This window comes from Hermetia illucens, chromosome 2, assembly GCF_905115235.1.
Source record: "Hermetia illucens chromosome 2, iHerIll2.2.curated.20191125, whole genome shotgun sequence".
Taxonomy (NCBI): Eukaryota; Metazoa; Arthropoda; class Insecta; order Diptera; family Stratiomyidae; genus Hermetia; species Hermetia illucens.
In genome coordinates, this window is record NC_051850.1 from 82195285 (window position 1) to 82339463 (window position 144179).

A 144179-nucleotide genomic window follows, 5' to 3' on the forward strand; every position below is an offset into this window, starting at 1 on the left:
CTCCCAGACGCTAGGCCAAAGATCCCAAAACTGAAGTTTACTTCGGCAACTACTAACATCATTGCTGCCGTTCACAGAATTTTGGCTGCTCGATTGGCTAGCGAGATTACTGCTACAGAGGTTCACAGCCTGATCTACGTTGCAGCTGCCACGGTTATTCGTCTCCATAATCAACATCTTAGAGCGAATAACAGAAGTATGCGCAGAGGGACTTTACCGTTCTGGGTGTTTCGACTCAACAAAAGAGTCGAAAAGTTGAGAAAGGAGATTGGTCGTGTGACGCAAGCACTCCTTGGAAATCCATCACCAAGAGTGCACAGATGCGTTGCGAACATCATTGGAAACTACCATCTGTCCAATGATATGCCAATCGAAGAAATCCTCGAGGTGCTGAAGCAGAAACTTGCGGTATGCTCCAATCGCATCCGTAGGTATCAAAAAAGCTTTCAGCGAAGGATAGACAACACCTTGTTCTTCCAGAACCAGCGGGGATTCTACAAAAATCTCACCAACTCAGATAGGGAAAGTAACCTCAATCTGGATCAGGCAGAAGACTTCTGGAGAAGTGTTTGGAGCGAATCCAGCCGTTGCAATTTAGAAGCAGCGTGGCTCGCACACCTTATGCGTTCATGCGAGGCCCTCCCGAAATGACCATGCCTGACGTAACTGAAGTCGACGTTGAAGCAGCCCTTGACAAGGCAGGTAACTGGAAAGCGCCAGGAGTTGACAAGATTCACAACTTCTGGCTGAAGCGGTTCAAGAGCACTCACAGGATATTGGCAAATCAATTTAATCAGATGATTGCCGATCCTGATTTAGTTCCAACATTTTTCACCAAGGCGATAACTTTCCTCAACCCCAAGGAACAGGGTGTCTCTTGCCCTTCAAAATGTCGACCAATTACTTGTCTTCCTACCATCTACAAGGCCTTCACTTCAGTTCTGTGCGCGAACATCTCAAAACATCTTGATGTTCATAAATTGATAGCTGAGGAGGAAAAAGGATGCGCAAAAGGCTCCCGAAGCTGCAAAGAACAGCTTATAATCGATACGGTAGCTGTAAAGCAGGCTGTCCACCAAAAAACGAAACATCTCGACAGCCTACATCGATTATAAATCAACCTTTGACTCCATATCACATTCGTGGTTACTACAAGTGTTACGCTTGTATAAAATCAACCCGAATGTCATTCTTCTACTGAAAACAGTAATGAAGAATTGGAGCGCGAAGCTATCGGTATCTTCACAAACATCAGAAGAGATACCAATTAGGCGTGGCATTTTCCAAGGCGACTCTCTAAGCCCACTATGGTTTTGTTTGGCTTTGAATCCCATCTTTTGCATGAAAGCAAATACGGGTTCCAAGTCAAGCATGGCATATTGTCGAAATGTACATTAACCCATTTAATGTATTATACATTGACGATATCAAATTGTATGCCTAAGACGAGAGCCAACTTCGCTCCTTCCTGGACATTACCATCCAGTTCAGCAGGGATATCGGCATGCAGTTGGGTTTGGAGAAATGTCGCATAAAAACAATTGTTCGGGGAAAACACACCGACAACGAAGGATACAGCCAAAATAACATCCGAATTGAGGGCATGGATTCGGATGACGTCTACAAATACCTCGGCATATTGCAAGCAACGACACCTGCTGTGGCAATAATCAAATCTAAGTTGCTGGGGGAATTTGAACGGCGTCTGGATCTTGTCCTTAAAACTGAGCTGTACGGGAAAAATAAAATCATGGCAATCAACACCTTCGCCATTCCCGTCCTTCTATACACTTTCGGTGTGATACAGTGGAGTAATACTGATTTAAAATCTGTCAATAGACGGGTAAGGGTAGTTCTTGCAAACAACAACATGCACAATAGAGCTGCCGAAAAATTGAGGATCACTATCCCACGTCATCAGGGAGGAAGGGGGGTACTTGATTTAAAAACGTTGCACTACAATCATATGCATTCTCTTCGTGAGTTTTTCAATGAGCAACAATCCTCTAGCCGAATACATGAGGCTACCGTCATGGCAGATAAATTATCTCCCTTGAACTTGAGAAGCAGAGAATACGATCCCGAATGTTACTTCAGTCCAACAGAAGATCGACATGTGGGAAGAGAAACCCATTCATGGAGGTCATATAAAGAATTTGTTGTTGTCAGACATTGACATCGAAGCCTCGAGCAAATGGTTGATTAATGGTGTACTTTTCTATGAGACCGAAGCATTCCTAACTTCAATTCAGGATGCTTCGCTCCCAACAAAAAATTATAAACGGTACATTCTTCACGACTCCTCAATCACCAACTCCAGTTGTAGGTTATGCAACTGCGAAGAGGAGTCCATCCAGCACATAACATCTGCGTGCAGGATGTTGAGCGGTACCGAGTACACCAATCGTCATAACTCCGTCTGCAAGATTCTCCATCAAAACCTTGCGTTGAAGTATAACTTGGTGACAACCTACCATCTTTACTATAAGTATACTCCGCAGAGAATCTTGGAAAATGATCGGGTCAAACTACTGTGGGATCACACTATTGCCACCGACCACAGTGTTAATTATAACAGACCCGATCTAGTTCTGCTTCTGAAGGAAGAACGAGCGTGCTTTATAACCGATGTAGCCTTACCGTTGGACCGGAACACTGTTGAAAACCAGCACGAAAAAATCCGGAACTACGGCCCCTTGGCAGACGATATGAAGCAGACTTCGACACTACAAAAGATCGAAGTAGTCCCAGTAGTAATTTCAGCGACGAGATTAGTCCCGCAGCACTTAAATAAAGCGCTGAAAACGCTCGATCTTAGGGCTGGACTATACATGGAGATGCAAAAAGCGGTTATCCTTGCAACCTGTGCTATAGTCCGAAGAGTCTTGTCCGGTAACAATCTGACCTAATGAGTTTCAGTCTTGATCCGCACTGTCTTCAATATAAGATCCATGTCTCTGTAGTGTAGAACCTCCGCGTCATTGGCTGAAGTGTTTGCAACAATCGGGATATAGTAATACATTTTCGCATGGTCGCACACACTTTGCGTTAAAACGCATCATCGCTGTGATGCGGGCCTTTGGATGATGCCTTCAGCCCATCCTTAGGTTGGTCGCCCCTCGGTCCGGTTGGGTGGGAAAAGGGTCCGTTGGCTTTTTTAACTATATGTAAGTTCTCACCTATCCAACCGAATACCTCTCAAAAGGAAGTGAGATATCGACCTAGCAATTGGGAGTTTCAACGACTATCCACAAAACAAAATCAAAGAGCAGCCGATCGTTAAATACCCTCAACGCATACCTTAGAAGTCATCAACAAAAGATAGAATCTGAGACGTACATGGCAAACATATCGTTCCCCAAGGTCAAAAGCTGAACTATCAGAGGCGACAAACAGCCTGCGGAGAGCTCTGCATGATAAAACTTAGCAAAAATACTTCAAAGGTTTAACTACGTTAGCGAACGCTCCTGGTATGAAAGGTTTTGTGTATTGCTTATATAAGCATATTTGAGTGGGTATTTGTGCCATTTGTACTCAGTTCGTAACGTTTATGCAGTCAGTTTGTCAGACAATTCACATTCAAAGTCTTAGAATGCAATGAATTGCACGTTGGTAACACTTTTGACCTATTGTAACTCTATTACTAATAGTGCGATTTCCACCAAACTCAGTCGCATCCTCTATAGTATAGCCTATAATAATAATAATCGTTGGCGGAACAATCCATATTGGATCAGGGCCTTGAAGTGTGTGAGAGCACTTAATAATCGTAACGGTATACTACAGTACCCTGTAGGAGGCCATGCGGTCTGCATTGCGCTCGCCCGAGAGCGCCACCAGTGAGATTTGAACCGCAACCTTTTGGACGACAGCCTCATGTTCTAACCACTCAACTACCCCGACACAGTACAGTCTATATTACTACAGCAGTTGATGATTCTACGGTGAACTTAAAGAAGGTTCTCAGAAAATTTCTAAAAAATATACTTACTTAAATATGGTAATATAATATTATTAGTTTTATGTAAGCAAGTATCGGTATGAATAATATTTTGAGGTGTAGATGCCTTGTGCAGCGACCACCAGATTTTTTTCAGATATTTGGCTTGAGTAGTTTCCAAGGACGGGAAGTAACTGATCCTTTTTCGGACCCCCACACGCCTGCCCTTTGCAACCAATGTCATAACCAATACCAGCTTCATGAAGTACTAATCATCTTTTCATTAGATATCCCGGGCCGCTGTAACCGGCGAAAAAAAATGTACAACCCTTTTTACTTGAATCCTCCTTATACTCAACGTGAAACTATGTTACTCCCTGCTTGCTATGAAATTCACAGGTCCTTTTTCTACCAAATTTGGTAACAATAGGAGAAACCGTTTCTGAGATATAAGGTGTGACAGGTGAATGGACAGGCCGGCAGTAAACCGTTTTTAAAAATTTTTTTTACAAAAATTTAAAAAAAAAACCTTCCAACAACGAGTCTTGACAGTTGGCAAAAGGGAGACAAAGTGGGGGCAGATGGAAGTGACAGAATTTAGGATGGAAAGGGAAGTCGTTTATAACGGTTTGAACGGTGTTACGACCTGTGTAGAGGACCACTTTACCTTCCCTATCGAACAGACGGTTCGTAGTATGGGATGAGCAGTTGACAAATTTGTTTTTTGCGGACTAAGTTTTTCTCGGCAATTTCAATCCCCATCCACTTGGTGACTAAAGGGTTGGGATGTGATAAACACTTTTCAAGGAATTTCTCTACGTGTGGAGCCATGATAGCATCCATGCGTGGCGTTTGCGTGAAATCATAAAGGAAGGTTGGAAATGTACTTCATATCATCTTCATTTTTAAACACGCCGGTGGCGGAATATCTGCCTTTCTTTGAGGCGTAACCTCTCCATGTGACGCGGAGGGACATTGCACTAGAAGGTAAATCCGAAAGTTATCAAAGAGGTTATTAATTATCAGTGGAAGAAAATTTTGACCTTTTGCGAGGTTGGTTCGTAGAAACGGATAATGGGCTGAAATGACCAGAAGGCACCGTTTCCCTTGTTTTCCTGTGGCATATTGGATAGGGCGCAGGTCATTGTAACACGTAGATAAACAACTTCTTTAACGGTGGGGTGGGAGTTGACTTGATATTAAGAGATAGTTTTATGGTATCGAACGGCGGAGTCATCCTAATTCTGCTGCCAGGAAAGACGATAGTTTGACTCTTTTTGGGATTAAGGACAAGTTTCTATTGGGTCAAGCTCATACAAATATGAATTCTGGTGAACTTAACCGCGTATCCTTCGTGTAAATGATGAGATGATCTCCATATGGAAAGACCTTCATTGAATTGTGGTGGGAAGAGGATTTACGGATGTCCGCTATGAATAGCCCGAAAAGGGTTGCGGAAAGGTCGGAGCCTTGTGGGATTCCAACAAGATTACTATAATGTCTGGATAGCTGTTGCTGAACTTTCTCCTGGGATTGGCGCTCGTCTAGGAAACTAAGGATTAGCTTACAGAAGTGCAGGTCTAAGTCAAGGATGTAAATGAGCGTTCCTTATATCAAGGACACAGGCTGTTGGGCAAACTGGAGGTCTGCCATCGAATTGTTATTTGTTCAGTGCTCATTAATAATTGATTTCATGGTCCATTCACACACACACATTTTGACGGAGGTGGAATGGACGGAGATAGGCCTGTAGCTATCAGGAAGGAGAAGATTTTCGCTTTTCTTTGGAACGGGTGTGATTTGAGCGCATTTCCAACTCGCGGGGAAGTGGGCGTTCAGCAGATAATGATTAATAAGGGGGCCAGGAAGCTACTAATAGTTGCGGAGCATTTCTTTAGGATGATGGTAGGCAATCTATCTTGCTCCGCTTTATGAAGTTTTCAACCGCTTCGGGTTCGATGAACTTGATTGGCCAAATCGAATCAGGTAGTTTGGTTGGCAAGAGTGGGCGTTAGAATAATCCAGTTTGACTGGACTGGAAGGTGGAGTGCTGAGCTTTGAGAAAACGCAAGGGCGCCTACTTTTTCAGAAAGGAAAGTGTTTTGGGATAGAATGTCACGATGGTTGGTAGTTTTGCGTAGCCAACGGGTGATTTTATGGATTTACCTGTGTTCTTTTGGGTTTAATTTTATATTAGCCAGGTGGTTATTAAAATGGGTCCACATCCTATCTTTCAGGGCATAGTCTCCGCCATAGGGTCTTTTGTAGGAGATGTCCGGGAGAATATCGTCCGGAAGGAAAATAAGGTTTCGGTAACTGAGGATATGTGTCTCCAGCTATAGTAGTTATTATTAGATTAGTGTTATCATGGCGGAACCTGGATGAAGTGGCGTTTCACAACTGGTGTTCTTTGTGATCGACGTATCAACGAGCATCTCAAATCTAAAGTTGTGTCGATCTCTATGGTTCTGAGTGTTGGCCGACTGTAAAAGACAATGAACGGCGTCTTGCGGTAATGGAGACGAAGATGTTGCGTTGGACTAGTGTCGTGACACGTTTTGATCACATCTGTAATGGTATCCGTGATCCATATGGAGTTTCACCGATCGTGGAAAAACTACGAGAGAGGTGTCTTCGATGGTATGGTCACGTAATTTGCGCTAACGAAAATTCACTTGCCAGGATTGGTCTGATGATGTCTGATCTGATTTAAAAGGCTCGAGATTGCATCTAGACCAGGCATTTGATTGGGAAATGGCGAAACCGATCGCGATGAGCCGACCCCTCTTGTGAACAGGACAAAGGCTGAAGAAAGTGTTATAATGGCAGCGTTATTTTTGCATTATTTTTGGTAAAAAATAAAATGCTTTCGGCAGCTAAAGGGTTTTTGTTAGGATCACGGTAAACCGCAACAACCTAAACTTCGGCACGATACTGGAAACTTTTAAAGAAATTCTACCAAAATTAAGTAAATTCTAACAGCCCCAATCACACGAAAACGTAACAATTGCATTAAATGCTGTCATGAATTTGGATGAACATGTGCTACTAAAAAAGAAAATATTATATGTATTAACGATATGTGCTGACTCCGATTGAAACCACAGCGTGACTATTGCAAAGTGGCACAAATAAACATAACAAAAATCTATTTAAGGTACAATTTATCTAATTAAAGTGTGACCTCCCATTCATGTGAGCTCACTTTATCGTGGTATTTACGAATTGATTTGTTATGGTGACGTCATATACGTTTTAGAGTGCAGGGAATTCACACAAAATATAAAACTTTCACTTTCTATAACTTAGTTAATAATATATTTGCTTCAAACTCCTCAAAGTTATGCCCTATGTTATTCTTTATGCAAGTGCCAATTTTTTTAGTTTTAGCATGAATTTAAGGGGGGTTTCTAAAATATGCTAATATACTATTATTAACTTTATTTGTGCAGATATCGGAACGGGATGTATTTTGACGTCTAGATTTCGTTTACATACACCACTGTAATTTTTTATAGATTGTTCGGTTGGATAGGTTCTGAGAACGGGACTTGTTACACTTTTTGGAGGAAATGTTTGGGGCCCTCACTCCCCCACATTTCACCCAAGACCCAGTATGGGACCAGTTCCGAAAACTACTTATTGGGCCCTTTCTTTTGATACCCAACATGGCCACATTCTATAAAAAAAAATTACACCCTCAATTCATATGTATGGAAAGCCCCCTTTAAACTGAATACAAAATGACATCACTTGCTATATATAAAGGGAACAACAGACCACATGCTCTCACCTATTTTCGTAACAATCGGTTCAGCCGTTTCCAAATAAATCGGGTATGACCGACAGACAGACAGACCGACAGATTAATAAATCTTTTAATATAATATGTACTATCCTCAGTAAAGCAAAAATAAAATGCTGAGATCAGAGAATGAGATAATTAAATTATAGTTGGAGATATTCCCCTGTACTAAATCCTACCTGATCTCACTTGGTGACAGACCAGCAACAGGCCGACCAAGAAAATGCATCCAATGTCGTTAGAAACAACATGATCGGATCGGGTGCCAACGCTTGGAAAATTGCTATGGCGTCCACCTCAGTCGATGCAGTAGAACCGGCCCCGGGGGAGAAATGGGCAAGGGTTCTTGACGCATCGAAGGCGTCAGGACGTAAGTAAGTTAGTCCGAGCAAAAACAAAACAAATACGTTTCTGCACGTTAAATATTGGCACCATTACTGGAAATTCCGAGGAACTCGCAAGAGCCCTTCGGAAAAGGCGCATTGATGTCTGCGGTCTGCAGAAACCCGATGGTCTGGTGCCAAAAGCTGCGATATTGAACGCGAACGCGATAGAAATCGATAGAAACTTCTCTATTTTGGTAGCCCACCGTGTTAGCATTATCATCTGAAAGGGTTTCCATGATGTCATCAAAGAAGTCGAACGATTTGATAATCGGCTAAGCTCACCATTATATCAGCTGATCGCACTATTCACTTCTTCACCGCATACGCAACACAGACAGGTCGACCTAATGCTTTCTGGCAACTTCGCGATGAAAAGACGTGTCGTGTGCCTACTGACGACTAAATAATCATTGCGGGCGGACCTTAATGGTCATCTGGGTGAAAAAGCAGACGATAACAAGTACCAAAGGGGAATTTGCGGACACCCACAAAGCGGGCTCTGTAACCCTCGGGGTTACCAAGCCAGGTAAGCGGTGCATCAACCGAGTTACTTGGCTTTGGAAAGACGATGTAAAAATGAAGGTCCATGAGAAGAAACGCCTCTACCATAAATTTCTCGACGATAAAACGAAGTGAAGTGAAACTCTTATAGTAAAATAATCTCGTCTTGTTTTAGGATTGATAAATTAGCTATTAGGAAGTGAATTAAATATTTATTTCTTTTTCAGGACCTAGATATAAGTTTTAAGATAAATTAGCTATTAGGTAGTTAAATTAAATATTTATTTTCTTTTTCAGGACCTAGATATAAGTTTTTAGTCATAATTATAATATCATAGTATAGAATAGTATAAATAGAACCTTAATGTCTACAGATGAGCAAACTTGTTTGCACTGATGAAGGGAACAAGTGGTTCCCGAAATATCGGTATTTGCAAGAATAAATACCCACACCAACGAAAAAGAAACAACAAGTTTTTACTATTTCAATTAATTAATCGTTGGAAACACCCCATAATTTCACTCTGAATGGTATTAAGTTCTTCACGAACAGTTGACGGATGAAAATCAATGCGCAAAAGTGTGAAATGATTCTGTTTCGAAATTCCTTGGCGTACGCCAGTAGGAAATTGAAAAGGAATTGGAAAGATTTCCAAATTGTCATGATCGAGGATAGTTCTGAGCGCATTCCTCATAAGAAGTGCGTTAGATACCTGGGTGTGCGTCTTGACGAGCGTCTTCAATTTAACGAGCACGTTAAAGTCGCGCTAGAAAGCGCTCGCAACGCATTCATGTTTCTTCGAAGACTCTTTTATGCTCCACATCTTAGCCGGAAGGTTAAGATTATTTGCTATCTTACTTTGGTTAGACCGGTGCTCACCTACGGGTGTGCTGTCTGGTTTAATTTGAGTGCTAGTCAAATGAAGAAAATTAGGATCTTTGAGAGGAAATGTCTGCGTACTTGCACGAGGCTTAATAGGACTTCTTCGTCAAACTATGAGCACTATGTAACTAATGGAATGATGTATGCAGCTGCTGCTGTGCCAAGAATCGACACAGTTATCGTGAGATTGATTCGGAATCATATAGTGCTATCTGCTTCGCATGGCAACAACACTTGGTTTTCGCAGCCGTTCTACCCAAATTATGGGTGTTTCGAGAAAACTCTCGCGATAAGCTTCATTCCCCCCGAAGCGTTCCGTGTATCTTGACAGGAATGGTCTAATCCTTGATTCTGCCGGTGATCCGGTTATGTATCATATACATAGACGGGCCACAGACAAAAGGATAGAATACCCCCCGAACTTGACTGTGGGGGTTCTGGGATTCGACTGGAGGTACTCCAGAGCGAAAGCAATTGATACTAAGCGGGATGAAAAAAAGAAATCCTGGTACTGGTCGCTGCGGGATGCCGGTTAGCGGTGGCCGTGCTCAGTTCTGCCATTTGCTTCTTGGTGGGACTATGTAAATAACATAAATATTACACGGGTCTTACTTTCACTTCTGGGCGTTATGAATTATATATTTTATTATATTGTATCATGTTCATTTCGCTCATTAACCCCAATGGTGAACACCAACAGAGACAAGGAGCGGTTTTGATACAGTCGCCATACTTCGAACTTTACTTTTCGGATGGTGGTAGAGCAATTGAACCCAGCGCACGAGTTCATCTGGCACTAAGTGTTTTCTTAAAGCATATCAGATGAGCTCGTGTGGCAAACGTTCAAACGTTTTCTCTAGATCTAGAAATGCAATGTGAAGATGGCGATATCTTTCACGGTGTTTTTCCATGAGTAACCCCGCAGCGTGTATTGCGTCAGTAGTTCCACAGTTTTTGATAAATCCGGCTAGATTCACGGTTATTTCAACGATTGCGCGAATACTGTTGTCAAAAATGCCTTCATCAATCTACATCTACATTTCTTTTTCAATACTGGAACAGTGGTACTTTCTTGCCAGTCAGATGGTGTTCTTCCTTCCTGAATAACCCGATTAAAGAATTCGTTGAGCCACAGTGTTGGGTTCCAGCTTTTCGCTTTCCAGAGCTCAGATGCAATGTCCTCAGGTCCTGTGGCTTTCCCCCGATTTGACTCCTCGATTTCAGTCACCTGTCAGCAGGTAGAACTACTCCAAATGTCGACAACGATTGTGGAAGTGGCGGATGAACAAATTCTTCAATTGAAATCTGCTCGAAGTATTCTCGTCATCTGTCCGTCCCGGCTCGACTGTTGATAAGCAAAGTACCGTTCTTCTCATTAATGCAACAGAAGCGTTCGATATCCTATGTTCATTCGTTTCTCTCGTCATCCCAAGTGTCCAGTTTATCGTGAAGATTTTTGTAATGGAACGCTCCAGGACAGCGATCGCTTTCTTTGCTACCCGGTTTGCCAATAGGCAAGCGTTTTATCGTCGAGGAACTTGTGATAAAGACGTTTCTTTTCACGGACCTTCATTTTCACATCATCATTCCGAAGCCAAGTAACTCGGTTGATGTACGGCTTACCTGGCTCGGTAACCCCGAGGGTTACAGAGGCCGCTTTGTGGATCGTGTCTTTCATTTGGTACCACGATTCTTCCTCATTCGTAATGGTTGGTAATGCGTGAGATCTTTGTACTTTCCAGTTAGGATGCCAACATTTAGCGTGCAGACACGTATTTGTTCTACTTTTACTCGGACTAACTTACGTCCTGACGCCGCCCATGCATCAAGAAACCTTGCCCATTTCTCGAAAGGACTGGATCCCGTCTTACCGCGTCGACTAGGGTGGGCGCCCTAGCATTTTTCCGAGGCTTGTTACTCGACCCGATCATCTTGTTTCTAACGACATTGGATGCATTTTCTTGCTCGGCCTTTCGCGGCGCCTGTCACCAAGAGAGATCAGGTAGGATTTAGCATAGAGGAATAACTTCAACTATACTTTATTAATCTCTTTCCCTGATCTCAGCATTTTATTTTTATTTTACTGAGAATAGTACAATATACATTGTCTCAAAGCCTCCTCCTTTACCTGAGCTTCGAACCAGCATACTATGTTAATAGCATGGCGGAGTTGTTTGGTGGATGCTCTATACTTTATAAACAGTTAAATACCATATGCTCCATATGACACATAGCAAAATTGTTGTATTGTTTACCATCATACTCTTTTTTCTATAAATTGCATACTCTACAAGTGAAGGCTACGTTTGTGATTTAGGAATTTCGTTAATTGCGATGAGTATATGGGATTGCAGGTTTACTATAATGTTTCTTGTAATTGAACAATAAGGTGATCAAAGGTCGTCTTTTTAACTACCACTTCCACTACTCACCACAAAAGCTCAAAGAGGGGAGGAAGTGGGTTCCTATACTTATGATCAGAAATTTTCCGGTAAGTGGGATTTTTGATTATTATATATTTCTAGAAGCTATTTTCGAAAGGTTTTCTCACAACCCTACCCTGATTTACATGGCATAAAGGAAGCACTAAAGATCAAGTCGTCTCCAAGCCCCACAATTCTCCTTTATCTCCACTAATTTCATAACTTCTGTTAGCTCATTGCGTTTCGAAATGTATCTCGTGTTCCAAGGAAACATGACATTATTCCAGTTGAAGATGGAGATTAAACTTTAAAAATCTAAAAGCAGGCAACACTGATTTGTGGTGATATCCTCTTCAAATATTTAGAACCTATCATCAAGTTATCTCCAATAATCACTGGAAAATTTGCATCCATATAAAAGTGGTTCTGCGAAAGAAATTTGCTGTGTACATTTAATGTGTCCCTTGTGACTCCCCTACTTACATTCGTACACCCCTCATAGTTCTGGTGGTCGTAACAGTTCCTCTTTCGTATCATATATGAACCTGGCTTTCCCTCCTTCCTTAAACACTAACAACATATTTGCCACTTTCTTGGTTAGAGCCCAACTTGTTCGGGTAATAGTCAGTTGACTGAAAATTCCAGACTTGGGTTTGTGTGTTTTTCTTTCAAAATTGAATTATATTGTTGGATTGCTGACAAAATGTTTCATTCTTTTGGTTTCTTGGCGGACGATGTATACAAATTGGAAAAGCCGGAAAAGGGAGGGAGGATTCCTATACAATTTAAGAACAATATTTCAACAATACTTTCTTTCTGAATTACGTGCGAGCGTACAACTGCAGATAGCATTTTCAGTGCCAAGGAAAGTTCTGAAAAAGGAAACAAATATTTATTGTGGGTAAGAAGGAAAAGATGAAATCTTAGGAAATTTGAATATCAAATGTAAAAAACGGAAACAAAATGAATCGGTAGACGACTTTCATTCTTCTGAAAAATATTTTAAATATTTCATGCACTTGGAAATTGCAGCAATTTGAAGGCAAACCTTTTATTTTAAAGAAAAGCATGCAAGGAAAGCATCCAGTTATCACCATCTCATGTGTCAAGCCATCGCTGACCCGGCACGTCAATTTAGATGTTCAAGCCAATCTTAGCTATCAAGTTATCGTCAGTGCAGATGATATGGCCTTATCATCGAATAAGCCTCTCTCGCAATTTCCCCACAATGAACATAACGCCATGTTGTGCTACAGATTGTACGCAGAATTTCCACCTTTCATTATCGATGGTAGATGACGTCCATTATGCTTGGAAGCAGCCAGTACTCGCAACTATAGAGAATATGACACTAGTATATTTTGAATTTGAGAACGACGTTGTTACGTCGTTTTTCTCACTGAATATAACCCTGCTGGGTTTCAAATGAAAGGTTTCGATTACCGCTTCCGAAAGCCAGATAATACTGACTCCCTTCTTCCTGATCGAGCAGGGGGCGCGAGATGCATTGAAAATAAGAAGTATATGGGGGCAGCGTCAGTACTGAAGGTCAAACAACCAACACATCAAATTGGACTAGTCAAATAATTGGAATGCTCTACGCAGGAAGACAGAAGAGGTATTTCGGAGAAACTAATAGCTATTATCAGAGGTAAATCCTAAAAGAATTTAAATTCGGTGATACGGCCATGCGGTCATGTGGCCTTATCGGGAGGACGTCGATGGGCTCCAATGTTCTCTCTGTACTATTATGTTCGATTAGTTTATGGAAAGTGGCCGGCTCCAAAATTTCATCAATTCATGCTTGCGTCGTGCCATTGGAGTATTCTGGGATCAGGCTAATGAAGAACTTGGCCGAGATACACGATAAATACCCAAACACGTGTCGATGAAGAAGTGGGAGTGGATGGATTACACATTAAGAAAGGGTGACTACCTCATTACGGGTTATCTTTTGCGGTGGAATTTACTCCGGCCCAGGACCAAGTATAATAGATTAATGGTCAGTTAAGGATTTATGGCTAAAAATCGCATTCCTCTTTTTAAATGCGTTTTTCTCGAAAATGCATCTTGAAAATCGGCTGCCACCATAGCGCAAAATCTATCCAACGAAATTCTTTGAAATTTTTACGACTTATTCAGAACATATTTCTACAGTCCGGAAACTAGGATAATTGCGATTCATTGAGTAGTTTTTTTATTCATTGAAGAAGCCATGAAAAAACATCAAAATTCACAAAAAGAAGAAGAATTTAGCTTTTAATATTTTTTAATAATCCTAGTTTGCGGACAGTAGTTAAGTCTGTACGTTAAAATGATCGCAGCGCCCTCTAGCGTGGCAGCAGAAAAACACCCTTTTTTTGGAGATGGGTGTATAAACTACTCTGTATTTCAGTAACGAATTACGCGATCATCATCATCATCATCAACGGCGCAACAACCGGTATCCGGTCTAGGCCTGCCTTTATAAGGAACTCCAGACATCCCGGTTTTGCGCCGAGCTCCACCAATTCGATATCCCTAAAAGCTGTCTGGCGTCCTGGCCCACGCCATCGCTCCATCTTAGGCAGGGTCTGCCTCGTCTTCTTTTCCTACCATAGATATTGCCCTTATAGACTTTCCGGGTGGGATCATCTTCATCCATACGGATTAAGTGACCCGCCCACCGTAACCTATTGAGCCGGATTTTATCCACAACCGGACGGTCATGGCATCGCCCATAGATTTCGTCATTGTGTAGGCTACGGAATCGTCCATCCTCATGTAGGGGGCCAAAAATTCTTCGGAGGATTCTTCCCTCGAACGCGGCCAAGAGTTCGCAATTTTTCTTGCTAAGAACCCAAGTTTCCGAGGAATACATGAGGACTGGCAAGATCATAGTCTTGTACAGTAAGAGCTTTGACCCTATGGTAAGACGTTTCGAGCGGAACAGTTTTTGTAAGCTGAAATAGGCTCTGTTGGCTGACAACAACTGTGCGCGGATTTCATCATCGTAGTTATTATCGGTTGTGATTTTCGACCCTAGATAGGAGAAATTGTCAACGGTCTCAAAGTTGTATTCTCCTATCCTTATTCTTCTTCGTGTTTGTGTTTGACCAGTGCGGTTTGATGTTGTTGGTTGATTCGTCTTACGCGATCAGGCTAGAAAAATTACTATGGACGCCCAAGATATTAGTAAATCTATGAAGAAAAAATGTTTTTGTATCTTTATCCAGTTCTTCACAAAAAATTCCTAAAAAAGCCAAAAAAACGGCCTTTACAAGGGATGACCCCCCTTAAGTGCAAACTTCTCGAAAAATTATGGAGGCAGCTTGGGCACACTGGGCAGAATCGACAGCAATGTTGGACAGGCTCAGTTGGCGCACTGCACCCCACATCGGGGTTTCATGGCAACGATTAACCATATCGGCAGACGGATATTTATATCCGTTTTTGAATACATTTGTATAAAGCGTTAAATTTGTACCTCGCTGCAAATTTTTACAAACTGCGACAGAAACCAGGTCAGTATGTAAATCTTAGGAACCCAGAAATTTACACTCAAATATTATAGAAAAGCAAATAGCCATTTTAGAAACTTATACATAATCACATTGCCCTCATTAGATTGGATCAGATCTAGAATATTGATACATATATCTGTGTGTTTTTCTTTTCTTTCATTTCCCTGTACAATATGTATGTATTAATGAATGATGATGATGATGATGATCATGATGACTACTTTTTCCTCACCGATAGACTATTTTAGACGTTTCTCTATGCTATATTTTTGTGAAATATGTGCGTACATATTGGAAAAACTTATGACATTCGTATGTACGAGTATGCACTTTTATTTGGCTGTTATGCAGATTATGATTGGGAGCGAATAGATGTAGATGTTGATAGCTGTTGCATTATACAACATATAGAAAATATATTACTGATCTATTCATATGAATATACGATTGACGACGACGATGCCATATATCTAGATATAGTGTAGAATATATGGGTAAAGTGATTTCTTGGTATTCGGAGTCGTTTGGAAATTATAGTGTTAAACACGTGATAAGTCGCATGCCAGATTTACGTCGATCGCCGTAATAAAACGCGTATTTATCGGTTCGAATGACGTTCGAATGACTTCACTAAAAGCACAAAAATTGAAGCCAAGATAAAATGCTGTGGCTAAAAATTACATTTTACTTTTTAAATGCGTTTTTCTCGAAATCGCATATTGAAAATCGGCTGCCACTATAGCTCAAAATCTACCAAACGAAATTCTTTGAAATTTTCACGACTTATTCAGAACATATTTCTACGGTCCACAAACTAGGCTAATTGCGATTCATTCAGTAGATTTTTTTTTATTTATTAAAGAAGCCTTAAAAAAACACCAAAATTCATAAAAAAAGTTTAAAACGCCGCCAAAAATTTAGCTTTTAATATTTTTTAATAATCCTAGTTTGCGGACTGTAGTTAAGTCTGCACGTTAAAATGCCGTTTACTTTTTTTCTTTAAAATGATCGCAGCGCCATCTAGCGTGGCAGCAGAAAAACACCTTTTTTTGGGGATGGGTATATAAATTGCTCTGTTTTTTCAATAACGAACTTTGCGATTGGGCTAGAAAACCTATTATGCACGCTCAAGATATTAATATATCCATGCTGAAAAATTTGTATTTGCATCTTTCTCCAGTTCTTCATAACAAATTTCTAAAAAAAAGCCAAAAAACGGCCTTCAAACGGGATGACCCCCTTAATGCATATTTACATTTATCCACCAAGATATGTTAAAGATGGTGACCAAAGACTTCCCCAAAGAAATTAATACTACGGCTTGGGGGATTTTTGCTGCTTCGTTTTCTCATGAAGAACACAGCTTGCGTTTTTGCTTCATTTATCCATTTTTATTTTTCAGCGAAAGTAGTATAGGTGCAATAGCAGTAGTTGAGATTCAAGATCAGAAATTATGACTTAGGGGTCTGAAGATGATCGGCAAATACAAATGTCGTCAGCAAAAGCTAACATCATCGGCAGTATAAATATTAAATAAAGTTGGACTCAGACACGAACCTTGAGACACCCCTGCGGGAATACCTTGGATTTCAGATTGATGAATGCTTGACCAAAAACGATCAATCCGAATAATAAGTGTGAATAATTTTCACTATGAGTTTTGGGGAACCGAAATTGTTCACTGGAAGAATTGAAGGAGAGTTTCTTTCTGTTGGAAGAATTAGAGATTTGGAGTGCGAGAAATGTCGACAGGAGAATAAGCATCTCAACCAATTTGGGAAATTAGAATTAATTGATAGCGGATGAGTGTTATAATTAGCATTGTCAAGCGAACCCGACCTCAGATTGTCAAATTTGTAATGTAAGTTGGTTCTCAACGGTAATAAAATTATTTTAGTCTAACGAGTGTATTTGTCACAACTTTTCAACAAGAAAGATTGTTTATAGAATTTCGTTAGTGAAGTTGCTGCTAAGAGATGAAGTGTTAAAGGAAATAACGGCTAGAGAACTACGCTAATTTACACAAACCCAAATCAATTTTCAATTTGTGTTTACATTTTTTCTTTTGTTTGTGACAATAAATCTCACTAGTGGCAGTGGGATTTGTATCGTAATTTGACGTCGGATACTAATCTTTGTGAACGAGCACCCGAGTCAAACCAAGGCGATAATATCGGCGAACCCAATGCTGGCCACATTGGCCCTTGATCCAATTGAATTGTCGCACCAGTGATTATTATTTCCAAGTTATCACAATCTCAGCAGATGCCGGATTTTACCTAACACTAGCACTAAGTGCCAAGGATTTAAGCTGGGACGATCCTATCTACTTAAAAAATAAAGAAGCCCTGGTTGTGGCCGATGGTAGGTTAATGAGAGAATCCGTCGAGAATTCCCCGCGACATCGAACACACATGTAGAACAGTGTACTTCTGAATGGTTTGAACCGCACTGATTAGGAATCGCAGAACATCAAGGGAACCCATGAGGGATTTACGGATAATACCTATAGCTGACAACCATAAATTTTTTTGATTCCAAGAGCCAGTGGCTCATAGTTCACCTTCTCCTCCACGCATTTCTGTGACAGCGACAGCTGCACCACAATACACAAGTGATTTTAATTGCAAGAGATAGATTTTTTTTAGTTGCTGGAGCTGTATAGCGCCTGGAAATACCTGGTCTATAGAAAGATCCATTCCCAATAATTCTATGCACGTTCTTTGGAATTCGTCCCGAACATCAGCGGAGACTTCAGCTGGACGGTAAAGAAGAGTACTTCGGCGCGTACTGAAACTGTTCCCTACAGTGCGGTGTGGTGTTGTTTATGCCGCCGCCTATACCCTCAGTCGATCACGTTCCCTGATGATGGCTGAATTGTGTCGTTGTGAGTAATACAGCGATACTGGTCTGCGACCCGCTGCATATACGTGCAGCAGGCGAAGCAACGCTCCTGGTTGTCGTGGCTCCTAGACGTCAAACCGCCCACGATTAGCGGTTTCTACAGCACGCTGTCCATTACCGGAGCCCGACCCAATCCCCAACGCAGACAACTCTCGGTGATAGCTTCCTCAGTGAGTAATACGCAACACTGCAAAGTTTCCCCCCTTATTAAAATCGGTTTACTGTCTGTCTGTCTGTCTGTCCGTCACACGCATTTTTCTCGGAGACGGTTGTAGCGATTGGCACCAAATTTGGTAGAAAGGTGGGAACTATAAACGCTCACGCATATAGTGAGTTACATCCTTTTACGACGAATTTAAGGGGGGGTCCCCATACATGCAAAGGGAGGGTGTAAATTTTTTTTTCATCAAATATAGTCATGTGGGGTATCAAATTAAAGGTCTCGATTAGTACTTTTCGAAGCCAGTCTTAGTTTTGACATTTGTTGAAAAGGTGGGGGGTGCGGAGGGTTGAAAGTGGTCATTTTTTTAACGAACCCATTCTCAGAAACTGCCCAACCGAAAAATCTGAAAAAAATCAGGGGGCTGTCACTATATGGTGCCTAGGCTCCGAAATACCCTTCATACCGATACCTGTTCAAATAAAGTTAATAATAGTACATTACTATAATTTTTAGTAATTGACAGGAAAACCCCCCTTAAGTTCACCCTAGAATCACAAAATTTTGCAACAATATAGGCTACAGTATAGAGCAGAGTATAGAGCCTGATTTGGTGAAAATCGCACTATTACTAACAAAGTAATACTAGGTCAAAGCTGTCGCTTCTCTGCAAATTCGAGACTATGAATGTCAATATCACTTGAAAGTGGCTATTTTCACATAATATATGCATATTTTACGTGCTACATGCTAATGGGACAAATGCACACCCAAATCTCTTTATAAAAGAAATACACAAAACCTTTCATACCTGAAGCGTCCAGCTTCCGGTTTCCCGACTTCTTTGATTGATTTTATTTTTCTTGGTTTTGATTTCGGTTTACATTGTACAAATATGAATAGGAACTAAATCTCTCTTTGATTTCAGGACTTCCTCTTTCCCTATTCCCTAACCGTGGAAAACTCTCCTTATCATAGGAGCACCATGGCCTGACGATGTCAAGACAGGGAGGGAACCTCTAAAGCCGCGCCTCACAATACATTAGAGCCAAGAGAAGCATCAATTCAAAATGCGATCCGACGTGAATCTACCCTTTTGATAGTGATACTCCGGTCGGAACTTCGCGGCTCCACGCGCGATCTAGCCATTATTTTTATCTTGCAGTTGATTCTATCGGTAAGCTCGGGCGAATCACCCTGTTCGAGGAAGTTTACGATGTGAACTCACAGATAGCTTACAAGGTAACGTAAATTTTCATATAATGGCACTGCATGCAAGTACGAGTCGACGGAACACTTCAATGGAGTTTCAATATTGGCCAGCAAATCTCCACTGTCACTTTCGCAAACTTTTTAATTTTTTAGTATTGCTCTCTCTCTCGACGTCTAAAGCCACTCAGGATGGTCATTAACCGTCGCCAATTCCATTCACATATGTTACTATAAAACCTTAACGGTAACTTTCAACGGTTCTTGATAAATTGATAAAAATTTAAGTTTTTCAGGAAGTGTGTTAAATTTTCCTTGTATATACTTTTCTCTAACATGCAGCCTCCTAAAGTCTCCAACAACTTTCTTTCATTTCATTTCCGAGTTGCTTCTAATAAAATCAAAAAGTGTTTATTAATCAAATATAGAGCTCCATGGGAAATTTAAAATACTGTCTATCTGTGACACCCATTTCCTCAGAAACGGCATGATACAAATTTTTCTGTGATTCCTCTCGGATGCGGTGAGTAAGCTCATTCTACACTGAGCTTAGGGGAAGGTCCCATACATACAAAAGGTGAAAAATCTCGATAAGTACTTTTCGAAGCAGGTACTGGTTTTAACATTGATTCCAAACGGGAGAAGAACGCGAGTTCGAAAAGAGTCAATTACTTGAAGGACCCGTTCCCAGAAACTACTCAACCAAAAAAATTTGAATAAAATCATGGTGGTCCAGCCACACGTTATCTGGGTTTCAAAATGCTTTATATCACGATATCCACTCACGTTATCACTCAGTTAATGATACTATATTGACATATTTATTGTTACTATATTTCTCAAAAATATCATTATCACACTAATGTGAGTAAGATGCCATACTAAGCTGCGTACCATTGGAACAAATGTCCATTCAAAGATTCTTACATAAGAAACACAGAAAAACTTTCATACTCGAAACGTCCAGTGGTGAAGGAGCGCTGGAAGAGAGAGTGAACCAGAGTAGATTTAACCTTAACATAAAACAAAACCCTATTAAAATGAGGCCAGTGGTTCTACCAATTGACAAATTTGGTGGACAGGTGGAAACTCTGAACGCCCATACATCTGATTTGCATCCACACACATGCAAAGGGAGGGTGTACATTTTTTCACCAAATATTGCCATGTAAGGTATCAAATAAAAAGTTTCAATTAGTACTTCTTGAAACCGATCTAAGTTTTGACATTTGTTGATGACTTAAGGGGTTAACTGCACTTACTGCGCTAAAAATGGGTCATCTTCACGATTTTGTTTAGGAAAACTTCGAAACTTTTTTCAACAATCATTATATTATCTAAAAGTGCATATATTGAACAACTTTCAGTAATTTTTTCATTGAAAAATATTGTACAGTAATTGTAACATTACTGCCGCCGTCAAAAATTTGTATTTTTATTTTTATGTTTTACGGTGACCAAATTATGGGGCACTGGATCCAGCTATCGTTAGCTAGATAGTGTTTCATCCAAGGAAAGAAGAAATGTGCATTTTCCACAAAATAGCGGACAGTCAAAGTTAATAGTTCGATTTTTCACTAAAACAAGTCGGAACACCGGAAGCTCGGTGCTTCTTGTATAAAGATTGTTTCTTCATCTTACGTGAGCAACTCTCTATGCTTATTTTTCCATTCGTACATAGCTAAAAATTCCAAATATTTCTTCATATATTGCCAAACAAAACATACATATGTACATACATACTAAAGACGTATATATTGTACCCAACCTGAGCAAACATTGACTATTACCGTCTACTGATTTATCCATACATACTTATGTACGCGTACGTTAATACGATTGAACTGCGTTCAAACTTTCCAGAGTCAGGTCCTATTTTATCACATATACTGACGAAAAATTTTGTACTTCTATAATGGACTTATGTGGTGTTTACGGGTAAAGTTATAAAATATGGTAATGTCTTATTAATAACTTTATTTGTGCAGATATCGGAACGAGATGTATTTTGAGGTCTTGATTTCATATAGATACGTACATCACTGTTATCTTTTCCAGATCTTTCTAGCGGATAGGTGCTGAGGACGAAACCGGCTTAACTCTTTGGGGTACACATGGTGAGCCCTCACTCCTCCATTTTTCACCCAATATGAGAAATTGTCGAAAGTACTAATCGAGCCCTTTCATTTGACACGACGCATGACCATATTCAAAAAAAATTTACACTCTCCTTCCTCATGTATAGGGAACTCCCTTCAAACACAACACTAATGGCGCCTCTTGCTATATGTGAAAGGATTCACAGAAAACACCTTCTCACCGAATTTCCTGACAATCGGTTCCACCGTTTTCAAGTGAATCGACAGACAAACTTTGACTTGAGTTTAGTAAGGTTGTGTTTTTCGATTTTTTTATTTGTTTTTAGTAAGGTGAATTTTGGACTTTAAAACGGCCACTTCTTATCGAACTATCAAACAATCAAACACTGTATTTCTATGTATTGAATAAACCTGCCGAGTTTCAAACAGGTCAGTTTAGTAATTCCCGAGAAATGTCGGTAATTTGTAGGAACATACGTTTAAAGTTTCAACTTCAGGTCATTTACAGTACAATTTTATTCGGATCGATTTGAAATTTTAAGGACGCACCCTCTAATAGTTATAACCAAATCATATAAACCCAATTGTGATTCCTATAAAACAGCATATTCGCATGATTTGTATTCTCAATAATGAAGATAACAAAAGGGTCCCGCATTACGGTTATGTAAAATCATCTTTACCTATCATATTGGCCGTCTACAATTCCCCTCGGACACCACGTCGTCGTGGTGGGGGAGGCTGTAGTAATTTACTACCCCCTTGACAATGCCCAAGAACATGAATATGGAAGCTATAAATTTGAACTTTCCAAGTAGTAAGAAGTCATAGACTCCCAATCCACTCGCGATTATGAGCAATCAGGTCGGGAGCGAAGAGCGGAGCTTGAGTTGGTGAAACTTACCAGCTAACGGAAAGCCCGCCTTTAGTGCCTAAGGCGTAGCGAACCCGAAAGGAAAGTATTGCAACTTTCACCTTGGAGGTCATGAGTCCGCGAAGGACTTTCGACCAATCAGCCTGACCTCTTTCGTGCTGAAGACCCTAGAACGCGTCCTGGACATTCACTTAAGGACGATTATGGAGAGAACGCCTTTCTCTAAGTCCCAGCATGCCTACCTCAAAGGAAAATCCACAGAAACCGCCCTCCACGAGGTAATTGGCACGGTTGAGCGGTCGCTGCAGTACAAGCAGTATACCCTTGCTGCCTTCTTGGATATAGAAGGAGCCTTCAACAACGTCAGTACCAACGCCATCAAGGAAGCCTTGACCGGTATTGGATTGGAGGGGTATCTCACGCATTGGATTATATCCATGCTGAGTACCAGGATAATCCAATCCGATCTGAGAGGCAACCACTTGACCAGAGCTGTGAACAGAGGCACGCCCCAGGGTGGTGCTATCTCACCGGTGCTCTGGTTAATAGTAATGGACAAAATTTTACGTACATTAGACAGCAGCGGGGTGAAGGTGGTGGCGTATGCCGACGACTTGGTGATACTAGTATCTGGGATGTTTTTGTCCATTATGAGCGACATCATGGAAGGAGCGTTGCGAAAGGTGTGCCTGTGGGCCGCAAGATGCGGACTCAGCATAAACCCAACCAAAACGCAACTGATGCTATTCACCACCAAGACAAGGATACCTGAATTCCATCTACCACGGCTGAATGAACAAAGATTGGTTCTTTCCTCTAATGTGAAGTATTTGAAGTTCTATGCCTGTAAGAGAACCTTTGCCAAGAAATGGGGTCTCCAGCCGAGGATGGTTCTCTGGATGTACACCGCTGTAGTGCGTCCGATCCTGATGTACGGATCTATTGTATGGTGGCAGGCTTTGAAGAAGAAATACAATAGAACGAAGCTTAACAGGATTCAAAGAACCGCGTGTGCAGGTACTACGGGGGCTCTGCAGTCTTGCCCGGCAGATGCTCTCAATGTACTCCTGCATCTCCTCCCCCTTGACCTCCACATCAAATATGTTGCAGCGTGCAGTGCCGTAAGACTGCGTGAGTACGGATGCTGGGCAACGAAGTCCTACGGCCACAGCAACATTCTAGATGAAATACCTTGAGAAATCTGGGCATCCCCCACGGACTATGTCACACGCAAGCTGAACATCACGAGAAACTTTGCTGTGGACCTTCCAACCAGGGCAAAGTGGAAGACCGGCGGCGTGTTGCAAGACTATGACACGGTATTCTTTACGGACGGGGGGCGCGGGGGTTTTCTCGAATACACACGGTGTATCCAAGTCGTATGGTCTCCCAGGTTTCGCCAGTGTATTCCAGGCGGAAGTACTGGCGATATTGGAAGTCTGTCGATGGCTGGAGCGTGATTCGAGTCCCAAGCGTAACATAGCCATTCTGACCGACAGCCAAGCGGCCATCAAGGCCTTGTACTCAACGACGACATCTTCCCGGTTGGTGGGGCAGTGCAGAGACACGCTCAACCATCTGGGCGGCACGCTCAAGATCACTCTCCTCTGGGTTCCCGGGCATAGGAACATAGAAGGGAATGAGCGGGCTGACGGATAGGCCAGGCAAGGCTCTGCTCTTGGCAGTCCCTCGGGGAACACAGTCGGTGTTCCGCTGGCGGCTGTCGGGGACCGAGTCTACTCGCACTACCTAGCAGCCGCGGGCCTGAGATGGCGAAGGCTTACAAGCTGTGCCAAATCAAGGAGAATTTGGCCCGCTTATAACATAGCCCAATCACGAGAGCTCCTGTGCCAGACGCGTGCAAATGCATTCAAGATTACGGCGGTCTGCATGGGGAACTGGGTCATAGGGGACCATGCCGCTAGACTCGGCTTACCCTACAACCCGCATTGCCGAAGCTGCGGAGAAGGAAGGGAAATCCTCATGTACTTTCTCTGCAATTGCCCAGCTCTGGCTCGAGTCAGGCTGCGGACACTGGGTAAACCATTCTTTGGGGACCTCAGCGAGATTTCTAGCTGCAGGGTCGGAGAGCTGCTTTCCTTCGTGAATGCTACGGGCTGGCTCTGAAGATCCGAGCCAGCTGGACTCCGCTTCCCTGTTCCTAACAGTCACGGTCTTAGGAGTTTGTGGAGTTTGTGTGACTGTCTGTCAGAACCTTCTCTTTAACTATTACCAGGAAGAGTGGAAGAAAGGAAAGCTAGTGACGTAAACGTTACTTAAACGTTATATAAAAATGGAGCCAAGCGGCCCGGATGACATGAACCAAGACGGCAGCAGAGGAAGACAATGCAGAAGAAAGTGAAGCATCATCAGATGTGGTAATGTCCAGAGCAACTGGAGACAAAAAAGCGGAATCTTGGGCGGAAGGGGGGACAAATTGGTAAGTTTCGTAAGACCCACACTGGATGCAGCAGACTCTTTTGTCAGAAGAAGTGCGCGTGGGTGTTTCCTCCAAGGATGACAAAATATCAGACACAGAGTACCATTTCCCTGGAGCTCCTGTGAAAAAAAATTGCTAGAGCCTCTAAAGAAGCCAAGATTTCGCAATCAAGGTTTTCGCGATGGCCATTTGGAATGCACTGATAAGGCTGACTTAGAGTGGCCCCAACAAGTAATCCCCAGAGTTCTGGCGGTCGGCCCAAGTTCACTCGTGTGCGGCTCGTGATGACCTTTGCGGATGGCTTGGATTCGACACTTGTCTAATCCAAACTCCATCCGAATATCACGGCTGAACATTTCTATTATTCACAGCAGACTTCTAAGATGGTTGTCAGTACCAGCATACAGCTTGTTGTCATCTAAGTACATCAAGTCTTTCAGTTCGCAGTTAGTAGATAGGCCATACTTTATTGCAAAACCCTGGCCTCTAGCATCATTCCGTAACCATGAAAGGGGGTTCAGTGCCATGCAAAACCAAAGGGACTCAACGAATCCCCCTGGAAGACGCCCCTTCGTATATGGATGGGCTCTGAGGTATTAGTACCCTCAGATATACGCACTGATAAGATTGTATGCCACCCTTCCATGACTGTCGCCAAAAACTTTATTAGTTTCGGATCAATGCGATACAAATGCGATGCAACTGCATCACAATACACAAGTGATCGTAGTTGCAGTAGCGACATATCAGCACACAGTCGAGATGCAATCTCATCATTGATTTGAGATAGAATTGCAGGAGTTGCTGGATATGCATAGAGCCTGGGAATACCTGGTCTATGGAAAGGATCCATATCCGAGAATTCTATACACGCTCTTTGGAATTCGTCACGAACCTCAGCGGAAACCTCAGCTGGACGGTGGAGAAGAGTGCTTCGGCGAGTACTGAACCTTTTGCCTGCAGTGCGGCGTGATGTTGTTGATGCCGCCGCCTCTGCCCCCATCGACTCTCGGTCACCACTTTCCAAGTGACCTCAAGTCGAACACGTTCCCTGATGGTGGCTGGGATTGTGTCGCTGCGAGCAATAAAGCGGTACTGGTCTGCGACTCGCTGCACAGTCACGTGTGCGAATTGCGGGAAACGCTCGACGAATCTCTGGTGCAACAAGGGGCGGTAGGATGTTGTACCTGCCCCTGCCGTTATTTCGTAGTAGGAGCGGATGATGAAGAGGTTTATTTCTTCAATCCATTTCATCCGCTTCCTACGCGAACCTGCTGAAGTGGTCGCCACAGATTGTGGCGTAACAGCTGCAGCAGGCGGAGCTGTGCTCCTGGTCGTCATGACGCCTAGACGTCGAACCGCCCCACGACTAGCGGTTGCGACGCCGTGCTGTCCATTACGAGAGCCCGACCCAGTCATCAAGTCAGACGACTCCCGCCGGTTATCCGTACCGGACCTTAAATTTCTCCTTCTTCTCATTGTTGGTGGTGCATTTTATCCCTAGCTGCCAGGTGTTGGGATAGTGGAATTGTATTATTTTTATTTTATTTCATACGGTTTCTGTTATTATTTCATATTACTTTGATTTTCATTCATCTCTTATTATTTTCATCCATTTTTTTGATTTGAGGACACCCTATTCTCCTCCCCTCTCTAACCGCGCGGAGCTCACTTATAAATGGGGATCCTCCAGGCAGAAACCTCACAGGCCACACTTCACAGTGTATGTGAGGCAGGAGAAGTATCGATTGAGGATGCGAACCGTCCTCTGTCCTCCTCTTCCCTCCAGGTTACGGCACTTGGGTCCGGAGTTTCGCGGTATTTGGTTTTTATTTTTATTTTTCAGTTTTAGCTCGCGTGTTGATCTTTCGACAGGCTCGGACGAATACCTATATTTGCTGAAGTTTTAGGCGTTGGATTTATGCTCCGGTAAAGGACACGTGAAGTTTTGTTTAATGACAAGTAAGGGATAGAAATGTTCAAAGAAATTCTCACAAATTCCCCGTAAAAGGTGTAGGAGAAGTTACTAACAGGTAAGATTTTCTCTGTAGCGGCGATTCCGCCACTGTATCCACTATCTTTCGGTTGCAGCATTGGTGACCTCCACATCGAAGCTATGACCGAGACAAACTTCTACAATTACCGAGGAATTCGGCAATAAACCCATGCTTGGTAATCTGACGGATGCTCTGCTGTCCGAATTCCTGCGACGTGTAGAGCTGATACCGAAATCGCATCTCTCGGGGAAAAATAAAATAAGCGCGCTGAATGTATTCGCTATCCCTGCACTGGCCCAAATTCCGAATGCATTACCCAAACTCTACCGTGGAGTGGATGAACCCGCCTCATAACAACGGAGGTAGGAGCGTGGTTGACGTGGCGGCACAACATCATCGCCAAGTCAACTCGCTGCGCGCTTATTTTTACAGCAAGGAACAGGCGAGTCCCTTGCATGCGGCTGTCTGTAAGACAGACTGTGGGCTGACTCCACTTAACTTGAAGGATCGATCTTTGAATCCTCTGAGTAGGGTGAGCGGATCGATGAACGGAAGTCGAAGGCAATGCACGGTAAACACGTAAATTGTCTTTGACAGCCATTTGTCGATTTACATTTATCGAACAGATGACTGTGTGCTGGGCAGCTCTTTGCTGAGACTGAGGGGTTCATGTGTACCATTCAGGATGGCGTGGCCGCCACCTGAGCTTATAAGAAGCTCAACATGAAAGAACGAGTGGAAAATGACCACACAACACGCACAATAGGCCTGACTTACTGTTAGTTGACAAGACGGGTCGCTCCGTCTTCGTTTTAATACATACTCTAGCTTATGCTAGTGACGTGGCTTTGTAGTTATTAGTCGGGATTTCGGAATAGTTCGTATGAACATACAACAAGCCGTTAATATGGATATTGATTTTCAGTAAATCCAAATAAAACGACGCTGGTATTAGTTACAAAAACAAGGTGACTGGATAGACTGTGCCTCCCAGCGATGCAGCGTGCACTCCTTCAACTCACTGAAGAAGTGAAATATCTGGGAGTCATTCTAGATAAAAGCTTCTTTGGAACAAACATGTAGAGGTAAATATGAAATGAGCTCTCAAGACGTATGGGCAGTGCAAACAGTACTTGGCCTCATAATGGGGACCTAGACCTCATGTAATAAGGTGAATATGCTTTGATATCATTAGACCCATGTTCCCTTATGCACCCGTTGTGTGGTGAGTTACGGTGAGACACAAGGTTTTCACTGTAAACTAGCCGCAAGCAAAAGATCTGTCTGGATGCATGAGTAAAATATCCGACCCAGCTCTAAAGGCGTTATTTAATTTGCAGCACTTGGATATACATATTTATTCAAAGCACTGCAATGGGAGCAGGCCATAAACTAATTCGTTTGGATTTAAGGGAGAAAAATGAACGTGGGGGACACAGAGCATTGGAAGATTTATTGGGAGAACTGAATCCAGTTCTTACAATGCCTTCCGATTCTCGTGTCTCCATACATCTGTTTGGTTCTATCATTAAATATGAAGTTATCCTGAAACGAGAGAAAGCTGGGGAGTCTCAGAACAATGCGTGGCAGGATATACTAATGTCTTTTTCACCGATGGGTCAAATCCAGGTTCTAGAGGAGTAGTGTACCTCTCATGTAAACTGAGAAGTGTGGTTCTTCCTTGGGGCAATATGCAACCGTTTTTCAGACTGAAGTGTAAGCGATCTTGAGGGCGCCAACCTGGGCAATTGACGAGTGGAAAGGCAGGCGCAAGACAATTTGCAGCATTAGCCTTCCTTACTCTTGGAACCTAACAAGCATACTGCAAAGTTTAACCTGTCAAAAAGCAAGAAGACTCGCAGAGGTATTGTGGGCATTCTGACTAGCCCTAATTGCACAAGACGTAGTGAGGAAGCGGTGTCCACTGAGCTTTTTCAATATGAATGCCCAACTATGGACGCATTAGACCTCAGATCTTTAGTGCTGATGTGCTCCAGTTGCAACGGGTAGCATCACATTCACTAACGGAAATCCTGCTATACATAAACGTATCTGGGAGTCGAGTACAATGAATCCCTATGATCTCAGTACTCAGAGGATATGTTTTTCCGCCACCCCAAACATACATACACGCCTGTAAACAGTTAAAACTCCATAGCATTCGAACTAAAGAACATGATTACTTGAAAATGCTTGGCCTATCCGAAATGAATTTACTTCAGGAAAAATGAAAGGGAAACATGCACCCGCAAAATGCAATTTTGCCGCCAGTAAAAGTTAATTTAGGTCGCTTCGAGTATAAAGGTTTTGTATTCATCTTATGTGAGGAACTCTATGCCTTTTCCCATTCCTCCATAGCTAATAATGCAAAATATTCCTTCATTTCTTGACAAACTCCAAGATCTGTAGATACATATTAAAGTCATAAAAATTTTGCTTATCCTAAACGAGTAAACACTGCCTATTACCGCGTACTGATGCATGTACGCATTTAAATTAATTTAACGCATCCCCACATATTTCCCATTTACTCGGTGCTCAAAAGCATAGACATATGTAAGTATGTAAATGTACTTGTCTGCCTCCACTAAGTAGTACTGATCTGCAAATAACTAAAGAAAACTCAGAAAGGCAAACTAAAATGACCCCATGGAACCCGTCGTTCACATAAGTTCACTTTATATGGAAATCATGCTGTTAAGCTCGCTTAACGTTCAAACAATTTACTAATATTATTAATTTATTAACTTTCTCAATTACAAAAATAATCTTCTTATTATTTAATAACAACCGAAGGAAAAATGTGTGTTCTCTTTGATGCCGTCTCGAACTCTGACTGACATCGAAAAACAATTTTCGCTGTCAAAAATTGTTTTGCGATGTCATGGCCGCCACGATTCACACTTACGCGCGTCCGACACGCAAATTGGTCGTCCCGCAACAACGTCATACACGTTTTAGAGAGTAGTAAATTTACGTGAAGTGCAATACTCAGAACAGAAAACCAAAAGTCGTTGGCATGTGAAGACTGGTTGGCAGTAACTGCTTTTTCACCACATACCCACGCACCAGTTACTGACGCAAGTTGATACAGTAATCATCTGTATCGCTCTATAAGCGGACTCCCCACACGCATGTATCAGTGGCACGTCCATGCTCCTCCCCGCATGGGCGATACGGACTCCCGGGTAAGGTTGTATCTGGTCGGTTGAATTGAACTTTTCTTGAGGGTTTCGGAATCCATCACGCCACTTTGTCACAACCTGGAGACAGGTGAACCGCGGTTTAGTGCACGCCTAAACTAGATTAAACACCTGATTTAGTGTAGCTAATTCGGGAGATTTGCAGGGGGAAATATTACTGAAAGCCTACGGAACATTCAGCGACTGTCCGCAGTTTGGTAGGTGGGCACTTCAAAGAGAGGAATGGACGGCTGGATGATTAGAAGCTCCTATGAAGCACAGGGGTAGCGGGAGGAGAGAAGCTGGCGACTGTTACGGCTGTAGTCCGTGAACGCGGGCCTGTGCCTGGGACAAATATCCGAACAAAAATATGGATGAAGGAAACAAAATAGCATTAATATTGAAGGAAAATCGAAGTAGATATTGCAACAAATGATAAGGATGAGGTAAAGAACCTGGATCGTTTTAAGCGAATTGGTAAAATGCTACACTCTCCACTCAGGTCCGTGAAGACGGATGGACGACCAGATAATGACTGTGGCAAAGGCTGTACCGGGCCCAACAAAGAAGAAGCGCTACATGCTACCGACGAGAGAATTGACGCAGTCCTAGCAAAATACGCAAGGTGGAAAATTGCCTGAAAGTGGTGGGTAATACCCTGAAGATGCTATACGAAATCGTTGGAGAGAAGAATAATGTTCATCACTATATTAAGGTGGTTGTTCGAAACCTTAAAGACACCTGCGAAAAGGCCATGGGTGAGTTAGGTTCGACGAACCAATACTCAGCGAACACAGGATAGTTACAAACTCCTACGGTGAACCTATTGCTACCAAAATAGTGGAACGAGCCACTCAAACAAGTCCAAAGTGAAAAGTTGTACAGCGCGTAAAGGGGAGTAGAGAAAGAATGGAGGAAATTTGTGTAAAGCTCCCAACACCAAGGAAAGGTCGACGGTCTAAGGAACCAGCAATGGAGGGAGTGCAATAGGCAGGCTCCACAAATGAAGTCCCAGGAAATGGGGGCAAATGTCTGGACAACCGTGGAGCCAAGAAAACAGGTAAAAAGAAGGAGGCCCCGTCCGGATGCAATTGTTATGGAAAGCTGAGGTTCTGCGGAAGCGATCTGGGAGACAATGTCACACGGATTAGAAGAACGCAGAAGGTGGAACTACTCCTGGAGTATCGGAAGACGCAGAACGAAAGAACACTGAACTACCAGAACTTGGTTGGTAGATCCTTAGGTGAGTAAGTTACGGTAAGCCAGTTAACCCAAGAGATAACTGTGGAGTGTAGAGACCTTGAGATCAGACGAAGGAATATGAAGAGAACGGGTGCCGCAATCTCGGCACAATAAAGAATTTATGAAAAGCATTCAGTGCCACGCAATCGGAAATCATTAGCTTCCCAGTTGCTTGGGCAAACAAATTGCTTGGATCAAAAATAGTTGAGCTGTCCGAGTTTATCAAGGACAAGCACAGCATCCTCTATAATAAAACGAAGATGGAGGAAACGAATAATAAGGATACGCCGAACCCCGCTGTGCCAACAGTGTCACAAGCGACCCAAGTGACGCCTAACCATACTACCACCGAATCACGGCGAAACAAACGAGTACGTGAAAAAGAGGGGGATCCTATAAATAACCAGCAGCTACCTAAGAGAAAAAACGCGAACAGGACATTCTGAAAATCAGCACCAACAGCTCAGAAGGAGGTAAGCGTACAGCGAATGTAGGAAACTCCAAACCAGCGTTGCAAAACCCAAGGCGAACGAAAACGATGGATGGACTAAAGTTACTAACAAAAAAGCGAAACGAAAAGCAAAAGTGCGAACTCATCCAGATGCGATTATCTCCAGTAAGGGCAATCTGTCCTACGCGGAGATACTCAAAAAGGTCAAACCTGATCCCGACCTAAAAGATCTGAGCGGTAATGTGAAAAGAATCCGAAGATCCCAGAAAGGGGATCTCATGTTCGAGCTGAAAAGATCCAGCGTGGGCAAAACTGACGACTTTCGCACTCAAGTCAAAAACTCACTTGGGGGGAATGCCGCAGTGCGTGCCCAAAAGGATGAGATCTACATACGATGAAGTCACATCGAAAAGAGAAATTTGTACTGCTCTGAAGAAGCAATTCAAGTTGAAAGAAAAGAACTTACCGAGGAGTCTGTTGTGGGCGTACGAAAAGCCTATGGTGGTACTCAAACGGCCACAATACGAGTACCAGCGGAGGCAGCGCAGATGTTGTTAGCTGCTGGAAGGGTTCGGATTGGATGGGTTGTCTCCCGTTTAAGAGAAAAAACTTCACTAAAGAGGTGCTTTAAATGCCTAATGTTTGGGTACTTCGCGAAGGCAGGCACCAGCAACATTGATCGATCCGATCGATGCAACAGGTGTGGGGAGAAAGGCCATATTGCCAGAGAGTGCAATAGGGACCCCAAATGCCTATTGTTCGAAGTAAAAGAGGGACAGGGTAACCGGCATATTACCGGAAGTGTCTGGAATGTAGGAAGGCGCTCACTGCAATGAGAAAATGAGGTTTATTGAAATAAACCTGAATCATTGTAGGGTCGCTCAGGATTTACTTGAGCAGACCACGTGTAAATCTGAGATGGAAATTGCTACCATAAGTGAACCGTATAGACGCGGTGGCATATGGGTCACAGATTTGACTGGTAGAGCGGCGATATGGGCTTGTGGTCGACACGCCATACTATCAACTGCAAGTCAATGCCTTTGTGTGGGCGAAAATAAGTGGTGTTTATGTATACAGCTGCTATGCCCCACCAAGGTTGACACTGTCTGAATTCGAGCAAATGCTTGATAATCTTGTTCTCGACGCAAGGGTACGAAGTCCAAAGGTGTTTGCTGGTGATTTCAATGCTTGGGCTCTAGAGTGGAGTAGCAGAGAATCAAATGCTAGGGGGCGTAATTTATTAGAAGCTTTTGCGCAGATGGACTTAATTTTGGCTAACGAAGGTGCTGTAAACACCTTTCAGAAAGGGGGAGGGGAGGGTCAGGCTCGGTTGTAGACCTGACCTCCGTTAGCCCTGCGCTGCCGCGTGATATATTCTGGTGGGTCAGCGAACACTACACTCACAGCGATCACCAGGCAATCTTCTTTGAGACATGTGTCGAGCCTCAGGGCAAGGAGCTTTCATGCCCGAAACCGAAAAAGATTTCAGGCTGGTCTGCAAAATCTTGGGATGAGCAGACCTTCGTAGCGATGTGGTTAGATCAACCTGATAACGGAAAGAGCAGTCCATCTGGCTCAATGCATCGTCAAAGCGTGTGAATCGTCCATGCCTAGAAGGTGCTCATTCCCCAGTGGAAGACCAAACTACTGGTGGAATGATGAACTGATCGGCCTTCGATCAGCCTGCCACCGAGCCAGAAGAGCGGCTCAGAGGGCGGTAGGTAGAGTCAAACAAAGGCAGAAAGAGTGCGCCTATAAGGCAGCCGGCAAAACCCTGAAACTCGCCATCCAGCGAAGCAAAAGGAAATGCTTTAAGGAGCTTTGCTCAGAAGCGGACGTAACCCCGTGGGGGAGTGCTTAAAGAATCGTGATGGGACGATTCAGAGGCCGTTCATCTCCGCAAATCACGTGTCCCACCCTCTTGCTGAAAATCGTCCAGAGGTTATTCCCCCAGCAATACGAGGACACCTTAAGTTGGAACTTCTGCCAAAGCCTAGTAAACCTCCAGGTGAACCATCCTCATACCGAACCATATGTCTATATGTCTGGATGTGAAAAATGCATTCAATTCGGCCAATTGGAATCTAATACGGAAATCCCTAGCGAAGGTTGGTATTCCCGCCTATCTCGCTGCTATCGTCGATAGTTATTTAACTGAAAGGAGGCTTTGGTATGACACCGATGACTGACCCCAGGAGTACGTTGTTTCCGCAGGTGTCCCGCAGCGCTCCGTATTGGGTCCACTACTGTGGAACATGATGTACAACGATGTATTTAATCTTCCCCTTCCGGAGGAAACCACAGTGGTGGGTTACGCTGACGACATAGCGCTAGTTCTTGTCGCAAAACATCTCGAAGATGCTGAGTTGTACACAAGCGAGGCAATCAATGCTGTTAGAAGTTAGCTAGACAGCTCTGGTTTGACACTTGCGGAGGAAAAAATGGAAGCGGTCCTCATCACTAAGCGCCCGAAGAGAAATTACGTCTGTGTTAGAATCGGGAATCATATCATCACTTCTAAGCCGGCCATCAAATAATTGGGGATGGTGATAGACAGGAAGCTTAGTTATAAATAGCATGTGCGCTATGTTCGCGAAAAAATCATCCTCTGCTAGTATGGCCCTGGCGAGGATGATGCCAAACGTGGGAGGGCCAAGGCATACCTCTAGGTTACTTATAGCCAGGGTGGTAACCTCAGATTAATTATAATCTCACCCAATTTCTCACGGGGCATGGAGGATATCGCCAATACCTGCACAGGTTTAAATTGGACACCTCATCCGACTGTCCAAACTGCGATGGAATCCCAGAGCACCCAGAGCATCTATTCTTCCACTGCCCGAAATTTGTGGAAGAAAGCAAGAATTTAGAGGAGACTCTAGGAGAGGCACTGGTTCCAGAAAATCTGGGGGCGAAAATGGTAGCACATCAAAAGAATTGGGATACCGTCAACTCCATGATCGCATCTATCCAAACCAAACTACAAAAGACAGAGAGGAGAGGAGAAAAGCGCGGGCACGTGCGCCGCATGTGGAAGAAAGGTGACTAAGTTAGAATGAGCTGACTCCGCACCGTGATGTAATACCTTATGGTGGTTCCGCGGGGCAGGGAGGGAGTCGGGGGTGGTTTTAGTGTGTGGTGGCTGGTATGTCCAGACCAGTGTCTTTTGAAGATTTCCACCTCCTGAAAAAAAGACAGACAGACGGGCAGACGGGCAGATGGACAGACGTACGCACGGACACACCGATACACGGACAGACAGACATTGGATCGATTTTAATAAAGTTTCATTTCACACAAAACCTTAAAATTCAGTACAGTTCAGACCTACATGGTCCACGAAAACTATTATATTCTAAGGAAAAATTGTGAAGTCCTGGTTTTATTTATTCCAGCCTGAACTTTTTTCCAGAGCAAGTGTTTACACCAAAATGTCTGAAGGGAAGACGTGGGGTTTTTGGGTGATAGTATATTAGGGGATAGCAGCTGTGATCAAGTAAAGAAAATCATAGAGAGCAGAATTAACAATCCTGATTTTTTTCATTTTATATTTCATCGAATTTTTCTTTTAAACTAGACGTGAAGGATTTTTAAATATTTTTCACGTACTCAGTGGACTATGGAATCTATAAATAGTACATATTTTGGAAAAAGTACAAAAACCGAATAAACTTGTGATAATAATCTTTTTCGTGTGTGGGCTTTATCTTTCTAAAATGATTTTATTAACGAATCGATTAAAAAATGTTCATGTTCATAAAGAAATATATGTTCAAAGCGGTTGCTTTTGCTGAAAGATTACAGCCGGTCATAATGAATTAACGCTAGCAATATTCATCATACAAGCCGCAACAACAAAGTTTCTTATGGAAGATACACACAAAGACAGTAGATGCATATATCAGTCCTGATAGATTACAACCAGCTTTCGAGCAAGTTTAGTTTATTTGAACCTTATAATGCACTTCATGTGTTATTTCAATTATCAAGTGTACAATCTTTCTCCTTTATTCTAAGTGCCAGTTTGTATTTTCTATGCAGTGAAAATATGTAGGATCTTTTTCCTAGTAAACCGGTAAAACTCGTCCCACTTTAAGTCAGTATCCCTGAGCTCCAATAAGATAAATACAAACTAATGGTAAACTTAAACATAGGTCTACACTAAGCATCTAACTACTTTAAAACAATGACATTTAAACAAGTATAAAGGTATCCTAATTACAGTACATGCCTGAGGGTTGAATATGCGATTACAACCTTCCAATATATTACACTATAAATTAACAAGATAATTCTTTACATTCCTCGTTCCACGAGTGATCCTCATCGCACTTCATAAGTTATATAGGTGGGATTTCTACAGCTTTCCCTTGATGTTTTCAGTGAGTTGATTTCATCGCTAATCCCGGCAGATCATCTGTGCCCTTCGCTATTTGGTTATCCGGACCAAATTATACATGTAGTATTCCGGCATTCATTTTTCGTCGTCAACTTTGAGTGCCATGTTGTCAACTCCGCACGGCGATGGTTTTTCAAGCGTTTCCATGGGATGTTGTGACTTTCCCAGTTCGGGTAACTGTCGCCTCTGTTGCCCAACGACTATTGTAATCCCATTTACAGGCTGCGAATTTTCCGCCTCATTCCGCTTTTTCGTTATCTCCAATACACGTCGCTTCGTTACAATGTCACTTATCACTGATATCAGAAGACCCAGAATTATAGTGAGTACGGTTCCAATCATCGAATACCACATGTAACTGAGTCGGAAAATTGACGATATGCTGAAATGAAATTATTCAAACTATATTGACACACGCATGTTTAAAGCAGGAAAACATATGCAATAAAGTCATATTCAGATTTAATCTCAACGTTTTAATTCTTCCTTAACTCGATTCATGAAATTAATTAATTTTCAGTAGCCGAAATTGGATCTAAGATAGCGAGTCACTTTCACACAAAGGTTCAAAGATTAATGTGCACTGAATGAAATTCACATAAATGTCTATAATATTAAGGGTTCCACTGGCGCTCTTTAACATTAACCACTATTTATATATCCGAGAACCATTTATATGGTCACTGTTAATCTTTCGAGTAAAAAAGTAAGATGTTTTCAGAATTTTTTTGAACATTTTCAGAGCGATATTTGTTTTGAGCCAATTTTATCTTCAACTTTCCTAAAAATGTATTATGTTTTAGATGTAGATGGAAAGTTGCTATCATATCAAAAATATATTACATATAACCCAAATAGAGCATGTATTAATGATAACCCCGATGGGAACCTTGAAAAAGATTTGAATTTCTGAACGGAGTATTTTAGAAAAATATTCCGTAATCGTGCGGAATTAAGATTAAAGTAGGAAAACCAAGACGTGCTCCATTCTTGGATGGTAATGGATGCGTAAAATCCAAATGCAAATTTAACACTCTCCTTGACGCCAGTAGAATTATTGAAACTTACCCATTTTCCTGGAGCAACACTCCTTGCAGGGAATTTCCCCCTTCTTCCATGTTAGGTATAATCGTCGTAATATTGCTAACACAATTACACTCCGCCGTAGATAGAGGTAGAGGTTTCGGTTCAACATTAGATATTTGAGCCATTACTCCTATATATACGACCAATACAAGTGCAGTAATACCTCCATAAAAAGCCCCCTATGAAAAGTATTAGAAAGTTTAATAGAAAACGGACGAGCGAAAAAATATCCAAGCCATGCAACCAAATATGATTCTGAATACTTACTTTTGCGTTTGCTTTCTTAAAGGCAATTCCAAGGATAAAGAGGCCCAGAGTTACACCACCCACAAGACCGTTCAGCGTAAGCGTAGCTTGAAGGACACCACCAAGGCGTTCTACCACAAACACAAGCAAAAACGAAAATATCCCATATCTGCAAAGACAAAATATTTTTTTCGAATATCAATAAATTCATAATTAAAACTTTCGTCATGTTATTTACATTTAGGAGGAAAAGTGTCGCTAATGTACTCAGTAGAATCCTCAGCAAAATTAAAGCAGGTTTGGGTGGAGTTAGTCCACTTTGCTAAATCCTACCTGATGTCTCTTAATGAAAGGTCCTACCGCAGGCTTCATTTCAGCTGGCCGGACCATGTATTTTTTACCTAATACGCCACAGACAGGTCGACTAGATGCCAAGGGAGACGCTTTCTGACACTCTTTCTCTACTCGGCACAATAACATACTATATAATACTCCTGCCGAGGACTATATCAACATTGTGAATAATCTCAATGGTCATTTCAGTAACATGAAAGGAAGTTTATCGTAATTTGGTCATGAATAGTGAATTTAGTCGTGTTATAGCGAAAAGCGAACAATTTCATTACCGGCTGATCACTATGTTATCAGCTGATCGCAAGATTCATTTCTTCACCACATACGCACCTCAACCAGGTCAATCAATGCCTTCTGGCAGCAGCTTGACACCAAAGACCACTAACCTACCTGCTAATAAGTAAATTGTCATTGCGGGCGATTTTAATGGTCGTGTGGGTGAAAGCACAGACGGCAACGGACGCCATGGGGAAAACGATTTGAAGTACGCCATAAAGGTGACGAGCTCATAGTCGATTTTGATTACACTCACGACCTCGAACTTGTCAATACATGGTTTATTAAACGATTTTCTGATCTGCCTACATAAGACGCAGGCATTTGATCATCGTGACTACACTCAAGCATTTGGCAACCATTACGAATGTCAAAGAATCGTGGATTCAAATTTAAAGCAATTACAAGCCTCAGTTCCACCAAACTTGGTAAGTGGTTCATCAGTTGAGATCCCTAGCTTTGAAATGACGTCAATATGTACATAGGCGGAGCATTAAATAGAAAAAGTTGCGTGGATTCCACAGGATGGACATATATCATCTCGCTAAATCCCTATTCTGGACATATTATATGCCCATCCAGTGAATTATGTACAATCAGAACGCCACTTCTACAAGTCTTCCTGCTTTTCGACAGAATAAACTTTGCAGTATGTAAGTTAGGTTCTTCTCTAAAGCATATAAGATTTCGTTTCCGCAATGACTAGGTACCCAGACTAGTGGCATCTATTGAATTCAAACGGTTTCTGCATTCCTAAATGATTTTCGAGGTGATCAACGCCAACTACCCCTCACTCTAGCCTGACCATCGTTGCAGATTGCGAGGCACTGGTCCGATTTATCATTCATCCAAATTACTACTCTTAGGATCGCATGCACTTTAACTTGAAAGGGTAGGTAGGTAGGTAGGTATCAGTGGCCGCTCCGAGGAGCCCAATTAGCGCTTTGGTGCGCCGTTTTGATGCCACAAACTTCTGAGACCGTGACTGTTGTCATGGGAGCAGGGAGGCAGAGTCCAGCCGGCTCGGATCTTCAGAGCCAGCCCGTAGCATTAAGGAACGAAAGCAGCTCTCCGACCCTGCAGCTAGAAATCTCTCTGAGGTCCCTAAAGAATGATTTGCCCAGTGTCCGCAGCGTGACTCTAGCCAGAGCTGGGCAATCGCAAAGAAAATGTATGAGGGTTTCCTTCCTTCTCCGCAGCTTCGGCAATGCGAGTTGCAAGGTATGCCGAGCCTAGCGGCATGGTCCCCTATGGGCCAGTGCACCGTGCAGACCGCCGTAATCTTGAATGCATTTGCACGCGTCTGGCACAGGAGCTCTCGTGATCGGGCTATGTTATAAGTGGGCCAAATTCTCCTTGGCTTGGCACAGTTTGTAAGCCTTCGCCATCTCAGGCCCACGGCTGCTAGGTAGTGCGAGTAGACTCGGCCCCCGACAACCGCCAGCGGAACACCGAATGTATTCGCCGAGGGACTGCCAAGAGCAGAGCCTTGCCTGGCCAAACCGTCAGCCCGCTCATTACCCTCTATGTTCCTATGCCCGGGAACCCAGAGGAGAGTGACCTTGAGCGTGCCGCCCAGATGGTTGAGCGTGTCTGGGCACTGCCCCACCAGCCGGGAAGATGTCGTCGTTGAGGCCTTGATGGCCACTTGGCTGTCGGTGAGAATGTCTATGTTACGCTTGGGGCTCAAATCACGCTCCAGCCATCGACAGACTTCCAATATCCAACTTGAAAAATCGTTATATATTATCCCAGGGTCTGTATTTCGTTTCTATTCGAAGGTCAACTTCTGCTCCAAGACACTTTTCTGTTTTTCAGCAATCGATGCAGAAGACCTCATTCTATCCTGTCACGCATTTCTCTGGTTCATCCCAGTTTTCTCTACATTTCAGGATAACTTCATGTTTATCACCAAACAGACGTGTGGTGATTGAAGCAACAGAAAGGATTGCGAACACTGTGTTCAACTCTTCCAATAACTCCTCGCCTTTATCAAAAGGCCTTCGTGCATGAAACGCCAGCCAATGGGCGAATCTATAAGAAGTGAAGAGATAAAAAAAATTCAACAAAATGTTTGAATCATCAAATCGATTCAGTTGGTATCTCATATCAGGAAGAGCCGATAAGAATAGGGAGAAGGACATTTTCTGGATCTTTCAAATTATCGTCAAGCAAACAAGGTTTGTCAAGAAATTTGACACTGCCTGAAGGAATAGAACCCGGAGGAATAGAGCGCATGCAAGTTGGCGAATTAAATCAGCTTAAGTGACTGAACTTAGTGGGTTCCGCCGACCAAAATAATGTGAGGGTAAGTTCCTCTTCATTTGGCCCGATCCAACATCAAGTGGATGTGGACTTAGGATCCTTCAATATCCCAAACAATAATCAAATGGACATTGTGGAAGACGAAGCTCTCCCTATTACGACACTGTGCTTTTGTATTGTAGTAAGCCCATCGGTAGTCCCTCCCGGCATTTGAATGACGCTAACAAGTATCCCAGGAAACATCCTAGTAGCCTAAGAGCCAGTTCCACACAAGATGACACACTGGTCGAGCACAGAACCCGCCATAAGACATTTGGATCTCCACCGACCAGCAACGAACATCCCATCAGGACGAACTTACCGTAATCAGCTGTAGATGTAGGTATTGCTTTTTAAATGTACGTAGCCTCGTAAGAGTTCGTCTCCCAAAAGACGCTTCTCTTCTTTTGCATGTCGCAGCTGTGTTCGTTTGCAGATGAAAGAGCCCGGCCCTCCAAATAAAATACAGGCCGTTTCTGCCACCCAGCTGCCACCAGGCAAGCATTGCGTTATCATAACCATTTGTGAAAAATGTATTATAGCGTGCACCCTGTGGTAACGAATTTCACCATTGCCATCGAAACAGAGAAACCTCAAGAGGCTGATCTGCAGTAAACATCGGTGTGCTGGACTAGCAGAAAGATCGGCATGACTATGTTAATAATAATAATCGTTCGCGCAACATTCCATATTGGATCAGGGTCTTGAAGTGTATTAGAGCACCTCATTCAAGACCGTAGCGGTACACTACAGTACACTGTAGGCCATCTGGTCAGCATTGCGCTCGCCCGAGATTATTACCCTGATTTCACTCAGGTACTCATTTGCAGATCAGTCGACTGGTATCCGACATCAAATCACGATACAAATCCCACTGCCACCAATGAGATTTGAACCGCGACCTTCCATACGGCAACCTACAGTAAAAACAAGAAGAGAATGGTACGAAAAAAGGCCAAACCATAGGCTGTAACGTTAAGATGCCAACTACATCCATGAATACTGCAGAGGAAAAATAGGTAAAGCGACCGTGCGTAGGTTACCTCCATTTCATCCAGATTTCTCGTATACCCAATAAGCTACGATATTTAATATCGTATCGTAAGACTAGCGTACACAATACTATTTCAAAAGAATCCATATTCTATTGAAATAGTATCTCAAATTATCAAACTTCAGGATATACCACTGATGCGAAAGTAATTACGCCATTAGTATGAGAATGACAAAGTAAGTAAAACCTAACGTATCACTTTCTTCTGTGCACGCTGCACACTGGGACGAATCGTTATTTTAGCATGACAAAATTATTTGCTCATTGTTTATGAGAGCAATTTTGGTAAAACATAGAATTCAAGGGTAACCGAGTTTGCTAGTTACAAATTCGAGTATAATTTCAAAATGGCGGATCCAATATGATATTTGAAGATACGAGATTTCATTCACATTAGTGGTTTTAACGATTCAATATACCCAATTTGACGTTAGATTTATTAAAAAATGTACACGGGAATTAACAGACAGCGGAAATATTAATAAAACAAAAAATTAAATAAAAATTTGTATTTCAAAAGGACTTATTCTTATCTATTAATATATTATGTATAGTAGAAATATAAGTACATTTTTTTAAAATTAGAGTTCTGCTTCTTCGTCTTCATTCGCACAGCAAATAGGAGTTCTTAGCATACTTATTACCACCTGGTTAAATTTGGATTTATTCTTTTTGGGATTTTTTCGTTTACTTGTTACAATGGGGTCCGAAGATACAAGCATCCAATTAAATATATCAACATTTGTATTTATTCTTGATGTTTTCCTGGAATGGCATTGCCTTAAAATTTTGTCTTCCTTATGGCCTGCTTCAATGACATCTTCAGATAACTGGCCTATTGGCAAAGGTAAAGATTTTATAATATCAGCACCATGTAACAAGAGTTTGTGAACCGTGGCACTCATTTTATACCAGCCGTAAAGAGATATAGCCAGATGTGCCGTTTCAACGCATATTGCGTTTTAAAAATATCTTCCTTGATGTAATGCCCGCATGAAATAACAGAAAGTATATTTGAAAATCGTATTATTAACTCCTTATCAACTCCGGTTATTTCAGATGACAGTGAAGGGTTCTCGAAAAATTTCCTTGCCGTGTTTCCATCATTGCTATTGCCTCCACCTTGCTTCGGCTGATCGACAACGAGGCCCAATATATTATAGAACTCAGTAGCTATTTTAGTTTTTCTTTCCTTTACATTTGCTTTTGCATTTTCACCTCTTGCTTGCCACTGCTTTATTTCCAATTTATAAGCTATGTGCAACAAATATTCATAGCACCTAATATGAGCATGTAGTACAGAGATACCAAATTTAAACGCGCTTTCATCACAGTCCCTATTTTGCAATTTTACTAAATCATTTAAATCTTTTGCAGAAGCTTTACAAATATTACACGCCTGCGAGTTTGTATTTTCAGTTAAAATATTAATCGTTTTTCCATCTAACATGGTACATATGAGTACATGTTTAATTTTTATTTCCTTAGCATCCATACGAATAATAGTAGGCTCCAATTGCAAAATTTGTTTTTCCACCTCTTTATATTCGTCTTTCACATTTTGAATATTTTCTTTTTTTATTTTCAATGCAATTGGACGACAATATCTCGTCGATGATGGGGTTAAATTATTCCAAAATATTTGTTTTTTATTATTATTAGATTGACACATTTGCAATGGCACTATTGTACACAAAATAATGTTAGAATCGGCATATAATGAATTATCTGCAAAATTCTGTTTGTATATGCTTTGCCCACCACTTCCATCTAAACCCCATTTGTAATAAATTTCGATGATATTAGAGTTCTCCGAAATATTCTGAAGAATTACTTCAGCCTGTGCTTGTGTCAAACGTTCTGCTGTATGTGTAAGAAGATCTTGCAAGGGCACAAAAGCTTCTTTTTCAGAAACGGTAATGTTTGGAGGATAACACATCTTTTTTGCCTCTACTATTAAATAATACGAAGGGTAAATGTCAGCCCCTCTTTCCTTCGCTCCAACTCGCATGGTTATATAATCCTCCTTGGTTAGGCCAAGATCAACTACAAGACCTAAAGCCTCTTCAGGGCTGTATGCTCTTATAGAACCAGAGGATTGTATATCGTGAGCAGTCTTCATTTTTTTTATTCTGTTGGGTGAAGATTGGATGGCTAATTTTACAACCTTAGCTACACTTCTCTTTCCAGATTTGACTAAGCTTGATTCTGTGGCCATGTACAATTTGTCTGTGCTTATGCTTGATGTTAATTCACTGATCTGCCTTTGCTTAGTACGTAGAGAACTTTCTTCAAAGTCCTTTTTTGGCCTTCCGGATAGCCGAAGCGGCTCTAATTCAAATATCTCTGGAAGTTTTAAATCTTCATCAAGCCATTTCATGTTGTTGTTCCGAAACTGCTCATACGTGTAATGAGAATTGCGCCATTTTATAAATAATTTTGCAACAAACGTTTTTACTATATTTTTCAGTTGCTTTGAGCAATTTTCTGAAAGTTCGTTTATGGCAAATTTTTCCGTTATGTAGCCAATCAATTGTTGATTACATTTGGCTGATGACATTTTGTTGAATTGGCTGTTTCTTAGCACTGTAAAAAGTTCCCCTTTCTTAATTCGAATTTCATTAGGAACAGGGTCAAGTCGACTACCTGAAAGAAATTTAGCGATTTTAAGAAAAGGGGGAAACGGGGGGACATGAGTATTACATGCCTTTATCAGCTATACGTTGTGCTACAAAACAAGTAAAAAAAAGTCATGGAACTTTTTGGAACTTTTTTTGTAACACAAGCAAAAGTCAAAATTTCAATTTCTTTTAAACATCAAGTAGTAGTATTTTGTGATACGCATACTAAGTAATTACTTCGTACACAGTAATGATATTAATAACTGCAAATTAAAGTACCTACCTGACGATTCTAAATTCATGATACAAGTATAGTAACTGTCAACAATTTGTTGTAACTCACCAGTATCAACGAATAGAAACAATTACTCAACTTTGCGCGCATGGGATGAGCGCTGTGTCGCAGAAAAAAGGAAATTTTTTCTAGTTCACAATAAAGGGACTTATAGTGTAAATTTCTGGCGCATTTTTTTTAAATTTGGGAAAAATATTTAAAATCGATTTTGTCGTCGTAATATGGTCGTTTGTCCTTATGTGCGCTGGGAGAATGAGGAGGTTAGAGAGCAGCGTAACAAAGTAAACAAAAACGTCATAAGGAGGCTAATGTGTTTACTATAAACTTCAGCTTTGTTCCTTCCACCTTCCTATTATCCAGCTGCTAGAAAATCGTGTTGGATATGAGCTGAAAGACAACGAGTGAGGAGGATTTTAACTCAGTGCTTTAGCACCACAGATGCGACGAATGCAGGGGAGCATCGCTTTAAAAGTGCTCGAAAAACGTGTTAATATAGATATTAGTACTCGTATTTTATATGGCAGGCATTCCATGGGCTGAAGGATTGATCGTTTTTGGAAAGCTTCAGATTAAAGAGACGTTTCGTAAGAAGGTGAGGCTAACTGTAAATATGACAATTTATTTTACAGTTACCTCAAAAGCTCCATCAGTAAAGGGTTGACTTGAAAAACATGAAAAGTCATAGTTATGTATGTTCTCTTTGGTAGTGTTGAGAAGAAAACCTGAAAATTAGATTTGGTGGCACTTTAAGTTGACTATCTCCTTATAGATGATTGGCATTCTACTTACTTGAAATTCATATTGTTATTCAAGTGTATTCGTGTTTCCTCTGTTTTTTTTCCTGCATCTAATATAGTGACAATAAAACTTAAGCATCGTCCTCTAAAGATTGGTCGCTGGTGAGCAAATCATTTCATGGAATGAGCGAGTGTCAATTCAAGGAAAAATTCGCTATGAATTTCTAACTACCAGGAACGATAAAAATGCCAAATAATAAACGGGATTCTATGTGTAGTATAACAGAAATAAGAGAACTATGTACTCCAAATTTGCCGTGAAACATTACACTGAAGTTCTTCAAAGTGCAGCCTACATCATTTTGTAATCTGCTACCAACTCCTTGCACATGTCAATTTGAAGGATATGTTCCTTGCTATCCACAAAATATCATTGAAAGTGCAGACTGAGGTGACCTCAGTAGCTACAGTAAGCTGACTCTTGTTTCTTCACAGAAAAGCGGTCCAGTTTTTAGCATACAGAAATGGATGTGCACCATTTCAATAGAATATACACAACTGGAACCTGTGCTCACATAAATTAAGTTATTAAAGGCAGTAAACTTCATATTTTTCGATGATAAAACAGTAGATGAAACTAGCACCAGAAAAAGCTGAATCCTAGTTACTAAGGGATTTATAACTCTAAGAAGTTTTGCTTAAACAGAAAAGGAAAATGGGGAAATCAACTAACCAACTAAGGTAACAACTGAATTCTAGAACAACCACATAATAAATAAATGATATGCCAAAGAGCATAAAAACCCAAATAATATCAAATCTGATTCTTGATCTTGGAAAAGGGGAAGTTTGTTTGATAATCCAAGGATTAATCATTAACTCGGAATCCACTTCATAGGTGCTTTCACTCCAATCAATGTCTGTCTGTCCGTCTGTCTGTCAATCTGTCAGTCTGTTACACCCGATTTACTTGGAAATGGCTGAATCGATTGCGATGAAATTTACTGAGAACATGTGGTCTGGCACTTTACATGCAGTGATTGGAGCTATTTTGCGTCAAGTCTGAATACATGCGAAAGGGGGTGCAATTTTCACAGAATATGGTCATGTGGCGTTTCAGCTGATTTTCGTTCTGATATTGGGTGTAATATAGGAAAACAAGGTTCAAAATGTGGGCCCCAAAAAAATGAAACAGGTCTCGTTTTCAGAACTTATCTGACTAAAAAATCGGAAAAAAATCACAGAGGTGCATCTATACGAAATCTAAGCCTCAAAATCCATCCCCTTCCAATATCTACACAAATAAAGTAAATAACAGTATACAACTATATTTTAGAAATTTACCGGAAACCCGCCTTAAGTTCAACCCAGAAGTACAAGATTGGTATGGTATTGGCATAGGCGATAATATAGGACATAATTCCGACAAAGTTGAAGGCAATCCAACTATTATTAACAAAGTTAACATCATCATCAACGGCGCCACAACCGGTATCCGGTCTAGGCCTGTCTTAATAAGGAAGTCCAGACATCCCGGTTTTGCCCCGAGATCCACCAATTCTATATCCCTACTAGCTGTCTAGCGTCGTGACCTACGCCATCGCTCCATCTTAGGCAGGGTCTGTCTCGTCTTCTTTTTCTACCATAGATATTGCCCTTATAGACTTTCCGGGCTGGATCATTCTCATGGTATCGCTCATAGATTTCGTCGTTATGTAGGCTACGAAATGGTCCATCCTCATGTAGGGGGCCAAAAATTCTTCGGAGGATTCTTGTCTCGAGTCCGGCCAAGAGCTCGCAATTTTTCTTGCTAAGAACCCAAGTTTCCAAGGAATACGTGAGGACTGGCAAGATCATTGTCTTGTGCAATAAGAGCTTTGACCCTATGGTGAGACATTTCGAGCGGAACAGTTTTTGTAAGATGAAATAGGCTCTGTTGGCTGACAACAACCGTGCGCGGAATTCATCATAGTAGTTGTTATCGATTCTGATTTTCGACCCTAAATAGGAGAAATTATCAACACTCTCAAAGTTGCAGAATCCTATCTTTATTCTTTCCGTTTGACCAGTGCGGTTTGATGTTGTTGGTTATTTGGATTTCGGTGATGACGTTGCCACCATGTACTTCGTTTTGGCTTCATTGATGTGCAGCACAAGATCTCGCGCGGCCTGCTCGATCTGGATGAGGTGAGTTTGTACGTCTCGGGTCGTTCTTCCCATGATGTCGATATTCTAAGCATAGGTTAGTAGTTGGAAGGACTTAAAGATGATCGTACCTCTTGCATTTACTTTGCATCACTTTCTCTCGCACAGAGAAAATCTGATCTGTTGCTGACTTGCCTGGAGTGAAGCCTCTTTGGTATGGGCCAATGATGTTCTGGGCGTATGGGGCTATCCGGCCTAGCAAGATATTGGAGAATATCTTATAGATGGTACTCAGCAACGTGATACCTCTATAATTGCTGCACTGTATGTTATCTCCCTTTTTATGTATGAGACAGATAATGCCTCGTTGCCAATCGTCAGACATTGATTCGCGGTTCCATACCTTGAGCACAAGTTGATGAATCACTTGGTGTAACTGGTCGCCTCCATATTTAACCAATTCGGCTGTAATTCCATCGGCTCCTGTCGACTTATGATTTTTTAGCCGATGAATTGCACGGACTGTTTCTACTATACTAGTGTAGTGGGACTATTTGTCCGTCGTCTTCAGTTGGCGGGATCTCCAACTCGCCGATGTTCTGGTTGTGCATTATGCAAACAAGCTTAAAAATGTAACTACATCCCAAATTCCCAAATGTTGATTTATATTCTTGGTAACTTTATAAAGGATCATACACCCAAATTTCGTAATGATCGATTTATTGCTTTTTGAGTTGCACCGCCGTGTCATCCAACACTAAGAAAATTTTAATATTTTGCTTTTTGAACTGTGAAATAAAATAAATTATGTTGCAAAAAGGATAAAAAGATAATCAATTTAATAAAATGGGCGATTGGAAATAAAATATTCTTATTTTTATCTAAAAGTTAATATCTTGTCCATCCACGTTTGTTTCAAATTATGCTTTCAATTCTGCGCGACATACTCTGAACACAAGATTTAATGCATTTAGAGGTAAGTGGAATGCCCAGATATACTTCGCGAATATTTTGGGTTAAAGCTTTCTTCCTAAAGCTTTGCCTTGGGTGGCCAAGGAAGAGAGGCGTTGTTACGACTGGACAAAAACCGTTGCACAAAGATTGTAGAATCCCTATTTACTTCCATTCTCTGTTTAAATGGCGAAAAAGCCATCGTTTAAGGCTCTTAAATATTGTTGCTAATTCTTGTTGTTCAAGGGTCTAAGACTTTTGGTCACTACTAGTCCCCAAACCATCACTAAAGGAGGCTGTGTAATGGCCGTCGTCGTTGAACGGAAACGAGCTAGTCCGTCAATGCCTTCAAAGTAGATTAATCACTAAACAGGAGCTAAAATACTATACTTAGCCGCAGCAAGTTTTGTAATAGCAAATACTTTGAAATTACTTTTCATTCAAGTCCTACGTTTTCCCAGTCAGCTTCAGTGAATGTTTTATACTATTTTGCAAAATCCAAATGGATCTTTTTCATCGTTTCTGATGAATTTGGGCCTTTTCGTGGGACAATATGATTTTAGACTAGTTGAATGGATGAACAAAAAGAACAAAAGTCTCTAAAAATTTGTTGGACTTTCTAAAAGTTTGCTTTGCGATTCCCCAACAATTTTCGAACCGCAATCAAGTCTATTCTCTTCGCGAATTTGCGTTAGCGGATGAGGGCAAGAATTGCTTCTTTCTTCCTTGCTGGAATATCAGCTTTTCTTCCCATACTGTCACCTTGAAGAAACCGCAAATTTTTCAAAGCCTTCAAATCTATTGATTTAATATACATACATCTTTTTGATGGCAAACGTTTTTCACTGATGTCAAATATCTTCACAATGAAAATCATCTGTTTTACCAATGTATGATAATGCTACAAACTACGACACGCAAAAATGCCCTGTTACATAACGGTGCTCTAAACATAACGGTGGTCAAAAGGTAGTATACGTCCCAGGGCGAAACGTGGATTGGTACCCACGATGGAGCATAAAACCTGGGAAATGCCTTCTGAACCAACACCAACAGCTCTACTAATAAACCCTATCTCCACCTCCACGTGGTGACCGCTGGGAGCTCTTTCTTAACGAAAAGCTGCAGACGGAGAAGGATGAAGGCGAGTTTCCCGTGCCTGAAAACGGGACAAATTGTACCAAATGGTCCTCCAGGTTGGGGCTTGGGTAGGCCTGACAACCCTACACGGAAAACCGATGTTACGAAGCCACGAAAGGAGCCTCGGACAGGATGGATTTTACAACGACGAACCCGGCAACGACAACGGGTTAACGATTTGCGCATTTTCTCATAGAACGTGCGCTCCCTGTACAGAGATGAAGTTGATGAGCAGCTAGCCGATACCCTGTCCCAATATAGGGCTGATATAACAGCGTTACAAGAGACGCGATGGACAGGCATCGGTTTCCTGGAGAAGAGCCACTACACCATATATTATAGCGGTCATCCAGTAAACCATGTGCTCGGAGTAGGTTTCTTAGTCAGCCAAAAAATTAAACCTGTTGTTATCTGCTTTGAAAACATAAGCGGACGACTATGCACTCTGCGCTTGCGAGGCAAGTTTAGAAATATAAGCCTCATAAACGTTCACGCCCCTACAGAGGAAACTGCAGAGTCGGAGAAGGATACCTCCTACGAGTCAGTAGAACGAACCCTCGAAGCCTGTCCCAGATATGATATCAAAATCATACTTGGGGATTTTAACAGTCAAGTAGGGAAGGAGCCCGTATTCAGGCGATACGTTGGCTCCCATAGCTTACACGAAAATACAAATGATAACGGACTGCGGATTATTCAATTAGCAGGGTCACACGAAATGGTTGTTGGAAGTACCTGGTTTGCGCGGAAAAAGGTCCACAAACATACGTGGGCCTCTCCAGACGGGACCACTTTCAACCAAATTGACCACGTGTTGATCGAACGCCGCCACCTCTCAGCCTTGATGAATGTCAGAACATATAAGGGGGCCAATATAGACTCGGATCACTATCTCGTTGGCATGGTGCTCCGAGCTCGAATAACAATACCACCTAGAATCCCCTCTGACAATCAAGTGAGAGTGAACACTGAAGCCATCCACAACACAACCCTCCGCGACACCTACAAGAGGGAAATGAATGCCGCAATAACCGCAGTCAACAGAGGACTTGGAGATGAAGCATCAACAAATGATCTTCACAATCACCTGAAGAACGTTATCATGGATACCGCCACAAGCATACTTGGCCCCAGCCGCAAAAGGAGTCGGAACGGCTGGTTTGACGATGAATGTAAGCTAGCAACGGAACGGAAGAATGCCCCATACCGAGTAATGTTGCATTCTCAAAGAACGCGGGCACGCGCAGAGACTTATCACGAACTCCATTGAGCGGACAAGCGACTTGATAGACGGAAAAAGGAAGCCCGGAAGAACCAACAAGTCTGTGAACTAGAAAAATACAGGGAACAACCGCACCAGGTGCGGAAGTTTTACCAACAAGTCAGCAGGATGAAACCTTATACACCTCGATGCTCATCCTGCCGAGACAAAGAGGGAAATCTAATTTCCGACAGAATGGGCACATTAGAGCGATGGGTTGAGTACTTTGATGAGCTACTGAACAACCAGAACATCGGCGAGTTGGAGGTCCCGCCAATTGAAGACAAATACTGCCACTGCCAAGTTTAGGAGAAACAGTCCGTGCAATTCATCGGCTAAAAAATCATAAGTCGACAGGAGCCTATGGAATTACAGCCGAATTGGTTAAATAGGGAGGCAACCAGTTACACCAAGTGATTCATCAACTTGTGCTCAAGGTATGGGACCGCGAATCAATGCCTAACGATTGGCAACGAGGCATTATCTGTCTCATACATAAAAAGGGAGATATCACACAGTGCAGCAATTATAGAGGTATCACGTTGCTGAGTACCACATATAAGATATTCTCCACTATCTTGCTAGGTCGGATAGCCCCATACGCCCAGAACATCATTGGCCCATACCAAAGAGGCTTCACTCCAGGCAAGTCAGCAACAGATCAGATTTTCTCTGTACGGCAAGCGATGCAAAAACTGTTGGAATATGGACAACAGTTGCACCATCTGTTCATCGACTTTAAAGCCGCCTATGATAGCATAGCCAGGGAAAGGGGAGAATTCGGTATCCCGACAAAATTAATAAGACTGACTAGGCTGATCCTGACCAATGTGCGAGGCCAGATAAAAGCAGCAGGATCACTCTCAAGACCATTCGACATCAACGACGGTCTACGAAAAGGGAATGCCCTATCATGCGTCCTCTTTAACCTGGCCCTCGAGAAAGTGATCCATGATGCTGAGGTATATGCAAGGCAAAATATATGGTGGCAACGTCAGCACCGAAGACGAATCAACCAACAACATAAAACCGCACTGGTCAAACACAAACACGAACAAGAATAAGGATAGGAGAATACAACTTTGAGACCGTTTACAATTTCTCATATCTAGGGTCGAAAATCACAACCGATAACAACTACGATGATAAAATCCGCGCACGGTTGTTGTCAGCCAACAGAGCCTACTTCAGCTTACAAAGGCTGTTCCGTAGCCTACATAACGACGAAATCTATGGGCGATACCATGACCGTCCAGTTGTGGATAAATTCCGGCTCAATAGGTTACGGTGGGCGGGTCACTTAATCCGTATGGATGAGGATGATTCCACCCAGAAAGTCTATACGGGCAATATCTATGGTAGAAAAAGAAGACGAGGCAGACCCTGCCTAAGATGGAGCGATGGCGTAGATCAGGATGCCAGACAGCTTTTAGGGATGTCGAATTGGTGGAGCTCGGCGCAAAACCGGGATGTCTGGACTTCCTTATTAAGACAGGCCTAGACCGGATACCGGTTGTTGCGCTGTTGATGATGATGATGATGATGAAAGATAACGGTATTTTATCGAGTGTCAACAGGAATTGTTTTAACTTATCTGCAACCAGGTGAATGTCTCATTTTAAAATAAAATGAACGCAAACGAACTATTGTGCTATGCTGGATTGAGTATTTCTCTCTGTTGCAATCCAACACTTGCATTCGAATTATATTATTATAATCGATAAAAATTGTTTCAGTTTTTCAGTCGGAACTTTTGATCAAGGAAGAAAATATCTCAATATCCAAAATGCAGGTCCAAATGCTCACCAAAAAGTCATTTAAGACCTAAACACTACCTGTAAGGTAACTTATGGTAGCAAATGAGAATGAAAGACCAAGCGTAGATGCTAGTTCTAGCAACTCAAATTTTTGTGCGCTGCAATTAACCTTCACAATTGCTTTTATCTTACGACGTCAATTCTCGCTTATTCGAAGTACATATTTTGTTAAAAACTTCGGAAAACAGACAAGGATATTCCGGGTCAATATATATGAAATTTTATTGACAGCAAGAGAATGTTTGGAACAAAACTGAGAAATTCACAATTTCCCAAGGTGTTCCGACAGTCAAACAGCATTCTTCATTTTCTTCAGCCTTTGTCCCGTTCGCAAGCGAGGTCGGCTTGCCGTGATCGTTTTCGCCATTTAGCTCTATCAAATGCCTGATCTGGGTGCAATCTCGAGGCTTTTAAATCCCCATCCAGCGTATCAAGCCACCGTTGTTTCGGCCTGCCTTTTAGTCGTTTACCATCGACTTCGATGTTCAGACCAATCTTGGCAAGTGAATTCTCGTTACAGTCAAACAGCATTATCAGCACTAAATAACAGCATACCCAGTTAGTGTAGAATTCCCGCTTGAAGTTTGACGAACTGAATGAAACATTCCTGATGTAGATGCGAGGGCACTAGAATATCACCAACAATGAGAAGGGGGGCAGACGCCAAAGGTCGGGCTTTATAATAATAATTGCTTGGGCTTTATAAAAATAATGTTGCATCCAGAACGACCCCGATTCGAAATAATGAAAATAAATTTTTTTTGATACAACAGTTATGGAAGTAAATATGCATATTTAAAAAAATAATCTTTTTTGAAAATCAAATCAAATTTTCGTTAATTATATTATAGAGTTTTGATCACATATTCACTTTTTATTTACAGACTTTTGTTTTGAGTATCTTTTTCCGGGTTAATGTAAAACAAAATCTTATTAAAATCTATTCAATCTCCATCTGGGCCTATTGTTACGAAATTTGGTGGGAAAGTCTCGTCCCTTTGCATATAGCGGCGCTATTTTCTGTTTAGTTTTAGGGGAGGGCACGTCATACATGAGAAGTTAGGGCGTAATATTTTTTCCCACGGAATATGCCCATGTGGGGTATCAAATCGAAACTGGTACCATTGGGAATATTGGATGAAAAGTAGGGGAATAAGGCTTCAAAGCATGATCCCCAAAAAGTGGAATAGGTCACATCCTCAAAAGTAAAAAAAAAAGGAAAAACGAAAGCAAACAGATTTTTAGGTTTACTTAGGGCCTTAACTTAAGCCAAGCAGTACCTTTTTCTGAGCTCAATGACATATAAAACAAGGCGGCATATCGGGAGCTGGACGCTTCGGGTATAAAGGTTTTATGTTCATCTTTTGTAATAAATTTCCTATGCACGTTTTCCCATTCGTACATACCACCAATTCAACATATTCTTTGATATACCATATATGTATTTCGAAACTCCAACTCCGCCATTCATAGGAGTTCACCTAATATGATGATATGCACATACGCGTTTTAGAATGCGATAAATTCCCACACCTTTGACCTTTTGGCTTTAATATAATTGGATTTATTCAAACTTTGCAAAATTGTGCATTGTATTAATTGCTTATTTTGCACTTCTAGGATAAACTCAATGATGATTTCGGTTAAATTTCTAAAATATAGTAACACATTATTACTAAGTTTATTTGAGCAGATATGGAAATGGATGTATTTTGAGGCCTAGATCTCACACATTTAGAGCTCTCGTTCTCATCAGTTTCACCCAGTGCCGAAAACAGTATTAGCGACGAAAAGTTCCATTCGTTTGATACCTCACATGATCATTTTCTGGGAAAAGAAAATTACACCCCCCTTTCGCATGTACGGGGAACCCCCTTAAACCCAGTGCAAAATGATGCAATTGTTGTATGTAAAGGGATTCACAGACCACAGGTTCTTACAAAATTTACGACGATATGTTCAATCGTTTTCAAGACAGGCGGACAGACAGAACAGACAGGCATTGTATGGATCCCAATAAAAAGAAATAAAAATGACAAAATAAACGTTACTTCGAAATATTTGCGAAAACAAAGCGAGTTCCTTAGAATATTCTTACAACTACTTATATTTGACATTTAAAACAAATTAGATCATTACTAAATGACTTCTACAACTATTGTTGCAACATTTTGACCATTGTTCAGATTGTTTTTGGCCTTTTTTTGATCACATAGATAGTAATGCCCCTTTTGCGTTCAGATTTTGCCATGATGCACACGTCGTTCTTCACTTCGTGGTTGGTTTGCTATAAAAGTTTTGACATGTTTCGTGTTCTCTACAAAGTTTTATATCGATGATCGGTTCTTGCTGCAAAAATACCCTGAATCGACCGCACGTATTATTTCCCTTTTCCATAGAGCTATTATAATTGTACTGCATAGATGTGGATATCTTTCCATATGGAAAATTGTATCGTCTTCCGATCAACTAACATTCTCCACTTCTCTATTACTAACAAGTTCATCGTCACATATTCCCCTTCTTCCTCTTCGCTCCCAAAATAAAATTTATCTTCCAGAAGTACACGTACTGACATGATTCGCTGACTTGATACGCTGGATGGGGACTTGACAGACCAAAATGACACAATCAATCACGACGAGCTGACCCTGTTCTGAACTGGACAAAGGCTAAAGGAAAAGAAAAATACTTATAAATTCAATTTAAAAAAAAATACCGAGTATCGAGGGTCCATTTTGACCCCAAACCATTTGTATTTCTGCTTCCAGCAAAGACTAATCGCCTTACATCCGACAACCACCGCAGCACGTGACGTTATGAGAGTGCTTAGGTGAATGTGCACGTATCTTAAAAAATATAAATCTTCTTCCTTTTCTTTAGCTTTTTCCCGTTCACAAGCAGGGTCAACTCATTATATATTATCGATTGCCTCATCTGGATGTACTCGTGTGGCCTCCAAACACGATCCAGCGTATCAAATCACCGCTGTTTCGGCCGATGTTCAGTCTAATCCTATTTTTCCAGGATCTGTGCAACCCTATATCGATCGCAAATATCCCCATTTCAGATGTGATCAAGGCATGTCACGCCACTAGTGCAACCCAACATCCCCGTGTCCATTACCGGAAGCCACCGTTTATTGTCCTGTATAGTCGGCTGACTTTGCCATAAATTTCAGATTTGAGAGGCAGTTCTGTATTGCCACCTCATCCAGGTTACGCAAATGCATGAACCAATTCCATAACGCAGTTCTTCATTGACTGATAACATTGATCTGAGATACGGTCAGCTTTGGGCAGGTCACTACCGCTGACAGTAATTGTGCTTGTTTCATAGGGATCGGTCGTCAAAAATTGTTGCAAAAATTGTGTTGCATGAAGCAATCATTCCACACGTCGCTCAAGCTCACTGTTACTATGAGACGCCAGGAAAACATCATCTGCATAAAGCAGTATATAGGACGCTAGATGCCCCGTGAGACGGTGTGACAATTGAACCCAGCGAGTTCTTCTGGCACTAGGTGTCGTCGTAAAGCATGCCAGATGAGTCCGTGTAACACACAGTCAAACGCTTTCTCTAGATCCAGAAATGCAATGTAAAGAGGACGATGCTTCCCACGGTGTTTCTTCATGAGTAATCGCACAGCATGTATTGCGTCAGTCACAAATCTGGCTTGGTTCACGGTTATTTCAACGATTTCACGAATACAGTTGTCAAGAAAGCGTTCAAAAATCTTCATGGTGTGGGAAAGTAACCGGATCGAACGGTAATTTGAACATTGTGCTGGACTCCCTTTCTTTTTCCATATTGGAACAGTGGTACTTTCTTGCCAGTCAGATGGTGTTCTTCCTTCCTGAATAACCCGATTGAAGAATTCACTGAATCACAGTATTAGGTCCCAGCTCTTCCCTTTCTAGAGTTCAAATGCAATGTCGTCAGGTCCTGCGGCTTTCCCCAATTTCATTCGTTTTATTGCTTCCTCGACTACAGTGGCGCCATTCTTGTCAATAACGCAAGGGAAGTGTTCGATATCCTGTGTGCGCTCATACCCGCATTTGAAAAGTCGATATAGATCTGTCTCGCCATCCCCAGTGTCCAGTTTATTGTATAAATCTTTATAATGACCTGTTCGGGAGACAACGATCGCTTATTTTACTTCCCGGTTGGCATTCTTATAGATTTATCAATTGGTGAGCGTTTTATCGTTGAGCTTTATTTCAATATTAACATGAATATTAGCGTGCGGTAGGTCCACTTGGACCCCACGATACCAGTTAAGGGTTAAGTCACCCATGAAGGGTAAAGTGCCGTACATGGAAATCCTGGTAGGGCTTTGAATCTAGGGAACAGTGCCCCGTTCCTTAAATTTTCACATGAAAAGGATGGATTAGTTATATTGGACAGTTCAGCCAATGTGAAAAAGAGGAAACAGTCATGTATTTCATGTGCAGGTACATCACCTCCTCAGAGCTTAGACAAAGATACCTCAGAAAAGTTTCCATCACTGAAGAATATTAGTTAATCAAATAATCGGTAATCGCGGTAAACTTACATTAATAATCTGCTGTTAATCAGCATAACATTTTTTCCGTCAGTTTGGTGACCGGAATAACGAAAACATTGAACAAACATTATATATAATCCAAAATTTTAGGAATCATCTATAACTCTGGCAACCTGCCCCCTCTCGGACGTCTAGGGTATGTTTTCCTAGGCACAGCCAAGATCAATCAATTTGGCGACTGAGAGTTCTGCGAAGAAGTTGGAAGTTTCACCATGAAAAGCAACTTTCTACAATAGAAGGCATAGGCAAAGGCGAAAGGGAGGCCCACCAGGCCATCAACATAAAACTTCATTTCTACTCGACTTGAAGCGTCTATATTGCCTCATATTGTACTCATGCAACTAACGAATATATTAGAGAATACCGGAAAAAGTGCCTGATTTCAATCATCCTACTAGGAGCGAAATTCTGCCATTAGCTGTTAACAAACTTGCCGACTCTTCAAAACATCGTGTTTGGTTGGGTGATTGCCGGGCCGGTTAATCTACGGGAAACAAACCATGCAACGTGTGGAGTTTTCAGTGATGATGAGGAACGCACTCAAGAAGCATATTTCGCCCAACACACCTCAAGAAGTAGTAAATGGAATTGCCATTTGTTGACATCCTATCCACTCTTGGTGATATAATTAATATAATATAATAATATAATTTTAGATCCGTGTAGTATTTCATGCTTCTGCGATAACGTCTACTCCAATTTCGCTAAATGATATTATGACCAATGGGCTAACCATTCAAAATGAATTTCCAATTATTCTTCTTCATTTCTGTCTGCCAAACTATTCACGACTGATATACAAAAGATGTATAGGCTGATATTATATTAATGCATCATTTGAAGGGATGATCCCAGCGAGCCACTCAGTCACATACCGCACTGGAACCATACCCTATTTGGCTACTATTACAACTGGGTAGGAGAAATGCTGCAAAATTCCCGCTCGCAGGAAGAGCACTTCGAGGGAACTTTTATGTAGACGACTGCCTGACTGGGCCTGACTCCACAGTCATGGGAATACAACACCAATTATCCACCAATTATGGGAATACAACACCAATTATCCACAGTATTAACATAGCTAGGTGCGCAAACCATACCCGACTACTTAACAGTATTCCACCAGAGGGTCAAGAAATATATTAACACCAGTTTGAATACCATTGGAGCAATAACAAAATGGACAGTTAATTCGGGCTCATGGAATACTTTCACCGATCATTATGATAGCAAAAATATTTATCCAGCAGTTGTAGCAACAAACAATATCTTAGGATGAACCACACTCTGATGAACTACAACTTGGACAACATCCCGGAATAATCTGAACACGAAGAGAAAGGATAGAAGCAACAAGTGGCGGAAGTGTCAACAAAAATTTAGCTAGAAGACTTTGCACAGCCTTTAGCACGTTGAACTATCATCTAGGGAAGCTAGGGACATCTACGGACACTGCCTGCAGGTTTTGTGAGGAGGAGGACGAAACCTCTATACACGTCCTGGGACAGTGTCCGGCACTTGTGCAAAGTAGGTCGAGGCATCTGGGAGAACACTTAATACCAGATGCAAAGCTGAAAGATCTGGAAGTAGGAAACATACTAAAGTTCCTAATGCTTATAGGCCTGCTTGAGATACTATGATCAATAGATACACTATAACCAGTAAAAGGGGCACAATAGTTCTTCAAGGACGCGGTGTGAATTTCCCTTAACAGAATAATAATAATAATAGGACGTTGCAATGTATAATTGCGTACTCACTTCGATTTATCAACCGCTTCAAACATCCTGATCGTCCACGTTTAATTCAAATATCGCTGACGCTAATGGGGCTGGATCATACCCGAATTAAGCAAACACGGTGAAGTTGCCAAATGCCGTGAGCTGACTGCTTTCCTTTGTAGACGATAAGAGAATAATTCGAGTAGGAGGCCGACTGAACGCTTCCAATTTGTGTTATGATGCTAAACGTCAGATTGTGTTTTCATACAATAATCCATTGGCAATACTCCCTACGCGAATGATCTAATTGCTATTAATAACCTGACAACGATTTTGGTAAATCAAAGTTAAATCCTATTTACTCGTCTTCTGGCCAAGACGCTGTATTCAACGCTTGCAATACCAAGGGAATAAAATTCAACTTTATTCTTCTAGAACTTTACACTTTGGAGAACTCTGGGAAGCAATCTTAAATTCAAGACCAATATCGCCAATGTCTTCCGATCCGAATGGCTTGGTAGCCTTGACCCCCGGCCATCGATATTAGAGTATCCCTACACGAGGCAAGTTTACTAAGGATATGGAAGTTAGTAAGCCATCCAAAGCATGAATTTTGGAAGAGCTAGTCACGTAACTATTTGAATGAAATTTAATATCAGTACAAGTGGAAAGATCAATCGCCGACCGCTGCTATCAGTGCTTCAATGGCCTCGTGAATGATTCATAAGGCCTTACAAAGGCTATAATGGGATAGTACGAGTTACAGATATATAAACATCAACTGAACTTTGGATAAGAACAATTCACAAGCTAGCATCACTACCTACACCAACAAAGTACAAGTGGTTATCGCAACCGAAGAGCAAGTACCTAAAAAAAGGAAAAGTCCAGGTATCTATGCTGTTCTAAAAACATTAATGATTTTGCCCTTGGCCTTCGGCAGTTTGGTTCCTGTTACCAAATTTTTATAGAAGTGCTGGAATACATTTTGAAGCCATTGATCCGATTGAATTATTAATAACATCACTGATCACATACTATGATATAAATCCTTTACGAAGAGAACTCGCACCATTCACGAACGGAATATTTACCATACAATGCTTGTGCCAAAAATTTCGGTAGAAGTCCGTCTGTATCCCGTTAATAACCCAATTCGAACTCATAAGAAAGGTCTGTCTCTCTATTATCACTAGGTCGAAAGTGGGGCAATAGACTTAGCAGCTCATATTGTCAATTCGTTGTTTGAAGTTTTGGTTTCCGAATATGCCGACCAAATGTTCAGAACATTAAATTACGTGAAGGATAGTGAAGCCAGAAGGTAGAATTCTCAAAAACCAAACATCAATGCTCGACACGACGACTAACATTATGAGGAAAAACCAGCTTGTGATAATTGCTGTCACAGCGACAGTTAGAAACAGAGATTATTAATATTCGAGCCACCAGCGGGTCTTCAACTATCTATAGATCTGGGGAACTTGCTGTAACTTGCTGTTGTAATAACTTTAAAGGGTATTTTGACTGAAGGATATAACATTTTCACTATTAAACTGTCACTTGTCAAGCAGTAATCCGTCAATTTATTCAACGTAATTCTTGTGTCAGTAACGATAAACAACACTATGATCCCAATCGAACATTTGACAACACTACTTGCAGTCAGTTCACATCGAAATCAATATTTTCCAATGATTATGAAAGAACTGAATTTATGTGCACAGATCGAGGGCGACAGTTTTCTCTGGCATCCAGACCATCTGCAGCAAAAGTGTCGGATGACAGCCCTGCAAAGTTGGTGCACTATCCAACGTATTCAATACAAATTGCCAGTTCACTGAGCTGAAAACTGACGCAATGTAGCTTCAGATGAAGCATAAAAATCAGTGATTTTTTTCCGTTAAAATATCGGTACGAATAACTGCAATATGTAAGATCAAAACTATATTAATTATCATCGAGGGTTCGGGGCTGCTTCAGGTTTCTAATAATTGCTCCATGAAACGCAGCCTTCTAACATTCCGGACACGATATCACAGCGAGCACCATCTGGTTGTCCAATCGTGGTTTCGTCACGCCATCTGTAATCGATGAACCATCGCAATTGCAACCGTTACTGGAAGGTGTCGGCAGCAAAGGTTATACCATCGAATGGAAGGAACAAATCAACAACTTTTCCGGCTACACAGCTAACTTCAAAATAGCAGTCGACATCATTTCGGAGTCAGATATTCTGTATTGGCGCTTATCTTAGTCATCATCAGTTAATCGTATGGCGATCAACAAGGAGCGCCACAGACGCAACATATCTCCTGCAGTCACGCCGCAGATATGAATTATATTCTTATTAAAAACCACCTGTAAGTTAACCCTACTCCTAGGGCAGAGGCAAAGGCTAATGAATTACCTCTTCCCTAGACGAAATCGCATGTCGTCTATTTTTAAAGTTCATTATTTCATTGTTGTATAAATTTGCTACTATCATCGTTTCATTCTTTCAACTTTTTTCATACTTTCTGCTTTCGTACTTCTTTGATTTTTGTGCATCTTGCATGTACTGCACGTTTTTCAATGTCAATAATTCTTGAACTTATAGACTAATATTTAAAAGTGTTATGGAAAATAAACAATTGAGTTATGATAACCCCAGCAACCCCAAAGCGCCAATAATATTAATTAAAATCCTAGCGTTCTAGTTAAAGTGTTTGGACACTTAATCAACTAGATGCATGAACACTTGATCCGTTACATTCCATTGTGAAGGCCTCAGCAAGAAATTGAAGTGCTTGCTTGATATCATTGTGCCAAATCACACTCGGCCCTGTTGTTTCAGTTTTTGAAGGAACATTTGCATCGTGGCTTGACGTAGTGAATTACCTGTGTCAAATCAGGGCAATAATCACGAGCGAGCGCAATGCTGACCACATTACCTCCTACAGGGTATTGTAATCCTGTAGTGAGCCGTTACGGCCTTGCATGAAGTGCTCTAAGACACTTCAAGTCCCTGGATTGGACTTTTTAATCTGTTGAATGAAAGAACCCTTACCTTGAAGTTACTATATGAGATAGATAGATGGATTAAACGCTACTCATGCAGACAAAGTCAGATTCTTAATTTTGTTGATATCTATCTTCAGTCCAATTCTACTTGCCTCTCTTTCCAAATCTTAAGCCAGTTGGTCAAAGTCACTCATTGGAAAACAGCGGACAGGGAGTCACCATTAAGAGATGATCCCTTCAGAAGCGAATATCAGCGGCCTCTTGTAAAACACATCCAGAAGGCAACTCCCAAATCAACTTCTGATGGCAATATAGTTAATCTGATTGCTCGTACGTTGCCGGCCATCTGAAATCCAATTACTCGTATGACAAGCTTTATGCTCCTACAGTGTTCCTCCATAACGAAGCGATGGAACTGTAAAAATTGTGACAATCACCACGATTTCCTATTACATGACCGAACAAGGTATTATCATAGCCCCCCTTAGCTTTCACCCTTCACTATGTTGCCATTAGAAAGCCTTTCCTGGAAGGCATTCAGCGCTCGTGGCCTTTTCCTCGTCTGGGTGGAAATCTTCGTTGGAGCGTGAGGTTGTACTGTTTAGATGTTCCTAATTCTGGATAGAAATCTTGTAATCAGTATCCTCTCCTAAACCGGTTCCCAAGTAATTATGGCATGCCTCACTCTTGCCATAATTACTGATCCGACACCGGATTCACGCTTACTTCTATCACTATTTCCGGAGCATAACGCCGCAAGAGGGAGGAGATTATTTCATAACGTCTCACCATCTAAACTCACCTAGCCTCGCTGAAGTTGGGAAAAGTATTCTGCAAGGCCTAGGTACCGTAAATTAAAAGCTTCACAAAACAAATTTTAAGTTCCCAGACACTTTTTTATAAATTTCAGAAAAAAGTCAAATCTTTGCACGGAATATAATGTTAATATTAAGTGCCTCCACCCTTTCTGAAGCATATGATGTGAGAGCTACACTTGAAAATATATATGCATAGAAACTAACTTAAACGCAGCATCCGCATGTCTACCTTAAAGAAAACTTACCCAAGAGACATCCATTTCGCGTAGGTAGCTCCTGTATTAGGATGTATTTTGATGTTGAACCCGTTCTCCAGTAAATCCTCGCATGTGACGGCCGAAAGCGAGTTAAGTGCTGATGCCACAGTTCTGTAAAGTATATACAAGAAAGACCGATGATAAAAATCAAAAACCAACAGTTGCAATAGTCTCAGTTCTTATGTAAGTATGCCGAATCAATAGAATTTTGCCATAATAAGAACAAAACGGCAGCAGCCATAATAAGAACAAAGCGGCATTTACCATTTCAAACTTACCCCAGACTTGCTGCGAAAATTCCGGCTACAAAGATTCCAGTAACAAAGTTAATCTCCTTAAAAACGTCCATAACATAAAAAGGCAAAAGTTGATCCTTAGCTGCGATACGACCAAAGCCCAGGGGATCACAACTCGAATACTGTGTGTACACTATTAACCCCGTATGGAAGTTGATCAGGAACACGAGAATTAGCCCTTAAAATAAAACAGCAACATTTGAGGTAATTCAGCAATGCGCCAGTATGCCTGCTTATATGTATGTATGTTATGTACAAGAGTGTCTTTGAACACTAGTTTATCGCAAACTTGTCTAATAAAATAAACTTTAATAGCATTTTCGCCAGCATTTGGAAGGAACAGAATTGTGTTAACTTTGACAATTTTTTCCGGTTAGCCAGTAAAATATTCAGTACCACGATATTTTCTTTTCGTTGCAATGCAATTACTTGACCCATTTCAACTGAATAATTGACATGCTCTCGATTCCCGATCGTTTCTAAACCTTTTGTATTAATTGATATAAACTCCCTAAAATGATATTCCAGTATAAATATAAGTGAAACAGTTTTCAAAACTTAGAGAACTTAGTTTTCCAGGAACAATGGAAGCTATGTGAAATACCGATCTTACATCGTTCAGAAGGCGTGCCCCCTCCTGGAACAGAAAAGTTGAGTAGAAAAAATCACATATCAAAACAAGTCGGGAAACCGGAAGCTGGGCGCTTCAGGTATAAAAGGTTTTGTTTGTTTCTTGTGTGAGTATATTTGAGTGTAGAACTATCCCATTTGTACGTAGCCCGTTAAGAACATCCATTTAGCATGTCAGATTTAGTACTTCGGGTTGTAAATTTACACGGTAAGGCAACTTTGAGCTCCTGTAACTTCGTTACTGATAGTATGATTTTGATCAAACTCGGAGATAATATGCTTCATATTATATTTTATACTACTACCAACTTTTATAACTCTGACATAAACTTAAGGGGGGTTTTACTCAATTTTCCCAAAAATATGGTAATATACCATTACTAACTTAATTTGATCAGATATCGATATGGAGAGTATTTTGAGGCCTGGGTGCCGTATAGAGGCAGCTTCATGATTTTTTTCAAATTTTTCGGTTGAGTACTTTCTGAGAATGACTCCGTTTAAGAAGTCATCAATTTCTACCCCTCCCACTTCCCACTTTTTTAAAAATCTCAAAACTAAGACCGACTTCGAAAAGTACTAATCGAGACCGTCCATTCGATTCCCCACTTGACTACATTTGGTGAGAAAAAATTTTACACCCCCTTTTACATGTATGGGGCCCCCCGTAAATCTCAACGTAGGAGGATATTACTCACTGCATGGGAGTCCACAGTTCCCACCTTCTCACCAAATTTCAGGGCAATCGGTATAGCCGTTTCTGAGAAAAGTGCCTGTGACAGACAGACAGACAGATGGACCTGTGAGGAGTGGCCAGATCTCCCATCAGGCACGACCCCAGCTGGCGGATTGGGGCATACCTATTGATGTGTAAATATGTGTTCATGCACTTTTCTTTTCTGACTGTGCTTGGGCTAGTGTTTGCTCATCTCTGGTGCGTGGACCAAAATGGCTATGGGAAGGATACCCAAAACATAAAGCCACCATGGAAGACGAGAGAAGGAGTAAACTTACGGTGCAGGGGCTCGGAACCCCAGTCCCGGCGGCTTTTGGGAGTGAGCAAACGGGCTCCCGGTCGTCGATATCCCTCGACCGCAATGCCTCGGTTGTGGACAACTTGGCCCCCTTGGCATATAATGTTACAAGTGATTTGGATTTGGAGAAGGAAGTGTTCAAGCGAAGTACGACCCTACCGAGAACACCAGTAGCAAGAACAAACAAGGATGAACTGAAGGTGGATCGTTGGAAGACAAAAACCGTGACAACACCAACCCAATATCTTCAAAATGCGCGACAGCAGGAGGTACTCCAGGAACAAGAAAAGGATCCCTTCAAAAGAAGCTCATCAACTTTAAATCTCCACCAATGCTAAAGACGATGAAGGATAAAGCACAGGCAAGATCAACAACCGCCAAAAGTGAAGCAGCGTATAAAAGGAGTAACCTTGTCGGGGCTTATAGGGAGCAGAGTCCCGATCCGTAGGAATTACCCTTTATCCAGCTTGGGGAAAAAATAGTTGAGCTGTCCGAGTTCAGCAAGGGCAAGCACAACGTGCTTGCACACCAGCACTAATAGCTCTGAAGGAGGAAAGCGTACAGCGAATGTAGAAAAGTAGAAAAATGTAGAAAAGTTTGTGAAGCCCAAAACGAACGAAAACGATGGATGGACTAAGGTTACAAGCAAAAAAGCGAAAGGAAAAGCAAAAGTGCGAACCCGTCCAGATGCGATTGTTATCTCCAGTAAGGGCAATCCTACGCGGAGATACTCAGAAAGGTCAAAGCGGATCCCGACCTAATTGATCAGAGCGGAAATGTGAATCGAATCCGAAGAACCCAGAGAGGGGATCTCATGTTAGAGCTCCGGACTCACTTGGGGAGAATGCCGCAGTGCGTGCCCAAAAACATGAGATTTACATACAATTTAAGGATCTCGATGAAATAACATCAAAAGCAGAAATTTGTGCTGCTCTGAAGGAGCAATTCAAGTTGCAAGAATTTGCCGAGGAGTCTGTTGTGAGTTTACGAAAAGCCTATGGCGGTACTCAAACGGCCACAATACGAGTACCAGCGGAGACAGCGCAGAAGTTGTTGGCAGCCGGAAAAGTTCGGATTGGATGGGTTGTCTGCCGGTTAAGGGAACAGACTTCACTACAGAGGTGCTTTAAATGCCACCAGCAGCATTGATCGATCCGATCGATGCAGAAGGTGTTGCGAGAAAGGCCATATGGCCAGGGGGTGCAATAGGGACTCCAAATGCTTATTGCGCGAGGTGAAAGAGGGACAGGACACCCGGCATATTGCCGGAAGTGGAAAATGTCCGGAATTTAGGAAGGCGCTCACTGCAATGAGAAAATGAGGTTTATTCAAATTAACCTGAATCATTGCAGGGTCGCTCAAGATTTACTAGAGCAGATCACGTTCGAATCTGAGATGGAAATTGCCATCATAAGTGAGCCGTACAGAAACCGTCACGGTGGTGTATGGGTCACAGATTTGGCTGGTGGAGCGGCGATATGGGCTTGTGGTCGACAGGCCATTCAATGTACTGCAAGTCAGGCAGCCAGTGGCTTTTTGTGGGCGAAAATAAGTGGTGTATATGTATACACCCCACCAAGTTTGACACTGTCTGAATTCGAGCAAATGCTTGATAATCTTGTTCTCGACGCAAGGGTACGAAGTCCAAAGGTGATTGTTGGTGATTTCAATGCTTGGACCCTAGAATGGGGTAGCAGAGAATCAAATGCTAGGGGGCGCAGTTTAATAGAAGCTTTCGCGCAGATGGATATGGTTTTGGTTAACGTACGTACTGTAAACACCTTCCAGAAAGGGGGGTCAGGCTCGGTTGTAGATCTGACCTTTGTCAGCCCTTCGCTGGCGCGTGGGATGGCCTGGTGCGTCAGCGAACGCTACACCCACAGCGATCACCAGGCAATCTTCTTTGAGACATGTGTCGAACCTCAGGGCAAAGAACTACTATGGCCGAAACCGAAAAAGATTTCAGGCTGGTCTGCAAAATCTTTGGATGAGCAGACCTTCATAGAGGTGTGGTTAGATCAACCTGATAAAGCAGGCGCCTCTACGGAAAGAGCCGTCCATCTGGCTCAATGCATCGCCAAAGCATGTGACGCGTCCATGCCTAGGAGATGCTCATTCCCCCGTAGAAGACCAAACTACTGGTGGATGATGAGCCAGAAGAGCGGCTCAGAGGGCGGTAGGTAGAGTCGAACAAAGGCAGAAAGAGTGCGCCTATAAGGCAGCCCGCAAAACCCTGAAGCTCGCCATCCAGCGAAGCAAGAGAAAATGCTTTAAGGAGCTCTGCTCAGAAGCGGACGTAAACCCGTGCGGGAGAGCTTATGGAATCGTGATGGAACGCTTCAGAGGCCATTCCTCTCCGCAGATCATGTGCCGCACCCTCTTGCTGAAAATCATCCAGGGGTTATTCCCCCAGCAAGAGGAGAGCAACGACACATTGCAACCACCTCTGAATGTGACGGCAATCCCGCCAGTCACCAGAGACCAGCTGCTGGAGATCTGCGGCAGAATAGGAGACAATAAAGCGCCGGGCCTGGACGGAGTACCGAATAAGGCCCTTAAGCTTGCCGTGAAATCCAGGCCGGATATGTTCGCTGAGTTGTTCGAAGCGTGCCTGTCCGAGGGAATATTTCCACCGGCATGGAAGCGACAGAAGTTGGTACTTCTTCCTAAGCCTGGTAAACCTCCAGGTGAACCATCCTCATACCGACCCATATGTCTTTTGGACACGGTAGGGAAAATGTTAGAGCGGGTAATCTATAATAGTTTACTCCCGGTTGTTGAGAGCCAAGGCGGCCTTTCAAATCGGCAGTATGGGTTCCACGGAATTCACGAAAAGGGTAGTACCAGCAAATATTGCGTGGTAGTAACCCTGGATGTGAAAAATGCATTCAATTCGGCTAATTGGAATCTAATACGGAAATCTTTAGCGAAGCTTGGTATTCCCGCCTATCTCGCTGCTATCGTCGATAGTTATTTAACTGAAAGGAGGCTCTAGTATGACACCGATGACGGACCCCAGGAACTGTGGAACATCATGTACAACGATGTACTTAATCTTCGCCTTCCGGAGGAAGCCACAGTGGTGGGTTACGCTGACGATATGGCACTGGTTGTTGTCGCAAAGCACCTCGAAGATGCTGAGTTATACTCAAGCGAGGCAATCAGTGCTGTCAAATGCTGGTTAGAGAGCTCTGGTCTGACGCTTGCGGAGGAAAAAACAGAAGCGGTCCTCATTACGAAGCGCCGGAAGAGAAATTAGGCCTGTATTAAAATCGGGAATCATATCATCACATCCAAGCCGACCATCAAATACTTGAGGGTGATGATAGACAGGAAGCTCAGCTTTAAGCAATACGTACAGTATGTTTGTGATAAATCATCCATTACTAGTATGGCCCTGGCGAGGATGATGCCGAACGTGGGAGGGCCACGGCATACCTCTAGGTTGCTTATAGCCAGGGTGGTGACGTCAATCATGCTCTATGCAACCCCAGTTTGGAGCGAGGCGTTGCGGATATCAATTAATACTATCAAACTGAATGCAGTCTACAGGAGGACAGCTGTAAGGGACTCTGAGAGACTGTCTCAGATGATGCAGCATTCGTCATCCCTGGAATGATGCCGATTGACATCTTGGCAGATGAGATGGCGAATATATACCATGCAAAGCCAATCTCTCCCTTATTGCAGACGAAGAACGCTGAGAGGAATAATAATAATAATCGTTGGCGCAACAATCCATATTGGATCTAGGCCTTGAAGTGTGTTAGAGCACTTCATTCAAGACCGTAACGGTACACTACAGTACACTGTAGGCCATCTGGTCAGCATTGCGCTCGCCCGAGATTATTACCCTGATTTCACTCAGGTACTCATTTACAGCTGAGTCAACTTGTATCCGACGTCAAATCACAATACAAATTCCACTGTCACCAATGAGATTTGAACCGCGGCCTTCCGTAAGGTAGCCTAGTGCTCTAACCACTCAGCTACCCGGACACTTATTATGAGAGGAAGAGATCCATAAATAGATGGTAAGAGCGGTGGGAACGCTCAGGAAAGGGTCAGTGGACTCACAGGCTCATTCCTGCCATCAAAGAGTGGTTGGAGAGACAACACGGTGAGATTTATAAGTAGAGATTTAAAAGAATTATAATCTCACCCAGTTTCTCACGGGACATGGAGGAATTTGGAGACCTCACCCGACTGTCCAAATTGTGATGGAATCCCAGAGGACCCAGAGTATGTATTCTTCCACTGTCTGAGATTTGTGGAAGAAAGAAGGAATCTAGAGGAGACTCTAGGAGAGGTGCTGGTACCAGAAAATCTGGTGCCGAAAATGCTAGCACATCAAGAGAATTGGGATGCGGACAACTGCATGATCGCATCTATTCAAGATAAATTGCGAAAGGCAGAGGAAAGGAGAAAAGCGCGGTCACATGCGCCTCGTATAGAAGAAATGGGATTAAGCTAGAGTGAGCTGACTCCGCCCCGTGATGTAATACCTTATGATGGTTCCGCGGGGCAGGGAGGGAGTCGGGGGTGGTTTTAGTGGGTAAGAATCCCACACGCTGGTGTGTCCAGACCAGTGTCTTTTGAAGATTTCCTCCTCCTCAAAAACAAAAAAAAAACAACAGACGGACAGACAGACAGACATTGAACCGATTTTAATAAGGTTTTGTTTTACAAACAAAACCTTAGAAAGTTCAAACAATATTCTTTAAAAATCGTCAACCTTTCAATAAAAAAATTTACCTAGAGTACATAAAAATCATCACCAGAGCTACTGGATATTATGTGAACACCTGAACATCGTTTTGTTTAAAAAAGTTTTACCAAATACCCTAACGCCCCACGTAATTCTACATTTCACATAGAAATAAAAATATTTTTGTACATTTGATGGACACTACAATTTCTTCTCTCATTTGTTTAAGGGTAGTGTGGAAAACAATCCAATTTTTAAGGAGCCTGATTAGAATATCCCCCGATCAATTATTTCCCTTATCTTTTCGAATACGAGTTGAATGAAAATGTGACGCTACACATCTAGTTTTTAATACTCACCCAGAATGGCAAAATATAATGCTACCCTAGCCAGCTTCATTGATTTGAGGGACATACACTTCTGTACTGAGGCTTGATTCGTGCAGAACAACGAAGTCCAATAGAAAAATCCTCCAATAACCACAGACCAAACTGTATGTCGCGTTGTTGGATTCACATTAAAACTTTATCAAAATAAAAAGGAAACAAGTTAGGAAGTCTTTTGAAAGTTGGACAGAAAATCGCATTGCGCATCCTTCATACTTACTTGAAAAATTCTAGTCTGTCATTTGCTGATGCTGTCTCATAAACAGTTCGCCATCCGCCTGTATAAAAGTGGCCTAAGATAACTATTAAAATCAAAGATGCTCCCAGTACACATGCCTGCAATCATAACATAAAAATATCAAACTTTGCAAGGAAGAAAACGTTCTCTGGGATCGTCTTTCTCAAACCCTGTTCAACTTTTGTGTTTGCGGTTGATGTTTGTGGAAGATTTTGTGCATTATAGAACAGTTATCTGTAATTGGTTCGCTAAGCGGTAGTATTAAAAACTATTTTCAAACTTTTTTTATAATATCTGCAACCAAAAATGGTACAGTTTAAAAGGCCGTTATAAATATTAAGTATTTTCAGCCCATTTGAAAATTTAGGAAATACTGATAATGTACATTGGCGTAACACCACCTTATATACATCGGTTTCACTACGCGAAAAGCTATACGTATCTTTCGATACGAAATTCGTAATGCTAATTAGGCACTATTCATGCACGCGGATAAGGACGATCTTACCAGTTGCAACTTATGCTATTGGATTCGACCTTTAATCGCGGCATTGGCACTTTATAATTTAGTATCAAACTGATGCTGATACCAAGAAACGCGCTCACAACTCAGGAACCGTGATCGAGCACGATTTTAAATTCGAACTCCGACCCAAGACCATCAGTGGTCACTTCTTATGACTTCCGTATCACGTCTGCTCCTCGGGCCCTCAAATTCAATTCGAGCTCCCATTTTGAAGTAGGAAACATTTATTGTATGTGGGCGCCAGGAACCAGGAATAGTCCATCAGATAACCAGTGGGCCATCATAAGCTATGCTTTCCTCTATAGCGCAGGTGAAACTGCCAGTCACGTCCCAGAAGAGCGATCTGGCTAGCTGTGGAAACTGGAAGGCCGATCACCAAATGGCAAATACTGAGATGAACTTCGATGCCATGATAAAGTTTACAATGCTGTTCGACCTATCGTGTTCGATGGTTCTGAATGCTGGTTGACTAAAGACAATAAACTTGAGTCAAAGAGTAGTATATGTAGTAGTATGGTATCCACGATGGAGTATAAAATCTGGGAAACGCCTGCAGAACCAAGGTCATCAGCTCCCTGTGCAGACCAAATGTTCCTCAGCAGCTCGCCGATACCCTATCCCAATATAAGCCTGATGTAACAGCATTGTAAAGGATGCATTGGACAGAGACTAATTTCCTGGAGAGGAACCACTACACCATATATTATAGTGGCAACCCAGAAAACCATGTGCTCAGAGTAGGTTTCCTAGCTAGCAAGAAGAAAATATAAACGAAAGAATATGTACTCTGTACCAAATTTAAAAATATAAGCCCAGTTAACGTTCACGCCCCTACAGAGTGCAGCGTTAGAGAAGGAGGCACTTGAGCGCACCCTCAAAACCTACGATATCAAAATCATACTTTGAGTTTTTGACAGCCAAGTAGGAACGGAGTCCGTATTCAGGCGGTACATCAACTCCCATAACTTACATAAGGATACTAATGACAACGAACTGCGGATTATTCAGTTAGCAACGGCTGTTGAAAGTACCTGGTTTACGCGGAAAGCGGCCCACAAACATACATGGACCTCTCCAGATGGGACCACTTTCAACCAAATTAACCACGTGTTGATTGAGTTGGAGCTGCTCCAACTAAACATAACGGGCAAATACTACTACCACCGAGTGCAGCAGAAACAGTCATAAGTCGCCAGCACCCGATGAAATTACAGGCAAATCGGTTAAATATGGAGGCGACCATTTATAAGAACAACAGCATTACCTGTCCGATACATAAAATGGGAGATATCATTCAGCACAGCAATTATAGAGGTACCACGTTGCTGAGTACCATGTATAAGATATTCTCCGCAATTTTGTTAGGTCGAATAGCCCCATTGGCCCATACCAAAGAGGCTTCACTAGAGGCAAATCAGCGACAGATAAGATTTCTCTCTGCCGCAAGCGACAGAAAAACTTTTGGAAAATGAGCATCAGTTGCACCATCTTTTCCTCGACTTTAGGACGGCCTACGATAGCACAGCCGGGGCAAAACTATACACGGCTATGTGAAAATTCGGTATCCCGACGAAATTGATGAGACTGATTAGGCTGATCCTGACTAATGTGCGAGGCCAGATAAAAGCAACATGATCACTTTCGAAACCATTCAAAATAGTGCTAAGACGAGTAGATGCCCTATCATGCGTCCTCTTTCACCTGGCGCAAGAAGAAGTGATCCGCTGTGCAAATGTTAATGCAATAGTCATCATCCTCTTCAAGTCCACCCAACTCCTGGCCTATGCTAACGATATCGACATTATGGGAAGAACATCCCGAGATATATAATTTACCTTCATCCAGATCGAGCAGGCGATGCGAGATCTTAGACTGCACATTAATGAGGGCCAAACGAAGTACATGGTGGAACTCGGTCATGCTATTAACTTAGCATGCTAGTCCCAAACCCAGGTAAAGGAGGAGGGTTTAAGGCAACGTACTTTGTACTATCCTCAATAAAACAAAAATAAAATGCTGAGATCAGGGAAAGAGGTAAATAAAGTACAGTTGGAATTATTCCACTATGCTAAATCCTACCTGATATCTCTAGGTGACAGGCCCCGCGACAAGCCGACCCAGAAAATGCATCCAATGTCGTTAGAAACAAGATAATCGGATCGAGTAACAAGCCTAGGAAAAATGCTAGGGCGCCGTAAATAAGTTAGTCCGAATAAAACAAATACGTGGAACTCGCAAGGGCCCTTCAGAAAAGGCGCATTGATATCTAGGCTTTGCAAGAAGCCCGATGGCCTGCTGACAAAAGCTGCAACATACAACGCGAATGCGCTAAAAATGGCTAGAAACTTTTCTATTTTGGTAGCCCACACACTCAATACGGTGTTGGCATTGCCATCTCAGAGAATTTCCGCCGCGATGCCATTAAAGAAGTCGAACAGTTTGATGATCGGCTGATGAAGCTCACCATTATATCAGCTGATCGCACCACAGACAGGTCGACCTGATGCGAAGAAAGATTCCTTCTGGCAATTTCTCGATGACTTGTAACAAGCCTGCCGACGATTATATCATCATTTCCGGCTACCTTAATACTCAACTGGATGAAAAGTCAGACAGTAGTCATGGTGGAAAGGGGTTTGCAACACGCACTGGGTTTGGCGAGCGTATAATCGATTTTGCGAACATCCATGACCTCGTACTTATATATACATGGTTCATCAAACGATTGTCTCATTTTCCTACATTTTTTAGAGGGAACAGTAAAACGCAAATCGACTATATTCTCATAAGATGCCAACATTTTACCACTGTCATGATTGCAAAGTCGTTCCTTATGAGACCATCTCACCTCAACATAAACCGTTGATTGCCGTCGTGCGAATTATACCACCGATACAACAGCGTGAGGAACGCACTGGTCTGCCGCACATTAAATGGTGGCGATTTCATGGGAACAAAGAAGAAATTATCTCATTTACGCGATTACCAACTATTATGAATGTGGAAGAATCGTGGAACCAAATAAAAGCGGGCTCTGCAACCCTCGGGGTCACCAAGCCGAGTAAGCGGTACATCAACTGAGATACTTGGCTTTGGAATGATGATATCGAAATGAACACCCGTGAAAAGAAACGCTTCTATCACAAGTTTCTCGACGATAAAACTCTGGCCAATCGGCAAATTTAGAAGAATGCCAACCGCGAAGCAAAGAAAGCGGTCGCAGTCACCTGAGCGGACCATAATAAAAATCTTTACGATATACTGGACACTCGGGTTGGCGAGAGACTTGTTAAAAGCCGAAATGAACGCATACAAAATATCGAACACTTCAATTGTGTTAATGATAAGAGCTTACCAACCACCGGGCCAGATTTCAACTGAATAATTTGTCCATCCTCCACTTCCACAACATGCCAACATTTGGAACAGTTCCACCTGTCAGCGCAACTGAGTCGAATGAAATCGGGGAAAGCCACAGGACCTAACGACATCGCATCTGAGCTCTGGAAAGCGAAGAGCTGGGACCCAACATTGGCTCAGTGAATTTTTTAGACGGGTTTTTCAGGAAGGTAGAACACCATCTGTCTGGTAAGAAAGTACCACAGTTCCAATATGGAAAAAGGAAGATAGTCCAGTAGAATAGTTATCGTTCCGATGCTTAAGTACTGAGGAAGAGAATAAGTAGCTTTCGAAATACGTATTTACTAACTATTAAAAAATATATGGTAGTAGGAGCAAGCTACCTAGTTTTATTTTTTTTTGTCCAGTAGAATGTTTGAATCACCGTCCGTTACTTAACCATGCCATGAAGATTTTTGAAGGCATTGTTCAAATAACTGTGAATCAAGCCGGATTTGTCGCGAACTATGAAACTACTGACGCAATACATGGTACGTGGTTACTCATGGAGAAACACCATGAGAAGCATCGCCATCTTTACATTGCATTTCTGGATCTGAATAAGGCTGAATTTTCGACGACCGATCCCCATAAAACAGGCATAATCACTGTCAGCAGCAGTGACCTGCCCAGAATTGAGCGATTTAAATATCTTGGGACAATGCTACCAGCCGATCGAGAACTGCGTTATGACATTGCTCCCCGCATTAACGTAACCTGGATGAAGTGGCATTCCTCAACTGGTGATCGATGTAACAACGAAAGTCGCAAATCTAAAATTTACCGGAGTGTCTTCCGTCCTATCGCCCTCTATGGTTGTGAGTGTTGGGCGACCATAAATTACAAGACGCCGTCTTGTGGTAATGAAGACGAAAATGTTGTATTTGACTAGTGGCGTGCCTCGTTTTGATCACAGGAGGATATCCGCGATCAATATGGTGTTGCACCGATCGTGGAAAAATTGGGAGAGAGGCGTCTTCCATGGTATGGTCACGTAATTCGGGCTAACGAGAATTCACTTGCTAAGATTGGTATGAACATCGAAGTCGATGGTAAACGACCAAAAGGCCGGCCGAAATAACGGTGGTCACTTAATCCGCATGGGTGAGGATAAGCTAGCCCGAAAAGTCTATAAGGACACTATCTATGGTAGAAAAAGAAGACGAGGCAAATCCTGCCTTAGATGGAGCATTAGCGTAGGTTAGCAAGTAAAACAGCTTTTAGAGATATCGGATTGACGAACCTCGGCCCAAAAGCGGAATGTCGGGAGTTCCTTACTAAGATAGGCCTAGACCTGACATAACATGCCAAGGTGGCAATTGGACGACCAACAGAAATTGAAGATTTTAAAATATTTTCTGATTTATCAGGTGAAATCATTGAAATCAATCAAGGAACTAGAATTTCTTTGACTGTGAGATTTTCACCGCCGCATACACCACTCGCAAAACCCTTCACGCAATGCTGCAACTGTGACCACTTCAACCACTCCACCCAAGGAGCAGCGCTTACTTGACTGATCAACCCTTAATATTAGATTGGAATTGAAGCTTTCGTGCCCCAACACAGGGAGAACAGCGGCGCAGAGCATCCTATTGGTATTGGAACAGCTGCATTTGAAAATTTGTCCGGTTTCCCTTCCCTGGCCAATGCATTGAAGAAGGTCATTTTATCATGAACTTTGTTGCGCTACACTCCACGGTATGGAACTTCTAACTCTTCACGCTTGCGTCTCCTCACAGCATCGAAGCTCTCAATTCCTTTCCCACGTCAACTCACCTTAAAGTTTCCATGTTCGGCATTTTTGAGATCAGGCAACTGCCCATCGATATTCTCTGATGAACGTCTTGCCGATGACAACTGGATTGATTAAGAACCAACGTAGTCACGGTATACTAGCAAGAACAAGCGGTATTCAGATGATAGTCTCACGACGCCAATGTTAACACCTCTTTGGACTTTCCGATATGATCGGAGTTAGTCGATACTCAACTCTCCTTATAGGAAGACCTGTGTTCATACCTGGGTCTGCCGCTGATTAGGCAGTAATAGCTATAGACACCTTCAAACCCTCGAATCTCCCGTCATTATTGTTGCGATCACAAAAACCATGTCCTCTCCCTCATCCCAAATTACGCATCAGATTCAAAAGAACTCAGGCACCTCGCAGAAAGTTTCTTTTCGGAATTGTGCGTTTCCAATATGTTTGCAAATTTTTAATAGTTCCGAAGCCAATAGTAAGAGGCTAAGCCCATGCATCTGATTCCAACCTAGTTCCTAGGCAATTTATTACAGAAGAAATCGATTGAGAATATACAGTTATTATTATTTTGTATGAATCAACTAAAATCGCTTTACGTATATATAACTCAAAGCAAGAAAAGTATTTATTATTATTTAATTACTGTGGCCTTTACCAGTCTCCACCAATTCGACCACTCCTTTCTCATACTCTATCCTTTCATTGACAATAGCATCAAATCAGATTCCAGATTTCAAGGGAATTAAAGAAGCGAGCAACAAATATCAGAGCAATATTTCGAGAGTTGCCTACATCAAATGAAACCTCAAAAATTTAAGGACATTGTAAATTCGAATCTTAATATCAAGACAGTCTCTCGTAATCATTTTTGCCAAACCGCAACAATACTTGCCCAAAACCACATGTAGACGTATGGAATTCTAAAAGAATCTCCGTTCAAGTGCCTTTGGATAAGGATAGTCAGAATGAAAAGAAGCAGGCGAAGGAATTTCGATTCTATATACGAGCATATATTACATACCGTTCGTTGTCTATCAACCAAGTAAGTCCTATCTTTTATTTGAGTCTTTGAATCTTGAAACCCAATAAGTTTTCAATGAATTCATGTTTAGGAAAGAGGCACCAGTTCACGGTTACTTGTTCATTCGCACAGTAAATTGAGAAAACGTACAATGTCCTTCCAAGAAACATTTTGCCTGAAACTGAACACCATTGTTTTTGCACAAGCACCCACTACATGATTATAGGAAAGTTTACTGTGGTTGCTCGTTATCCTTGTGTTGCTAGCTCAGTAGACAAAACCGAGCAATTGGATCTCCGAAAACCAGAAATAATGGTTACCCGGAATCAGGTCACCTCCTCTATTGTGCCCAACAGTGCAAACTCCCCGAAGCGCCGGTATCCATAAATTTTAATTCTACATTCCAAAGGCATTTTCTGAGGGTACACATACGAGTTAAGACCGAGATCCCAGAGGATAATTTATCGTAAAGTTTATTCTGACCTGAAATGTGTCAGCAATCACAACAGCTTTCATTCCTCCCTGCGAAGAGTAGAATATGCAAACGAGATATATGAGAACAACGGCAAGTCTGGTATTTAATCCGGTTGCCTTTGAAACAGCTATGGCTGGGGCAAGGACAGCCACTGCTGTGTAGAACGACATCTGAAATAAGAAAATGAAACGTGTCAGAAAGAAACACGGGAAAAGTCAAAACCACTGAAGCACAAAGAAAGCACCGAGAGTTAGAACATAAGCAACGATGTACGTAGATATGTATGTACATGGTGTATCCACTAATAGAAAAGACAGTTCTCTCTCGCTAAGAATGTAGCCAGAGAGAAGTTTTGTTCTTGTGAGGTTACTTCCTTTGAGAGCGGCACATACATATGTATGTACAACCCGAAGAGGGTAATGATAATTCGAGAAATGCTAATTGAAACAAAGTCAGTCTTTTAGGTGACATTTTTTCGCTTATAAAGAAGGAGTTTCTTTGCGCTACAAGTTGTCCCTATTCTGCCACAAATACTCCTAGAAAGTAGAGTCTTAATAGGAACTTACCTGGATAATGTAAAGGAACGCTCCTAGCATGCGAATGTCTCGACCAAACCGGATTCCCAGGTATTCATAACAACTCGTGAGCTCCAGCCGGAAGTAGATTGGATAAAATACTTTGATGGCGACAGGAATCACCAATAGCATGGGGAGCACTGAAACCGAAAAAGCGCAAATCATCGAATTGTTTGAAATCATCTTTCACTCTTTATCGTTTGGCGCCAACTTCCTGGTTAAACATGCTTTGAATAAATGTATTTCACTGCACTTGCACCGAAAATTTAAATTATTCTATTTATTAATGATATATCGGTTGTCGTTAAACAATTACCCTTATTATTAGCGGCACATGAATACCTCATATTATAAAAATAAGATTACGTTCTGGAGTATTTTCACAATAATTTAGTGAATTACACTAAATTTTGTGTAGTGTCACTTAAAAATTAACAAATACACAATGTTCTTTTACATCATACTTACATACTTATATCTTTTTAAACGTATTCTTACATTTTTTTAGAGTAAATGTTATGCTGTCTATTAATTTGAATGGGTAGATATTGTATCCATCCCAAGAATAACTCGGACCCATCTTGAATGGATACCTCAACGGATAGGTTAAAATCGAGATATGTATGTATGTATCTTTCAAGTGAAGCCTTCATAAAGGAAACGCTTGCAACAATAAAGAATTTATTCTTCAAAATAGAAGCTACTACTACACATATGCACCAGATATTTATTACATACCAATAAAAGCAAATTGCGTCCCTTGGTAGAACATTTCAGATGGATTGCCAAGCAGCTCGATGGCTGTTATAAAACTTGTCGTCAAACTTAACGTGACTGGCAGGACAGTCATGCCGGATCCCAGTAAAAAGTTACTAGATGATGATTCCGAAGATGATTGGTGGAAAAAGCCATAAAAAACACCTGGAAGTAGAAAAAGCCAAGTCATTACCGAAGATCAGCAAGGTAAAGTATTGCTAACTGTAAGACAGGAAAGTTTCCATTATTTACATTGCAAGGATTAGTTCAGACAAAATTTCACATTTTACAAATTTTATAACTTAAGTGCATATACCCCTGTGGGTAGGGCATTAGGGGCTTATGTTTTGGCTGAATGCTTGGATGACGAAGCGAGGTCAATCTAACCTCTACGCGTGTGGGTATTTCAGACTAAGTTCAACTCAACTGGTCAGCTAAACTGAGAAGAATCAATCTTAAATTTTTAAGGTTTTGTGTAAAACAAACAATCGGTTCAATGTCTGTCTGTCTGTCTGTCCGTCTTTTTTTTTTTTGGAGGAGGTGGACAATTTATCTTGAATAGATGCGATCATGCAGTTGACCGAATCCCAATTCTCTTGATGTGCTAGCATTTTCGGCACCAGATTTTCTGGTACCAGCACCTTTCCTAGAGTCTCCTCTAGATTCCTCCTTTTTTCCATAAATCTCGGACAGTGGAAGAATACATGCTCTGGGTATTCCGTCTGTCTGTCTGTCACAAGCACTTTTCTCAGAAACGGCTATACCGGTTGCCACGAAATTTGGTGAAAAGGTGGGAACTGTGGACCCCAGACATACAGTGAGTGATCTGCTTCCGCGTTGAGATTTAGGGGGGGTCCCTATACATGTAAAAGGGGGGGTGTAAACATTTTTTTCATTGAATATAGCCATGTGGGGTATCAAATGAAAGGTATCGGCCAGTACTTGTCGAAGCCGGTCTTAGTTTTGGGATTTATTAGAAAGGCAGGGAGTCGGAGGGATGGAAAGTGATGATTTCTCAAATTTGATCAAATCATACTACTATTACACTACTATTAGTAACAAAGTTACAGTAGTTCAAAGTTGACTTTACCCTGTAAACTTATTGCAACTAAATATCAATGTCATACTAAAGTGGGTAGCCAGACATGCTAAATACCTATTCATAAGGCGCTAAGTACAAATGGGATAGTTCTATACTTAAATATACTCACAGAAGAAGCAAACAAAACCTTTCATCCTGAAGCGCCTAGCTTCTGTTTTCCCGATTTGGTTATTCACTGAAGAGGCCGTGAAAAACACCAAAGTTCACAAAAAAAGTTTAACAAGGCAACAAAAAGTTAGCTTTTAATATTTTTTAATAATCCTAGTTTGGGGACCGTAGTCTGTACATTAAAACGCCGTTAACTTTTTTTCTTTAAGATGATCGCAGCGCCCTCTAGCGTGGCAGCAAAAAGGCACATTTTTTGGAGGTGGGTGTATAAATTACTGTGCACGTTCAAGATATTAATAAAAAATCGATGGTGAAATTAATTAATTAATTAATTAATATTTGTATCTGAGTGAAATTATGCGGTGTTTCCAACGATTAATTATCTGAAATAATAAAAACTTGTTGTTTTTTTTTCGTTGGTGTGAATATTTATTCTTGCAAATACCGGTAGTTCGGGAACCACTTGTTCCCTTCATCAGTGCTAACTTGTTAGCAAGAATAAATAGTTATACCAACGAAAAAGAAACAACAAGTTTTTATTATTTCTGATAATATTTGTATCTTTATCCTGTTCTTCACAAAAAATTTGAAATTTTTTAAAAAAAACGGCCTTTACAGGGGATGACTCCCTTAAGGGGGTTTGGCGCTTCCCATACATGTGAGTTGTCAGAATATAGCCTTTCCATAAAGGAAGTCCTATAATTATTAACAAAGTTGTAATAGGTCAAAGTGTCCACTTGCGCCTGAATTTGTTGCCGAAAGCACATCATAAATTGGATATGTTTTATCCGGACAGCGATATACACCGATATACACGATAAAATTCATATATGCCGTATGGAGGAGACGAGATGATACATACATATACATATATGCAAGGAATGTTACGTATAGTATCCAATTCGGAAAAATATATGTATATATAAATTTTTATGTGCGAATGATATTGGTTTTTGCAAATGATCTATCATAAAAGCATACATATATGTACGTATATGTCACGATGATCATAATAATAATAATGTCCTTAATGCATATGTACATATGTATATCTTCGGGTTGGGGAATAGGAGAAGGAATATTTTTAATTTTTAGCTATATATGAATAGAAATTGGTCACACAACAAAAACACAAAACCTTTCATACCTGAAACGTGCAGCTCTTAGTTTCCCGACTGAAAGGTTGGACTGATTGCTGTATGTTTGGGGGGACTGGAAAATTCTTCTTGCTTTATTCGGCTGTAATTTTTTTTTCATTTTTAAGGTTTTGTTTCTAAAACAAAACCTTATTAAAATCGAATCAGTGTCTGTCTGTCCGTCTGCCTGTCTGTCTCTCTGCCATAGGCTCTTTTCTCAGAAACGGCTATACCGATTGACACGAAATTTGGTGAAGAGGTGGGAACTGTTGACCCCCAGACATGCAGTGAGTGATATCCTTCTACGTTGAGATTTAGGGGGGGGTCCCCATACATGTAAAAGGGGGGTGTAAAATTTTTTTTCACCAAATATAGTCATGTGGGGTATCAAACAAAAGGTCTCGATTAGTACTTTCCGAAGCCGGTCTTAGTTTTGAGATTTGTTAAAAAGGCGGGGAGTGGGAGAGGTTCAAAGTGATGATTTCTTTAACGGAGCCATTCTCAGAAGCTACTCAATCAGCCGAAGAATCTGAAAAAAAATCGTGAAGGTGCCTCTGTATGGTACCCAGGCCTCAAAATACTCTCCATATCGATATCCATTCAAATTAAGTTAATAATAATATATTACCGTATTTTTGGGAAAATTGAGTAAAACTCCCCTTAAGTTTATGTCAGAGTTTTAAAAGTTGGTAGTAGTATAAAATATAATATGAAGCATATTATCTCCAAGTTAGATCAAAATCATACTATTAGTAACAAAGTTACAGTAGCTCAAAGTTGCCTTACCGTGTAAATTTACAGCCCGAAGTACTAAATCTGACATGCTAAATGCATGTTCTTAACGGGCTACGTACAAATGGGATAGTTCTACACTCAAATATACTCACACAAGAAGCAAACAAAACCTTTCATACTTGAAGCGCCCAGCTTCCGGTTTCCCGACTTGTTTACTACTGAAAGTTGTTGTTACTGATGAAAACGCGAAAGCTGCTATAGTATCCTTTGAACACCTCAAGGTACCTGAAATAAATGGCATCTATCCAGCAATGCTAAAGGAGGATAAAGAGCACTTAGAACGACTGCATGTTTTTTGATACGCTACGCGCCTATCATTTGGTACAAGGTCAAGGTAGTCTTCATACCTAAGTCTGGGGAAAATGGATTAACATCATTTTCGCTGAATAGATAGATAGATTTGATGAGCGTCACATTCGCAAGCAGGCGCTAAGGTAGCAACCACTAAATGAAAACCGGCATGCTTAAAAGCGTGGAAAGTTCTGAAATCCTGCTCTTCGCTCTTTATTCGCAAAGGTAGAGGACGCAACTCTGAAAGGCGAGTATACCACAAGGTTGTTCGTGGACATTGAAGGGCGTTTGACCTTATGCCTTTCCAAAAACTCTGAGATTCCGCCTGAGAGCATAATGTTAGTGAAACTTCAATTAAGTTGATCGATGCTATGCCTACGCAAAGATTGCTGTCTGCTGAAATGGGGGTCGCTACCTAATAGCAGAGCGAAAGGCTGCCCTAAGGAGATGTTCTAACATAGCTTCTGTGGAGAATGATGATCGAGTCGCTACTATGCGAACTGCAAAATGTGCCGATACACCCTCAAGTTTATGGAGATGAAGTGGCTGTGCTAGTTATTGTATGTGTAGAAATACACAACGTGCCATTGATTTGACTGACAGTTGATGCCTCAGGCATGAATTTCCAGTAAACCCAAATAAAACCACAATGGTATTTTTTTACAAAAAGGAAGAAACTGAATGATCTTTCCCTTCCAGAGGTGAGGGATACAAGCCTCAACACTCCGAACAAGTGAAATATCTGGAAGTTATTCTAGAAAAAAAGCTACTTTGGCGGTCAAAACTTATAAGCTGTGTAAGCGGGCCTTTGCCTGCACTTCGGAACCTAGCTCTCAGATAGTAACGTGGATATACGTGGCTATCATTAGGCGGATGTTCGCTTTGTGTGGGGGGTTAAGTTCAAACAAAAGGGTTTTTGCTGTAAACTGCAAAGAACCGTGTGCCTGGATATTACCGGTGCCATGAACCCGACATCCGGTAGAGCTCTAAATGCATTACTCAATTTGCAGCCCATGGATTCGTCTATTCAGAGCACTGCAAACAGAGAGCAGTTAATAGACTAATTCGATTATATCTATGGGAAAACAATGGACATGGGGAACGCAGAGCATTGGAAGGGTTATTGAGCGAATTAATTCTAGTTTTCGCAACGCCTTTTGATTCTCGGATATGAAGTTTTCTTCTAACATAAAAAAACCGGGACGACCCAGAAGCATGCGTGATATACAGGCTCAAAAGTAGAACAAACTTCACCTAATAAACACGAGAAGTGGTCTTTTCCCTTGGGACGATATGCAACGGTTTTTCTGACTGAAGCGTATGCGATCCTAAGGGTGCCGACCTGGGTGATTAACGAGCGGTTGAAGGACACACTGAGGTCGTCGACTAGTTGACTTCACAAATCGTTTAGGAATGTAGAAAACGATTGAACTGTTCTTCTAAATTTAATACGGTGGTACTTTGTCACTGTGGTGTGTGTAAATCTAAGACTACTTAGCAAAATAAGGTTCAATCTCCCCAAGCATCAGCAATTTCAGTCTCAGGAACATTAGCTAATAATGCAATTTAGAGTTGGGAACAAGCTTCCCATAATATCAGGTGACAAAACTTTAATGCTGCTAGATACACGAAACTTTACTTGTCGAAGTAAACCAAAACAAACAACAAACCAAAACAAGTAAAAGTGCAATTACATTTTCATTTCACTCCATGTTAAATTTAGAATTAGCCAACTTTTTCAAGGAAATGGGTGCCAAGTACCAGAAACAAAAATATTGTATGTAATATTTGCAGACAAATCGACTTTTATATTTAGTAGCTACTGGAAGCAAGCTTGGTCCCAAAATGGAGAGAGAAAATCTTGTTATGGACATTTAAACAGCGTAAAAATCTCCATGTGTTACCTTAACAAAATGTTTTATTCAAAATACTTTTCGTTTTTAAGGTTCTCCGTAAAACAAAACAAAAGGAGTTGTAAAACGTTACGAACGTTATCACTGATACAGCCATAAACATACTTGGCCCCAGTCGCAAAAAACATTGGAATGGCTGATTCGACGATGAATGTAAGCTAGCAACGGAACGGAAGCAAGCCGCATACCGAGTAATGCTGAATTCTCAAAGAATACGAGCCCGTGAGATTTGAACCACGACCCCTGTCTATAAGGGCAATTTCTATGGCAGAAAAAGAAGACGAGGCAGACCCTGCCTGAGATTTAACGACGGCGGAGACGCCAGACAGCTTTTAAGAGTATCGAAGTGGTCGACCTCGGCCTAAAGCCAGGGTATCTGAAGTTCCCTATTAAGGCAGACCAAGACCGTATACCGGTTATTGCACCGTCGGTGATGATGATGCAGATTGTAGCAACAATTAAGCAGAAAAGCTAGTGCGAAAAATGGAGAAAAATTATGAAGCCATAATTGATAGGGGACTGGTCGAGGTGTTTATATAATTGCGTAAAAATCTTGGTATGCTACCTTAATAAAATGTATTATCCAAAAAAGGCGTTTTTTAAGGTTCTGTGTAAAACCTCATTAAACCAAATTTAGCCATGTGGCGTATCAAATGAGAGGTCTCCACTAGTACCTTCAAAGGCCAGTATTAGTTTTGAGATTCATCTTAAAGAGCGAGGGGTGCAGAAGCTAACAAGTGATCATTTCTTTACGGAGCCATTCTCAGAAACTATCCCACCGAAAAATCTTTAAAAAGTCACGAAGCTGGCCCCAAAATACCTTCCATACCGACATCTTTTCAAATAAAGTTAATAATAGTATTTTGCTATATTGTTAGGAAATTGAGTAAAAACCCCCTTAAGTTTATCCTAGACGCATTGCGGTGATGTCCGCTATAACATAAATCTAAGATATATCCGGATAGCTGGGTGATTAGAGCACAAGGTTGTCGTAAGGAAGGTCGCGGTTCAAATCTCACTGATGGCAGTGGGATTTAAATCATGATTTGACATCGGATACCAATTGACTCAGCTGTTAATGAGTCAAATCAAGGTAATAATCTCGGGTAAACGCAATGCTGACCACTTTGCCTCCTATAGGGTGCTGCAATGCTAGAGCGTACCGTCCAGAGGCTATCCCGGTTCCCATGGTACCAGTATACCCCTGGCAAGGTTTCGTGACCAAATTACCATGATGAGTCCCCGTGCAGACTCGGGTCTGATCGCCCTAATTAGACCTTTGGAGCATTCGTCTACTGCTTCACGGCCGGCAAGCCAAAGTGAGCACAGCGTCTCCCGGTGCCACCACTATGGGGGTTCTCCTCGGCCACTTGATTTTGGTTTGGCCGACAGTGTTGCCGCCCCGTCTTCCTCACCGTGACCTCTGAGCACCAGTTGCGTTGACAGCTGGAACTGGTCCAAATGTCGGCAATGAATGTGGAAGTGGAGGATGAACAAATTCTTCAATTGAAATCTGCTCCAAGTATTCTAGCCATCTTTCATATTGATGACCAATATATTTCCTAAATGGAGTATAACGCGTCCACCAGAGCTACATTCTTAACTGTACATGCATATTAAAAATAAAACATACAAATCCTATTATCATCAGTGAGATTTGAACCGCGACCTTCCGTACGATAGCCCTGTGCTCTAACCACTCAGCTATCCGGCCAGGATTATTGGTCCAAAGCAAACGCGCTTTGAACCAGTGGGTAAATATACCAGCATATTTAAGGCGAAAATAAACGCCATAGACAGATGTGCCTCCTTCCACTTCTAAAGAAACTATAGAGGCAGAACATTGGTCACCGCAGCATAAACTATCACCTGGAGAAGCTAGGAATATCCAAGGACACTGTCTGTAGGCTCCGTAAGGAAAGTAATGAAACCTCCACACATATTCTGGGACAGTGTGTGGCACTTGTGTAACATAGGTTCAGATGCTAGGTTCAAACATTTGGAAGTAGGGAACATTACAACTTTCTGTCGCTTACAGGCTTAAATGGGTTTAAATGATATACTATAATTCATATTTATACTGTAGCTAATAAGGGGGCACAATAGTTATTTCAGAAGCGCTCGTACGTTGGTGGTCAGATGAAGCTCATCTGACATTATGGAAGACTTTGTGCTCGAAGAATGTGCCACCAATAACAAGGCGATGACATATGTAAACAGCTGTAAACCTCTCACCATTGTCATTACGGTCTCCAAGACAGCGTTTTCCAAACACATTTTCGGTCAAGGTGTTATCTAAATCCTATGTGAGATGTTCCTTATCCTGGTCCGGAATCTCACAATTAGTATTCGACGCGGTAAAAGTTCCCAGGGTAAAAGGGCGAGCCTAGCGGATGTGGTAACCCTTGATCTGGCACCGAATTCACTATTGCTTGGGATTGATTTGTCAGTGTATTATAGAAAAGTACCGTAAGAGGAACAGGAATGCTCCCCTTAACGCCATAAGCCTGTATCACTGAAATTCTCGCCGAGGTTGGTGAAAGCGAGCATGATAGGGAGCGTCGAACCACTCATAAACCATTGACGATAGCAAAAGGTCGTAAAGGAAAGATTAGTCCGATTTCAAACCATCGTAGCCATTTCTGAAGAATAAGGAACTTCGATCGTTGGAGGTTTTTAACCTACAAATTTCTAACCCTTTTAGTCACCTTTTACTAAAATCTGAGAATACTTTGAGTGAATTTTATCAGTGGCGCAACCATCAGAATTTGTATGTAGACATAGTGATTAATGGTCTTAATGTACACATAGTGTAGACATAGTGATTAATCGTCTCAATAGTGACAACGAAAACACTACTCATATGATATCAATCATCGCCAGCCGGTATTTAAAACCGGCAAAATCCGCGATCTTTGATAGTATAGGATTACATGGTCGATAGCACCAGCACCACTGCTTTTTGTTAATAAATTTGCGGACATTGATTGACATGAACCGACTTTGCCTATAAATTGCCGAATCATTTTAGAAGTTGTAAAAATTCCGCGACTCTACCAATATGCAGAAAATGAGTATTTGTTCAATTTTAGTGCTTTTGCAGTGTGAACCATTTTTTGTCGTTTCCCCCACATTGTGCCTAGTGCGCCTATGGAATTAAGGCGTGTACCCTTTCGAAACAAGAGCAAATTTACAAACATGCGAAAATATACTCGTAAATTTTACTCACCGATTCCTAAGGAAATGCCGAGCATTCCGCAAACAATGGCGTAGTCATAGACGGTGAATTGTCCTTTATGAAGGTTTTCTATACTCCCACATTCGAAAACCTCATTTCCGGTCAGTTGCAAAGTTGTACTCGCTTCAAAGGCAGAGCTAGATTCCAATCCGGGCGATTCATTCTCAATGATCCTGGTATTCTTTATGCTGCCTCTCATCTCGTCAATAACTTCTGGCCTAGCAGCCTGCATGCTATCTGCTAGAATCTTAATATCGTTGATATTGTCAGCGCTGATGTCCACCCAATTTACTGATTGATGTATCCTATTATTACTGTACGTTGGCTTTGGAGCCTGCACAGAATGACAAATTGCGTTTCCTGAGCATAGGATGAATAACAGCATAAGTCTTCTTAAAATTCCCGACATTCTAATTTTGGTATATTTCTGGCTGCCTTAGGTCTTACTCTAGCTGCTTCCTCTTATGCGCTTCCAGTTAAATTAATTTACCAGCAATGGGAATTAGTTGAATATCTGCAGTGTTTCACTGATTCAGTCTCTTCCAGGCCTACGCTTTTGTAAAGTTTCAGGCGATTAATTTACATTTCCTGAGAAATTTATTTTTTCAGACTAGTTTGTGCTATCTGTAATGAAAATTGGAGATTGGAAAGTTTAATGCATTTTCGTTTTTCATTTTCTTCAAATATATATACAGTTACCAGGTATTATCCCATGCAAATTATAGACATTGAAGGCCGTCGAAACGAAAGTAAAACAAATTGGACATAATGCGGTTTAATATTTTATATACTTTCTTTTAAGCGATAAAACTAGCGTGAAATTTTCACATAATCGAATATGTACCTTTAAAAATAATTTTAAAAATTTCCAAGATCGTATCTCAAATAGTTTTTAATTTGCAGTCTTCTAAGGGCAGCTGCCCGTCGGTTATTAATGTGTGCTATCTGAGGGGCCGTTCCTAACATATTGTTCGGGCTATACAACGATGTAAATAATAATATTGTTTATATTATATTGTATATTAAATTTTTCGACAATCAATCTTTAATCCCGTTTTTCTCAAAACTACATATTTAAAATTTGCTGCAGTTCTAACTCCATAATATACCGCTCGATGACTTAGTTTTTCTTTTTGCTTATTTGACCGTACAGTTTTTTGATGGGATGAAAAATTCTTAATTTTTTCTTTTAAAACGCCGCCATTTTATTAAATTTTATTTTTTTATAATTATGATTCAAGTTCATTGTATAGACAATACCTTCTAGTTTAAAGAACGTTTTTAAGTTTTTTGATTTCACGCACTTTTTTCGGAAGCTCGGGACATTACGAATCATTTGCTGCAGGTTGAATATTTTCTATCCAAAATTTCACCATATACACATTATTTATCCAAAAATATGCCCTCAAATTTGCAAAGCATTCGATCCATTCGTTTTTTTTTTAATTCTAAAAACTACCTTGTTTTAAGAAAACACACTAGTAGAGCCCCTTAAATTCTCTATTCTAGATAATGCAAAAATCTAATTTGAAAGAAACATTTCCTTGAAATCAGTTGCACGGGTCCATTTGGTTTTGACGCGATTGAACAGTTTAGTGGTTTCTTCATATAGCAGTCTTGCGCGCAACTATTTTGCATTATAATATTGTTTTGTGTCCACCTATCAGACACAACATATGGAAGAGAAAAAAAGAGAAAAATTGTAGACTTCTACTAACGATGAGCAGTGTGACCGATTATGAAAAATTGATTTATTATAAGCGGATTTGGGAGATTCACCATTGTATCGCAATGCACATAAGCGAAAGTATTCTCGGAAGGGGATCTACTACAGCAGATGCAGTTTCATGCAGAGGAACCGCCGAAGAAACAAACTATCAGAAAACCTCTGCCTTCAACATGCTAAAAGGCTGAAGGACCAAGTCCAAGCTCAGATGGAAAGGTTTGCCAACAACATGCGTCACTCCGACAAAAATCAAGTTCCCACTAGAGCACCCTAAGTACGATGTTCCACATAATGACCTCTCTTCTCACAAAAATATAGGATTCTTGACTGGACAGAATTTACAAAATAAAGTTGAAGATGTCGATCTGGAGAGCATTTTGATTTCTAAATGTCGTGATTCATCGCAATTTTCATCACAATTCTTAAAAATGGCCCCCCAACACAATGCAATTTCGTATCAATAGATATACCGTTCCGTTCCGTAATAAGGTTTTCTTTCCCATGATACCTTGAAATTATGTGATGATCCATTATTGAATTAATGTTTCCAAAGCCTATACGTTTAAAGTTTCGATAACGAGAACGGAAAAGTGATAATTGTAAGGACTTACAACTAATCAGCGATCACCCCGATACTATATTTCAGCTTCCTCTTTAGGGCCGATATATACCCGCACATTAATTGTGTCGATATATATATCGATATATGTTATATGATATAAGATGATAATTTAAAAATAACGGGCATTCTACTGAAGGTGTTAAACTATCCAAGCCACCGTCAACTAATTAGCACGCACTTACAAGCTTCACTCTGGTTAATTCCTTACCTTAGAATATTGAACACAACAGTTTCTTTGCAGTGCCAATTAAGAAGGCAATATTGGCTTTAAACAATCCACATCTATAGCGAAATCAAATCTGGAATCATCCAGGTTAAAAGCGACAAAGTACTAGTAGCATTAAAGGCGTGGAACCCGAATTTGACCCCAGTGAATTCTCTAGAGAAAGAAACCGATTTCATAACCTTTATTTAAAATATAGTTGGGAAAAAGACTCAAGCTTGTTATATCTTAAAATTCAAGACTTAGGACACACGAAATTATGCTATGCACTTCCAACCGTGTATGTCATGTGCGTACGTTCCTCGACAACAGTAACACATCAGAATGCTCGCTCCCTCCAACTCGAGTGAGAATTTCAACGATGTAAGCTCCCCCCTCCCCGCTCCCACTTCGAAAATGTACTTTTCTACTCTGAAAAGCTAAGTGGTAACAGAAGCGAATTCGGTGTCCGGGTATTTCTGACGGCTATCGCAAGGCTCTTTTCCGGTACAGTTTAAAGATCACCACAATTGTACAGTGATATGCACAAGTAGAGACTTCCGGAATAGTGCAGAATACACGCAGTTCAGGGAAGGTTTCCTAAAGATGATATTACGATCGCGATGGGTGAGCTAAATGCCAAGCTGGGTTCTAACAACACTTCTGATATATGATGAGGAAACACGATCTTGGCGACCGTTCCCATAAAGGTCGTGGTTCATATTATACCACCTATACCTCATTTGTGGCACGTTGTTCAAGCAAAGAGCCTGCCATAAGGTTAGTTGGGTTTCATTTGAGTAATCTGTTTGACCACTTCACGGTCAGCAGAAAACCTAGGATTGCATAACTAGATAGGCGCTGCTTTAATCGCAATAGTGATCTGATGGTCGCTTACGTTCGTCTTCCCTCCGCCCCTTCTTGCAGGGTAGGAAAAATAAAACCCCCAAGTTCAACATCCATCCCTTGTATGATCCAACCGTCGCTCGGCAGTGGAAAAGACAGCTTGCTGATCGGGCAGCATATAAACTACAGTGCATTGAAAGCATCGACCAATTTGGAACTTAGTTATCGACGCATTGACAGCGCTACATCCGCTTTTGTTGCCCTGTGTAAAATCTGGAAATTCAGTTATCGCAGCACCAAGATAAAGTTGAAACACATTTTATTGTTTGCGTTTATTGTGTAGAATATTTTATCAGCCAAGATGATACACCTGTTGATTTAATCTGCTTCGTTGTTGCCCCTTGTGAGAGTTGTGCTTAAGTGCTGACCGGCCTGTTTCTTGTAATTTTAAAAACATTTAGGTTTTCCCCTTTGAAGGTTTTCAGTGAAACAAAACCTTATTAAAATCCGTATGTCTGCCTGTTACACTCGATTGATTCAGAAACAGTTGAACCGATTGTCACGGAAGTTGGTGAGAACGTGTTGTCTGCGGATTCCTTTACGTACAGCAAGCGGCGCCATTTTGTGTTGAGTTTAAGCGGGAGGCACAGAATGTGGAGGTCTATGTGTGGAGTATCAAAGGAAAGATCTCGATTAATACTTTTCGAAACTGGTCCTATATTTGATCTCGGGTGAAAAGTAAGGCTCAAAATATGTCCCTCAGAAAGTGTAACAGGCCTCGTTCTCAGAACCTATCCAACCGAAAAATCTGAAAAAAATCACAAACAAAGTCTAGGTCTCAAAATACATCCCGTTCCGATATCTGCCCAAATAAAGTTAATAATAGTATATTCACATATTTTATAATAGAAATTTAGCCGGAAACCCCCCTTAAGTTCAAGCTAGAAGAACAAAGTTTGGTATTGTTATAAGGGATAACATAAAGCATAACTCTGAATGAAATCCAACTATTATTGGCATAGTTATAAAAGGTGAAGCTTATACATTTTATGTGAATTTCGCGCATTCTAAAACGTATGTGAGGTCATCACAACATTTGAGTTCGACAATACCACATGCTCATATGAATCGGGGGTCGCAGGGAAACATTTTGTTGTAGTTTAATCCAGTTTAGTCCCCTTGAATCAGATTTTCGAAGGTCACTCTTAAAAAAAAAATCTTATTTTTAGATTAGAATTCCATACTATTTAGCCGGCGACATTTAATTAAAAATTCAAGGGCCTGTACACGGAAACATTTTTGGACTTGCGGTCGACGTCAGGCCTAAAGAATTGCTCTCTTAACACTTCATATCGGCCCTCATATGGTGGTTGCATTGACTTCCGGGAAGCATGCACGCGAATTAAGACGTATGTACAGACGTCCAGAATGAGGGGATGCCGGGGGTGATTTTAGCTTGCCCACGGTGCCCCTAAGCAAGCGCAAAAACCCGGTAATATAAAGGACTGACATTGTATCGAGGGTCGCTAGGGAGTGCCGCTCTCTCCCCGTATACTAACTCGGCGAAGCCAACTAGAACGAAAGGCAGGACTTGCGACCCCGAAGAGTCATCGTGTGCCATTATAGCGGCCTTCAGTGTTCTATGCCACCGTTCCAACATCCCATTCGATTGCTGGTGGTACCCAGTCGTCGGATAGCGTTTGAAGCCTAACTCCGAGAACGGGATAAAATCAAACTACAATTCATGGTCAGTAATGACTTCGGCTGGAACTGCAAAGAGTGCGGTCCATTCCCGACAAAGGGTCTGAGCGAACGATTTTCTGGTAATATCGGACAGAGGTATTAAGATGTGGCGCAGCGCGGTTAACAACATTCGAAATTTATTTCGAATGGTATGAATGATGGTAGCTTTAGAAATTTATTTCGAATGTTGTTAATCCGATTGACAGTGGCCACCATCGGTGTTCTCCGTGGCGGAGCAGACCGTGATATGAGAAAAATAATGAAATTTGAAAAATGAATTAGTATAATATCAGTTTTTAGGAAAGAGAGTTTACGGAAATTTTTAGTTCCTCTTATATAATAAACTTATTTACCTTCTTAAATAAAATAAAGTTTTATGATTGTTTTGCATTATTCGGAAACCTCTGCACGACATTTTAATTTTATAAAATTAAATAGAAATATAATATGAAGAGATTTAATTAACAATCAATAAATAAATGAAATATTTTTAGTAGGTAATATTTCATCAAGAACATGATCTTATCGCATATGAAAAGCTGGACTATTTGTTAAAGCTGAGGTTCCTGTGTTTGATTCGAACACATATTTGTAGCGCCACAGTTCCAAGTCCATAGGAGTATTTATCGAGAGTCGAATTTCTTCTGAACTCCGCCCCAGCTTGCACCTTATTTGGAAGTCAGTAACCTTTCTCAAAAGCCTCAGCCCGCCGCGTGAACGTATCGATGATTGTGAGGCAATACTTGACGTCATTGGTCCCTTGCGAGTTTCGCATCTTACCTTTTTATGATTTCCGTAGTAGAATTCGCCCCATTTTAAAATAGGGAAAATTACACAACTGGACTAATCTACGCGTGTAGCTTCCTCGCGTCGTTAGTATTATTTATTCACCTTTCGTGCTCCCTTCATCAGTACTACAAATTTGTGCCTGGGCTTGAAGCGCTAATGAAGGGAATAAATGGTTCACGAAATCTCGGTATTTGCAAGGTTAATAAATAATATTAGTAAAAAGGCAAAAACAAGTATTATTACTTCAAATTCATTGGCTTATACTGAGGTACAAATAACTAAAAAAGCTAACCGTGTGTTACTTATACAAGAACATATCAGTAGGCATTTGTCCCATTTGTACCTAGCTCGTAATATTTATGTATGATATTTAGTTTGTCAGACCGTTTACTTTATTGTGATACTGACGTCCAAATTCTTCGAATGTAACAAATTTTCCCAAAAGACTCTTTTGACCTATTATCACCTTTTTAGTAACAGTGCGATTTAACCAAACCTGGTAGTATCATGCTCTACAGCATGATATATATATATACTGCAATATATTACTGCAAAACTTGATGACTCCAGGAGGAAACTTAAGCAGCATTCCCCGTCATTTTCTCACGCTTATGATAAATATGGTATGTAATATACTATCATATTATTAACTTCATCTATACAAGTATTGGTATAGAGGGTATTTTGAGGCTTAGGCAGCATACAGTGGTAGCTTCGTGAGTTTTTTTATATTTTAGGTTGGGAAGTTTCTGTGAAAGAAATAATCCATTTCCAACCTCCGCACCCCCTGTTTTTAAACAAAAGTTAGAACTGATGGTAGCTTTAGAAAGTACTCATCGAGACCTCTCATTTGATACCCCACATGGCTATCTCCGGCAAAAAATATTTTACATCTCCCTTTGCATGTACGGGGACCCTCCTTAAACTGAACGTGGAACTATTTCACGCACTGCATGCGTGGGCTTGCACTAATAATAGTTGGATTTCGTTCAAACTTTCCAGAATTATGTATTATATTATCATTTGTATTTCTAGGATGAACTTAAGGCAGGTTTAAGCGTAAATTCCTCAAATATCGTCTGTAATATACCATTATCCACTTTATTTGAACAGATATTCGAATGTGAAATATTTTCATAGAGATGCGCATTTTTCACCCAGTATCAACATGCTCTCACAAAATTTCATCACAAGAACTTCCACCATTTCAGAATAAATTTGACAGCAGACAAACGTTGAATCGATTCTAATAAGGTTTTGTTTCACACCAAAATGGAGCCTTTAAGTTCGGTACTACGGTAGCATTTTCCATCCTGATGGGAAAGGGCTAAGTCTGTGTATTGCAATCTTTCATGTCACACGAAGGCTGGCTTCAACTACTGGTTGTTGTATATTGCAGCTAATTTATTATTATTAGTTAAATATTTAGTTAGCCAACAAGATGGCTGTGGTAATTAGACTTAGATCTAAATGGCGAAACAGACACGATTGAACAGGACCATATTAAAACTCAAAACTCAATATGAGCCGCCACAAAAAGGATGAGATTGACTGCAGTCACATATGTATTATATATATGTATGTAAGGAAGCTTTCTCGATCGACTGCTTACAGCGGGAACTTAGACGTAATACGAATCCAATAGGCAATTGAGCAAAATTTATTATAGTTTCATTTACAATTATGTTACATAACTAAATCCTAATACGAAAATTTCGAAGTTTTTCCGTCGTGAAGTCCATGTTGCACATTCAGACTCTTGATGTAGTTATGTAAACTATACATTGTATCCAACTCCGCCATTAGGGAATCACGCGCATTTTATGCAGGTTACAACGATAACTTACATACAGACATACATAACATGTGACGGAAGCACGTGTGCTGGAATGCTACCTGAATGAGTTTATACAAACTACAAACATTTTAACAGCGACTCATATCCACCTTTTCTTTTTAAAAACAATGTCAAACAAATAGCGGTAGAAATAAATCTGACCGAAGGCTTATTGGATTATTTACATTTCAAACCGTTAATGACCGCTTGAAACCAGATATAGGAATGCATTCATTGTAAAGTGTGTAACAATCGGAAGCATGGTATTAATATGTATCTAGATTATTGAGATTGCTGTCGTTTAAATTAATGGTTTAGACCTAATGAATATTATTGATGAGTGCAAGATGCACGGCACCAAAAGTTAGCTATGCCATCAATATTAGGGCGTAGAGAAATTTTCTAAGATTTTTACTATCTAATACTAAAAGCATATACACACGACAAAAAAGTTGACCTACCATTGCTTTGTTATTAACAATAAACTTTCCGCCAAACTGACCAGTGCCGGTCTTCATATTGCTATTGTTTAGAGCACGTGATTATCAACGAAATCCTCTTTCAATTTCCTATTTAATTGTTTGTTAAATTTATTGTAACAAATGTAATTTAACAACTATCTGAACACAAAAGTATAATAATATATTATTATTTCGAGGCCTACCATAGATGCCGTATAGATTTTTCGGTTGGGTAGTGTCTGAGAATGCACCCTTGATTTAAGTCCGCATTTTCTAACCACCCCCCCCCCCCCTCTTCCACAACTGTTGTCACAAATAACACCTACTTCCAAAAATACTAATTAAATATTAAATATTTGACCGTTTTTCAAAAAAGAATCCAAAATGCATTCCAAAATAACAAATACTGTAGCGCATCGATCATTTGTAACCGCCTTGCTCCGTTTTGAGTCAAATACCGTTCCGATTACTTCATATGGACACCTTGTGGTCTTCAACAACTTTATTATGAATAACAAGTAATATTTACACTAAAATTCCTAATATTTGAGCTTCTGGGATTTTCCAATGGATTTACGAAATAAAATAAATAATAAAAGGCACCACTTTGAGCCTTTGCAGATATTCGACTAGAACACTTCAAGTCTACACTTTCCAACCTATCATTCCTTTTTTTTACATTTTACCTTTTAAGTAAAGAAAAGTTGTCAACCCCTTTGAGGTCAATACGAAATCATTGGGTTTATGCAAAAGCCTCAATATCGTTGGTTAAAATCAACTAGCTAGACTCAGAAATTGGCATACACCATTCCTGCCCATGGACAAACATTTGAAGCAGATATTAATGCAGCATTCCATGAAATAACTTCACTTCAAATTAAATCCAAAAACCTCATAAAAGGTACCTTCATATCGTTGCAAAGAACGAGAAATTTAAAACTAGTGTTTTCCTCGATATTCTTCATCTACATATTTTGATGGATAACATTTTCAAGAATAACTTTGTAAAGTACGGAAAACGAGTATAATGACGAGTGGGGGTCCTAATACATTTAAAAAGCCAAGCATATGTTCCCTTGATCCGTGAAGTGCGAGAAGTGCCCCTTTCAGGTTCTATAAATTTCTCGACTGCCAAGTATAACTTCCTTGCATCTCTTATATGCTTTACTAATCTTAAGTTCTCATCGGAAACGTTGTTTAAAGCGATATCTTCCGCTATCTTCAATCTGATGACTACCGCACCCATTTTTTCCAACATTTCTTCTTTCCAAAACGAGTTTCCGCGTTCCTTCTGGTTCGTCTGATGTGCACTTTTCTGCAGAAAATTTCGTATATCCCTATATCGTTTGGGTCCTTGGTCAGAAACGTTTGGAAATAGTTATTCCTGCCGCCGAAAATGACGTCCAAACGAGCTTTTGTTTCAACAAAATGGAAATTTCATTAAATTTCAAAGCTACTCTCGGTCTAGGCTTTTGTTCCGGAATCACTTTGATGAGCGCTTTCCGAGGCAGCTCCAGGCACGTTATGCGCAATATATATATGGTTGCCACTTACCCCTTGGTGGGGTTGCGATTGTCGTCCCTCCTTAATGCGTGACCTATCCACTGCCACTGCCGCATTCTATCACAGTGCTGCCGTCGGCAGAAACCACGTTCCTTAATTATACAAATGGATCGATGTTCTGTCCATTAATGCAGATAGGGAGAGTGCGATGACCCATCAGATTGAAAACATTGATTTTGTTGGTGTTTATCTGCAGTCAAACTCTTCTTGCCTTTCTTTCCAAATCCAGAGCTATTTGGCCAAGTCCATGACCCAGTGAGAGAGCAAACAGTTGTCGTCAGCGCAGTGTTAAAGGAGAAACATCATCATCCATTGAACCCCCTAACATCCTCCAGGCAAGCTAGCAGGAAGAACGTCACCGATAACAAAAATTAGTAATACCGGTGACAAGATGCAACCCTAACGTGATGATGCGGTGAGCATAGGATGATACGTAGGAGAGAAAACTAGCTTGCTTTCGAGATACTCTTTAATGCGTCCCTGAATTATTTTTACTATTATCTTTGCGACGGCGGGGAGCATGCGGGTGTCCTCTAATTGGCACACTAAAAATGGATTTCCTTCTTAGGAATCTCAACGATCACCTCTTCTTCCACTATCTGAAAAACGTCCATTTCCACGATTTCCGTACGAGTGGAAGTAGCAGATCTGCAGAAACTGCAGTTATAGCAATAAGTAACTCTGCGGGAAAACCGTCAAGCCGAGCAGCTTCACCCCATTTAAATGAATTGAGACCGTTAATCCTAAATGAATTCTCTTCTACTTGGAGGAACAGTCCGTATCCGCATGTTAGGGTGACTAGCCATTTCATCCATAGAAGGAGGAACCTTACCGGATGAAATACAGTTAAAAACAGTGGTGGAGTTTTCTTTCCACCTTCATTTGCTCGCCATTGGGGATAAGAATTCAACCGTTTGCGTCCTTGACAGAAGCATGGAAAGATTCATAACCACATGCAAGTATTTTCATGATGCAGTATACACTTCTGAAATTATTAGCCTGGTCAGTCCGCAGACAGCCAGATCTCACCACCGGGACATGGCAAACGACCTGCCCATGACACAAAGTAAGAGTATTTTTTATAACAGTCCAACGCCCATCGATATTCTCAGTATATCTGCCATACGATCAGCAAGATAGCTCTCCACTATCAAGCGACCATTGATTCATACTAGCGGTCGGTGTTGAACTTAGGTGGTCGTAACTCCCCCACCCTGCCAGAAGTAGCGGACGCAACACGCAAACGGACGTAAACAGACGGTGACCCTTTTCAAGGTCGATTTCAGCATCTCCACACATCCAGGAGACAATTCATAAATCTACTGCCGATCGCAAATTGGTCAATTTAGTTGCTCGTAGGTTATCGGTCAGTTGAAATCCAATTGACCTTATGGCAGAATCTGTCTTAAACAATGTGCCACCAATGTCAAGGAGGTGAAATATGCAGAGATCCACATTATTATTAGGGTTACCTAGAACGCGTTTCCCCGTTAGATGTCCGAGCAAGGTGTTGTCCGAGCCCACCTTGGTATTCCCATCACCTACCCCGGTCACCTTTATAAAGGCTCCCCTGTATTGCGTGTAATTGCTGGTAGAAATCATAATTCTCCACTATATCGAAAGTCTTCGTAAGTGCGTAGCATTGTGATGCTCCTTAGCCTGGACCGGAGTTTTAGAGTCTGTCAAAATCCGGTTCTCAGATCAAGAGGGCGCGAATCGACACTGGATTCGCGTTTGCTATCTCCTGGCTTTCCGGAGTAAAAAGGCTCATTGCTAGAAGAGGGAGAGGAATAGAGGGAGAGTCCCACCATCTTACTGCGCTTAGGCCCAGAATGTGTAGCTTATATCGTTGAAATTCTTGCTCGAGTTGGAGAGAACGCTCATTCTGACTCCTCTGACATTGTCGAGGAGCGTGCGCATATTCCAGATACCAAAGGTCGTAAGCCTTAGCAATAAAGTTTGAAAATTTGCAGACTGCTAGCCCGCAAATTTCCACCCCTCTTACTCGTCTCTTATGACAAACTGAGAAGACATTGAGTGTGTCCTTAATCCCAAACCCACAGGGCAGAGATCGCTCAAATTTTGCCAAATTAGCAGAATTCAATGAAAAATGTGGAATGGAAGGTGTGCGCAGTAGATTTTCATCAAAACTAAATAAATATTTTTGTTGAATTGCATGTGACTTTGAAAATCCTTCTGTCCTAAGTCTGAAACAAATACATCCTTTTTGGAAAATTAAGCTTATCTAAAACACATTCAGTTCAACTGGAAGTACGAATGCGAAGAAATGGAAATCAATTGCCTTTCTTAAATCTTATTGAAGTAAACAGTACCATCTGATGTATAAGAAGCTCCTTAAGCTACCCCTTAGCTTAAACAGTAAAACACCATTATTGAAAATCAAGAAAAATTGTTTGTGTGAAAGTGGCTAACAAGTGGTATACATCGTCTTAGACAAAATTTACATTGACAAGTTGTGCTATGAAACTTTTTCGAAATAAAATCCAGTCCACGAACGTACGTCGCGTTGCAGATAAATGAAAAATATGAGAATCAAGTTTTACTGAGCTGAAACGCTGACAAAGTTGCCTGAGTACAACCTATCCGAGGAATAGGATTGGATTGATCAAGTTGCGTTAAAAAACGAACTAATTATTTCAAGCCTGGAATATGGGATACCAGTACAAAACCGGAGCTGTATCAGCTGTAAAATCAATGTATTATGCTACCAGCAGGAAGATGAATGGCATTAGAGAGCTTGTAGAAGAATTTCCAGCGGATAGATTACTTAAACCGGCGGCGAAAAAAAATATATGCGCATATCATTTGAAGAAACCCCCGTTTATTTTATCAACTGCTGGAGCCTAGCGAGGATAATGAAGCAATAAGCAGGAAATGAAAAGGAAACTTACAAATTGTTATTTAAAGTACCCACTCGACACAGGATGAGCGAATATAATTAACTTAGTTGCACTCATGCAAAGAAAACCAGCGGTAATTAAGTAACAAAAAGACCGCAAAACTAACCGATAGAACTGTTCTTCATACGAGTCGTATTTGGCACCGTGACAAACAAGTCAAGGATTTAAACTGGAAACCATTTTAGATAAAGACGCAATAGACAAAAATGGCTAGCAGTGAAAACGACATTAACCGTGCTGGACACAATATTTTAAAGAGCTTCTAAATCACACTCCAAAGCCTCAAAAGCAAGTAACGAACACGAGAACCAAATATCGCAGAAGCATAGTTTATCTCTAAAGTTAAATAAGATGCCAACGAAATTCTGGAAGAACCTCTGTAACCAGGAATTGCAGTGCTGCCGAATTCACTAGGTCTTCAATAACATCTGGTTTGGCGAGTAATTTCTACAAAAGTGGTACACAATAAATTACCTGCCCACATAAGCCATTGAAGAATAATTTTACATATTGTGCACGCCTTATAGGGAATTGGTCAAAATACTTGAACATTGACAGATGATATATACTAACAATGGCATTTAAAAATACCAACTCGGTTCAAGATCCAGTTGTAGTGCAAACATTGTTAAAACATTTTCAGTTTAACAAAAATCGGAGAAGGGCAATGTTGTGTGGACTTCCTTAAAGTTTAAGATAATATCGACCGTTGGACTTTCTTTCTTTCTTTCTTACATGAGTGAAAGGTGCCACTAACGATAGCCAGCCATAAAGATAATAATGCTTTAGAAGTATCTACTTTACCGGACCAATAACACATTTTAATACAGTTCCTTTTATCATGGCAGAAAACAGTCTCGCATCATTATACACCCTAACCCTTATGCTATTAAATGAGTATGAAAGAAAAGCTAGGAAACCGGCTGTTTTAAGAAACTAATAAAAAATATACAGATGTTTGCTACAAGGATTTGATTGGATTTGAAGTATTTCATCCTTCCATGTGAGAAAGCATAATATTCCTTCACATTTTCTATCATAACAATTCCCAATTCCCAACCATTGTAGTATGTTGAGTCTGATGGAATGAATTAGTAGTTCCAGAAATTCATATTTGCGAAAAATAAATCTGCGCATACATATTACTAGCAAAAGAGACGACGCCTTTTTTTCTTAATTTCTAAACATTTTAATCGATAAAAAACGCTATGTGAGACCCTTTTAATTTTTTGATTGGAAAATAAATGCAATCAATTGCACTCAATAACAATTCCATATTCTACATGCCTGCATAAGGATGCTCGAAATTCGACCGCACAAAGATTTTAATTGACTCACCCCTGTCTTAAAAAGAGAATGATAAAAGACCGAGTCCAATGTAGCCAAATAAGGTAGATCGAAGATAGTCGTCTAATATTCAATTAATTTTATCAGTTCAATCAAAATTCACAAATTTTTAATATCAAAACGGATTTGGTCTCTTTAGGTTTTTAGATCACGGGCTAACACCTTTATTCAGCATTTTCGGTAATTTTGGCGATTGCCCAATTTCTTAGTGCTCCAGATATTAAATCTTTAAAATCTTCACGCGTTTTTGAATAGTCTGCCACTGTCTTTTCCATAATACAGTAGGGAAACTGCACAAGCATATATGGTCGATGCAGAAATTTAGCGTGACGTGCATACATATGTTTCATAATTGCAATATGTTTTGCTGTTTCAGCAAAGCTACTCACCTAAGTTTTGAATGAATTGCACGTAAAATTATTAAAAACGTCCGAAACTGAATTTGAAGAATTAATCCTTGGTTGTTTCTATATCTCATCAATAGTGAAAGGATCAACCTCCCTTCACAAGTTCACAAACTCCTTTCACTCCTTAATTTCACTAAAAACTAGTGGCCTAGTAGCAACGAACAAGGCTCAACAACAATAGGCACTTAATTTCAAATTTCACCTCTCATATCGAAATTAGGAAGTTTTCTTAAAAATCAACCACTTTATTATTTGCACTAATTCCTTGGAACTCTTTCGCAACAAATATTGCGCCCGTAAGAATGGAACGACTCATCGACAAAAGCCTCAGACTAAATGATTTTTCCACAGTATCCAACTTTTATTTTATATCAGATAGACCACAACAAACCAGCGATCCATACAGGCAATAAGATAAAAATTCTTGCTCAATCAACTTGAGATTGTCATCTTGGAATACGAGTCGTCTTAAAGCCCTATAATTTCCGACTCTTCTTTAGAAATGAAGTGAGAGCCAACCCAGTAATAATTGTTCTCGTTTGCAATACAAAGCAAAATAATAGAATATATGAAATGGTATCACTGTTACAAATATTAAATGTGTTACTTGACGAACTACACATACGTTCTGCAATGAAAATTGCTTCTGCTTGAAATATTGATACAATAATCATTCAACATATTCACAGCTCTCATTTTCGAATTTTGATGTGTGGAATCAAATTGAAATACGAATAAGATATTAGTGTCATCCTTATGTAATAGTATCTATTACTTTCACAAAAATACCAAGTTTATGTTATTCCGTAGAGTGTTTTCATTCCTTCAAGATCATCAAATTTCCCCAATAGTTAAAAAACAAAAAATATTAAAATTTATAATTCATAGAAAAAATATTTCCCTATACATATATATATTGTAGATTTTATTCATATGTTGGCGTTTGCAATATGAGTCCACGTCTTGATCCATAATAATCGCCATGATAGGGGCTCCAACCCCGACTCGAGCGCTGCGCATCTTTGCGTCCATCGTGCTGCTATACGCTCACTTTTCAGGATCCCTTTCCCTAAATTATTGCCTCGATTTCCTGATGACAGGCTGATTCAGGTCCTCATGCATCCACGGTCCACTTTATCTAAAAAAAAGGAAAAAATAAGAGAAGCAATAAATCTGTCAGGCTTGTTATATAAAATTTTCATAAAGTTAGCTTTCACTATACATACCAAAGACTAACAAATACACCTCTGGATTTCCCTACTGACGTTTATTTTAATGACTGAAAAGAAAATTTTTAGGAAACCAATGGCAAATCCTGGAACCTTAAGGGATTCAAAGTTAAGAGGCTCCGAACGGTTGCAACCGGATGTGACAGGAACCACGATTATAATGTCTGTTATCAATAAGGCAATGGTAATGAACGATATAACTGAAACCGAGCGATATAAAAATTGGAATATTCTATTCTCTGGTACATGTCTTGAAGAGATTTTTACTCAGTCGGCTGCTGATGAATCGTGCCTCGCAGAGAGCAAAGTAAGCGCACTCGACCTGTAAATCAAAATAATAAAAACTAAGTTAATAAAAATATCTCTATACGCACCATTTGCATTGTCTTCTCGCTTCACCGAGATCAAGCCTTTAAAGGAGAAAGAGGCGAAGAAGTACATTCTCTTTTGATCCATTAGGTCGCCAATGTACACCTATTTCTGGGAAATGGTAAACGAAAGATCATTTATAACCTGTAAACCATTAAATTCCTTATAAAATGAAATTATTGGCTTCCATGAAATACTAATAATATTTAGATTATCAGCATAAAATTAATTGTAGTGTATGTTTGTCTACATATAAATCTACATATAAATGAAAATAAAACATCGCTATTAAGAGGCGACTCAGCTGTAAATGAGTACCTGAGTAAAATGAGGGACATCATTGCTTCCTAATGTATCATACGCTCTTGAAATGAAGAAATCTAATAAGCGTCAACGCCTAGATCCAGGATTGGATTGTTGTGTCCTCAATTATTAAAGGCAGACAGTCTCCATTGTCGTCTCCTCGGTTCAAATACCGGCATTTGTGCATGAGGTGCTCAAAATTTATTTAGCATCTATTGTGGTAATAATGAAACCGACGACTCCGTAGCCTATATAACGAGGAAATCTATGAGCGTTAGGTTGTGGATAAAATCCGGCTGAATTGCTTGCGGTGGGCGGGTCACCTAATCCGTATGGATGAAGATGATCGAGCCCGAAAAGTCTGCCTAAGATGAAACGATGACGATGCCAGATAGTTTTCAGGGATAATTGGTGGACGCCGGCGCAAAACCGGGATATCTGGCGGGAGGCAGGCCTAGACCGGATACCGGTTGTTGTGCCGTTGATGATTCATTTCATGGGAACAATAACATGCAATGATAGGAAATATTCAACTTGCAGCTGCATGATTTCTTTTTAAAAAATATAACATAATTGGCCCATACCAAAGAGGCCTCACTCCAAGCAAATCAGCAAACAGATCAGATTTTCTCTCTGCGGCAAGCGATGGAAACACTGTTGGAATATGGACAACAAATGCAGCATCTATTCATCGACTTTAAAGCCGTCTATGAAAGCCTAGCCAGGATAAAACTGTACACGGCCATGAGAGAATTCGATATCCCGACGAAATTGAGAAGACTAACTAGGCTGACCCTGACCAATGTGCGAGGCCAGATAAAAGCAGCAAGCTTACTCTCAAGACCATTCGACATCAACAACCGTCTACGACAAGGGGATGCCCTATCATGTGTCCTCTTTAACCTGGCCGTTGAGAAAGTGATCCGTGATGCTGAGGTAAATGCAAGAAGTACGATCCTCTTTAAGTCCACCCAACTACTGACCTATGCTGACGATATCGACATCATGGGAAGAACCACCCGAGACGTACAAACTGGATACTCTGGATGAACCAGAGCGAACAGGCGGCGCGAGATCTTGGGCTGGACATCAATGAACGCAATACAAAGTATATGATGGCAACGTCAGCATCGAAAACGAAACAACCAACAACATCAAACCGTGTACTGTTTTACCCTGGCTATGCTATCATAGGCTCCTTTAAAGTCTATGAAAATATGGTGCAACTGATGTCCATATTCCAACAGTTTATCCATCGCTTGCCGTCGAGACAAAATCTGATCTATTGCTGATTAGCCTAGAGATGATGTTCTGGGCGTACGGGCCTACTCCGCCTAGCAAGATAGCTGAGAATATCTCATAGATGCTACTCAGCAACGTGATACCTCTATAATTGCTGCAATGAGAAATATCCCCCTTATTATGATAAAATCGGTTTACTGTCTGTCTGTCTGTCCGTCACACGCATCTTCCTCAGAGACGGTTATAACGATTGACACCAAATTTTGTACAAAGGTGGAAACTGTGAACGCTCACACATACAGTGAGTTACATCCTTTTACGTTGAATTTAAGGGAGGGTCCCTATACATGCAAAAGCGGGGTGTTAAATTTTTTTTCATCGAATATAGTCATGTGGGGTATCAAATTAAAGGTCTCGGTTAGTACTTTTCGAAGCCGGTCTTAGTTTGACATTTGCTGTAAAGGTGGGGAGTACGGGGGTTGACAGTGATCATTTCTTTAAGGGGACCATTCTCAGAAACTACCAATCCGAAAAATGTGAAAAAAATCAGGAGGCTACCACTATATGGTGTCTGGGCTCCAAAACACCTTCCATTCCGATATCTCTTCAAATAAAGTTAAGTATATTACTATAATTTTTTGTAAGGACTCTCTCTTCTATGCTTGGTGCTGGCAGTATTTGTTCGCCGTCCTTAGTTGGCGGGACCTTAAACTCGCCGATGTTCTGGTTGTTGAGCAATTCATCAAAATACTCAACCCACCGCTCCAATATGCCCATTATGTCGGAAATTAGATTTCCTTCTTTTCCTCGACAGGATGAGCATCGAGGTGTATAAGGTATTTGTATTATATCATAGAATTTCAATTATAGAATTCATCTTCAAGAGATTTGATTCTGGCAAGTGCAGTTTTATCCAATGTTATTTCATTTGTTATACTTTTTAAAGTTTTGTGCAAACGCACACAATTATTATTATCGGTTTACTGTCTGTTTGTCGGTCTGTCTGTCTGTCTGCCCGCCACACGCATTTTGTCTCGGAGACGGCTATAGCGATTAACACACCATTTGGTGGAAAGGTGGAAACTGTGAACGCATGTGCATACGGTAAGTAATATCTTTCTACGTAATATACTCTTTTCGATAGTACGCGGAGCGTTAACCCTATCTAAGTTAAAGTGACCAAGTTCCACGGTAATGCCGAGTTTAATCGATCGATCCATTGTCCATCATAGACATACTTATACTGAAGCCTTTCAGAGAAAGCTTGATTTTCTTAATGGGAATTGAAAAGCTCGGTCCCACGCACGTATTTGTTTTGTTCGTTGTGTTCGGACTAACTTGCTTACGTCCTGACCCGGTGAATGCGTCAAGAACCCTTGCCCATTTCTCGACAGGACCGGGGTCCGTCCTGCTGCGTCGAGTGAAGTGGACGCCCTAGCATTTCTCCGAGGGTTGTGACTCAATCCGATCATCGTGTTTGTAACGACATCGTATGCATTTTCTTGGTCGACCTGTCGCGGGGCCTGTCACCAAGAGAGATTAGGTAGGATTTAGCATAGTAGAATAACCTTAACTTATCTCTTTCCCTGATTTCAGCATTTTATTTTTGTTTTATTGAGGATAGTACAGAGTACGTTGCCTCAAACCCTCCTCTTTACCTGGGCTTGGGACCAGCATACTATGTTAATAGCATGGCGGAGTTTTCAGAACATATTTCCACGGTCCGCGAACTAATATATTCAGTAAAGAAGCCCCATTGTCATTTTTTAATTATAAAGTATTTTAAAGCGGAAGATTTTCTTTGGAAACGAAAATGGCTGTGGCAGCTAGAAGCTTAAGAAATCGAAATAAAAAATGCTTCATATATTTTGCTTAGAATTGCATAAGTAATAGAGATTGCCGTCAATACCTTTCTCAAAACAATATGTTCAAAATCGGATAACGCGATATCTAACACTCAATGCAATGATTCCTTTGAAAATCATAATATATTTGTACTCTCCACAAAATACCTTGAACAAATCGTGAAAAAAACAGTAACATTTTACCTTTGGATATTTTTTAATAATTCTTGTTCATGGACTAATTTACGCGGATTGAAATGTGGTATATAGGCCAGCTGTTGTATCAACCGAAAAATATTCAGTGAGCAAAAGTGAAATCCTTACATTGCCGTACGAAATACGGAATTGCTAAGAAAGGGGATCAAAATTGTATGCGTTTTGTTTTTTTGACATGAGCGTTACGTACAGCCGGTTGGAGACAATTTAAAAAGAATCAACGAAAAAGGATGAAATAAAACGCTTGTTAAGGGCGAAAAACAAAAGAAGCTCTATTGCAAAATTGTGTGCAAAATTGAAATCCTGACAGTGCCTGAAAATCTTAATAATGACATGGTTTTGAGCAAACGTTGGATATATTCGGCTTGAATTTTCCTCCATTATTCTTGAAGACTTTCCATCAAGTATTTTTTCTTCGAAATAGGACCTTCACGTAGCCTACCGTCGACATAATGTTTCAGCTTCTGAATAATTGAACACTATCACATGCGTGTTTTTCACGCTCTATGTTTCGGGTCACTATTTGAGTACTAGCATAGAGAACATACGCATGCCAAGTTTCATGGAAATCCGGCTATTGATGTCAAAGTGATAGCAGTTCAAACTTATCAATTTCGCACGAATTTACTGCATCCTGCAGCCGTGCAAATAAGATGCTGACGTCATAACTATTCCCATTAAGGGGGTCATCCCGTGTGTCGGATTCGCGGAATCGAATTTTTTTTTTTGCATCAATTGTATCTAGATATAGTGTAGAATATATGGGCATAGTGATTTTTTGATATTCGGAGTCGTTCGGAAATTATAGTGTTAAATACGTGATCAGTCACATGCTAGATTTATGTCGATCGGCGTAATAAAGCGCGTATTTATCGATCTGAATGACGTTCGAATGACTTCGCTAAAAGGAAAAAAATTGAAGCCAAGGCTGTACATGTGTTTCTTCAAGAAACTTAAGGTTTATGGATTAGGTATAGCAGATTAATGGTCAGTTAAGGTTTTATGGCTAAAAATCGCAATCTACTTTTTAAATGCGGTTTTCTCGAAACTGCATGTTGAAAATCGGCTGTCACCATAGCCCAAAATCTATCCAACGAAATTCCTTCAAATTTTCAGGACTTATTTAAAACATATTTCTACGGTCCGTAAAACTAGGATAATTGCGATTCATTCAGTAGTTTTTTTTATTCATTGAAGAAGCCGTGAAAAAACGTCAAAATTCACAAAAAAAAAGTTTGAAAACGCACAAAAAATTTAGTTTTTAATATTTTTTAATAATCCTAGTTTGCGGACTATAGTTAAATCTGTACGTTAAAATGCCGTTTACTTTTTTTCTTTAAGATGATCACAGCACCCTCTAGCGTGGCAACAGAAAAACACCTTTTTCGGAGATAGGTGTATAAATTGCTCTGTATTTCAATAACGAATTATATGATCGGGCTGGAAAAATTACTATGCACGCTCAAGATATCAATAAATCTATGGTGAAAAATTCGTATTTATATCATTATCCAGTTCTTCACAACGAATTTCTAAAAAAAGCCAAAAAGAACGGCCTTCACACGGGATGACCCCCTTAATTGATATTCGAGTGAAATATTAAAATTTTGTTCACCAAATGTAGTCATGTAGGATGTAAAATGAAAGGTCTCGACTAGTACTTTCCGAACCGGGTCTTCTTTTTGACATTTGTTGGAAAGTTGGGGAGTGCGTGGGGCCGAAACTGATCATTTTTTCACGAACCCATTCTCAGAAACTACCCAACCGAAAATCTACTGCCTCTATTCGATGCCAAGGCGTCAAAATAACTTCCATACCGATAACTTCTCAAATTGTAGGTTAACAATAGTATGCTACTATATTTTCGGGAACCTGAATCCCCTTAATTTTATTCTAGATTCATCAAAATTTGCAGTAATATAGACTTTAGTATGATATATGATCTTGCCAAGTTAGGTCAAAACCGCACTATTACTAACAAAGTTTCAGTAGCTCAAACTTGTCTCTTCATGCAAATTTAAAAACCCGAAACACTAATATCAATATCACACTAAAGTGAGAGGTCTGACAAGCTAAAAGTATCTACATTACGTGCATAGCCCGCACGGACAAGATCTGCACTAAAATATACTTACACAAGAAATACACAAAATCTTTTGTATCTGAACTTCCGGTTCCCGACTTGCATAGTATTTAGGTTTGTTGGAGGTAATAGGCAAGTTTGAAATTTTTAGCTTTATTTTATACATATGTAATTGTCAAAAACAATATCAAAGGGATTCATGTCTTCAATTCCAAATTGGGAAATTAAGAATTCAAGATTTTGATTTACTATCGCGTTACCTGAGGAAAACGATTACCTAATGGACTTTGATTTTTTGATTTCAGATAACCCAAAACCGAGTTATGAGGAGCACTCTAAGTCTACTTTCCGAGACACTTCCGAATAATTACAGCCATTGCCTTATTTTTTAATATTTCTTCTCGAAAATTTTACACAATATCCTTCAGATGCCATACTTTAATGTACCATTGGTTTCAATGGTAGCCCCAAAAGGTAAAACAGGTCTCGTTCTCATCCGTATCCATCCGAAAAATTTGAAAAAATTGATTATGTACAAAATCTAGGCCCCAAAATACATCCCGTTCCGATACCTACTCGAATGAAATTACTAATATCATATTACTATGATATATTTTAGAAATTTACTCGAATTTGTTCCCTTAAATTCATCCCAAAAATACAAAATTGAGCATCTTAAAGCCAACTGTGTATGGCTTACTTTTGCGAAATGTTAAGGAAATCCAGCTATTATTAACAAAACTACAGAGGGTGAAAGTTTTGTGTTTTATATGAATTGATTGCACTCTAAGACGTCATCATATAAAGTGGGATCATCTGAACGGCAGCAAGCATGTAAACTATTATTTCTTTTCGGCTTCTGTTAGTTAGATGTAAATTAGTCTCAATTTCTTTATATATTTATATCTACATATACTATAGTCTAATGGTGTTGCGGGTGGTGAACAATTTAAACAGATAAATAATGCCGGAAAAACCTGCTCAAACTTTTTAATGTATTTTGAAATTTTATATAAAATGTGTAGTTTCAATTTAAAAAAAAAAATTGTCATAAAGTATTCGCTTTCATTAATTTTGGGGGAAAAACACTAGCTCACTTGAAATACGATTCTTTTACCAACTGAACCCCTACCTACCTACCTACTGAACAAGCAAGTATGCGAAGTAAAGGTTGAAGAACTAGTCAGCAATAACTGCACGACAGTCAACAAGCCACAAAATCACATCCATTAGACGTTCCGTCCACTTTTTACTCATTAGCAGTGTATAGGTCAGTTGCTTTTGTAAATTTACGTTCTTTAGTGTTTTTGTCAACGATTTTGCAGAGATGTTCGTATATGGTTGTTGGTCAGCCAACTTTCGTCATTCGATCTGAAAGTATCCATCGCTGCCCAATTACAGTATTTGGCTGCTGTCATTACACCCACGACCTTAGTCATTGGGCCAATTGTATCACGAGAAAAACAAGACTGTAAAATCATAGATTCGACTCCATGATTGGTTTTTGACGTCCTCACGTTATCCAAAAGTAGTCAAACATGATGAACACTTTCTGTTGAAAGGAATGTTTTGATCAGCCGAACCATAAAATACAGCAGTCCAGCCTTTGGCATTTCATTGAATATGCCTTTTCGCAAGTCATAATCTTGCGTAACAAATTGTAGAGGAGAAGGTCTAAATTTGGCCCCTGCTGGTATTTTGGCCCCCTACGATTCTACGCAACACAAAACAGCCACAGATAAAAACGCCACTGTGCAACAACCACAATCTTAACAGCTGTTTTTTCATGTATCCATATGTCATTTAAATGACAAATGGTAGAGACAAATTCTAGTTTCTGTTCTTTGTGTTCTTCTAACTTTCTTCCAAGAAGATATTTGTTGTCGGTATTCCTGTAAATGTGGCATGTTTAAATGGTGTTTTGTGCTAAAAAGTTTTTACAGGTTCAGCAGTATTACATATCAAGGTAATGCTGAAGCACGGCTTACTTTTCGTTTTATTTTTTGCTTTTTTTTTTCTGTGATTGCATAAGTCTAATATGGCCCCCCGTTCGGTTTCGATTATGGCCTCCGGGGGCCATAATCGATGTTTGAAACACAAAAGTATTAAAGATTGCTGCATTGTTTCCTATAGATGCCCCGGAACAGCATTATGTTAACCGTAGCCAAAAAGAGGAAAACATGGGACCCGGAACAAATGAAAAAAGCTATAGATGCAGTCAGGAGTAAGACAATGGGTTACAAAAAAGCCGTAAAAATGTTTGGCGTACCGAGGACTACATTAAGAAGGTTAGTGCACGATCTAGGAGAGTCTGAAAAAATTGTTGAAAAACCGCTAGGCAGGAAAACTGTACTTCCACCTAATATAGAAAAGAAACTCGTGGAGTATATTCTTCTAATGGAAGCGAAATACTATGGTCTAACACGAATAGATGTTCGGCGAATGGCCTATCAGTTAGCTTCGAAAAATAACATACCCAACAATTTTACAAAGGAAATAGCAGGGCGTTCGTGGTTAGACCTTTTTCTACGAAGACACAAACACGAACTTTCTTTAAGGAAACCATTAGGAACATCTTTTGCCCGTGTTCAAGGCTTTAACCGTGAGGCAGTAAAGGAATTTTTTGAGATTTTGAAGGCGGAAATGGAAAAAATTCGATACCCTCCTGATCGCATTTTGAACGTTGACGAGACCGGGCTGACAATCGTTCAATCTAAAGTTCCTCAAATAATTGGGAAGAAAGGCAAAAAACAAATAGGTGCTTTAACTGTTGCGGAACGAGGATCATTGATGACCGTGGTTTGCTGTATGAATGTTTCCGGGTTTTTTATACCACCCATGATGATTTTCCCCAGAAAAAATTATTCCGATATACTTATGAAAGGAACTCCGCATGGTGCTATCGGCAAAGTCCACCCATCCGGCTGGATTCAAACGAATTTATTCACCGATTGGTTTCGTCATTTTCTTTCTAAAACAAATCCAACTAAGGAGTCGCCTGTACTGTTAATACTCGACGGGCATTACAGCCACACTCGTAACATTGAACTTCTGGAGTTAGCTCATGAGAACTATGTAACAATAGTTACTCTTCCACCTCACACCACGCATAAATTGCAGCCTCTGGATAAAACCTTTATGGGGGCACTAAAAACCTATTATAGTGAAGAAATCCGAAATTTCTTGTTGCATTCCGATCGGTTGCTTAAACCCTACGATATCGCCGAATTGTTTGGTCGAGCCTATCTACGAAGCTCAACAGGAGAAATCGCTGCAAATGGATTTCGCGTCACCGGAATCTACCCCTTTAATCCGCAGATTTTTTCTGACGCAGATTTTTTAGCAGAAGCTCAAGTTTATAACGATGAAAACACTTCCGAAAACCGCCCAGGGAGCAACACACAGGAAAATTTGACTGCATCGCAAAGAGATGAGTTGTTGCATCATCAGTTAAACATCATAGTTTCACCAGAAATTATTCAATCAATACCAAAACCTAAAAATAAAACTTCGAATCGAGGGCGAAAACGTACCACACCAAAAGTACTCACTTCTTCTGCATATAGAACACACCTGGCAGGTACATCAAGTGCTTCAGATGGAAATCAGAATCCTGACAATATCCAAAGTCGTAGCCGTGGAGGGAAAACCACTGTCTCAGATGAAAATCATTTAGACACACAATCCGACAGCTTCGACGAAGGACCTTCAAATGATAAAATACCAACGAGCTTAGATGCAGAATGCTTATTTTGTGATGCAAGGTATTCAAATGACCAACAAGGGGAGGAGTGGATTCAATGCCAGGGATGCAATTTATGGGCTCATTGCGTTTGGGCGGGAAACGAAGGAGATTATTATATTTGCGATTTTTGCCGATAACTTTATTTTATATGTATTTTATCTTGATTTCGTTTTTATTATGTTCATTATTATTTTTTTATTAATGGATTTACTTAATTTCAAGAAAAGAAGGTAATTTATTGTTTATTTTTTACTTAATTGTTAAGTTTTGGAGAATATTTTTTAAAGAATTTTTCATACTTCCAATATGGCCCCCTGGGTGCCATATTACCCACACTTTACATCAAAACCAAAATTTTGGATACGTCGAAATATACGATTTTGTTAAAAATGTATGGAATTTTATCATGTTTTTTCCTTACGAATCAATGACCAGGAGAATATTGAAATGCATAGCACATGAAACTTGACATGCCGATCTTCATTTTTCTTTTCATGCTCGAAAAACAAAAGGGGGGCCACATTTGGACCTTCTCCTCTAATATAAATAAGATAATGTAATATAAATAAGATTTTTTTAGCCGCACCTGCTGTGACTACCAGCTTCCACGAGTTGGTGGCCTAACCTGCGACATGAGGAAGCCATTTTAAACGAATCTCTGGCAATTGTTGTCTAACAACACAATAAATCAACAACATACAAAGAAAATTACTTTCAACACGTTTTTTCCCGTAAATTTGAAAAATTATTTTGCGCGCGTTTTTCTTCCGTCCATAAAGTTGAAGAAAATGGCAATAATGTGTGTGTGGTTGCTTTGTGACACCTCTTTTAAAAAATTTAAATAACACATCTAATTCTTTATAAGATATGCAACAAAATCATATATAACATTTAACATAAACATTAAAAATACATTCATTTTTAACAGAAAACATCTTTAAAAACGTTGAGCAGGTTTTTTTGTCAGCACTCTATGTGCACGGCATACTAGGGGCATTCAATACACTTTGCGCTTGGATAAGTCGGAGATATTCACATGCATACAATCATTTTACATAGATGCGTGCATATGTATGTTTCAGTATGCAGTGATAGGAAATGTTAGTTTGTTTAAGATGAGCATAATAATACGTATGTTACATTTGCATATTTTGCAGTTTGCAAAAATATGAATGACTATTTTGAATTTTTAGCTACGTACGAATAGAAAAACGTGCACAGAAAGTTTCTTACAGGAGAGAAATACAATACCTCGGTTTTATGTAAAGCAAAACCTTATTAAAATCGATTCTCTGTTTGTCTGTCTCACCTGCTTTTCTCCAAAATAGCTACACCGATCCAAACGAAATTTTGTGGACAATGAAATCCCACGCATACCGTGAACGGTATAAATTTACGTGAAATTTGAAGGGGGAGCTCCCCAAACATGCACAGAGAGCATGTAAAATTCTTTTTCTCCGAACATAATCATGTAGGGCATCAAATTAAGATACAAAATCTAAAAAGGATGATAACCTCGTCATCTATATCTCCCATGGCGATATCACCTCAAATAAAATTACTAATAGTATATTCCCAACTTTTAGAAATTTGACAGAAAAACTCTTTTTAGTTCATCTAGGGTCAACTAGGGGTATTGAATGTAGCAGCATAATACTACCAAGTTTAATGGAAACCTAGCTGCTACTATAATATCCAAGCGATTATATCGGTTTAAACTTATCAATTTCGAGTGAATTTACTGCATCTTAAGCCTTGCAAATAAGACGCTAACGTCAAGATTAACATCCGAGTTAAATATTAAAACTTCATTTATGATGAATTTAGTTCTGTGCAGCCTTTTTTAAGTTTTGGGTTAAACAAAACTGTCTATCTGTCTCCATTCACGATTTACGCGGAAATGGCTGTACCTATTCCTGCTCCTTGAAAATGCAACTATTATTAACGAAACTATAGAGTCAAAATTTTGTATTCCAAGCGAATTTGTCGCACTAAATGAGCCTTCATACCTGAAGTGTTCAGTTTCCGGTATTCCAACTTGTTTTGTATCTGGTGTAGGTGAAGTTCTTCACATTTTCTATTGACGTTGAACCCCTAGTATGAGATTTATTATTATCAATGCAGTGCTTTCCAGATAGAATTATTTGCGTAAATGGCTATGTAATTGCAATTAAATTTTTAACTATGTATGTGGCACACGAAACGGTTATGCACTCATCCTTCCCCGTATAGGGAAACACACAACCTTTTATACCTGAAGGGTGTAGCTTCCGGTTTCCCCTTACCTCAAATTTGACAGGCTTCAGGAGAATTGCTACAGTGCCGGCTTTGTGTGAAACCAAAGCTTATTAATGTCTCTGACGAGTGAATAGATCCGTGGGGAATTTTGATATTTAAAGCGATTTTATGATCGTTTCAACCAAACATGATACATTCCATCGGCATATATTACAAAAATAAATTGTTTTCTGTTTTTAAAAATATCAAAATGATTAGTGCAGTGGTTTCGTTTTTATGGACATTTTCACTTCTTATGTACTTTATGAAGTTAATAGGTTCTCAGGGACTTTGAACCATTTTTCGCATGTTTGTTTATCCTCCTCGTTTATGGAAAATTACAGAATTTGTATCGGCCGCTTATTTGTCAAGTATCATATGAAGAGTCTAGTCGTGTTTTGTGTATGTAGTGAAAATAATACTTGGTTTTTGAAAAACTGATTTACATAGAACTTGAGGTAAAGTTCCTTTTTACTATATATACTTATAAATACATACATACATAAATACGAGTAGTTGATATTGATATATAAATGATTAAAAAACTGGAACGAAATATTTTCTTCCGATCTCCAATTCATGTGAGCTCACTTTGTGTGGTATTGACGAATTAATATGTTATGATGACGTGATAAACATTTTGGAATGCATGAAATTCACATAAAATGTAAAGCTTTCCTTCCTTCAAACTTCCCAGAGTTATCCTTTATGTTATCCCTTATACTACTGCTTCGAGCATGAACTTAAGGGGAGTTTCCAATATGTTAATATAGTATCATAAACTTTTTTGTCCAGATGCAACGGAATGTATTTTGATGCCTAGATTTCGTTTAGATGCATCACCGTGATTTTTATTCAGATTTTTCGGCTGGAAAGAGAAAGAGAAAGAACGAGACCTATTACACTTTGTGAGGGTCATATTTCACTCTCCTACGTTTCACTCGAGCTCAAATATAAGACCATTTTCGAAAAGTACTAATTGAGCCCTTTCATTTGATACATGGCCACATCCTGTGAAAAAAATTGTGCATCCTCCTTTCGCATGTATGGGGAACTCACTTAAACTTAATACAAAATGGTGCCACTTGCTGTATGTAAGGGGCTCAACAGACCACATACTCCAACCAACTTTCGAGATAATCGGTCTAGCCGTTTCCAAATAAATCGGGTGACAGACAGACAGACAGACATCGACTCGATTTTAATAAGCTTTTGTTTCACACAGAACCTTGAAAATGAGGCTGGTGATGCTACGCTTGATAGTAATGATCCCTACAAAGCCAAAGATGGAACAATATAGATGAAAACTTAGCCATCAACTCCGCCGAAGCCGGTCCCAAGCCAAGCGTATTATGGTGCAGTTGCGGCTATCAGATTGCACGGTCAGAAGATTCGCTTTCGTGTTATTGGTTTGAGTGACCAGAGAGATCTACCATGGAAAATTCGTCCGGAACGTCGGCGGGACTCACTAAGGCAGGACATTGCTAGATTGATTCAGATCAGCACTGGCAGTGCCAGCCGACGGGTGAGAAATAAAGTGCAGAGAGTTTACCGGAACTATGCCATCCCCAGTGAGACACACGTAGTTGAAATTCCGGACACACTAAAACAGAAACTTTCTGTCATATGCAGTCGGTTACGACGGTATGGCGAAAGTTATTCCAGACGTGTCCAGAATGCAATATACGCGGGGAACCAGCGGAGTTTTTCAGACCTCTCAACGAATCCAGACGTCCAGACAATATAGTTCTCGTGACGGAAGCGAAAGAGTATTGGGGTGGACTTTGGGGGTTACCCGCCCAGCATGCTGAGCATGCTGAGTGGATCACCACCGAAGGCACCCGCCATGCCAATACGCCTGGCATGAATTTTGCGGATGTTACCGAAGAGGAAGTTCGACGAGCCATAAACAGCTCGAAGAACTGGAGGGGCCCAGGCCTGGATCGGGTGCAGAATTTCTGATATAAGAAATTTACCAGCATACACAGTCGGTTGGCACGCAGTATAAATGAGGTCATGAGTCGGCCGGAGGAATTTCCACCCTTCCTCACTGTGGGGATTACCTGCTTTATCCCTAAGAAGGATACGGTGCAGGACCCCGCAGACACAAGACCGATTACTTGCTTAACAACCCTCTACAAATTCATCACGTCCGTTATTAGTGGAAGGATCAATGCGCACCTCGAGACCAACAACATTCTGTCCGAGGAGCAGAAGGGCTGCCGAGTTGGGTCAAGGGGTTGCAAAGAGCAACTCATTATCGACTCCGTAGTTGTAGGACAAGCAACTAGAGGCCAAAGAAACCTCTTCAGTTGCTATATTGATTATGGCAAGGTTTTTGATAGCGTTCCGCATACCTGGCTAATCGATATCCTACATCTGTATCGCATTGATCCGAAACTAATAAAGTTTTTGGCGACAGTCATGGAAGGGTGGCATACCACCTTATCAGTCCGTACATCTGAGGGTGCTAATACCTCAGAGCCCATCCACATACGGAGGGACATCTTCCAGGGGGATTCGTTGAGTCCCCTTTGGTTTTGTATGGCACTGAACCCCCTTTCATGGCTACTGAATGATGCTAGAGGGCATGGTTTTGCAATAAAATATGGCCTACGTGCTAAGTGTGAACTGACACACTTGATGTACTTATATGACATCAAGCTGTATGCTGAAACTGGCATCTTAGAAGTCTGTTGCGAATAATAGACATGTTCAGCCGTGATATTCAGATGGAGTTTGGATTAGACAAGTGTCGAATCCAAGCCATCCGCAAAGGTCATCACGAGCCGCATGCCGCACATAGCATTGATGACCTCCACATCGAAGCTATGACCGAGACAGACTTCTACAAGTACCTTGGAATTTTGAAAGGAACCCATGCTCGAGTTGGTGATCTGAAGAATGCTCTGCTGTTCGAATTCCTTCGACGTGTGAAGCTGGTGCTGAAATCACATCTTTCGGCGAAGAATAAGATGAGCGCCTTGAATGTATTCGCTATCCCTTCACCAGCTTATGCATTCGGAAAATTGCCGTCGACGAAGACCGATCTGGAAAACGTCCAGCGGCGGATACGGAAAACTATGTCCAAATTCCGAATGCATCATCCAAAGTCTGCCGTGGAGCGGATGAAGCTGCCTCGTGACATCGGAGGTAGGGGCGTGGTTGACGTGGCGGCATAACATCATCGCCAAGTCGACTCGCTGCGCGCTTATTTTTACAGCAAAGAGCAGAAGAGTCCCTTGCATGCGGTTGTCTGTAAGGCAGATTGCGGACTGACTCCACTTAACTTGAAGGATCGATCTTTCAATCCTCTGAGTGGGGTGAAGTCAGACCAAGAGCGGATCGATGAATGGAAGTCAAACGCAATGCATGGTAACCACGTGAATTGTCTTTGGCAACCATTTGTCGATTTGCATTTGTCGAACAAATGGCTGTGTACTGGGGAGCTCTTTACTGAGACGGAGGGGTTCATGTATGCCATTCAGGATGGGGTGGTCGCCACCCGAGCTTATAAAAAGCTCATCATGAAAGAACGGGTGAAGAAAGACCAGTGCAGAATGTGTGGTTCGGCGTTAGAGACGTTGGATCATCTGTTATGTTATGTACTGTTATGGCACCGGTGCAATACATCACCAGGCATAATGCTGCATGCATACAAGCATGGACTGATCACGGGAACATGTCCGGTTTACCGATATGACCCACAAGCAGTACTTGATAGTTCTGCTTACAGCATGTATTGGGACCGGCAAGTTCTGACTGATTGCCATACTCCACACAACAAGCCTGACGTACTGTTAGTTGGCAAGACGGGTCGCTCCACGTATATTATTGATGTTGCTATCCCCCATAATAGCAACATTGAATGAAAATACGTGGAGAAGAAGGTGAACTATGAACCATTGGCTCGGGAAATCAAAGAAATTTGGCCTCTCGAGCTGGTGGTTGTAGTTCCCATAATATTGTCAGCTACAGGTATTGTACCTAAATCCCTCACGGCTTCCCTTGATGTCCTGGGACTTTCTCGCAGTCTGGTTCAAACCATACAGAAGTACACCATTCTCCATACGTGCTCGGTGTTGCGGGGAGTACTCGACGGATTCTCCCACTGACCTACCACCGGCCACCACCACCAGTGCCCCTTTAGTTTTTAAGTAGGTAGGATCTTCCGAGCCTAAATACTTGGCACTTAGTACTAGTATTAGGTAAAATCCGGCATCTGCCGAGATTGTGATAACTCGGAAATAATAATCGGTGGCGCAACAATGTAAGAGCACTTCATTCAAAATGGTAACACCACCGCATCACAGTACCCAATAGGAAGCACTGTGGTCAGCATTGCGCTCGCCCGAGGTTATTACCTTGATTTGACTCAGATACTCATTCAAAGCTGAATCGACTGGTATCCGACGTCAAATCACGCCACCAGTGAGATTTGAGCCGCGACCTTCCGTACGACAGCCTTGTGCTCTAATCACTCACCCATCCGGACGCACAACTTCACGGATTCATGCCCATAAGGTAGTGGATTACACCGGGCCCATTAAGAACAGCATGTATATGATCTGCTACAAATATTCAAATTCATGTCAGCAAACCGGAGAAATATACGGAAAAGGAAAACAATTGGCCAAGGAATGGAATGATGCTCACCCTTAGAAGCAAAAATAGAGGCAAACTTTCAAAATAACTGAGATGCATTGTGGCAATAATTTTGCATTGTGTGCATGTGCCAATTAAATGCGCCAGTCAATGAGTTGCACCTATATGTTATGTAAAGCTGCTATGTCATTAGACCGCTTTTTGTTTATGAAGAGATTCATCCGCTTTGACAAGGTAAACACTTGCGCAGAACGAAAAGCAAGTGGGGAAACCCGAAAGATTTTGTTGACTTTTTATGGAAGAATATTTAGCTACACGATGGTTCCACTCATAAATAGCTCGTAATGTTAAATATAATACTGACATGTTACCTTCTCGGGAGTAGTAATTTAACACGAAGGGGACAAATCCAGCCTGCCATAATTTTATTAATAGTACTAGGATTTCCACCAAACTTCCCAGTATGATGCCTTTTATTAAGGTCTCCCACAAATTACGAGATTTAGAATATATAGAAAACCAGTCCAAGAATGTGCAATTTAAGTAACAATTATCAGCGACAGCATTAAATTAAAACATAAATCATTGTTATAGATAGTGGGTGGAAAGATTTGCACTGCATCCACAATACACTGTTATAGTCGTATATTCAATGTAACATCAAACAATTTTAAGGTTTTGACGTTAGGTAGCGTAGAAAATCCAGCCACATATACATTTTGATTATCCACTCTACATGAGAGAATTTCATTCTTTCATTTTATTTAGTTTCCGGAAATAGTATAAAATCTTCGGTTAAATGGCCGAGGGAGTGAAAAATTGTAATTTTCTTGGAAAGGTCATGCTTTTGACCGTAAAAAATAGAGTACCCATTCTCTGAACCAATTTTCCTCAAACAAATGGCACTATACACCATTAACATTTAAAATCATAAACGGGACAACCTGTATAGAAAGCTCCGCAAGAAAATTTTCTAGAAATGAATGTAATGAAGATGTACTAAACAGCCTATTGCTAACGGATATATTTTTGAGTAGAAGTAGACACAATGTTAAAAGAGACAGACGGTCGATTCCGAAACAAGCTCTGGAATCCTTAAAACGTCCTGAATCTGAGGACGGTCATGAAGAATAACTTTTGCAGAAGTAAGCGCCTCCGTCGTATTTTTATTTGTACATCTTGCGTTGATGGATATACAATTTGTGTTTTACTACGAAATACATAAACACGTAAATATGTTTATCTACCATTTTTGGATAGCGCAATTTTATGATATCGGCCCAACTAAAAGAAGATCGCGGTTCAAATCTCACTGGTGGCAGTGGAGTTTGCATCGTGATTTGACGTCGGATACCAGTCGACTCAGCTGCGAATGAGTACCTGAGTCAAATCGGGGTAATAATCTCGGGCGAGCGCAATGCTGACCACATTGCCTCCTAGTGTACCGTTACGGTCTTGAATGAAGTGCTCTAACACACTTCAAGGCCCTGATCCAATATGGATTGTTGCGCCAACGATTATTATTATTATTATAAAAAGGGTGCAGTCAGGATATGAATATAACTAGTAAAAGTTTATTATGAGTAGTAGCATCACATTGAAACAAGTCGGTAAACCGGAAGCTCGGCACTTCAGGTATGAAAGGTTTTGTTTGCTTCTTCTGTAAGTAAATTTGGGTGCGGAACTACCACATTTATACGTAGCCCGTTATGTATATGTCAGACTACTCATTTTAGTGTGATATTTATGTTTAGTACTTCGGGTTTTCGTAAATTTACACGGTAAAAAGAACTTGAGCCATTTGTAACTTTGTTAGTAATAGTATGATTTTGATATTTTGGAGATAACATGCTTCTTCCTATAATCTATTTTACGTATAGAGGAAGCTTCATAATTTTTTTTTTTTAATTTTTGGGTGAGAATGAGTCCGTTAAAGAAATCATCACCTTCGACCCTTCTCACTCCTTGCCTTTTCAACAAATGTCAACATGAAAACCGGTATTTCTAAAATACTAATCAAAAGATCTTTCATTTGATACCCAACATGACTTTTTTACAACAATGTATGAGGAGCCCGCTTACTCTCAACCTAGAAAGATGTTACTCACTGCATGTCTGGGCGTTCATTTCCCACCTTTTCACCAAATTTCGTATCAATCGGTGTAGCTGTCTCTTAGAAAAGTGAGTTAACAGACAGACAGACGGACAGACACACAGATGTTGAACCGATTTTAATAAGGTCTCGTTTCGTAAACAAAACCTTAAAAAGCGAGAGACCCGGATTTGAGGCATCCTACTTTGTACCACTCTCAGTGAAACAAAAATAAAATACTAAGATCAGACAAAGAAATAAATAAAGAATAGCTACTACCCGGCGTCCAGCAGAATGTTCAAATCACCATCCGACCCGATTGCTGTCCCATACCAAGATTTTGGAAGGCATTCTTGACAACCGTGTTCGTGAAATCGTTCAAATAACCATGAATCAAACCGGGTGTGTCAGAAAAGCATGTAAGAAGAATCGCCCCCTTTACATTGCAGTTTTGGATCTGGAGAAAGCATTTGACCGTGTAGCAGATGAACTTATCCTGTATGCTCTACGAAAACACCTAGTACCAGAAGAACTTGTGGGCTGGGTTCAATCGCTCTAACACGATCCGAAAAGTAAAGTTCAAAATGTGGCCGGTGTATCAAAACCACTTCGCGTGCCTTTCAGTGTTCATCAAAGAAACGCCCTGTGAACCCTCCTCCTTGTTCTTGTTATGGATATTGTCACACGGGACATCAACGTCCTGCGAACTATACATTGCTTTAAGCAGATGATGTTATCTTGGTGTCTCATAGCGAACACATCTCACAAAAATGGAATCGTGGCCTTATGCAACACGGTCTCAGATTGAATTTGAATAAAACAGAATTTTTGATCGTCAATCCCCGTGAAACAAGCACTATCGCCTGTCTAAAACTGTGCAAATACTTTGGGTCAATGCTATTAACCAATGAAGAACTGCTTCATGAAATTGCTTCACGCATTAACGCATTGCCCTCCATGGTTCTGAGATAATAATAAGATAATAAGATAATAAACGACATCTTGGGGTAATGGAAGCGAAGATGTTACGTTGGACTATTGGCGTGACACGCCTTGATCACAACCGAAATGAGAATATCTTCGATCGCTGCACCGATCGGCAAAAATTTCGAGAGAGGAGTTTTTGATTCACGCTAACGAGAATTCATTCGCTGAGATTAATCAGAACATCGAAGTCGATGGTAAGCGATTTGTTTTTTACAAAGCTTGATGAAGAGGGTAAAGCAGGGGCTGGCAAGTGATCATTTCTTTCACGGACCCAACCTAAGAAACTACTGAAGAGAATCAGGAAGCTTCCACTATACGGTGTGGAGGCATCGAAATATCCTCCATACCGACACCTATTTAAATATATGATAATAGTATATTACTGTATTTTTTTATAAATTGGCAGAAAACTTCTCTTAAGTTTATCCTAGAATCATCAAGGTAAAAATTGTCTACTGTCTGCAAATTTATTGCAATCCAAGACACCGAAGGTCAGTATTACACTAAAGTGAATAGTGTGACAAACCACTTGCACAACATTACTAACTAGGTATAAATCAGACACTTGTCCACTCAAATGTTTTTATATAGAAAATGCACAAAACCTTTCATAGCTGAAGTGTTCAGTTTCCGCGTTCTCGACTTGTTTAATATTTCACGATTAATTTGTACGATTTCTTCAATGTTCTGCGTTTCTAATACCTCGATGGTGACAAGGGCTGTTCTCAACATCTTGTCCTTGAGGTTAACCCGGAAATGGAAGTCCAAAGGGAACAAATCTGGATGGTGTGTGGGGAGCGTTGGTTATCCTGTTGAAAGCAGGCATGAACTTCCGTGCTATCGAAAAGGGTAATGAATTTAATAATGATTTCTCTGTATGCTTTAGCTGTGTAGTCGAGTCGAAAAAGAGTGAGCCGACAACTCACCGACGAGCCATGGCACACTACACGTCCCCTTTAAGGGAATAAAGACGAGCTTGGCAGGACAGGGTTAGTGGACGACCACACTATAATTTTGCGCATCGATATAACCGCTCAAGCGTAATTATGCTTCGTGGGAGAAGAAGACCTAATCGCTGTGCAATTATTAACGAAGTGCCTGCAGTACATTTAAATCCCGACGAAGTTCCGATAATGGTAAATGAGGAGGTTCTAGACGCAGCAAAAAGAGTGATTGAAAAAAAGACTCCAGGACTGGATGGAATCCCTAACATTGCCCTGAAAGTAGCCGCCAGGACAGCACCAGGTATGTTTGCCCAAGTTTTCACGGCATGCCTTAGGGAAGGAGAATTCCCCGAGCAATGGAAGGTACAAAAGCTAATACCCATTCCGAAGGCAGGTAAACCATTGGGGGATCCCTCCTCATATAGGCCGATATATCTGGTCAAAACAATTGGCAAACTATTTGAACGAGTAATATATAAAGACTGCTCGCTGTTGCGAAAAAGGAAGGAGGCCTTTCCGACAAACAATTCGGATTTCGTAAGGCGAAATCAACTGTCGACGCAATCAGCATGCTGACTGGTTTGGCTCAGGCTGCAATAGAAGAAGGAAAATGCTGTGCAGTAATAACCCTTGACGTAAAAAATGCGTTCAATAGTACAAAATGGAAAAAAATCATCGAGGCACTCGCATTGTGGTCGAATTTCTCCTTGGGAGAAGACTTTACTGTGACACGGACGATGGGCTAAAAATATTCCCGACAACTTGCGGAGTGCCACAGGGCTCTGTCCTGGGTCCCTTGCTGTGGTTGGTTATATACGATTGAGTGTTGACGCTACACCTACCGGACAACGTGACAACTATTGGTTTCGCCGATGATATCGGAATAACAGTGGTTGCAAAGCACCAAGACGAGATCGAGATCTATGCAAATGAAGCGATATGGGAGGTCAATTCCTGGTTGAGAAATTCTGGCCCGTCACTTGCCGAACGTAAAACTGAAGTAGTTCTCATTAGCGAGAGAAGAAAGAACATAACTGTGAAAATCAAAGTTGGCGAAAAAACAATTTACTCCCAAGCATCGCTCAAGTACTTGGGAGTAATTATTGGCTGAAGACTCAACTTCAAAAGACACATTGAGTACGCCGCAACTAAAGCACCTTCCATCACTACAACGATTTCGGGGATACTACCGAACATTGGTGGGCCAAGACAAAGTCGACGTCTTCTGCTCTCCAGGGTAGTCAGCTCCGTGCTACTCTACGCAGCTCCAGTTTGGGCAACTGCTCTGAATAACAAAGTGAACTGCTGAAAATTGGGAATTGCGTATCGACTAAGTGCACTCCGGGTATGCAGTGAATATCAGACAACATCAGGAGAAGCAGCATATGTACTAGCAGGGATGCTCCCCATAAACATCTAGGCGAAGGAAAGTCGACGACTCTACGACAAAACGTATGCAGCTGGAGAGTCTAGCACATTTCGACGGCAGCTGGCATGGTGGGAATCTATCGAACGGTGGCAAAAGCAATGGGACGAGTCCCAAACTGGTCGTTGGACATACCGCATCATTCCGGATATTTGGAGATGGTTTGAATGAAGCCATGGGGAATTAAACCACAAGTTAACACAATTCTTAAGTGGACATGGAGGTTATCGTGCTTATTTACATCGATTTGGTCACGACGAATCACCATGTTGCCCAAGATTTGGTAACGTGGCTGAAAATGCGGAACATGCCATATTTGATTGCCCCAGGTTCACCACGCACCGAACAAGAATGGAAGCGGTCGCAGACAGGCGTTCAACACCCGAAAACATTGTGGAGTTCATGCTGGGGTCAACGAATGTCTGGAATCAGGTTGTAAGGGAACTGCACGCTATTCACCAACAGCTTAGGCAGGAAGAACTACGACGAAAACAAGCAAGGGAGAGAACCATAATGAGCCGCAGTTAAAAGCTGATCCAACCCCGTGACGCAATACTTTATAGGAATTCCGTGGGGAGAGTGGAATGAGAAGGAGGTGGTTTAAGTGAGTAGAAGTCTCACATAACTGCGTGGCAGGAGCCAGCAGTAGGTTTTGAACCTTTCCACCTTCCAACGCCGAAAAAAAAGGCAGACAGACAGACGGACAGACAAACATCGACTCGATTCTAATAAGGTTTTGTTTCACACAAAACCTTAAAAACCAACAGTTGGCTAATTAGGTATTGGAAGTGTTGGTTGGAGGTTTGGATTTCAGACAAAAATAATCTTTTCAGATGAAGTCCATTTCCGGGAGGCAAAGGAAAATTTCCGTTATTGGAGCGATCACAAGTATCAGTTTGGTGCGGGTTATGGTATGGTTCAGCGAATCTCTCTCTAAATGAGCAAAGAGACACCGTAACCGGAAATGGTCCAGGGTATAAAGCGACATTCACCGAACTTTTGTGCTAAAAGCTGGACTACAGCGACGTAAGGATCGTAATTGTAGGAGAAAAAATTGGTGACTGGGTATTTAGCGGCGAATATTCATAAATTCATCATCATCAACGGCGCAACAAGCGGTAGGCCTGCCTTAGTAACACCATACATCTACGCCATTGCTCCATCTCAGGTAGGGTCTCCCTCGTCTTCTTTTCCTACCATAAATATTGTCATTTTCTAAACTAGTGAGAAAAGTGTAATCTTTCATCGGCATAAAGTGGTTTTTGAAAATTTAAATCCCTTTGTTTCCCTTAAAACTCGATCGGTTGACGTATGCAAAACACACACTGGACTCCCTAAATAGTTTCGTCTTGGTTTTCAGGTGGCATCCATGGTCTTCTCGAATTTATCCGCTAAATCTTTAATCAAGCTATTTGGAATATGCGCGCTTCTGAATATTCATATTGAGATTGTTGTTACTGCCGTTTTACTGCCGAATATGATTGTGTTGCATAATAAACTTTGATAACGAAAAACACTAACCAGCTAATGAATGAAGGAATCACGTTCTACAATATTGCTAGCTCACGTGCCCACTGTTTTAGATGAATTTTTGAATGTCGAGTTGCGTTCATTTTGAATTATCCTGTATATAAAACCTTCGAACCTGTTGTTGTCAGCTGCCACACGTCTACGTATTATGTAAAAGAATAGGCTACACTTTGCCCCCTTTCTCTTACCACAGCAGTCATGGTGTTAGAAGTTTATGGCATCATAACGGTGCTCCACAGCGGTAATTGGGCTGGAACGGTCACTGATGCCTACCTACTTTCCTTCAGTAAGTGTTGTTATGAGAAATCGATTGTTAAAATTGTAAACTCGTTTTGCAGAAAACTACATTTTCAAAGTTTCAGGGAAGCACTCACAAAAACACACTCTTGACCAATTTAGTTTCAATTTGAATCCGTAATGCTACACACCCACGCCGATATCCGAAATTTAAAAAAAAAAATAATTTTATGAGAATAAATAAATTGTTCAACTATTTAACAAAAAAACCAAGAATCACAAATTTTCCATTTTTTTTTTAAACAAGTCGGGAAACCGGAAGCTGGGCGCTTCAGGTATGAAAGGTTTTGTTTCCTTCTTGTGTGGGCATATTTGAATGTAGAACTATCCCATTTGTACGTAGCCCGTTAAGAATATGTATTTAGCATATCAGATTTAGTACTTCGGGTTGTAAATTTACACGGTAAAGACAATTTTGAACTACTGTAACTTTGTTACTAATAGTATGATTTTGATCAAACTTGGAGATAATATGCTTCATATTATATTTTATACTGCTACCAACTTTTATAACTCTGACATAAACTTAAGGGGGGTTTTATTCAATTTTCCCAAAAATATAGTAATATACTATTATCAACTTAATTTGAACAGATATCGATATGGAGAGTATTTTGAGGCCTGTGCACCGTATAGAGGCAGCTTCGTGATTTTTTTCAGATTTGTCGGTTGGGTAGTTTCTGAGAAAGGCTTCGTTAAAGAAATCATCACTTTGCACCCCTTCCACTCCCCGCCTTTTTAACAAATCTCAAAACCAAGACCCGCTTCGAAAAGTACTAATCGAGACCTTTCATTTGATACCCCACATGACTATATTTGGCGAAAAAAATGTGTACACCCCCCTTTTACATGTATGGGGACCCCCCCTAAATCTCAACGTAGGAGGACATCACTCACTACATGTCTGGGGGTCCACATTTCCCACCTTCTCATCAAATTTCGTGCTAATCGGTTTAGCCGTTTCTGAGAAAAGTGCCTGTGACCGACTGGCAGACAGACAGACAGGCGGACAGACAGACATTGAACCGATTTAAAAAGTTATGCAGATTCGGTGTTCCGTATATTACGACATGCCACAGATTAGAAGCAAATTCACTTTTCTCACTTCGATTGCCATTATCGCTTTTTTGGATACAAAAAACATAAATAAATTAATGCAAAATTAGGTCATTTTCTTACATTTTAAGATTCTATTAAATTCATATTAACATTTTCAAATGATGTTATAATATGTTTTTCTTAAGAAACCATAATAAAATAACGGCAAAACTTTGAGGGTCACATTGTACTTCACCTCTAGAAAAATCTTTGACCAGCAAAAACAAAAGTAGAACAGGCACAAAAATGCATGTGTTACGGAAACTATACAAATTGGAAATATACAGGAAATGTGTGTGCAGCACAATTCATTCAAGTTTATTGAAAATGCATTGACAACATAAACAATTCGTCATCCGTAGCAAAAAAATTCGCTTAAATTAAATATGTAAATCTTAGCACAAACGACCATGATTTAGGCGTAATGTTGCTAATGGGCTTTTAAGAACGTGAAGATACACCTCGCTTTTGCCGGTTTCGTAAAATAGTTAATACGAACGATAAACAGTCAATATGGCTGTTAAGTTGCCGCACTTCCTTCAAGGATCCTTATTGGTATTGCAGCTCGTGATAGAGAAGAATGTCGATTGATCCCGGTATATAAAACTCTGGTCAGCTAGTCGTTGAAAATTTTACGAATTCAGGCTTTAACACAGGATTCAATTTCCATGATCGCTGCCCATAAAATGATTTTAAAATTTCTTCCGAAATATTGGCGAATAACTACATAGATATACGAATCTCTCAAATAATAATTTCGTTGTTACACTTTAGGCAAATCAAGTCAGTTCTGAACAGTACTGCTTTGAACACCAAAAGCTCCCAAAAGGACATATGTATATATATGTACAACTAGTTAAATAGCTCTGCTTACATCGCCAATGCTACTTTATCTACATCAGAGCAACTTTAAAAACCTGCAGTCGACAATTAAATTGGAAACCTCGCCACTTGAAGGATAGAGACCAAATAAGTCACATTGACATGAATGCACTTGCTACCACTGAAGAAATCATCATCGAGCTGGGATAAACGCAACATTTGATAGGTGTAAGAGGTACATAGAAGGTATCACAGATTAGCGGCTTTCAATTTTGATTTGAACGAAACACTCGTTTCATTTAGCTGGCACTCAAACTTAATGAAACGTGATACTCGCACATACTCGTATAGTGGCTGTAAGCCACTCTCATGTGTTCCTTCCGCTAACTGATCGAGAATAGTCTTTCACATGTTGTAATGAATGTGCATGTTCGGAGGTGATCAACGATCATCAGGACTTGTTTATTGTCATCATCATCATCATCAACGGCACAACATCCGGTCTAGGCCTGCCTTACTGCCAGACATCCCGGTTTCGCGCCGAGGTCCACCAATTCGATATCCCTAAAAGCTGTCTGGCGCCCTGACCTACGCCATCGCTCCATCTTAGGCAGGGTCTGCCTCGTCTTCTTTTTCTACCATAGATATTGCCCTTATTATTATTATTATTATTCTTCTCTCGAACGCGGCCAAGAGTTCGCAATTCTTCTTGCTAAGAACCTCTCCGAGGAGTACATAAGGACTGGCAAGATCATTGTCTTGTACAGTAAGAACTTTGACCCTATGGTGAGACGTTTCGAGCGGAACAGTTTTTTGTAAGCTAAAATAGGCTCCGTTTGCAGCCAACAACCGTGCGCGGATGTGGTTTATTGTCATCCCACAAAGTTGATAAGGATTGACTGTTCAAATTCGCCCGCTTCTAAGTGCAGTTTTAGGAGTTTTAGCCTCAACTAAAGACAAAACGCGGTAGTTAGGATTCTCATGGTCTCTCACGGCCTAATGTGTCAAGGTGGGATCAGAACTGCAAATACTATGCCCCTTTTTCACCTGAAATGAAAGATAGTGCCAAGCGATAGCTCCCCGAATATGGAATCCAGTTTGCGGAATATTCAGGTCCGTACGTACGGTTGAATCTTAAGCAAGACGCCTTTTGGAAAATAATAACGGTATTGTTAGCACAACATTGAATACTAACCAATGTACATATTCCCTCAAGAATATACGAAGACTCAAAAACGAACAAAAGCAAATCACGGATATCAAGTAGAATTCATTTATATACATAAATAATACTTCTTACCTAGTCCAATAGTTTAAGGGGATTCGACATTAATCCAAATCGATGTAAGATATAGTAAGAACTATAGGCAACGTCAGTCTTATTATGTTACACAAATGCAACCGGTGATACTTAAATCAACGGCCATTATTCAACGAAAACTAAATCAGCATTTCACCCAGGCCATGGATATTAACACATATCACTTTTAATTGATCAATTACGTAACTTAATTGCTAGTTTGGATAGTGCGTGAACAGTTGCACATTGCATATCACAAACACTCTAGTCACGTGACCCAGCCAGTTTCGTTATGCACGCTTCCGAATATTATCCGCGTATTCATTCCAAACAATTGCACCTGCTGCGAGCCCTTGGAATCAATTTACGACCACCTTTGTTCTTATCCTTAAATCCTTAAACTTTTTCTTGTAATAAAATCTTTTCCTCCTGAATCGCTAATACGACTGCCAAGTAGTGACTGGGCGGCCATTTCGAAGAAACAGAATTCAATCCGCCGAATATTTGATAGACGCCAATTTCTGCTTCATGATTGAATGGATTTTTTCAGTTATTTCCACTTATTGGCATCATCATCACTTCAAAGCAGTGCGTTCTTCTTCAAAGCAGTGAAAATTTTCAATCCCGCGAAGTTAACATGAATCCATAAATGAATTAATTGAATTTGAAGCAATATTTGAATTTGGAGTATAAAAGTGGTGTAGGCACTGATACCTAGATATTCTTCTGATTTCAAACTGTGTCTACAAATCGAAAAAGAAAAACCTATTGAACTCAATTCATAATTAGTTCAATCTTCCGCGTGATTTTGAGTTCAAATTAAAGAACCATGAATATATTATAAGTTACCTGGAAAAAAACTGGCAGTGTTAAACGAAGTCAGGAAGAAAGGCAAAGTCGTTTTTTGTTGATATGATATCTTCGGGACGCCTTAATTGTCTGATTATGTTACATTTCCCATGCCGAAAAATAAGTTTTACTGATCTGAAAATGTTGCTGTTAATCCTGATGAATTCATTTTCCGAGGATTAAGAAGGAAACCTCGTCCGGATAGCCGAGTGGTTAGAGCACAAGGCTGTTGTACGGAAGGTCGCGGTTCAAATCTCACTGGTGGCAGTGAGATTTTTATGGTGATTAGACGTGGTATCCGTGGTCGACTCAGCTCTGACTGCGTTCCTGAGTCAAATCAGAGTAATAATCTCGGGGGAACGCAATCCTGGCCACATTGCCTCCTATAGGGTACTATAATCCTATGATGTATCGTTATGGTCTTGAATGAAGTGCTTTAACACCCTCCAAGCTTCTGATCCAATATGGGTTGTTGCGCCAACGGTTATTATTGTTATTATTATTATTAAGAAGGAAACCATATTAATAGTTTTTCAGAAAAAAACCCTCATTAGAATTTTGTTTGGCTGCCTGTCTGTATGTCACACCCGATTTATTCGAAAACGGTTAGACCGATTGTCATGAAATTTGGTAAGAACGTGTGGGCTGTGATTCCCTTTACTAATAAGTGACCCCAGTTTTTGATGAGTCTAAGTGGGTGAACATTTTTTTTCGCAGAATATGGCCCGCGGGTTGTCCAATGAAAGGGCTCAATTAGTACTTTTCGAAACTACTCCCATACTAATGTAGGGGATTGAGGACTCAAAATATGACCCTCAAAAAATCCAACAGGTCTCATCCTCGGAACCTATCCAACCGAAAAATCTGAAAAATTACAGTATCTAAACGAAATCTTGACCTCAAAATAAATCCTGTCGCGATATCTGCATGAATACAGTTAATAATAGTATATTGCATATATAATATACAAAAATTGTAAAGGAGTGACGGCTCAAAATATGACCCCCAAAGAGTGTAACAGGGCTCGTTCTCAGTTCCTATCCAACAGAACAATCTGAAAAAAAATCACAGTGGTGCATCTAAACATCAAATCTGTGAATTTCGTGCATTCTGAAATGTGTATGACGTCAACATAACATGTAAAAACGTCAATACCACAACAAAGTGGGCTCATATGAATGAAGGGTCGTAGAGAAACATTTCGTTTTCGTTTTTTAATCATTTATATATCACATCAATTACTCGAAACAGACATATGTACGTATTTATACAATATGTTAATGCTAATGAATTTTTGAGGTAGAGCCTAATTCAGGTGGACTTATTTGTAAATTAAACCAGCGATATTCAATATAATATGCATGAAGTAAATCGGAAATATGTGTACGATCAATTTATTTAAGTATAGAATTCGTAATAGGCAATATTTAATATGTGTAATATGTGCGGATATTTTGTAGTTTGAAAAAAATATGAAGTCAATTTCTTTTGGTTTTTAACCATATACGAATAGAAAAGTGTTTGTAGAAAATTGCTCACGTAAGATGAACACTAAAACTTGTACACCCGAAGTATAATACCAGCTTCCCGCATTCCGACTTGTTTTATTGTTAAGATTGTTAGCTTAACTATCCCAGAACACGCCGCAAAAATTCGTGTTCCTTTAGATTTAATAGGGGTAGAAGAGAGCGATTATCGGGTAGATGCTCAGGGCAAATAGTGTATTTACAAATACCTGGCATCATTGCCTTGTACGAGTGCACTTGTATTTGTTGTAACCATATTTTGTTCATAATTAAGAGGGCTAAATATCTTCACATCAAAAATGTCATGGATTTTTTTTCAACGCGTTTTTCCCAAAACGTCGTTATTCACATTTGCGGGAATTCAATCCCAAAAAGTAATAGATCGATCATTATGAAATTTCGAGGTGGGATGAAATCATATTTTCAAAGGTGCCTTTTTTCCAAATCGAAATATTTTTTTAACACTTGCAAAATTTTTGATTTTGATTATTTTTAACTTCAGGTTCATATTTTTAAAAAAAGAAGCCAGTGATGTAGAATTACAAGCTTTCGGTTTCAGATAAAAATTCGCTACACGTCCCGCAGTTGAAGAACTTTCATTACAACTTTTAACGGAATATTTTCGCGAACCTCTTTTTATTTTTAGCTTAACTTTAACTTAACTTTTCAACAAAAATTCTCAAAAGTCGTTCGCAATATAACAAATATAATTTCCAGATTTGTCCACTTTGTCTGGATAACTGAGTGGTTAGAGCACAAGGCTGTCGTTGGGAAGGTCGCGGTTCAAATCTCCCTAGTTGCAGTGAGTTCCTGAGTCAAATCAGGGTAATAATCTCTAGCGAGCGCAATACTGACCACTTTGCCTCCCATAGGGTACTTTAATCCTGTAGTGTACCGTTAGGGTCTTGAATGAAGTGCTCTAACATACTTCAATGCGCTGATGCAATATAGATTGTTGCGCTAACGATTATTATTATTACATATTATTAACTTTATCCACTTAACAAAAAATTGTGTAGACAGGTCTTCTAATGTGGTTTCATCCCTTAGGCAATCATTGAAAACTTTGAGAGTAAAACCGTCACTTATGATAAATTAAACAAACAAAAACGCATTACAATGGTAACCCTGAAAAGCGCTCACCTATGTGCCTCAACTGGCTAGGTCTGCTAGTGAAAATCTTATCTTCTTCACTGTACTAAATAGACTTAGGACACCACAATTCTCAAACAAGTCGGGAAACCGGAAGCTAGACCCTTCAGGTATGAAAGGTTTTGTGTATTTCTTTTATAAAGAGATTTGGGTGTGCATTTGTCCCATTAGCATGTAGCACGTAAAATATGCATATATTATGTGAAAATAGCCACTTTCAACCCCCCGCACTCCCCACCTTTTCAACAAAAGTCAAAACTAAGACCGGTTTCGAAAAGTACTAACCGAGACCTTTAATTTGATACCCCACATGACTACATTTTATGAAAAAAAAATTTACACCCCCCTTTTGCATATATGGGGACCCCCCCTTAAATTCATCGTAAAAGGATGTAACTCACTATATGCGTGAGCGTTCACACTTCCCACCTTTCCACCAAATTTGGTGTCAATCACTATAACCGTCTCCGAGAAAAATGCGTGTGACGGACAGACAGACAGACAGACAGAAAGACAGACAGACAGACAGACAGACAGACAGACGGACAGACGGACAGACGGACAGACGGACAGACGGACAGACGGACAGACGGACAGACGGACAGACGGACAGACGGACAGACGGACAGACGGACAGACGCACAGACGGACAGACAGACAGACAGTAAACCGATTTTAATAAGGTTTTGTGCTTACACAAAACCTTAAAAAAAGTATCGTGGTATACATGTGTGTGAGTTTTGTTGAACGCTTCGCTGTAAAGGTTTTGTGTTGATCAATCAACAATCTTTGTTTCGTCGAAAACGTGGTGATTTTCTGATTTCAGCTGCCCAAAGTCCACCAAAATGTGGTGTCGCGGCCGGTATGGATTTCTAAGCGACATCATCTTTTTCCCTGATGCCGCTATAATTGCCTCTTGCATTTTCTTTTGGTCTGGCCTTTTACTCCGACAAAATTGTTGCCGTGATCGCTGTTGATCTCGGAAAACAAGTCCCGGCTTGCAGTAAACCGTTTGAATGCAGCAAGAATGCGTCGTTGAAAAAATCTCTTACTAATTTGAAATGCCAACCATGCATCATCATCATGAACGGCGTAACAACCAGACATCCCGGTTTTGCGTCGAGGTACACCAATTCGATATCCCTGAAAGCTGTCTGGCATCCTGGCCTACGTCATCGTTCGATCTCAGTCAGTCTCGTCTTCTTTTTCTACCACAGATATTGCCTTATAGACCTCCCGGGCTGGATCATGCTTATCCGTACATATGAGGTGACCCGCCACCGCAATCTATTGAGCTGGATTTCATCCATAACCTGATAGTCATTAGTCGTTACGGAATGGTCCATCTCATGTAGGGGGCCAAAAATTCTTCGGAGGATTCTTTTCTCGAACGCGGCCAAGAGTTCCCAATTTTTCTTGCTAAAAACCCAAGTCTCCGGTGAATACATGAGGACTGGGAAAATTATTGTCTTGTACAGTAAGAGTAAGACCCTATGGTGAGACGTTTCGAGCGGAACAGTTTTTGTAAGGTGAAATAGGCTCTGTTGGCTGCCAACAACCGTGCGCGAATTTCATCATCGTAGTTGTTATCGGTTCTGATTTTCGACCCTAGATTAGAAAAATTATCAACGGTCTCAAAGTTGATGGTGTTTTCGGTGCTGACGTTGCCAAAATTGCCTCTATTCATATGCAATTTGTACGTCTCGGGTGGTTCTTCCCATGATGTCGATATCGTCAACATAGGCCAGCAGTTGGGTGGACCTAAAGAGAATCGTACCCGTCGTTTTTACCTCAGCACCACGGATCACTTTTTACAGAGCCAGGTTGAAGAGGGTGCATTATAGGGCATCCCCTTGTAGACCGTTGTTGATGTCGAATGGTTTTGAGAGTGATCCTTTTATCTGGCCCCGCACATTCGTCAGGGTTAGCCTAGCCAGTCTTATCAATTTTGTCGGGATATCGACTTCTCTCATGGCCGTGTACAGCCCCACCTTGGCTATGCTATCATAGGCGGCTTTAAAGTCGGTGAATAGATGGTGCAACTGATGTCCATATTCCAATAGTTTTTCCATCGCTTGCCGAAGAGAGAAAATCTGATCTGTTGCTGATTTGTGAAGCCTCTTTGGTATGCGCCAATGATGTTCTGGGCGTATGGGGCTATCCGGCCTAGCAAGATAGAGGAAAATATCTTATAGATGGTACTCAGCAACGTGATACCTGGTCGCCTCCATATTTAACCAATTCGGCTGTAATTCCATCGGCTCCTGGCGACTTATGATTTTTTAGACGATGAATTGCACGGACTCTTTCTCCTAAACTTGGTGGTGGCAGTATTTGTCCGTCGTCTTCAGTTGGCGGGACCTCCAACTCGCCGATGTTCTGGTTGTTCAGTAGCTCATCAAAGTACTCAACCCACCGCTCCAATATGCCCATTCTGTCGGAAATCAGATTCCCCTCTTTGTCTCGGCAGGATGAGCATGCACGTGTATAAGGCTTCATCTTGCTGACTTGTCGGTAAAACTTCCGCGCCTGGTGCGATTGCTCCCTGTACTTTTCTAGTTCACAGACTTGTTGGTTCTCCCAGGCTCCCTTTTTTGGGTGTGAAGTCGCTTCTCCGCTTGACGGAGTTCGTGATAAGTCTCTGCGCGTGCCCACGTATGCGGCATTCTTCCGTTCCGTTGCTAGCTTACATTCATCGTCAAACCAGCCGTTCCGACTCCTTTTGCGGCTGGGGCCAAGTTTCTTTGTGGCCTTATCCATGATAACGTTCTTCTGGTGGTTGTGAAGATCATTTGTTGATGCTTCATCTCCAGGTCCTCTGTTGATTGCGGTTATTGCGGCATCCATTTCCCTCTTATACGTGTCGCGGGGGGCTGTGTTATGGGTGGCTTCAGTGTTAACTCTCACCTGATTGTCAGAGGGGTTTCTAAATGGTGTTGTTATTCGAGCTCGGAGCGCCATGCCAACGAGATAGTGATCCGAGTCTATATTGGCCCCCCTATATGTTCTGACATTCATCAAGGCTGAGAGGTGGCGACGTTCAACATGTGGTCAATTTGGTTGAAGGTGGTCCCATCTGGAAAGGCCGACGTATGTTTGAGGACCGCTTTCCGCGAAAACCAGGTACTTCCAACAACCATTTCGAGTGACCCTGCTAGTTGAATAATCCGCAGTCCGTTATCATTTGTATTTTCGTGTAAACTATGGGAACCAACGTATCGCCTGAATACGGGCTCCTTCCCTACTTGGCTGTTAAAATCCCCAAGTATGATTTTGATATCATATCTGGAACAGGCTTCGAGGGTTCGTTCTACTGCCTCGTAGAAGGTATCCTTCTCCGACTCTGCAGCCTCCTCTGTAGGGGCGTGAACGTTAATGAGGCTTATATTTCTAAACTTGCCCGCAAGCGCAAAGTGCATAGCCGTTCGCTTATATTTTCAAAGCCGATAACAGCAGGTTTCATTTTTTGGCTGACTAAGAAACCTACTCCGAGCACATGGCTTACTGGATGGGCACTATAATATATGGTGTAGTGGCTCTTCTCCAGGAAACCAGTCCCTGTCCAACGCATCTCCTGTCACGCTGTTACATCATCCCTATATTGGGACAGAGTATCGGCTAGCTGCTTATCAGCTTCATCTCTGTGCAGGGAGCGCACGTTCCATGAGAAAATGCGCAAATCGTTATTCCGTTGTCGTTGCCGGGTTCGTCGTTGTATAATCCGTCCAGTCCGAGGCTACTATTGTGGCTTCATAACAAATTGTTTTCCATGTAGGGTTGTCAGCCCTACGCAACCCCCAACCTGGAGGACTAGTTGGTACAATTTGTACCGTTTTTAGGCGCGGGAGACTCGCCTTCATCTTTCTCCCTCTGCAGCTTTTCGTTAAGAAAGAGCTCTCAGCGGTCACCACGTGGAGGTGGAGATAAGGTTTGGTAGTAGAGCTGTTGCTGTTGGTTCAGCAGGCACTTCCCAGGTTTTATGCTCCATCGTAGGTACCAATCCACGTTTCGCCCTGGACCTATACTACCCTTTGACTACCTACACACCTTACGCACATTCATATGAACTTACTTCGTTGTGGTATTGAGAAATTGGGATGATGACGTCATACACGTTGTAGAATGCACGAAATTCAGAAAAAAATGGCAAAATTGCACCGCCTATAACTTTGTTAATGATAATTGGATTTTCTTCTTTTCTTCTTCTTGACCAAATGGTGCACTATGTTACCCCTTACACCCATGCCAAATTTTTATACTTCTGGGATTGACATAAGGGGGGTTTCTAAAATGTATTATTATTATATTATTATACTATTATACTATTATTAACTTCATTTGTGCAGATATCGGAACCGGATGTATTTTGAAGCCTAAATTTCGTAGATTCAAATTTAGCTATCTGAGTTCGTCAGGGACAAGCACAACGTGCACCAATCCATAAAAAAATATGGTAAGAGTTATTATATTAATGTGCTCTACAATAAATCGACTTAGGAGGAACGAATGTCCAAGGGCAAGTCGAAATCTGTTGCCCCAACGGTATCACGTGCGACCCAAGTGACACCTAATCGTATTGCAACCAGCCTGCCAACAAATAAGAGAATGCGGGAAAAAGACATGAATCCTCTGGGAAATCAACAAACACCTAAGAGGGAAACCTAAGAGGTAAACACAAAACCTTATTAAAAACAAGCTTGGGAAAAATTGATGGCTTCAGAACTCAGGTTTAGAACTCACTTGGGAAGAATTTCACAATGCGGACCCAAAAACATGAGCTCTATATACATTGCATTGCATTGCATCGATGAAGTGACATCCAAAGGGGAAATTTGCACTGCCTTCATGGAACAGTTCAAGTTGGAGGAACTTGCCGAGTCCAACACTCAAGCGGCCACAATGTGATTACCAGTGGACGCAACACAGAAATTATTGGTGGCCGGGAAGGTTCGAATCGGATGGCCTAAAGAGGTGCTTAAAGTGCCTCGCGCACCAGCGGCATTGATAGGTCCGATTGATGCAGAAGGTATGGGGAGGAAGGTCATATTGCCAAAGCGTGCAATAGGGACTCCAAATGCTTATTAAGTGAAGAAAGCGAGGTACGGGATTACAGGCATATTGCCGGAAGTGGTAAATGCCCGGAATTTAGGAAGTCGCTGACTTCAATGAAAAAATGAGGTTTATTCAATCATTGCAAGGTCGCTCAAGATTTAATCGAGCAGAACACCTTTGAATCCGAGGTGGAAATTTGGATCAATAGCGAACCCTATACAAACCGCTACGGTAGCGTATGGGTTACAGATTCGACTGGTGGAGCGGCGATATGGGCATGCGGTCGACAAGCCATGCAGTGTACTGGGAATCGGACATACAGTGGTTTTGTTTGGGCGAAAATAAACGGGGTATATGTGTACCGCTGTTACGCCCCACCAAGTCCGACACTGTCCGAATTCGAGAAAATGGTTGACAGTCTTGCTCTCGACGTAAGGGGTCGTAGTCCAAGAGTAATTGCTGGTGACTTCAATGCTTGGGCCCGTGAGTATTGTCACAGAGAGACAAATGCAAGGTGCTACAGTCTATTAGACGCTTTTGCACAGATGGATATAATTCTGGCCAACGAAGGTTATGTAAATACCTTTCAAAAAGGGGGTCTGCCTCAATCGTAGACTTTTGTCAGCCCTGCACTGGCGCCTGGTAAGTTCTAGTGCGTCAGTAAGGACTACACCCACAGCGATCACCAGGCAATCTTCTTTGGGCTATGGGAGGAATCACCGGGTAGAATACCATCATGCCCGAAACCGAGAAAGATGTCAGGCTGGTCTACTAAAGCTCTGGATGAGCAGACCTTCATAGGGGTGTAGTTAGACCAACCTAATAAAGCAGGCGCCTCTACGGAAAGAGCCGTCCATGTGACCCAATGCATTGCCAAAGCGTGTGACGCGTCCATGCCTAAAAGGTGCTCTTCCCCCAGTAGAAGACCAAACTACTGGTGGAATACTGAACTGGCCATGCTTTAAGCAGCTCTATCCGGAAGCGGACGTAAACCCATGGGGGAGTGCCTATATAATCGTGATGGGGCGATTCAGAGGCCGATCATCTCCCCAGGGCACATGCCAGGGGTTATTCCTCCAACAAGAGGAGAACACAGACAGCATCCAGCGACCTCTGAATGTGACGGCAATACCACCACCACAGGGCTCCGTACTGGGCCCACTGCTGTGGAACATCATATACAACTATGTACTTAATCTTCCCCTTCCGAGGGAGGCCACAATGGTGGGTTACGCCGACGATATAGCGCTGGTTGTGGTCGGAAAGCACCTCGAAGATGCTGATTTATATTTATAAATTTTGCCCGTATTCAAATTGGGAATCATATCATCACTTCTAAGCCTGCTATCAAATACTTGGGAGTGATGATAGACAGAAAGCGTTGCTATAAGCAACACCTGCTTATGACAAAGCATCCACTGCAAGTGTGGCCCTGGCAAGAATAATGCCGAACGTGGGAGGCCCACGGCATGCTTCCAGGTTGTTTATAGCTAGGGTAGTGAGTTCGATAGTGCTCTATGGAGCTCCAATTTGGGGAAGGGCATTGTAGCTTACATTTAACGTTAACCAAATGAGTTCAGTCTACAGAAGGACAGCCCTAAGGGTGTGCTCGACATTCAGGACTGTCTCACAGGATGCAGCATTCGTCATCTCTGGAATGATGCCCATTGACATCTTGGCAAATGAGATGACGAATATATATACTGCGAAGTCTATCTCTCCTTTATCGCAGATGAAGAACGCCGAAAGAGGGAGATCTCTAAATAAATGGCAAGAGCGCTCAAGAAAGGGTCGGTGGACAAACAGGCTCATCCCTGCCAGCAAGGAGTGGTTGGAGAGATGGCATGGTAAAATTAATCATAATCCTACCCAATTCCTCACCGGGCATGGAGGATATGGCCAATACCTGTTCTGGTTTAAACTAGATACTTACCCCACTGTCCAAACTGTACTGGAGTTCCAGAAGACCTGTATTCCTCCACTGTCCAAGGTTTGTGGAGACAAGGAAGAACCTAGAGGAGACTCTATGATCGGTGGTCGTACCAGAAAATCTCGGGTAAAGGATGTTAGTGTGTCAGGAAGACTGGGATGCGATAAACTCCATGGTCGCATCTATCCAGAGCAAACTGCGAAAGGCCGAGGAGACTAGAAAAGCGCGGTTACGTACGCTGCGTAGAGACGAAAGGGGACCAAGCTAAAGTGAGCTGGCTCCGCCCCGTGATGTAATACCGTATTTTGGTTCCACGTGGCGTAAAAATTTCCACCTCCTCAAAAAAAAAAAGACAGACAGACAGACAGACAGACATCGACTTGATTCTAATAAGGTTTTGTTTCACACAAAACCTTAAAACATCAAATGGATAGTTAATTGAAGAAGATCCATTAAGCATCTAAAAAGATAACCAAGTTCGAATACCGGAAGCCGGAGTCTTCGTATATCACGGTTTTGTGCTATACGTAAGTAACTTTCTATGCACGTTTTTCCTTTCATATACTACATACATAGATAAAAATTCAAAATATTCCTCCAAATTTTTCCAAACTCCAAGGTATGTACAGTTACTCAAAAAAGTATCCGGACAATGGTTAATTTAGAATTGTAATGCGAAAAACATAGATTTGTAAAATAGTAACATAATTTCGTTTTCCACGATAATAATATTTTATAGCAACACTTTCGAATGAGCGAAAAAAAATCATCATTTCGTTTTAGTACAGTTGTTTTTCTGAGAATTTATGTATACATGCTTGTTATGAAAGTCAAAAAAGTATCCGGACAGCGATGAATTCTTGGAAAATGCACAATATTGCAACTGAGTTGTCTTTTGATTTAACATGGTGATTAAACATTGATTAGTAGCGCATTTAATTCTTCTGTGTATACACACGTTTAATAAAGATGAGTCGGAAAACGCGGGAGATTAGTAGTGATGTTAGAAAAGTTATTATTGATCTTTTCAAGGACAATAAACCGATACGAGCGATCGCGGAAATCGTGAAAGTGAATAAATCGACGGTTCATGAAATAATTACACGCTTTAAAAAAACGGGTTTCATCGATAAGAAAGAGCTATCAGGCCGTCCACGAAAGTTTAATGACCGAGAAGAAAGATGGATCGTGCGGAAAATGAAAATAAACCCCAAACTAAGTGCAGTTAAGTTGAGAGCTCAGGCGGAAAAGAGGTTTGGTAAAGTTACAAGTGTCGAAACAATTAGAAATATTCTTCGAAAGAATAATTTCCACGGTAGAGTTCCCAGAAAAAAGCCCTATATAAGTAAGCAAAATCGGCAAAAAAGGCTACGGTTTGCTATTGCACATATAAATAGGTCTTACGATTTTTGGAAAACCGTTATATTTGCCGACGAAAGCAAATATAACATATTTGGATCAGATGGAAGTAATTTTGTATGGCGACAGCCAAATACGGAGCTGAATTTGAAAAATTTAAAGTGCACGGTGAAACATGGCGGTGGTTCTCAGTTGGTATGTCAGCAGCGGGAGTTGGCAATTTAAAGTTTATAAATGGGAAATATGACAAATATCAGCATCTCACAGTCCGTAAGGAAAACTTACTTCAAAGCGCAAGGAAAATGCAAATGGAGCATTTTTGTTATTATGAGGACAATGATCCCAAACATAACTCCTACGTTTGTAGACTTTGGCGGCTGTACAATTGCCCAAAAGTGATAGATACTCCGGCGCAAAGTCCGGATCTAAATCCAATAGAGCATTTGTGGGAACATTTGAAAAGAAAAATTCAAAACTGCGAAATTTCAAGTCTAATTACACTTAGAAAAGCTTTGAAGGAAGAGTGGGCGACGATCAGTCCACAATTTTGTGAGAAACTTGTCAAATCGATGCCTAGTCGACTAAGGGAAGTAATAAAAAATCGAGGAGGTCCAACAAGATATTAAATTTTACATTAAAGGGGTAAGTTTCCTTCAAACGCTTTCTGTCCGGATACTTTTTTGACTTTATTTTTTGTAGCGTTCTTAACAACGGAGCTATTTTTTTTTAAAGCGGAAACTGAGAAATTTTTTTTTTTTGGAAATTTATTATAAACCAATCAAAGATAAATATAACAAACAATCATTAAGCAAATGTGCCACAATTGTTTAAATGATATTTCTTTGAAAATATCTATACAACGGTCATGTCCGGATACTTTTTTGAGTAACTGTATATGAACACATTACAGACAGAGATATTATTCTCATCCTAAATAAACATTGCCTATTACCGAATATTGTACATATACGAGTACATGTATGTACACATTTTACCGTAACCATACATATGTACATATATAGTAATTACATTCAATACCACTGATACTAACCTACAAACATATCCATCTGAATTAGGACTACTCGCAAATCTTCATTAGCATGTACATTCAGGGTGATTTAAAAGATCCAAAGAAAACAACTGAAAACCCATATATTGAGGAAAAGCGAGTACAAAATGTTGCCTACGGTCTACCGTAAGTGTTCGAATTCCGCATCGTCGCAGTTGATGCAGTCGTCGAAGCGATAAATGCACTCTTCCAAAACGCATTTTCGTACAGTGCTACTTGCTTTTCGATGTTTTGAAAAGCATCATCAATGTATGCAACCAACTCTTGCAAATTGCGTGGTTTACGAGCGAATGCTTTGCCCTTCATGACACCACAGAAGTAAAAATCCGTGAGGGTCAGGTCGGGAGAGCCGAGGGCTATGCACGCCGAACAATAACGCGTCTCTGGAATCGCCACGGACCATGACTGCTTAATGCAGTAGGGCACCGTCTTGCTGGATGTACAGGTCATCAAAATTGGGAAGCTACTGTATTCCTGGGAGGAAGTAATTTTGCAGCATCTCCAGATAGTAGTGAACCATAAACACCTACTTCCGAAATTCCACCCCACACTGTCAATCCTGCCTGGTTTAGCTGCTGTTCCAGAGTGAAGTACCAATTCACGAAGTTATGACGATTTACGTGTCCCAATAACTTAAACTGAGCATTGTCGAATCATAGGATACTCGAAAAGAATGTTGGATCGACTGTCAACTGATACTTCATGAGCTCGCGATACTACAGTCTTGGTGCTGATCATCTTCACCGAGGGCGTGCATCAACCTTGGCCGATAAAATTTTAACTTAGCTTTGGGTGTAGCTCATATGAACGAAGATCACGATATGTCCGTTTGCAAACAGCCTTTACGCGAAAACGTTTCAGGAGACTATACCATGAATTCGACTACTAGTTGTACATTCTTTTCCGTCAGGGCACTCGACGGTCGTCCG

The 144179-nt window shown here is 40.9% G+C and overlaps 1 protein-coding gene across 1 annotated transcript; it reads right to left on the minus strand.

Moving 5' to 3' along the window:
• Positions 1-35539: 35539 nt before the first annotated feature.
• LOC119649819 (sodium-coupled monocarboxylate transporter 1) lies at positions 35540-102271 on the minus strand. The gene is made up of 12 exons (XM_038052151.1): positions 101887-102271; positions 87432-88064; positions 78840-79022; positions 78093-78241; positions 77535-77696; positions 70326-70441; positions 70079-70242; positions 63330-63525; positions 63040-63162; positions 37755-37902; positions 37470-37666; positions 35540-36783 (listed from the first exon to the last, which is right to left on the minus strand). Exons 2-12 carry the CDS (start codon positions 87847-87849, stop codon positions 36477-36479), a joined length of 2163 nt encoding a protein of 720 aa, XP_037908079.1. The 5' UTR covers positions 87850-88064; positions 101887-102271; the 3' UTR covers positions 35540-36476.
• Positions 102272-144179: the final 41908 nt, after the last annotated feature.

Bases quoted from the DNA above. Each gene is read 5' to 3' on its own strand.
- LOC119649819 (XM_038052151.1), bottom strand. From the start codon at position 87,849: ATGTCGGGAATTTTAAGAAGACTTATGCTGTTATTCATCCTATGCTCA. The intron at 63,526-70,078 runs GTGAGTATTAAA...TTTTATTTTAAG, and splicing joins ATTATATTTTGCCATTCTGG to GGCTAATTCTCGTGTTCCTG. The intron at 37,903-63,039 runs GTAAGTTTTCTT...TTGTCTTTGCAG, and splicing joins GCGAAATGGATGTCTCTTGG to ATATGGGATATTTTCGTTTT.